General features: G+C 33.9%; 11 protein-coding genes, 3 long non-coding RNA genes and 2 pseudogenes across 16 annotated transcripts; 9 read left to right on the plus strand and 7 right to left on the minus strand.

Moving 5' to 3' along the window:
- Nucleotides 1–14755: 14755 nt before the first annotated feature.
- Nucleotides 14756–17059, plus strand: LOC112792778 (cold-regulated 413 inner membrane protein 1, chloroplastic-like). Its single transcript, XM_025836149.3, has 6 exons — nucleotides 14756–15190; nucleotides 15273–15407; nucleotides 15506–15601; nucleotides 15824–15888; nucleotides 16586–16655; nucleotides 16743–17059. Exons 1-6 carry the CDS (start codon nucleotides 15015–15017, stop codon nucleotides 16903–16905), a joined length of 705 nt encoding a protein of 234 aa, XP_025691934.1. The 5' UTR covers nucleotides 14756–15014; the 3' UTR covers nucleotides 16906–17059.
- Nucleotides 17060–17687: 628 nt separating this feature from the next.
- On the minus strand, nucleotides 17688–19861 carry LOC112792777 (uncharacterized). The gene is made up of 4 exons (XM_025836147.3): nucleotides 19723–19861; nucleotides 18994–19452; nucleotides 18351–18390; nucleotides 17688–18250 (listed from the first exon to the last, which is right to left on the minus strand). Exons 1-4 carry the CDS (start codon nucleotides 19778–19780, stop codon nucleotides 18010–18012), a joined length of 798 nt encoding a protein of 265 aa, XP_025691932.1. The 5' UTR covers nucleotides 19781–19861; the 3' UTR covers nucleotides 17688–18009.
- LOC140178047 (uncharacterized) lies at nucleotides 18192–20615 on the plus strand. The gene is made up of 4 exons (XR_011870129.1): nucleotides 18192–18327; nucleotides 18527–18701; nucleotides 18913–20189; nucleotides 20283–20615. It is a non-coding gene; the product is annotated as an uncharacterized lncRNA (long non-coding RNA).
- A 1050-nt stretch (nucleotides 20616–21665) lies between these two features.
- On the minus strand, nucleotides 21666–26547 carry LOC112792779 (carboxyl-terminal-processing peptidase 1, chloroplastic-like). 2 transcript variants are annotated; one of them, XR_011870128.1, is made up of 12 exons: nucleotides 25956–26530; nucleotides 25421–25540; nucleotides 24856–24993; nucleotides 24465–24569; nucleotides 24199–24367; nucleotides 23863–23939; nucleotides 23426–23470; nucleotides 23111–23194; nucleotides 22781–22819; nucleotides 22572–22665; nucleotides 22343–22472; nucleotides 21666–22248 (listed from the first exon to the last, which is right to left on the minus strand). XR_011870128.1 is itself a non-coding variant. In XM_025836150.3 (12 exons), exons 1-12 carry the CDS (start codon nucleotides 26403–26405, stop codon nucleotides 22193–22195), a joined length of 1476 nt encoding a protein of 491 aa, XP_025691935.1. In that variant the 5' UTR covers nucleotides 26406–26547; the 3' UTR covers nucleotides 21666–22192. The 2 variants fall into 2 exon arrangements, 1 of the variants encoding a protein (XP_025691935.1); XM_025836150.3 differs by having other exon boundaries at nucleotides 22603–22665; nucleotides 25956–26547.
- Nucleotides 26548–28997: 2450 nt separating this feature from the next.
- Nucleotides 28998–32691, plus strand: LOC112792780 (uncharacterized). Its single transcript, XM_025836153.3, has 12 exons — nucleotides 28998–29341; nucleotides 29444–29543; nucleotides 29640–29748; nucleotides 30268–30356; nucleotides 30579–30635; nucleotides 30722–30830; nucleotides 30923–31024; nucleotides 31164–31228; nucleotides 31811–31914; nucleotides 31993–32057; nucleotides 32204–32258; nucleotides 32360–32691. The coding sequence occupies exons 1-12, from the start codon at nucleotides 29284–29286 to the stop codon at nucleotides 32518–32520; spliced, it is 1074 nt and encodes a 357-aa protein (XP_025691938.1). The 5' UTR covers nucleotides 28998–29283; the 3' UTR covers nucleotides 32521–32691.
- A 9446-nt stretch (nucleotides 32692–42137) lies between these two features.
- LOC112792781 (uncharacterized) lies at nucleotides 42138–47741 on the plus strand (annotated as a pseudogene).
- Nucleotides 47742–51944: 4203 nt separating this feature from the next.
- Nucleotides 51945–56659, plus strand: LOC112792782 (potassium transporter 5-like). Its single transcript, XM_025836154.3, has 8 exons — nucleotides 51945–52158; nucleotides 52557–52779; nucleotides 53839–54087; nucleotides 54185–54235; nucleotides 54324–54637; nucleotides 54738–54852; nucleotides 54934–55188; nucleotides 55273–56659. The coding sequence occupies exons 1-8, from the start codon at nucleotides 51991–51993 to the stop codon at nucleotides 56406–56408; spliced, it is 2511 nt and encodes an 836-aa protein (XP_025691939.1). The 5' UTR covers nucleotides 51945–51990; the 3' UTR covers nucleotides 56409–56659.
- Nucleotides 56660–57019: 360 nt separating this feature from the next.
- LOC112792783 (actin-depolymerizing factor 3-like) lies at nucleotides 57020–58599 on the minus strand. Its single transcript, XM_025836155.2, has 3 exons — nucleotides 58335–58599; nucleotides 57514–57779; nucleotides 57020–57392 (listed from the first exon to the last, which is right to left on the minus strand). The coding sequence occupies exons 1-3, from the start codon at nucleotides 58335–58337 to the stop codon at nucleotides 57242–57244; spliced, it is 420 nt and encodes a 139-aa protein (XP_025691940.1). The 5' UTR covers nucleotides 58338–58599; the 3' UTR covers nucleotides 57020–57241.
- A 19537-nt stretch (nucleotides 58600–78136) lies between these two features.
- LOC112792784 (actin-depolymerizing factor 3-like) lies at nucleotides 78137–80004 on the minus strand. Its single transcript, XM_025836156.3, has 3 exons — nucleotides 79399–80004; nucleotides 78650–78915; nucleotides 78137–78540 (listed from the first exon to the last, which is right to left on the minus strand). The coding sequence occupies exons 1-3, from the start codon at nucleotides 79399–79401 to the stop codon at nucleotides 78390–78392; spliced, it is 420 nt and encodes a 139-aa protein (XP_025691941.1). The 5' UTR covers nucleotides 79402–80004; the 3' UTR covers nucleotides 78137–78389.
- Nucleotides 80005–81758: 1754 nt separating this feature from the next.
- On the plus strand, nucleotides 81759–82635 carry LOC112792786 (uncharacterized). The gene is made up of 2 exons (XM_025836162.3): nucleotides 81759–82240; nucleotides 82339–82635. Exons 1-2 carry the CDS (start codon nucleotides 81759–81761, stop codon nucleotides 82511–82513), a joined length of 657 nt encoding a protein of 218 aa, XP_025691947.1. The 3' UTR covers nucleotides 82514–82635.
- Nucleotides 82636–82890: 255 nt separating this feature from the next.
- LOC112792785 (probable inactive poly [ADP-ribose] polymerase SRO2) lies at nucleotides 82891–84358 on the minus strand. Of its 2 annotated transcripts, XM_025836159.3 has the most exons (4): nucleotides 83966–84358; nucleotides 83553–83791; nucleotides 83342–83472; nucleotides 82891–83232 (listed from the first exon to the last, which is right to left on the minus strand). In XM_025836159.3, the coding sequence occupies exons 1-4, from the start codon at nucleotides 84340–84342 to the stop codon at nucleotides 83122–83124; spliced, it is 858 nt and encodes a 285-aa protein (XP_025691944.1). In that variant the 5' UTR covers nucleotides 84343–84358; the 3' UTR covers nucleotides 82891–83121. The 2 variants fall into 2 exon arrangements, with proteins under 2 accessions (XP_025691944.1, XP_025691942.1); XM_025836157.3 differs by having other exon boundaries at nucleotides 82891–83472.
- A 7490-nt stretch (nucleotides 84359–91848) lies between these two features.
- Nucleotides 91849–92675, plus strand: LOC112792787 (uncharacterized). The gene is made up of 2 exons (XR_003197541.3): nucleotides 91849–92175; nucleotides 92313–92675. It is a non-coding gene; the product is annotated as an uncharacterized lncRNA (long non-coding RNA).
- Nucleotides 92676–94901: 2226 nt separating this feature from the next.
- On the minus strand, nucleotides 94902–100227 carry LOC112792788 (T-complex protein 1 subunit alpha). Its single transcript, XM_025836163.2, has 16 exons — nucleotides 99789–100227; nucleotides 99623–99712; nucleotides 99453–99539; nucleotides 99294–99353; nucleotides 99128–99178; nucleotides 98889–98984; nucleotides 98698–98763; nucleotides 98276–98493; nucleotides 97713–97809; nucleotides 97175–97261; nucleotides 96801–96935; nucleotides 96451–96555; nucleotides 95975–96103; nucleotides 95746–95849; nucleotides 95503–95593; nucleotides 94902–95398 (listed from the first exon to the last, which is right to left on the minus strand). Exons 1-16 carry the CDS (start codon nucleotides 99924–99926, stop codon nucleotides 95312–95314), a joined length of 1641 nt encoding a protein of 546 aa, XP_025691948.1. The 5' UTR covers nucleotides 99927–100227; the 3' UTR covers nucleotides 94902–95311.
- A 29168-nt stretch (nucleotides 100228–129395) lies between these two features.
- Nucleotides 129396–132191, plus strand: LOC112792790 (pterin-4-alpha-carbinolamine dehydratase 2, mitochondrial-like; annotated as a pseudogene).
- Nucleotides 132192–132225: 34 nt separating this feature from the next.
- LOC140178089 (uncharacterized) lies at nucleotides 132226–133304 on the plus strand. Its single transcript, XR_011870328.1, has 3 exons — nucleotides 132226–132403; nucleotides 132798–133118; nucleotides 133215–133304. It is a non-coding gene; the product is annotated as an uncharacterized lncRNA (long non-coding RNA).
- Nucleotides 132662–136948, minus strand: LOC112792789 (uncharacterized). Its single transcript, XM_025836164.3, has 10 exons — nucleotides 136708–136948; nucleotides 135890–136042; nucleotides 135614–135781; nucleotides 135322–135513; nucleotides 134976–135229; nucleotides 134274–134480; nucleotides 134091–134183; nucleotides 133889–133993; nucleotides 133388–133792; nucleotides 132662–133101 (listed from the first exon to the last, which is right to left on the minus strand). The coding sequence occupies exons 2-10, from the start codon at nucleotides 136029–136031 to the stop codon at nucleotides 132976–132978; spliced, it is 1692 nt and encodes a 563-aa protein (XP_025691949.1). The 5' UTR covers nucleotides 136032–136042; nucleotides 136708–136948; the 3' UTR covers nucleotides 132662–132975.
- Nucleotides 136949–144179: the final 7231 nt, after the last annotated feature.

The raw sequence follows: 144179 nt of genomic DNA on the forward strand, positions 1-144179 counted from the left end.
AAACTTACAAAATAAAAACATTCAGAATATTAAAAAAAACATGCAAAACAATAGAAAAAAACACATCCGAAACCTCAAAAAATGAAACATCCACAACTTAAGAAAGTTGGATTACAAACATAATCAATACATTATAGAATGAATTTTAAGCTAGAAACATTCCTGTTTAAGCAACAGCACTCACAAGCTTTCCTTAAACAAAATTCAATAGCACTCACAAGCTTTCCTTAAATAAATTTTGTTTCTCATCACACTGAGTAGGTGGTAGAAATTAAAATCAAATACTAACTAGTCAAGATTTTAATTTATCCAAAAAACAAGTCATGACTTTCAACGAGTCAGAATGGCTCTACTTTCTATAATTCCATGAACACACACAACAAACCAAAATTCCTAAATTGAAAAACCAGAATCCTACTTATGAGATAGAAAATTATTGAAAATTTGAAATTGCCCTTACATTGGAGTGGAACACCCTCTTATCTCTTTTTTCCAAACATTTAATATCAAATAAAATAACAAAAAAAGCAATTCTTCAATGTCATTGTGTTGGAATTTACTTGAAAGAACACAACTTCTCCATGGTTGCATTGACTATAGCGAGTCGCCTTGGTACGTGGAAGAGTTGGGTCTGTAGCTAGTAAAAATAATTCCAAACTTCAAACATCATACACATATGGGTTCACATATAACACCAACAAAAATTTCAAAAACAATGAATAACATACATGATCATCCAAAATTCAAACACCATACACACGCACTTGAACAAATCAGAAATTTGGAGAGGGAGATTGAACCATTAAGTGACTATACCTGATTCAGAGTCGAAAATAATGCACTGGCATTACTCTCTCGGGAGCCTACAGCAGTGACCAAATAGAACGGGCTGGTGGTAAGAGGAGATGGACGTGGAAGAGCCGGCATTGCTGGCTCAGAAGACCTATAGCAGCAACCACTCAGATGGGTTTGGCGCGAGGCATTTTGCAACGGTGACGAGGGCTCGCGAACTCTGGCCAGTGCAACGGCAAGGCGGGTTGTGTCACAGCTGCAATAGAGGATGTGCAGAGAGGAGAGGGGGCGAGTGTGAGATTGGTTGCATACGAGAAAGGATGGTCGAAGGGACGCGATGACAGTGAAGCTACTACAAGAAAAACGCAGAGTAACGTTAAATTTATCGTCGGATTTAGCATCGGACATTAGCAGCAAGATTTTTGTTGGATTTATCGGAGGTAATGTCATCGAATTCGTGAGGTTTAGTAATTACCGGCAGATTTTGGGATCCGACGATAAATCCCCCGGTAATATTTGGAGGGAAACAAAAATAAAATGGCGCGTTCTTTACCATTGGATTTATTCGGCAGGTTATTTCAACAGTAAAGCAAATTAGTGACACGATGCATTTTAGTGACCCGCAAAGTTTTACCGCCGGATTTTTCCGATGGTAAATTCGACGTAAATTCAAAACACGAACCCTCTTCCCCTTTATTCAGATTCACCCCCTCGCTCACTAAACCACCCAAACCACTTTCTCCTTCCCTCTCCCCAAAACCACCATTTGCCGCCGCCGACACCGCCATCACCACAGCCCGCTCTCCGTCGCCGTCAGCCCACCCATCCACCCCTGAGACCCCTTCATTCTTCTTCTTCTCCCTCTTCTCTCATTGCCACTTCACCGTTAACCTTCTCCCATTCCCCGAACAGCTGCGCCGCTCCCTAGCTTCGACTCTCTGGTGTCTGCTCGTCGCTTCCACCACCACCGCCACTGTCCAGCTTCTCCTCTTCGAATCAATTCTACCTCTGCAACAATAGGTAACAGATTCAAATGCGAATATTAAAAATAGAAGCTTCTATGCTTAATACTGATGCATGTTAAAATTCGATTAGATTATACTTTGTTTTATTAATTGAAATCTTTATATTAGGCTAAAATATTTTGTTGTAAATTGAAAAAATTGTCAAGCTATCCATTTTAAGAGTTCTAAAAATGATTGAGAAATTAAGTTATATTGAAGCATATGTTGCTTAATAAGGATGAATATTTGAAAAAGAAAACTAGTTTAACCTATTCTTCTGTTTGATGAAACTGTAGTTGGGTATTTATGTCTGGTTGTTTATATCGAACTGTTTTTCTTTTAATAGATTATATCCACATGTATGTAAACTATATATTGAATGAAATATTATCCTTTGTTAATAGAGTGAAAAAAATCTTTTTTTTAATTAATTATTTTTTCCTTTTTCCTAGGAGAACCTGGTTAGATTATGTATATGATAAGTATGGAAACTGCATTTTTATACGTGTTTGAAGATGGCTGAATTTGAGTTTATGAATATATTGAGGTTTTGTTGATTGTTGAATTGGTTTTTCCTATTTTGATTTTCAATTTGAACTTTGAAATTCAACTTTGAAAAGTGTTTCGATTATTGAAATAAATTGTTGAATATTGTTGCTGGAGTTGTTTGACATTGTTTGAAAAATGTGCATTAACTGTGTTACGGCTGATATTGATACATGCAGACATGACGACAGGAAGCGGTGCTACAGATCAGGCTACCAGTCTTGGTTGCAGCTGTGGTCAGGGTAGAGGGAGGGTTTCCTCCAGTACCCCCGGGACTTCTGGATCTTCTTCCTCTACTCCGACCACCCCGGTCACGCCATAGGTTGCGGGTTTAGTGGACTAGCCGTTCATCATAGTCCCCAACTCCAACTACGTGCCGTCGTCCACAGCGATGATGCCTCCTCCTACCACTCAGCAACCCGCATCCATGGTGATGCCGAGTCCAGCAACGATTGCCACGACCTCAGAATCTAGCCACGACAGTGAGGTAGCAGCTGATGGAGCTCTACCACCTACCATCGTACAGTTGCGCATTTGGCCTGATGGCGGCACGGGATAAGTATCACATTCAATGCTCATGTATTTTCTATTTGTTGTTTTATAGTTTTATTGATTATGATTCCCGTTATTATTGAGATTTTCTGAAAATTGATTCCTGCTTAGTGAATTTAGGTTGATTTGGAATGCTGCTGGTTATTATTTTCTAATTTTATTGATTATGATTCCCACTGTTGTTGAAATTTCTTGAAAATTGATTCTTGTTTAGTGGATTTAAGTTGATTTGGAATGCTGCTGGTTATTATCCTCTAGTTTTATTGATTATGATTCCTATTGTTACTAAGATTTCTGAAAATTGATTCCTGTTTAGTGGATTTAGGTTGATTCTTGTTTGTGGGTTATTGTTAGGTTTTTGCCGAATCCAAACGTGTGTACTCAGTAGATGAGGAATGTCATATAGGTATTTGTGAGACCATATATCATAAAAATTAATTTGATACTCAATATAAGATTTCTCACTCTAATACTTGATTTCATTTTAATCTATTAACAACATATAATATTCATTTAATGAGTTTAATTGATATACAAGTGGCTGCATTGTATTGGTTTTTCTTTAAAATGATATAGCATCTTTTTAATGATACTGGTATTATTTCAAAGATTATATCCAATACAAATTTTAATTTCAAATCAGTTCAATTATGATAAAAATAAAAAAATACCTAAACAATATCCTACTAGAGTTGCTCTAACCATATTAAAGTTATGTATGTATATGGATCAAGGTCTTCTAAAATAATAACCATATTAGTAAAGTGAGAAGAAAGTCTAATTAGTTTTATATATGTGTGGAAATTCTACCGATTTTTTTTAAAATAACATGTAATTTATTTTTTATGGCGTATCAACTTTGAATTGAATGATATTTTAATCTTATTATTAACTATACTAATAAATTAAGTTACTTCAATTTAATTAAAATTAATATCTTAACTATAATAAAATTATTTTGTATTAATTTATTATTCAAAATGGATAATTATATAATTTTTAAAAATATTGATAATCAAACTCTTTTTTTTCTCAAATCATTATTCTCCAAAGAAAAACTTCTCAATTCTTTCTATAACTTCCTGCATCATACAATGTTATTATTTAAAATGTGGGATAAATAAATAAATAAATAATTCGCATCTTATTTATCAATGACTCTATTTATACTGAGTTGGGCTTCTAAAATCTTTTGTTGTTATTTAAGTTATTATTTAAAATGGATGATTATTTGACAATATTCTTATAATAGAGTGAAAATCATTAAAGAGAGAATTAACTGTATTTTAACTATTAGATTAAAAGAAAAAATACAAAAGTTTTTCTTTTCTTTGTGTTACAAAAAAAGATTTAGAAAAATAGTTTTATTTAAATTATATAATGACCCATTTTAAATAATAATTTATTACAAATAATTTTACTATGGTTAGGTAACTTAAGTATCATTAGTAATTAGATTAAGATATCATCTAATCAAAAGTTAACACGTCATAAAAAAATAAGTTACGTATTATTTTCAAGAAGGTTTGATAGAATTATATATATATATATATATATATATATATATATATATATATATATATATATATATATATAAAGAGAAATTAGAGAGAGACTCTCTCAGATCATTTGTAAGCTTTTCTTTCTTTAATAAAATTTCTTTCAATTTCAAACATTTATCTCCTCTCTCTTTGACTAGTTCTATGCAGGTTCTACTACCACTCCAGTCTTCTTCTTTTCTCCCCTCAAGTTAGTTGTGAACAGATTACCGCCAAATTTAATTTTCTTTATGTTTTAATTTTTATATATTACTCTTCTGCATTATTATTTGCATATTTTCATATCTTAACATAACTTACTTCTAACTCTCATTTTCCTTTTAGATCTACTTCGGGACTTCTGATTTCAGAGCCTCTCTTTAATTTCTCTTTCTAGAATTGGTATTATCTCAAAATTCTGCTACAAAATATTGCTGAAGTGTATTTTTATAGACCTAAGGATTACTGTTTCTACAGTACATGTAATATTGACCTAAATTATAGATACAGTACCGGTTGATAGGTTATAAATTACTGTATAAATAGTACAATTTTCATTTCGTAAACTATTTCTATAGTATCTATAACACCAAATCTTCTTCTAGGTTAATTCCAAAACAGTTGTCTTCATTTTGATTGTAATTGCTTGAAGATGATGTTGAAGAATTAGGATTTTATTTTCCTTCTTGGTCTTCTTGTGCTTAGAGCAGCTGTAGGATTTGTTGTAGATTTTTGTAAATAATTTTTTGGATTGAGAATCTATTAAACCTGCTGTAATCTGAGCTTTCTGGTTGAGAAAAACAGATATTTTCTGGTTAATTACCTTGACAAATTTAGAATGTTCTTTGAACCATTTGTTAACTTCATCAGGATGAGCTATGGTTGAATCGAATTGGGACCACCATTTGATGTATGCATTTTTTTGGAGTATTGGTGGTGACTTTGGATGATCTTGTTTTCCACGAGAATACCCACATCAATGCAAATATAGAAAAGAATTTTAGGTTAACAGCGACATAGCCTTCATGTTTATCAAATTGTTTTTGAAAACTTTGAAACCTTCATCAGTAGTTGAGGGTAAAATTTCTGGTAGTGGGATGAAATAGTCCCACCATTGAAAAAATCAATTTGAAAAATAATAATTGATATATCTTTTGAAGTAAATAAGCCAAGAGTGTCTGTTTTGTTTATTTTAAAAGCAAAAAATCTTTGTTCACGTATCCATGTAATCCCAATAAAGGTATTTTGTAACACCCTACCACACAGAGCTTTACATCTAGGATGTAAAACAGAGATAGCGAGACACTACGACCTCTAAAAGTAAAATTATATATAACATAGATGAAAATTTGTTTTATCTCGGAGCCTTTGAAGATAGGTATTAAACAAACACATTAAACAGAAGAGTGCATCACTCTCGAAAAAAATGATAAACGTAAAACCGGATAGGGTAAGAGTAAAGCGGCATATATGCATAGATACATAGGAAAAGAATTCCAAAGATACAAATAACAAAACTTCTGACTCGGCTCTCGAAGTTTAAACCGGCCATGAGCATATAATCATACATACATATATACATATGAAACACAAAAGACCCAAAAGACAGTTTACAAAACCTGTTTCTCCAAATCAACCTCTAGGAGGGATAAAGCAATATATATATATATATATATATATAGTAGAGGTATACAAGTATCTATATATACATCAAATTCAAAATAAAATCCCAAAACATCAAAGATCTTTGCCTTCAGAAGCTCTCAGTATGCTTCAACGAGGTGTCTCACGACCTGCATCTGAAAACCATAAAATATGTATGGAATGAGAATCGGAGATTCTCAGCATGGTAATGGTGCCGCATACATAAGATATAAGGTCTCGAAAAAGCCAGAGGCAATCCTAGGATTCTGACACTTAGATTATAAAACTTAAAGAACTAAAACAGAAACCATAAACTAGGTGGTCCTCTAAGGTTCTAAACTTAACCAAAATCATACTAAAACCCTCAAATCCTTTGCCTTTCCTCCAATCCTCCAACATTGATGAAAACACACAAACAAGCAAGCAGACAATGGCAAACACAATTAGAATATAAGTAATGCAAATAGCACGTATAACAGTTAAGCATATTAAATTCACATAGGCATTCCCAATTAAAGCATAAGCAAGCAATTCAAACATATACATATGGTGTATGTCTATCCTACTGACCGTGAGCTCATGTGTCAGTTAACTGCCAGAACCCGACACACCAGGTAGCTAACCCGGATACCGTCTCTCGACTGCGTATCTCCAGGAGGCATAAAATGGGGGAATTAGTGCCCTACCACCTTCTCTTGAAGGCATACACCAGGGAGAAATAAATCGAGGGATTAGTGCCCTACTACCTTTTCCTAGTGAGGCTGTGCCATACTGATCGAGGGATTAGTGCCCTACCAGCTTGCAGACAGAGAGAGAAAGAATGTGAAGGAATACGTCGGGGATTAGTACCCTACCACCTTCCTCACATCCCACAAAACATAATCACAAGGAATGTAGGGGTAAAGAATCAAGGGACTAGCGCCCTACCGCCTTCCCCACATCCAACACATCTATACCACCATCATGTTCATTCATTCTCAAATTCGTCATTATTACCTTTTTACATTTGTTCATAATCATTGCATAATCATTCAGTATAGCCATAGCATCACACATATACTTCATACCTTTTCATTTTCATACATAATTCATCATTTCAAATCTTACTTCACCCCCAAGTTATCACATTTTCCTAGCTTCATCTTATTACTAGACATACCACTAAGATCTAAGGGCTAAAAGAGTAAAAATAGAGGTTTAGAGATTTAAAATTAGGTTTTAAAACACAAAAATTCACTTTGCTAGAAACAGGGGTGTCGTGCCTTGCTCGCGTATGCAAGATACCAAACTCGAAAGGGTTGGTCGTGTCGCGTGCAGGTGGTCGCGTACACAACCCCTTAAAATCCTTTGCTCGCATACGCATGCACCAGCCCGCGTACGCGAGACACCCAACCCGAATGGAATGGTCGCATCATGTGCGGTGGCCGCCTACGCAAGTTCTGCAGATCTAGCAAAAATCTTTATATTGCAGAATTTTAATTTTTCACTCCGAACTTGCGACGCACATAACTTTTTCGTTTTAAAACATTTTTCATCTATTCTTCAAATGACATAAATTTTACGGACCCAAATTTTCATATGAAACAAGTTTGAAACAATTTGGGGGTTCGAAAGCTGAGTTATGGCTTGCCGAAATTTGGCCAAAATTCAGATTTTCATAAAAGATCATAAACCTCTATTTTCACAAAAATCAAATTCAATACCAACATTCCACTCATACAATTAGCACCACAACATACCATTTACAGCACCACAATCTCCACATCCTACCACAATCAACCATACCTCAATATTACATAATTTCATACATAAATTCCTCAATTAACCAATAAGATCATCAATAATTCATCACATATACATATTCATTCTTAACACCTTGTCAATCATCACTAAATCATCATATTGCATTCTATTTTCATCATCAACATCAATCACTAAACCAATGGTCAACTTATTTCAACAATCATCATCAAGGCACTAAGCAATTAACATATTCATGTATTCCCACTTATCCTATGATCATCTAGCCTAAGTTTTCACAAGACATTATATATTAAATATGAGAAACCAAAATCATACCTTGACCAATTTCTCTCCTAAGTCAAAGGCACCCCAGTTGGCACAAAACCCAGCTCCAAGATTCTCAATCTCCAAAATAATGGCACCCAAAACTCCACCAAGCCTCCAATGTTCATAATTAAGCTCCAATTCACATATATACACCTCACCTATATCATATCATGAATATCCATACATGCACACTTAATACCCAACACACATAACCAAGAAATCCAATAGGATTTGAGGGTTCTCACCTCACCAACGGAGAATTGGGTCAAAATCCGGCAAATTCGCTAAGCTAGTTTGATCCTAAACATTAAAATCGACAAAGTTTCAACATCCAATTCATCTAGTTTAAAAAATTAGGGAAGGAAAAATTGAGATTGAGACTTCCTTATCAAATTGACCACTGGACTTTGTAGAGCTCAATGCTACGGTCGCGTGGACGCAAATGGTGCGGCGATCGGAGTTTCGAATTAAAAGTTATGTGAATTTGATTATCAAGTGAGGGTTTGTGTCTTTGAAGGGTGTTCTTCCCCCATGCTAAACTTATTCAGCATGTTTGGCTTGCATGGGGAATAAATGAGCTGAAACTCATGGACTTTTATGTGTTGGGTTGGGCCTTGGGCCCAATACAGGCCCGATTCGTTCGATTCGGTTTGTTTAGTCTAATTTTAGGCTAAATTTTTTAAAATTAGTGTCAACATTCTTATTTTAATAAGCTCTATTTCATTAAATTATAAAATTTATATTTCTACTTTTTTAATTAATTATTAATTTATTGACTAATTACTTATTAATTTTACAGGTTTTACATATTCTATTAGGTCAAATGGTTGAGAAAATTTTGTTATATTGTTTGGATTTTTTTTTTAAATTAAGTTGGGGTAAGGATTTTTAATATTTAGATTGTGGAGTGGATTGTGTTTATGGAGTCTTTAGAATCTTTATAGTGTTTGACACTAAAATTGAATCAAAATCTACGAGTATAAATTTGTAGAATTATCTGATTTTATTAGTGGTTGTTGGTTTAAAATGAAATGCTAGTGAGAAGACTTTAGCTGTGATTTTTTCTAAAATTCTGGTTAAATTAAGAGGACGAAAGAGAATTTATATTTTGAAAGGTATGTGGTTTAAGGTTTTGGAGGTGGCTATGAGTATTTGGGAGTTGTGTTTGGGTAAGAAATTGGGATAATTTTGTTTTTTGGGTCTTGACAAATTGTTTGTTGGCTTGCTATTAGGATTAGTAGGTTTGTGATAGATGTCAATCTCTTCATCTAAGTTGTCACATAAGTCAGTCTAAAATTTGTGATGGAGTTTTGTCAATCCAGCATCTTGTAAAGCTAATATGATTTGGATTAAAAAAACATAATCTGTTTTTATTTGTTTGGCTATTTGAGTGGTTTGTTATTGAGTTGGTGACTCAACTATATCTTTAAATTAGATAAATGACCAGGTCCAAAAAAAAAATTTAGATAAATGACCCAGTTAATAACTATTGGTGTGAGTTAGTGGATAAATAATCTGATTAAGATAATTGACTCCGATCGTTTAATTGACCCTTATATATATCACTTACAGTTGAAATTCTGAATTTTACTCTCATGCAAATACAATGAACTTGGGTTTAATTAGATTAAGCCTTTATTAACTTTTGGTGTTGACATAAACTAACCATGCCTCATTAGTGGGCCGTATGAGAAAGGTAAAATTGATATGAATATGATTGTGCCTGCAGTCTGAGGCAAAAAGAATCACGTCGGAATAGACCCGGCCCGGTCCCCTTGGAACTTTGACAGCGACCTCCACTACTATCGCTAATTAACAATAATAATTAATATAATACAATACAATGAACAAGTGGACTGCAAAGTACTAATAAACAAGATCTGAGAAACCGTGTATCTTGAAGTGAAAGCAATACAAAAGCATGTGACGTTGAATTCTCCAATCTCCATGTTAATCTGTATTTTATTGTTCCATGATTTTGGATCTTTCCACGTTCATAATCCTACCACGTGAGATTTGATTGAAGAGTAACTGCTTGTGCAGGGAAAGTTCTTGCGGTGTAGTCACTTGTTTAAAGCTTTTTCAAATTAAGTTTTTTTCCCAAAAAAAAAATGTTTTGGCCTTCATTACAATAGATAACAAACATAACATTTTGCCTAATAAGTTAACAATTAGCTGTTAATTGATTGTCAGATATAAGGAGCTTATTTATTTGTTTTTTTTTAATGTACATAATAAAAAAACTAAAAGAAAGAAAAAAAATTAATATTTAAAAGACCATAAGATAAGATAAATTCTTAAATTATATCCTCTTGAAGAAGAGATTGTAATCTTGTCGGAGGTTAAATTCAATCTACTGTATTTAACAGTTTCATAGGCTCCGTCTTTTGCCATTTAATCTACCACACATATATCGATTCTCTTTTAATAAGAATAAATTTGACATCCAAACTCATGTTGTGCTTGAGCTGAAAAATTATATGTAGTAATTTCTTCTTTTTATATTTATCTGAAATCCTCTAATTGTTCACCAGTGAAAATGCTTCAATGAAATCTGTTTTCACAAATCAATAGCCCCACTCTTAACTCTCTCACCATGAGTGAACCACGCCAAATCATTCAAATCTCAACTCTTAGCTAGTATTTGGTGGAGAAAAAAAGACAAAAAGATTGAGACAGAGAGACAGACACTAAGAGACAAAAATTGAAATAAATTTTAGTATTTTGTATGATGAAAAGTGGGAAACAGAAATTGAAATAAGAATGAAATTCTAATTTAATTTATATAAATGGTAAAATTAAAATTAATTAATTAAAATGAAGGTATTTTAGGTATAAAATGCTATTAAAATTTTAGTTTTCATCTCTAAAAATTTTAGTCTCATGTATTTCTATCGGAAATATTAAAATTTTAAAAATAAAAATAAAAATTTTAATATTAATCTCTGAACCAACAAATATAATACTGAATTTCAATTTCTCAGAACTTCAAAACAAATGCTATCTTAATACACTCACTCCAGGGAGCTTACCCGAACACCCATGAATCTAATTACCTGGGGCATTTCAAAGCACAAACCCAAAACCAAAAAGTCCCTCTTCATGGTATACGCCACCGTCAAAATACTTGAGTTTTGAGAAATTCGGTTAAGGCCGAGACCATGAGCTTAGTGGTAATTGGAACCATCCATGAGAAGCTGTAAGCTCGGAATTATTAAGAGTAAACTACTATTTGTACCCACAAAAGTTGAAAATGCTGACATATCTATCCATAGAAAAAGAAAATTACTATTTATATCCATGAAAAATTATTTTTACAAGCAAAATTATCCAAACCCTAAAAAATTATCTAAAAACCCCAAAATACCCTTATCTTCACCACCACACCACCTCCTTCAACCAATCCCCTTTCTAACCCTAACCCTCTTCACCCAGCCACCACCCCCCTTTCCCTTTCTAACACACTCTCACCATTACTTTCCACTCAATCTCCACCGCTGCTCCAATGGCTCCTTGCCACACCCTCCTCTCTTTCATCCTCACAGTCATAGCAACACTTGTTGCCGTTTTTTCGGAGAAAAAGAGCACCTTCATGGTGCAAGTACACCATGAAGCCAAGCCCTCCATCTTCCCAACCCACAAGCACTGGTACGCTTCCCACTAAACACTCCATCATCCTCATCTACTCATTACCTTACCACCACTACCACCACCACTAACCCCAAATTGCCTCTGTTTCTGTTCTTGCAGCCTCTAGTGTCAGTGTCAGTGACCACCCCTCCTTCTCTCCTTTCCTGTCTCGCTCTTGCCGACCAGAGGACCTTCGCACCCACCCCGCCCCTGCTTCGCCGCCGTTAGCAACCCTAGAGCCACAGTGTCCCCCTTCTCCTCTTTTCACCGTCGACCACCCTCACCTACTGGGGCTACCTTCTCCTCATCACCGAACCAGTGCCCCTGACGGGCCACCGCACCAGTCGCCACCACCGCGGTCTCTTTGTGAACCAAATTCGCGGTGAGCTCTCTCTCTCTCTTTCTATCTCTTTCACCATTTTTCTTTTCTCCCAGAAAAAGTGAATCCAAATACAAGAGGCTTCTGTGTTTGATTGTTCAGATTTGATCCTCTCTCCTCACTCTCTTCTCACCTTGGATCTGTGTTCTTTTTCGCCCTATTTCTATTAGCTTTCTCCATGACACCCTTTTCAATGTTTTGTTCCCTCAAACAGCTTTAGATTTCGCGGAAATCAAGATCCAATTTTGACTCTCACCCATCGTCATCCATTTCAAATTCTTCTCTGGATTGATTTTGATTCCTCCAAAGGTGAAGGTTATGGTGATGAAGGAATGGCAATGAGGTGGTTTGTGGCAGAGGTGGTTTGTGGCAGAGAAATGGAGGTTAGATCGGAGAGTGTTCATGTGATGCGAAGAGAGAGATGGGGGATGATGGTAGCAGTGGTAATGATAAGGGTATTTTGGGGTTTTTAGATAATTTTTTAGGGTTTGGATAATTTTGCTTGTAAAAATCATTTTTCATGGGTACAAATGGTAATTTTTTTTTCTATGAGTAGATATGTCAGCGTTTTCAACTTTCGTGGGTACAAATGGTAGTTTACTCGAATTATTAATTCCTCCTTGGATCAAGTTTTGAAAGCAATTGATATTGTCGAATTGTTTGAGTTGTCATTTCTATCAACTCCCACAATCCATGGCCAGCTGCAAATGTCATGGCCTTCTCACTTCCAAAACCCTTCTTGATCCAATTAAAAAAATATTGCTCAGTGAAAAAGGTTGCGTCAATAAAACCTAATATCCTCCATACTTTCTCCACTTTGAGGCAATCCCTAAGACAGTGAAAAACATTTTCTTGATGGCACCAACAATGTTTGCAACTATCAGAGCTTGTCATATGACGACGGTGCCATATAGTTGCAGTTGGAAGGACTTCGTGTAAGCTCAACCAAATTAGGATAGTTTCCAAGGCCATTTCCAATTCGAACCAGTACCCAAGTCACTGTGCACTCTAGTAGCCAGTAATAACCTAATTTAGTTGAATATTCATTGTCATTCCGCAACCAACCTGCCTCGGCGTTCGTAGCTTGGTCTCTTCCATAACACACAATCTCCATTGCAATGCGTTTTGGAATATGTGAATAAATACGACTAAGTTCCCAATTGTTATATTATCTGTAACACTAAATCACACATAACTTTACGCTATAGTCGTAAATCAAAATTGGTGAGGCATCACGACACAAAAACAAAAGATACATATATATTACTTGAAAAATAATATAGTTAGGAGCATGTGAAGAAAAGACAAACAAAATAGTCAATCGTCATCACACACGTAAAACACTAACATAAGTAAATGTCGTGTTCAAAAGTTATATATATAAGGTCTAGAATAGGATACATAATAGTTACTAGTCTCGACCCTAAAAAAAATGCTGGTTAGAATATTATAAAATAAAAAAAATATACAAAATAAAAATCATGTTTTCTCCAAATAAAAATCTCTAAGAAGAAATATACAATAAAGTTTTTAAAATGGAAAAAGTTTTAAATAAGTTTAAATAAACTTCAAAAAGTTTTCTTCGTTTCGCTAAACCGGATCCTACACACTCAGCGAGGTGCGTCATGTCTTGCATCTGAGAAATAGAAAATTCACAACAGGTGAAAATCCAAAGGTTCTCAGTAGGGTAATAGTTCCAAATAAAGACTACATAAAAAAATATGGACTAGGCAATTTTAATCTCCAACTTTACAGAAGTTCAAACCTAAGTTTTTAACTAATCTCAGCAGGATTAAATCTTTTAAAGTCTCAGCTGTATATACACGTCTAGTCTCATTTGTTTCCGGTACATCATCATTATCTTTCGTCAATCTTAAGATCTCTTAGTCATATATTCAATTCAGTAGGATCAATCACAATCACAAAGTAAATACAAAGCAATCACATTTAAGCATAATTAGAATAAGTAGTCCAGCTAACAGTTAAGCAGCATAATCAACTAGGCAAACTAAAGATAATTATGCACACCAAAATTATAGCAAACAAATGTACATGATGCATGCCTATCTTATTAGCCGTGAGTTCACGTGTTGGTTATAATGTCAGGCCCGACACATCTGATAACTAATCCGAACATCGTCTCTCTATTGCGCATCCTTAATAAGTAATAGTTTCATGTCTTATATAATACAATCTCGCAGAAAAAATGCCTTATTTACATCTTGTAAGAAGAATGTTCTGTATACCTCGCATAAATTATTAAAAAGAAAAAAAAAATTGGAAAAAGCTAAAAAATGTTAGGGCTAAATAGAAAAAAAAAAGACTAAATTGGATTTAAATTATAATTTTGCCATTTAAACTAATTAATAATTATTATATACTTCTTATGATAATTATATTAGTATTAAATAGTTGAGTCATCACCAAAAAATTATTCAAAAATTATTATAATGTCTGAAATTCAATCTAAAAATTATTATAATAAAATTAAAATTTTAAAAAATAAATTAAATAATCTCGTAAATCTCAAGAATTATTCGAAAATTTACTCATTTAATCATCAAATTAGTCTATAATCAATTAATAGTTGAGGTGATCCCAAGTATCTCTCTCATCATTGCATCTTTATCTTATGCACACGTTAACGGCTGAAATCGACCAACAACTATTACTAATTATTAATCAGTAATCACCGATTACTACAGTAAGAAGCAGAATTAGAAAGTGTCCTTAATTAACTCGGCAGTTAGCTCAACTGCTCCTTCGCTTCACACACTGCAGTTTCCTCGCCTGAGAATCCCGGAATTAGAACAGAACAAACAAATCTAGTTAATCAACCATTACCAAAAAGGAAAAGAGATGTTGTCTTCTTCAGCAGTTTCTCTCTCTTCATCTGCAACAACTTTCTCTCTCTACAATACCAAAAGGATCGTGAGCACTGCTGGCAGCAGGGCTTCATGCCTCCCTATATCTTCTTCTCCTCCACTCTCTCTCTCATCGTCGCTCTCCCTCTCCCATGCCTTCAATCCCCTCAGGTAGGTCACTAACTAACTCCATTACTTCTCCCTTCCAAAACGACCTCGTTTCGCATCTGATTTTATTTATTTAACTATGCAGCTTAAGGTCTTTGATCGCTCAACGTGATGAAAGGATCGCCAAGTCGAGGAGCAGAGTCCGAGGTGTTAATGTTGTTTGCTCTGCCGTTCCTCTCACCTTTCGCGATTTGCGGTGGATCTCCACCGTTTCTTCTGTGTACGTACTTCCATTTTCATCTGCATATATTTAATTCAATTTCATGTTAAATGATGGAAATTTCAGGTGTGGATGATGGATTTTTAGAATTTTCACAGGGTTTTGATACTGGCAAGGGGCACCCCTGTGCATAAATCATTCCTTGTTCCATTGTTTGCTTTGCAAGCACCTGCTGCTGTCATTGCCTGGATCAAGTATGTCTAATTATTTTTTATTTTGTGGCCTCAACATATGTTTAGAATTGGTTTTCCTCTGTTTGTTCAACAAAATTTGTGGAATCTTATTAATTATTCATTTATCCTATTTGTATTATTTGTATACCAAGAGTTTTAGATTATTACTCTCTGTATCAACTGTGTTATTGTCTACATTTTTTATTTCATCAAGATGTTTTACACAATTTGGATATACGACAGAGGTACATATGGTGTGTGGTTGGCATTTGTAGCACTTCTGGTTCGACTCTTCTTCTATATTCCTGGTATGTGCTTCCTATCCACCCACACTTGGACACGTAAATGAAATATAGGAAATCTAGAAAGAGTAAGAGTAAACTTTTTTTTAATCGATAATTATTGCAATGTTTTAAACCAGAAGCACTTACATAAGTAAATAGACACCATCACACCATCCACCGGTAGATCTGCAGATATATCTGGCTCATATTGGATTGACCTCAATAAAAGCTCAAAGGAGTAAATCCAGTGGGGGTAAAACCCCTAATTAGTGAATTGTATTACTGACTTCAAGAACACCATTTTTGGAAATAGATATAGCCAGTGGCGGAAATTGAAGAATTTTTTTTTTTTTGTGTGGGGGGAGGGAAAATTTTTATGTTGACATTATATAAGCTATATTTCTCCTTCTTGAAGGTTATTATTCTTCTTAATGAAGAAAATGAGTGTTGAACCTCTTGACAATCAATTGAAAGTTCAACTGTGCTAATTGTTTTCTTTGCTAAATACTACTACTCATTTAATAAAATGTTTTTTTTTGGGGGTTGGGAATTGCCCAAGCTAAGCTCCGCCACTGGGTATAGCCATTATTTTTGGAACCTTTTGATGGGCTTAATATCTTATTTTTGCTGTAAATAATGCAAATAATTCCTATTTATTTTGTTCTTCACACTTTCAAAAACTAATTGAATAAAGATTTTTCTGCTGGATCTTTATTTCAAGGTGAACTTGAGTTGCCATTTCTAGCACTTCTCTTGGTCATCCTTTCCCCTTATGAGGTCATGAGATTTAGGTAAGCAAATCCATCCTTTTGGGTTTTGAGTTCATCAAGCCATTGCCTCTTCTTCATAAAACGATTCAATGTTGTTGTCTTTGTCAGGGACACAAAAGAAGGTGCTATCATTTCATTATTGATTGCAGTGTATTTGGCTTACCAGCATTTCTCAAGAACAAGTTTACAGAAATCACTTGATCAAGGTTCAATTGTTGCCACCATAGCTGTTGTTTGTATCACTATTGCATCTTTGTTGCTTCTGATCTGAGTTGCTTTAGAATGATGTAAACTCATAATATGTTGTACATAATAATGCCTGTCAGTGGTGATCATTGTGTAATATATCATATCTGGATTCTGTACTTTTTCCACTAATTATTGCTGATTCAAATAAAGAGGTTAGGTTTGTTTTGTGATAGAAATTGGCATTCAGAGAATGATTTTATTTACATATCATTGTAGAAGCTAGTTTTATTCTTAGATTGCTATGAACCTATCATAACGCAGTTCTCTATTTTACCCAAGTTGTCTCTACTGCATTTTTATAGATTGCTAGAACATATATGAAAATGCTGCTCCTGATATTTTGTTTTATTCTAATATGGTTCACCAAATATCAAAGCATTGTGTTAGAAAGTGATGGTACTATTCTTCGTTTTTTTACGGGTGTGTTTGTTTGCACTTCTGGCTACCATGACTGAGATTACTGTATCACGATTCCACCTCAAAAGAATGGTTCCTTGAAAATTGAAAAGTGTAGGAAGTTTTCAATTTACGCATTTTAATAGAATTCCTTACTAGTGTTACCTAGCCAAATTAAGTTGCTTGCTATCCCATTGCACCAAACGTCAGAAGTTATTTCGAATGGTTAGGCAGCTTTTTGTATAATCTACCACTATTTTGGTTAGCCAAAATGAAGCCTGCATGCTGACATAGTTAAATATATGTGTGTCCGTGACTGCATGTGGTGGATAAGGTATATTTTTGTTAATTACATGTGGAGCTTCGCTCGCATAATTAAGACTAACCTGTTTTAGCCTAACCAATATATTTTCAGAAGTGAAGTAATGTATTTATTTCACTAAATTAAATGGCATGCTAGCTGATATTAGTTACAGGGATTCTCTATGGAAGAGAAAACTAATACTGCAGAAAAACTTCCTACGAAGACCTATAAATCTTTTTGGCTCTACTGTATTTCTGGGGATTTATGATCAACTAACAGCCATACATAGATGAAAGGTAATAATGGTACTAATTACTTTAAGGGAAATACTTGTTGACTTGGAGTCCTTGAAATTTCGCAAAAACTGCTGGAAGACAGTGAAATTCCAGCTTATCACTTAAAGAATGGCTGGATCTTGTTTGCTTTCTAAATAAAATTTGCTAATTGAAGTGGTACAAGGAGACTGCATGCGACCAACAGCAGCAAGGAAGAAAAGGCAGTTGTGGCTGCATTGGGGCTTTCTGTTGGTTCTGAACCATAGACTGATGATCCACCTGGCATTGTCATATCTGGTGGAGTTGGGGTCATAGTAGTTGCTGGACTTGGTGGACTTTCATATGTTGCTGGTGGCGGGATGACATCCGTTGGTGGTGGTGGCGTGCTTGTGCTACATTGATAATATTAACATATTAATACTCACAGGATTGCATACTGATATTATTCATCATAGGGTGTGAATAAGAGGTATAGGTGCTGTAAATCCATACCTTGTTGAAGTGGGTGATGCCCAGTGGCAGTTCCCAGTACCTGCAATGATATTAGATATTATTTTCTGTTTTTAATTTAGAGAAGCACATATAATAGGCATGATAAATCAGGAGTTATTGGCCTTCTAGTCCAAACAAAAAACAGTGACTAATTGAACTCTACAATCCTTGGACAGGAACTCAGAAAGCTAACTAGATTGCTGAAACTTTTAGGACATTAATCCATCACCAAAAAGGACTGAATAGACAGCAGGTGGGGGATTGAGCAGCTACTGAAAGAAGGGAACTTATTGTCCATAATTCTAGGAATGACTTAACTTGATTCCTTCAAGCTATGCACCACATAGCAAGGTAAAGGCATATTTGAGATAGAAACAAGATTACGGGGTAATCAAACTAGAATAATTCGTTTATTTTTTCTGTTTTGGTCCCTAAACTACATCTTGATCGTCCTAGAAAATTTTTGAAAAATATTCATTTTTCACAAAGACCCAGTAGATATGATACATTGGCAATACCACATAACCTTTAAGATTTTGGAATTTGTGTTATTTTATTTTAGGTTTTTGTTGTGATCCCAAGAAGAAAAGGAGAACGAAGTAACTAAGATTTGAGTTTGCTTGGAACTTGATGAAGTTCTTACTTGGATCATTGTTTGATAATGTTGCTGTTCCTCCAAAGTCACAGCTGGTAGATACAGGATTCTTCTGGAAATATTGATTGAAAGCATAAGAAGCATGGTCACGGACAGTGTTTGGTTCATAACAGGAAGCTCCTGGTTGAATTGCTGAGCAGTCTGCACCTCCATAACCACAAGCGTAGTCAAGGGCAACCTGTAGAGTAGTGTCTGAGGCCCCTTGTTTAGCAACACACCATTGCCCACCTGATGATGACGTAGGAGTGGTAGTTGGGGTTGTAGGATTTGTGTTTGTGGTTGGGGTTGTAGGATTTGTGTTTGGGGTTGGGGGGTTTTGCCCTGTGGTGTCTGGTGCTTGATATGTTGGGTTTGTCGAAGGATTTGGATTTTCTGTCCCTGGAGTTGTAGGATTGACTATAGGAACATCATCCAGTTGTGTACCTAAACCATAGGATATTCTTAAACCTGAAAAGAGAAATCAACAAAAGATCATGTTAGACTCTTCAATAAGTCAAATGAAAAGAAGTTGATGAAACTTAACCAGTCAACCCATATCATGGATCAATATATGTGAATCATGAACTCAAATTTCTTCTTGTTGAATGCATAGGGTGCATGACTATGATCTCAGAATTGAAAACTGCCATTATTAACACTTGACGATGAACTAAATCATATTTCCAATTGATGATGGCTTCCATTTTTTATGTGCACAAGAGAGATTAGTAATGTTACCTGAGCTGAATATAAGGCAGATGGAGAATAATGCCAGGTGCAAACTTCTAGTTCCCATTCCTGAAGGTTGGCGCTCTCTGATTGGATTGCAGATATTTTCTTCTTAATTTTGGAGGAATGTTTACGAGCAAAGATTTATTATACAAGGTAATCACCTTAGATGTTCCTGTGCAGAAGAATTTTTTTTCTTTTAATCTACATCTATATATTATAATATAAGAAAAACCTGAAGAATCATAGCTTTCTTGGATCAAAGAGAGAAGAAAGAATATAGGCAAACTTGAGAAAGGAGGCATTGGATAGTTGAAATAAACAAGCAAGAGAAGGTGCAAAAAAGAGATTAACAAAAAAAAGGGTGCAAGGCAAAGTTGGAAAAGGCAAAAGGGTGATCTGTTTGAGATTAAACTTGATGCTTGAGGAGCTGCAATCTATTAATATAATTAATATGACGGTGATATATGGGCAAGGTTCTTTCTCTTTTTGTGAAACTCTTTTCCTACTGTTTTATGGGACTGGAACAAAAGCTAAAGCCTATACCCTCTGATTTTGTTGCCTTTCAGGGTTTGTGATGAAGAATGTTGTCTCCTTTCAATTCTTGTTATCCTACACCTCTAAGACACAAGCCTTTTTTTCCTCTCCGATTTGAATAAGTAGCTCCTCTGAAATGTTTTCTACGATTCCTTTCCTCAGTAACTCGAGTTATCTGATTGCAGCCTTGTCCAACAAGAATCTGGGTTGTTCATGTCATTCTTAAGCTACCTTGTCCCAATGTTCTAAGCAGTCTACAGCAAAACTCAATTGCCTTATTCTTCTATTAATAATATTGGCAAAAAAAAATACAATACATAAATTAATAAAAAAGGAAAACACTTGTGGAAAAGTGTAATGGATTATCTGGAGTTTAGTTGCAGAGAGATACTTCTTTCTTTTATTAATTTATTTATTTTTATTTAATGCAAGGATTATGCTGCAAGTAGAGACATAAAAAAAAAGGTTAGGCCTCCTATATAGTAGTTATGTAATGGAAATCTTTAACAATAATAATATAAGATGTACCTACCTTAAGTTTTGAATTTGTAAATATTATTCGACAATTAGTTGCATCAAAAGAAAGATTATTCAGCAGATCATTTGTGAACTAGGAGAAAAAATGTTTAGGTGATTAGCTATGAGTAAGAGTTCATATTATATGACATCTTAGTTTTACGGGTCATGAATAAATAGTAAGTAAAATACAGTAAAGCTATACAACAAACAGATGACAAGAGATTTGCCTTGTAAACATGTAAAGTTCTACATTATGATATATGAACAAGCGATGACAGGAAAATTGGCATCATGCTTTTCGCAACATAAAATCAATAATATGTCAGTCATGGGCCTCATTCAGCACACAACATCTTGGAAGAACATAATAATAAGTTCAAGAAAAATATTACCTGTACTTACGGTGGAGGAATGATTCGAAATTGGTTTTTAGATTCAGCTCTCTTATATATTTTGTTCCTGTTAGTTTTTGGCTATTTGTAGTCATCCCCACTACTGAATCTTAATAGTAATTCTGATCACAACTGAATCACAAATTATGTCATTTAAATGAAAAAGGTCAATTAATATCAAATCATGCGAAGGTTTAAATTTTTATTTAGTGTTGATTCAAATGGAAACGTTAAATGGATACTCTATTCAAATTTATTTTTTTATAAATGATATATATTTTGTTATAATGCTATTATTTTCAGTTCATAGTTAGATATTATATTATAATAATCATTCATTTACTTTTATCCATCAATTCAATTCTTTTAGTCTAATAATCCAATAACATACTTTAAATTCATACTTTTAAACACTGATGACCAATTGATGGTCAAAAACAATAAATTCTAACAACCTCTTAGTATTCCTCTTTAGAAAAAAAAAAACATTAATGCATCGAAAAATGCAAAACCGTAATAACTTATTATAACCAATATGAATAATACAACCAGTTTATGGATATGATAATACAACATAACCAATTTGAAGAAAGGGGAGAAAATATACACCAAGGGAAAGATGAATGGTTAATTTGATATAGTTTGGGTTTCCTATGTTAGTAAGTATAAGTTAGTTCGGTTCTGCACTGATACAATTTTGCTTGCTTCCTGAGTTCACTTCTCACCCCCATATCCATTATTCAACAAGGTTCAAGAAATATAATTGAGGTTCATCTTGATTGACACACTTACAAATGTTCAATAATCAAAGACCAATCCCTCACCAATGAATCCTGGTTGTTGGAACAGCTTTATGTCGATTGCCATTGTGATCAAGAAGATTATGCAGACCGTTTGGACATTCCATCTATTATTAATGTTGAGAGCAAGTAATGTTCATGGTATCTTCCAGCAAGTAGATTCTTCAAAAATAGCAATCGAAGCAATAAAACCTGATTGAGTGTTTGCAACAGAATACAAAGAAACCTGTATTATCCTTGGTGATGAATACTACATTGCGAAAGATGTCGGTTGACGTCATCCCAAGCTGCAATTATGGGTTTAAGATCATGAAAGCCATATTATTATATCACCATTTGGTTATGAAGGGGAGAAAAATTGTAAAAGAGAAAATGTTCTACCTGGAAGTTTCTGGAAGTCAGGCTCTATGCCATTGCCATTTATGTCCATGTGATTCGGTGTTACATATTTACCAACAGTGATAACCACACCAGATCCATCTTGAAGCTCAAATACAGACTGGATTAAGCCCTATTGAAAGCAATGTGATTTTTTGTTTAGAATAGACGCATTCAAATGGACATTGAGACTCTCAAAACCAAAAGGCAGAACGAAAATGTAGACTTCTACATTTTCAGGGGTTGTGAGCAAATTCATAAACCTTGCCAAACGTGCGTTTTCCAACAAGAACAGCTTTACAATTATCATGAAGTGCAGAAGCAACCTGAAATAAGCATCACCATGTACAGTATCATAAGTAAGAGTTAAAAAACAGTTAAAAATGGCAGTTTGTGAGTGTGTCTGCGAAAAAATAAATTGTAAGATATTGAGGTCCTCACTATTTCACTCGCACTAGCAGTTCTGTCATTTACTAAAACCTGCAAGGATTAGAACCAAGAGCCTTGTCATGTGGTCCACAGTAAGAGAATTTTAATAATTAATTACACGTAATTACCATTCAAAAAGGAACTATTTTTTAATGATTGTTTTTACAAAAGAAAGCCATCTCGTGTTAGATTTTTTAATGCTGTATTCTAATTAATATCATATTACTACCAAAGTTCATGAGACAGGCAGCTAGAAACCAATGAAAAGCAGCAATTGAAGAGTGCATATATTTGGTAGTAGTTAGTTTAATGATAAAAATGAACAGATGGAGAAACATTTACAATAACAGGAGCTTGAACCAAAGGAGAAGTATCTGTAACAATAACTTCTTGGAACTGTGGATCTCTCCCGACGGTGTAGATGACCTGCCATGAAATCATTATAAAAGGACAAGTAGGTGTTAAGCAATGAACGGCAAAAGTATCACCAAGCATCCTACATTACGTACGGTCTGAGGAAGGGCCCAAAGGGTCTAATGTAGACAGCCTAACCTGATGCAAGCATCACATGGAAACAACTAAAGTACTACATAATCAGAGCAGATTTACCCTTAAATCAGAGCCATGTACTGAGTAGCAAGCAGAAAACAAACTTACCGTGTCTCCTTCGCTGAGGAAAAGCTTTGCAATTTCAATTCCAGCCTAAATAAGTTAAAAAGAAGCAACAAAATTAGATCATTTCAAAACCAAAGTAAATTGCACTCAATATGGAAATAATTTATGAAAATAAGTTTTATTTTGTCACAGCATTTCCTGCAATTCACAAATGCCAACAGGCAAATATGTACTGATCATTGATCAAGTAAATGAAAATAAATTCTACAAGTCCTCAAAGAAACAAAAAACTGAAAGCTAGCTGTTATGCTCCAAGTCAGTTTTCAAGTTCTTCATATAATTTACCTTAAACACGTCAAATTCAAAAAGAAAAGAGGAGAAGAGAAAAAGATAGAATTTCATTTCTCATATAACATACGATTAGGATGAAATATTTATCCCAACGAATCACCAAAAGGGGTATAGCATGGAAAAGCAACCTGTACTAGCCCACCAAGATTGTCTCTAAGGTCCAATATGAAATATGATGCACCCATGCCTTGAAGTCGCTTCATTGCTGCAAAATTCATAATTTAAGTCATAAAAGGACAGTAAATAACTATTTGGATATCCATACAAGTGAATATAAGGATCCAAAGCAGTTGCCATTAACACAAGTTAAATACATAAAATAAAAGAAACAAGGTACCAATATTTGGTTGGTTCAAGTGGTTTCACACTTCCTTTATTTTATTTTCTTTTTGAGCAAGACTTAAGTTCAAATTTTGTTAGTCTGAACCAGAAAAAAAAAAGTTGCATAAAAAAGTAACCCTGACCAATAACTAAATCTTTTCTGGCCAATGCATTGAACTCTTTGAGGCGTATGTACCCAACAGGAGTAGCACCACCATCCATTTGTTCCAGCCGATAAAAGACTGGTGTTCGAGCAACAAGTTGCCGCTGGACTTCTACTAATTCAACAGGACCACAGTTGCCATGCCTTACCTGAGAATAGTAGTACCAGAATCAAACCTGGACAACATCAAACCTACAGAAAAGACTAGAGTAGGTTCCAAACTAACTTGGAATCAGAATCCAAAACCTGAATAGTGACAGAAGTGCCATTAGGACCTTGCAATATGGACGATGCTTCAAATGCTGATTTTCCCTTTAACTCCATGTTGTTGACAGCCAATACTTCATCCCCCTAGCCAAGCAACCGAAAGAATAGAAAACATGTTTTATGAACAGTAGTTCTTAGTACATATGCCACTCAACAATTCCAAGAGAGACAATAAATCAGGAAAGAGTTTATGCCAATAAATGTCAAAGATGGAACAATAGGTTGTTCTAATGCCCAAAAGAACAAATCAAATTGTTGATCAAGACAGCAATTCTGTCCAGTGCTATACCATGTTGCAATTGTAACACATAGCAAGCATGTTTTAAAAATCGATATTAAGAGAGTTACTTTCTAGAGTTGTCTTTGTTACCTGTCTTACACCAGCAGAATAAGCAGGGCCATCCAATATGATTCCAAGCACTTTCAGTCTGGGTTCTCCATTTTCATCAGGAATTTCCCTAAGGTTTATTCCAATACCAGTCATGTCATACCTCGCCATCTTGGAGAACTTTTAACAGTGAAAAGAAATCCAAATGCCATTAAGTAAGAAATGTGAGAAGCACAACGTTATAAGCTAGTAGTCTGTATATTATATCATTATACAGAAGCAAAGCAAAGAAAAACTATGAAATCATCAGATTGATGATGCAAGAATCCAACTACTCGAGAGATAATAATTTGGATTCTGTAGAAATTATGAAATATATACATATTGCACAGGTGTGTGTAAGTCTGCATTTGTATGTATTTATATATGCTGATATGCATGTATGTATGTTTCTTATGTACATCCCTTTTTTGAATTAGATCATGTAGGGATAGTAAAGCAAGCATCAGCGAGCAATTCAAGCCATGTGGCTTGTACCTCAAGACATCTCATGACACAAAGAAAAACCTCCAATGAACAAGACCATGAAGTTCCTAGAATCAATTACCTCCTCAGGGGAAAGAAACCGCGTATAAGGATCACCCAAGCTGGCAAGCATTCGCTTGATTATCTGGTGTGCCTTTGATCTTGTCTGAATGGAATTACTCAACAGATCCTCCCTTTTCAGCTGGAAACAAGAAATGCTATTAATGTAAACACAAAACCATCAATATAACACACTGGCATCATAATAACAGTGAATTAACATTGAAAATACCCACTTTTGGAGTCTATACGAATTGTGGAGCACATAATCTTCAAAATTTTCTTTTTTATCTCTCACCTTGATTTTCTTTTTTCTTTGACTTTTTTCCTTATGTACGTTGTCCAAATGACAAGATTCACATTAACAAGATTGTTTAACATTAACACATAATAAAGAAGCAAACTTGGGTTAGAAAACGTAAAGGGTGTAAACAAAAAAATACCAGCCATCAAGGTTCATCACTGTGGTCTAATGTCTATGGAAAAAACGGAAAAAAGCCAAAAAGCTGCAAACTTTTGAAGTGGGGTGGGTGTGATTCTGTGATGCAAGTTAATACCTGCCAAGCATCCTGCGACCAACGGTGGCGACCAGCATCAAGAAAGCTGTCATTGACAATCTGCCAAGCTTCTTGAACAAGCCCTTCATTGGTGACAACCTCAGGAAGCAGCTCCTCTTGTCGTGTCTCAACAACATCATCACGGCATGTTTGAAGGGAACGTGGTGGAGGTTCAAGAAGTGCAGAAGTGGCGGCAGAAGAAGAAGGAAGAGGAAAAGGCAAGGAGAAGAACAAGCCAAAGGATAGGGCACCAGAGATAGCTCCAATGAGTGTGCTCTGGACCCAGTTACTGCTGCAGCAAAGGATTCTTGGATTTGCGGTTGGGATCGGAAGTTGAGGCCTTGATAGAGAAGAAGAAGAAGAAGAAGAAGAAGAAGAAGAAGAAGAAGAAGAAGAAGAAGGTCTTGAAGAGGGAGTTGGGAGTTTCAGGAAAACACAACAGGAACTCATCTTTTTGGAACTGTGTTACACACTTGAGAGTAAGGTGTTGTTTATCACTCACTCTGCTCCATCACACATCATCAATTTTTGATAATGTTAACAAAACCCATTTATCTGATATGTCTTTAATTGTCCAGTGAACTACCAACTTGGTCCTGGTCCTGTCCATTCTTTAGAATGATAATCTGTTCATGATACAAAGTGGTTTGTGTGGATATTTTTCTATTAACTCTGAAGCAAAAATAGACAACAACAACAACAACAAAGCCTTGTCCCACTAAGTGGGGTCGGCTACATGAATCAAACGACGTCGTTGTGCTCTGTCATGTATCATGTCTACAGAGAGACCGTTTACATGTAGATCTCGTTTGACCACCTCATGGATGGTCTTCTTAGGTCTTCCTCTGCCTTTCGCCCTTTGTCCATCTTCCATCTCATCCACCCTCCTGACTGGATGTTCTATCGGTCTTCTTCTCACATGTCCAAACCACCTGAGACGCGATTCAACCATCTTTTCCACAATAGGTGCTACTCCAACTCTCTCCCTTATATCTTCATTCCTTATTTTATCCAATCGCGTATGACCACTCATCCATCTCAACATCTTCATCTCTGCCACACTCAGCTTATGTTCGTGCTCCTCTTTAGCCGCCCAACACTCCGTACCATACAGCATAGCCGGTCTTATAGCGGTGCGATAGAATTTACCTTTAAGTTTTAAAGGCACTTTTTTGTCGCGTATAAAACCAGATGCACTCCGCCATTTTGACCAACCTGCTTGGATCCTATGATTTACATCATGTTCAATCTCTCCATTATCCTGTATGATGCACCCAAGATACTTAAAACTTTTAACTTTTCGTAGGGTGTTCTCTCCAATTTTCACCTCTATATTGGAGTTTTCCCTTCTCAGACTGAACTTACATTCCATATATTCCGTCTTGCTACGGCTTATGCGCAAACCATACACTTCTAGAGCTTCTCTCCATAACTCCAACTTCTTATTTAGGTCTTCCCTTGACTCTCCCATAAGGACGATATCATCGGCAAAAAGCATGCACCATGGCACAGGCTCTTGGATGTGCTCTGTGAGTACTTCTAAGACTAATGTGAAAATGTATGGACTTAAGGATGATCCCTGGTGTAATCCTATACCAATAGGGAATTCCTCTGTCACACCACCTTGAGTCTTCACACTAGTTGTGGCCCCATCATACATGTCTTTAATTGCCCGAATATATGCGATCCTTACTCTCTCTTTTCTAAAACCTTCCATAAGACCTCCCTTGGTACTCTATCATACGCTTTTTCCAAATCAATAAACACCATGTGTAGATCCCTTTTATTACTACGATACCTCTCCATCATCCTTCTTAATAGGTATATCGCTTCAGTGGTAGATCTGCCTGGCATAAATCCAAATTGGTTCTCTGTTACTTGTGTCTCTTTTCTCAACCTCCGTTCTATCACCCTTTCCCATAACTTCATAGTATGACTCATAAGCTTAATCCCTCTATAATTTCCGCAACTTTGTATATCCCCCTTATTCTTGTAGATAGGTACCAAGGTGCTCTTTCTCCACTCATCAGGCATCTTCTTTGACCTTAAAATCTCATTAAAAAGCTTGGTTAACCAGTTGATGCCTTTTCCTCCAAGACCCTTCCAAACCTCAATCGGGATATTATCAGGTCCTACTGCCCTGCCATTTTTCATCTGCTTTAGAGCCTCTTTTACCTCGAAGTCTCGAATCCTTCGATAGTAGTCAAAGTTTTGATCTTCTTCCCTTGTGCATAATCGACCAAGGCTCGGAAGAGTCTTCTGTCCCTGATACGTGAGCATTTTTCGTCAAGAATTGACAGAAATTATATTATGTCATAAAATAAAAAATAGATCATTTTTATTCTGAAAAATCATATTATCATTCTAAGAAATAGGCAAAAATCAATTGGTAATTTGCTCTTAATAATTTATTTATAAATTTCCAAATCAGATATAAAATATAGTATAAAATTTTTTTAAATATACTTAGAACACCAATATTTAATAATTTTAACCGTTAATTTTAATTAATATATATTATATATTTTTTATAATAAAAATTAATAGTTAAAATTATTGAAATACCGTGTAGTTAATACACTTAAAATTTTTCATATAATATATAGTATATACATCCTACCTCCATAGCCTAATGCCACTAATGGCTTTTTCCCCCTTCTAATCAAATAGTATTATTAGAATGCCATTAATTATCCCTTTCCCCTCACCGTAACTAAAAAAAATTTAAAATTTGTTAGAAGTAACTAAAATGATTTGATTAAAAAAAATTATTTTTAATTATCTTTAAAATAATATTGATTATGTTAAAGTGAGTATTGAGATAATTCACACATGTATAGAATTGAGCTACACAGTATAGTGTAGTTGTGATCAGGTAGTGATAGAGAGATTAAAAGTTGTGTGATTTATATTAGTAGCTCTTTATGTTTTTATATTTCTTTATATGCTCCCCTGTAATGTGTTGAGCTTCCTTCGTTTCAAAAAAAAATATTGGTTATGTTTGTTTTTCTATATATCAAAAGAGCATAAAATTAAGTGATTGGATTATTGAAATATTTTTTGAAAAATATAACCTTTCTTTATCCAGCTGTATTCTGTATATATTAGTGTATTCCATGAACTTCTCCGTTCAAATAGCTTATCGCACTCACCCAAACTCGGTCCCTCGTCATTTCTCATAAGAAACTTATAAGAGGGACAGTAAACCTGAGTTTCTTGATTTTGGGTTTATTTAAAAATCAATTTTTTTCATTCTTTCGTTGAATTTCGGTGGGTCAGTATTTATCTAAAGTTTTCAACTTCGATTTTGTTGACGTTGCTAAAGCTGATGTCAGTTCCTCTCTTCAACGTTGCTCCCAATCTTGCTGTTTCAAGACTATGCTTAGGTGCGTGCAAACTTATCCACCATTTCAGCAAGTTAGAGATTCTTTGAATTCAGTTCAATTCAGCTGAAAGAAAAATCCCATTTTGTTTTTTAATTCTCCCAGGAACGATGACTTTTGGGGAGCAGAACACACTGTCCCAGTCATTTCGCCTTCTTGACGAAGCCTTTGATGGCGGCATCAACTTCTTTGACTCTGCAGAAATGTACCACCTTTCCTTTCTCAACTACTCATGTTATCTTGTGATTTAATTAAATATCTAATTCAAGATTTTATTTTTATTTTTTGGTTGCCATTGTAGGTATCCGGTGCCTCAGCGGGCTGAGACTCAGGGTAGGAGTGAGGAATATCTTGGCCGGTGGATTAGAGAAAGAAAAATCCCCAGGGATCGTGTTGTAATTGCAACAAAGGTTGTGTATTTGTGATTATGTTAAGCTTAAGTCTCATGTTTTTTGTATGTTTGTGATTATGTTATGCAACAAAGGTTGATTCCATACTTTTGGGGGCCTGCTCATTAATCTTGTTAAACATGGAATTTCATTATTAGCATGTGAACTTTCTTCATACTGAGTGAAGATATGTGACTTTTCCTTTGAAGGTAAATTGTTAAGGTGGCTACTTTGTGAGGATGATAACTAAGATTTGAATACATGCTGTATTAAGCAATTTAATCAAACCATCTGATAGCTCTCAGTTATCATCTTCACATGAATCCTCATGGGAAGATGTGAGTAGGCACCAATTGTTAAAGGCCTCGACACATGGATCTCAATATAAACAAGCATATTGCTGCTGCTTTTCTTCTTTTCTGAGTAAAAACTTTGTTACTTTCAGTTACATATACATTGTGTGATCTGATGAATTCTTTTTGTTCAACTTAAATTATCTTATCATTGTTGTTTATAATGTCTACCTTTAATTTTGTACAGGTTGCTGGACCATCTGGGCAGATGACATGGATTAGAGGCGGTCCAAAATGTTTGGATGCCAGCAATATTATTGAAGCCATTGATAATAGGTTGATTGCTCTCTTTCTGAATTCAAGGTTTTGTTTGGTCTAGACACTGGAATTTGTAGGTACTTAGGAATAGTTGTTTATCTTCCAATGGAATTCTTTAACTGAATGAATAGTGATCATTGTAAAGTTGATGCTATATTACATTCTGTTTGAAAGGGATTGCATCTCATGATCCTGTGTCTAGAACTATATTCTAACAAAATTTTGATTTGATTTATGCAGTTTGTTACGCATGCAAATGGATTATATTGATCTTTATCAAATTCATTGGCCTGATCGGTTTGTATGCTTATGTTAGCTCATACGTATTTTGGCCTGATCGATATATGTATATATATTCTTTAATTGATACATTGACATTGTAGGTATGTTCCAATGTTTGGAGAAACTGAGTATGACCCAGTTCGTCAATACCCTTCAATTGGTATAGATGAACAACTTGAAGCTCTCGGAAGAGCTGTCAAAGCTGGGAAGGTAATTGGTATTATCAATCTAGTACAAATTTCAATCTTTCAATAAATAATTACAGAATCATGACTAATAAAATGTGTTGAACTTCTTTGCAGATCAGATATGTTGGTCTTAGTAATGAAACTCCATATGGCATGATGAAATTTATTCAGGTTGCTGAAAAAGATACTTGCTACCCAAAGATAGTAACTCTGCAGGTTTTTTTTTTCCTCCCTACCATTCAATTCATCCTCGTAGTTTTTGCTTTATTTCCATCATGGATCCCTTGCCCTCAGCTCTGCAAATCCCTCCATGGAAATTTACTTCTTGTTCTGATATTCTTCTGTTTAGTGACAGAATTCATATAACCTGCTATGTAGAACTTTTGATTCTGCATTGGCTGAGTGCTGCCATCAGGAGAGGTATCCTACTGTAATTAATCTATAATTTTGATATTACTTTATTTACTTTAGGTTAATTGTTATGCACTAATAATGTCATCCAATTAGATACTTGTGTTTGTAAAACTTTCAAGTTAAAAGGAGTCAAATATTTTTTGCCAATGTGACGATATATTATAGGAAGAATTTCAAGTGTACCAGGTACACCGGTGTTTCAGTAATTTTAACCGTTAATCTCAATTATAAAAAATATATATAATATATATTAATTAAAATCCACGGTTAAGATTACTGGAACACCGGTATTCCATGTACATTTGAAAACTTTCCTATTTTATATCCTAAGAAGCTGTTACTTTGGATTGTTATGAAACGGTGAGCATTCTTCTCGGCAGCATAATTGAAAAGGCATAACAGATTAAACATTTTTGTTTAGATTGGCTGTAATTGAAGCACTGGAAAGCTCCATTTTCTGAGCAGTAAAAGCTTAGTGCATAAAAATTTCTAACTCTTAACATCTGTACTATGATAAACTAATCCAAAATTAATCTCGTTAGATTTTAGCAAATGCCTCATTGTTGGAGATTTCATCTATTTTTTCAGAATAAGCTTGTTGGCCTACAGTCCCCTGGCAATGGGTATCCTTACAGGGAAATATTTTTCCCCCGGTGGTGGTTCGACAGATGCTCGGTTGAATCTTTTTAAAGGTTAATCGACATTCGAACATTTTTGCAGACGTTGATGATGACTTGAAGGGAATCTTACATTGTTGTTGTCATTGACAGGGAAATATTCAGAAGGAGAATCCAGATACAACTTGTCCAATAAAATTATAAAGGCTGCAGCTGCGGTAACTAGATTGTGTTTGAACTTGATTTTCCATAATATATATATATATATATATATATATGTTGAAGTGTGAACTAATCAATAATTTTAGAATCTCTTGTTTCTGACTTAGTTCTATATAATCTCTATATCTTTCCCACTTTGCAGGAGCACCTTACCATTGCAAAAACTTATGGTCTTCATCCTGTTTCTCTAGCAATAGGTTTGATAAGATTATAACTCCTTATGTGCAAATCCTAAACCCTTAACCCTCTTGCTCTTTGATTTTTCATTATATCTGCTACTCTTTATGTTCCGTGGCAGCCTTTGTTTTGCGGCATCCACTCGTCGCCAGTGCTGTTTTCGGGGCAACTAAATCCTGGCAACTCCAGGAGGTGCTTAATGCATGCAAGGTTGAGCTCACATCTGACGTAATTGAAGAAATTAACAACATTCATTCAAGGCTTCCCAATCCATGTCCCTGATTAAAAAAAAAAATGCATACAATAGGATATAAGCTGGTTGTTAGTTGTTACTATTACATCATTATAAAATTGGAAGAATATCAAGTGTACCAAGAACACCAGTGTTCGAGTAGTATAAATCGTTGATCTTAATTATAAAAAATATATATAATATATATTAATTGAAATCAATGATTAAAATCATTGGAACATTGGTATTTCAGGTACATGTTAAAATTTTCCTATAAAAATTGATCAAGCATGCGAAGTTAATGAAAATTGAAATTTAATAAACTTTTAATAAACGAGCAGAGTAGCAGATCTTACAGAATATTTGTTGGTTGAACGTTATCTAGCAATATAGTTGGGGCTGTATTAATGACATTTTAAATAAAAGAAAATAGAATTTGTCTCATAATTTTTAAGAAAGTTATATTCTGTCTTTCATTGTAAACCTTTTGGATGTGAATGGATTTGATTTTAAAATCAAATTTTTTGTTTTAAAATTGATAAAAAAAATAGAAATTAAATTGATTTGCAATTCTATGAGATTTACATTATAATTAAATTTAAATTTGTTGATGGAAGAATTTTGACCGATTGAATTTACAAGGACGTTGACTCGAGGGATAGGAGCCAACACAAATTAAGTATTAAGTTCGATTTGTCATGGCTTGTTGAAAAATAAGGTCAACAAATTAAGTATTAAGATCGATGGTGAATTGTGCAAGGGAAGTTATTTGATTATATATTTGGCCGGAACAAATATTTTTAAACTTCTCAAGGGATGACATCTGGTAATATAAGATTGGTCGACTTGTTCTATAAATTAAGAAGGTTTGGAAGTGGCAAAGAATTTGAATTCTTCATCAGAAAATACTTTCGCACACTTACGTCCCAACGACTTTCTGAGACTGCTAAGAGTTTATTCTCTGTAGGATTCCTTTCATATCTTTACCTTTTTTTTAAATTTTTTTGTAATTTTCTTTCTTACAATTTACTTTTCCTTTGCAAAGTCTTTTTTTTATTCTTTTAAATTCTACGTTGTCTTTTTAAATTCAAAGTCCTTCAACTATGTTGGAGGCATTTGTTGCTTTTTTTTTTAATTTGAAGTCATTTATGTTGTTTTCTATAATTTAGAATTCAAGTAATTCAATTCTAGTTTACATTCCGAGTTTTTCTCTCTTTTACTTGTTCAAAATGGCGTCTTTGGTGCAATTTCTGAAATTGGTATCCGTAAAAAAGGAGTAGATTTTGCTTCTAGATCATAGATATCGAACCAAATCAAATTTACTTAAAATCTGCATAATAAATTAGCATGCCCAATGGAACAATTTTTATAAAATTATGTCAAAGATTTTTTATTATAGGCTTATTTTAGTACATGCAACTTCGAAGTAGAAGAATTATTAATATGGTTGAAGAAACTTTAAATAATAATGTTCCTGTTGTTGTGGCACAAACTTTTGCAAGTTTGACATCACATGCAAATGGAGTCATTCAAAATCCTGTTTCTGGAAAAAATATTGCAGTTAATAATGCAACTGTTGGAGATAATGTGCAAGGTTCTGAAAATCGGACCGGATTGATCGGTTCAATCGGGTTAACTGGGAATCGATCATCTGGTTGATCCGGTTGATTTTCAAAACCGTTCTGCAAAAAACCAATAAAAAATTGGTTGAATTGATAGTTAACCAGCAGAATTGACCAGATTTTTAAAGGTACCGATTTTTTATTGTTAGTTCGAAACGGCGTCGTTTTGACCTTAAAAAAAAAAGAAAAGAAAATCCATTACTGAACCCACATAGCTGACCCAAGTCACCCAATCCCTTTTGCGAAGAGCCCCCCTCACCACACCTCAACCCTAATTTCTTCTTCCAATCTTCCTCCAACTCCATGAAGGCCATCGTCCCTACCACAATCAACGCGAGATCGGAGCTGTTGTCACCGGGTAGAAGGAACTCACCATCGCGGATTGAAGCTGTTGTCAGCGACGTCGTCGTCTAGTCATCTGAACTCCAAAGTTTCTGTGGTCAACTATTCGTAGATGTCTGGTGGTTTGGTCGTCGGAAACTTCTCTGTCAAGGTTAAGGTTAGGAAATGCATTAATGATTTGGTTCCAACCAACATTGTTGTTACTGATTACAGTGGGGTATTCACACGGCAAAAGGGTTAGTTATCCTTAAAGTTCAAGTTAGTTCTTCAATACAAACAACTGTCTTCGTGGTAGTAACTTCAAAGGCAAGTTATAATAATTTGTTGGGTCAAGATTGTATTCATGGTGTCAGAACGATACCTTTGACAATGCACCAGAAACTCCTCCTTTGGACTAGTGAGGAGAAGACTGAAGTGGTAGAGGCTAATGATAGTCTTTATATTTTGCAAATGCCTGTTGACTTCTAAGGTTATAATAACAAGCTGAAACCTTTAGATGTTGACAGAAATTTGACTTCTGCTAATTGTGAAGGCTGTTTTTTGACTAAGGAAGGTCTCAACATAAAGTTCAAGCTTCTGATACCAGAGTATACCCCCTCGTCTAGGAGTAAGTTTATATTTAAAAAAATAATAATAATTCGACAACTTATATACTCGAGATGACTAATGAAGAAGATGGTGTCGAATTATTTATTATCTTTAAAAATTATGTGGATAGTTTTTTCTTTTACAGTATGTTTTTTCTTTTTTAGTAATGATTCTTCTGATTAAGTCGAACCAAGTAGGAATTTCAATTAAAAAAAGTGTACTTCAATTCCTAATAGTAATTTATCTTCTGTAGCATGTACTTTTCCTTTTAAGAGTAGTGTTGGAAAAATTGTCAGTCATTCAAATGTTGATGTATCTCAGAATTTTTGTATTGTAAACGACCCAACAGTTGTTTTGGCTAATAATTTTAATAAAGTTGATGTTTCCTCAAGTGATTCAGTGAATTTATCATTTGATTGTATTATGACCTCGAACCTTTAGATTTCTGAAAAACTTCAATTGATGATGATCATATCGATAAAAGATTTGAATCACAAGATCCACTTGATGAAATCGACTTAGGAACCGATGGTGCTATAAGGCCTACTTATATTGGCAAAAACATTAATGAGGAATCCAGAACTGCATTGATTAAATTATTGACTGAATACAAAGATTATTTTGTTTGGGACTATGAGATGAGATGCTTGGTTTTGATCGATTAGCATCGATTGCTACTAAAGCCATTCTCTCGACTAGTGAAACAAGCTCCTTGGCGTTTTGCTTCTAAAATAAATTTAAAAATAAAGGAGGAGATTGAGCGATTAATTAAGGCTAAGTTCATTCGAACGGCTCGATATGCTCATTGGGTCTCAAATATTGTTCATGTAATAAAAAAAGAATGGAAAATTGGGTGTTTGTATTGGGAAATGGATCCTCTCCATTTTTTTGAACACTTGAGAGAATAAAGTGTGATCTCTTACCGTTAATTCTATAAGTGAGACCAAAATTAAATAGGAGAGAGAGCAATGAATGATGAGAGTAAACACTGGACTATCCAGTTTTTTTTCCCACTGGAGAGGATCCACTCCCGTTTGTATTGATTTTCGAGATTAATATAATACAACTCTTAAAGATGAGTATTTCGTGTCCGTAGCGAATATGTTAATCGATTATGTGGCTGATGATGAAATTTTAAGTTTTATGGATGAATATTCTACTTATAATCAAATATTTATTGTTGAAGATGACCCTACAAGAAATTCGGTCGAATACCATCGGATTTACCAAAAAAATTTGCCGGTAAATAATTAATTCGACGGTATAAACCTCGTTGTTAATTATTTATCGACGAATTTTTTCGTCCGCCGCTAATTATTGTTGGAAAATTTTCGCTAGTAGTTTTTATTGTCAGATTTTTTCTCCGTAAATCTAATGGTAATATATTATTAATTGATTCTTAAATTAATAACTATCGGCTGATTTTACCGACAGTAAACTTAAATTTTAAATTTTTTAAAAATTTGTTTAAAAATTAATATATAATTTTAAATATTTAAATTCAATAATTTATAAACTAATAAATCAGAAAATACAATACTAATGAACTCATAAAATATTAACTCAAATAATAATAAACTTAAAAAATTAACAACAATAGATAATAAATAAATAATTAACTTAGAAGATAAACAAATTAAGATTAACTCAGACAATTAACAACAATCAACTAATTAACTCAAAAAATAATTAACTTAGATAATAATAAACTTAAAAAATTAACAACAATAAACAATAAATCATTAATGAACTTAGAAAATAAACAAGTTAAGATTAGCTCAAGCAATTAACAACAATCAACTAATTAACTCAAATAATAATAAACTTAAAAAATTAACAACAATAAATAATAAGCCAATAATTACCTCAAAAAATAAACAAATTATTATTAACTCGGATATTTAACAATATTGGAACAAAAATCAGAACAATAAATGAACAAAATCTAAAAAACAGTTAAATCTCTAATTAAGGCTGCACACGGATCGAATTAGATATGGCCAAAATCTCAATCCGATCTGCACTAATCACATTGGATCAAATATCCGCACTTTTTGTTCTCCGATCTGATCCGCATATTTGTGGATAGGATCGGATTAAAATTCGGATATATTCGTAAAAATAAAAATATTTTTAATTTTAAAAGAATCAACAAAATAAAAAATAGAAACTGGAACCTTAAATCTCTAATTTGACATTAATGGTTACACTAAAATATATCAATTACAGCATACACAACAATAACAAAGGTATACATTTCAAAAATTAAAATCACATTTGTTTTAACAATAGAAACAAAAACAGAATCAGATCAAGAAACAAGCATAAACATATCTGTATTTCAAAAATCAAAGATCAACAAAAAAAAAACATATTTGGAACCCTAATTGCGTAGAAGCAGATCTGCATTGGAGAAGCACAAGCAGAAGGAAGAAACTGCAAAAGGAGGATGCAACACCAAACAACGAAGAGCAGCGACAAGCGGGTGAGGCGTAGAGGCGAGTGCGCGAGTGAGGAGCAATGGTGAGCAGAGATGACGACCGCGCCGATGAAGGAGACGACAATCACGCCGATTGAGAGGATGACCACCATGCCGAAGGAGGAGACAACGACGCGACGATGGAGACAAAGAAGTAGACATGGTCTCAGTGGTCTGAGATGACGACGGAGGAGATGCGGTAATGGAGGTGAATGACGGTGATGGATGAAGTGAACGGCAGTGATGGATAACAGGGAATGGGATTGGGTCTGGGTGAGAGAGGAGAGGGGGAGCAGCGCCGTTTATTTGAGTGTATGGGTTAAGGAATTAAGGTTTCCATTTCTTAACTATAGTATTTATATTATGGGTGCGGATCCGCGGATATGCAGATCGGATCCGCGAATATCATGGCAATATCCGCTATCTGATCCTATCAGAGTGCGGATCGGATGCGGATAAATACCACGGATATGCGAATATTATCCGATCCATGTGCAGCCATATCTCTAATACAAACCTCCTAATTGCAAATTTACTAATACATAACAAATTAAAATCAAATAAATTAGGATTTAGGGTTTAATTACCCAAAACTAATTATTGAGTTACCTGTAGACAATGGCAATGCAGAAGATTTTACTGGCGTGGTGGTAGCACAGATGACAAAATGGTGGCGGCAGTGACCAACCGGCAGGGGATGCATTAGTTTTTTTTTTAATAAATTGAAAAAAAATAATAGGAAAAAGGAGGAGGACAATACACTTGGAGGCAGCTGTGGCAGCAGCAATAGTGGCGGGAGCGACAAAAACGGTGGCAATTGAGCGACCAACGCGACGCAAGGAGTCCACACAGTTTTTGAACGTTGTTGGTGGTGGCAGATGCTGGTGGAAGGGCTGCCGGAGATGGTTTGTGGGAGGGAGAGAAAAGGGTTCAAAAATGAGGGAGAGAGGGTTCGCGATTCGAATTTAAGGCAAGATTACTGTCGGATTTATCGGCGGGTAAATTCCACAGTAATGATCTCGCCAATTTTTCGTTTTTTCCTCCAATTATTATCGGTGAATTTACCGTCGGAAAACCAAATCTAACAATAATTTTTTTATCGGACGAATTTATTGCCAAATCTGATGGTAAATCCACCTCTAATGTTCAACACTAATTCTGACAATAAATCCGGCGATATTTAACATTTTTCTTGTAGTGTGATGTGTCGAAAAAAGTCTTTCGATGTCCTGGTGCCTTAGGTACTAATGAATGGGTTATGATATCCCGGTGCCTTAGGTACTTATGAATGTTGTCTAGGTTGAACCTTGGAAATTGATTTTGAATGGATTAAAGCATAAAAATGGTCCTGGTGTTGACATTTTGATTATATCTTCGAAAGGGATTCCATCAAAATTTTGTTTGAATTAAAATATCCATATTCAAATAACGTGGTTGAGTATGAGGCCTTGATATTAGAATTAAAAATATTAATTGACAAGGAGCCATTAGATATTCAAATTTTAAGAGATTCTCAATTAATTTTAAAACAGTTATCAAAAGAATTTAAGTGTACAAGTGAGATACTACAAAAATATTTATAAACAACATGAGAATTATTGGTGTCGTTCCGCAAAGTATCATTAATACATATTTCAAGAGTTCAAAGTATCATTAGTATATATATATATATTTTAATATTTTATATATACATATAAAATAGTAATATATAATTATATATATATATATTAATGATCTTAATTATTTAAAATTTTATATTTATTTTTATATATAATTTTGATGTAGGATATAAATAAAAAATTTATAATTTATTGATAGATAAATAATATATAAAATTAATCTTTTTAAATATTTTTTAAAATATATAAGTTATAATTTATTGATATAGAATTATAGATTATATTCCTATTATTTGATTTAACTCGTGAATCGAGTTTGAGTTCAAGAAATAGACTTAATTGTTAAGGCAAATTCAATTTTTGTGAACCGAACTTAAAATCGACTCCCTTCTAGTTCTAATCTCATCAGAAAGAGCAAATTAAACAAAAGAATTATAAGGTACAAAAGAATGATAATGTACTAAAAAAAGTACTAAAAATATTTAAAAAAATTATATAAAAATATACTAAAAAATAAAAAAAGAACACTATAATTTAATATTATATTTTTTAGTAATTATCTATTTAAAAATAATTTTAATTGATATTATGTAAATAATATTATTTTATCAAAATTAATTTTAATATAAAATTATCATACATAAATTATATTGATACAAACTTATTTTTACCTAAAATTAATTATATAAATTATATTTATTTAAATTTTAATTTGATAAACGATAATTTAAATAGACAGTTAGTAATTTCATTAATTAGCATCCAATAATTTTTTGGAAAAAGGGTAAAAATTTAGTATTTTAGTTTAATTCATTGTAAATTATTTTATTATAAAAAAGAAAGAAAGAAAGATAAATATTACTCCTTATAGCTAAGGATAAATACTCCATCATCAGATTTGTCCTTGTGAGTTGAGACATGATAAAGAGACAAGCAAGTGATTAGTTAATACTTTGGAGATATTGTTGGACAAAGGATAGATAATGGATAAATACAACATCTTCAAGGACATTTTCGAATTTGTACAATGTTCTGTTTTCACAAAAGCACTGGAAAACTAGAATCAGTAACACCAATAAGATTTAACCATATCACCTTTGAACATATTCTTCTCAATCACAATAACAATGACTACTATAAAAAGTTAAATCCTAAAAGGATCTAATCTTAATCCCCAATAAAAGTTCTCCTCCCATTATCATAAAGTAGTGAATTATAGTGGAAGAAATTCTTTTTTAAACATTACATATTATTCCTATTTTAATATTAGAATTTTATTTTTCTATTGTTAGGTTATATTTTCTCAAGAATTTTTTTTATTGCAAAAATATCACAAAAGAAGTCATAATATAAAAAAATATTTAGTTAACATATATGTTAAAATTATCATTTATAAAATTATATATAAATATAAAAAAATTAAATTTTAATGCATTATTTATATATTAAAGTAAAAAGGTTTAAAAAATTATTATTAATAATAATTTTAATATATGTCTTAGAATATATGCTAACTAAACCTATAACTAAAAATGGACAAAGAAAGCAAAATAATAAAAGAAGAGAGAATTTGTAGTCAAGGATAAGTGGTTAACAATTAGTGTCGATCATTATTGTTATTCTTCGTAGTTTAATACTTTAATGCATTTTGTCGGTTCCACTTTAAATAATGGACATTCGTATAATCGTATGGCTTGTATTATGATTTCTAAGACTACTATTTAAGACCCACCTTCTATTATTCAATGACCAAAGTACCAAACCCTATACACGCTATACACGGTCTTATCCATTTCTCTAGTATTTCCCTTCTTATCATACACACACATTTATATATGAAAGTGAAATGTGAATAACTCTTAATTTGGTTAAGTGGAGATTTTTCATTCACTCTTTCTTTTCATCTTTTATTGTCTAATAATAATTCTTAAATTATTTAAAATAAGTATTTCTAAGAAGTATTCAATTATAATTATTTCTTTTGCTAATAATTAAGTGGGACAAACTACACCTTTAAATAAGGTAGATGTTACAATTATTTAAATATAATATTTTTAAAATAGTTACATTCCTATCTCATAATTAATTTATACAAATTACTATAGCTTTTATTAAAGTTTATAGATAAATTATTGTAGAAAACATAAATTTATATAAAAAGTACTAAGTTATAAACATCTAGAGACAATAATATTTTACATAAATTAATTATAGGATGAAAATATAACCTTTTCGAAGATATTATATTTAGATAATTTTAATTTTTCTAATAAAGTTGAGTAGTGAGATAAACTAAATTTAAATTTTGGAATAAATAATAAGTCTAATTTTTAAAAATTTACGTTAAGTATATAATAATAATAATAATTTGAAACTCCTTGGTACTCCAATAAATGAAAGCCTCCAGCATCATCTACAGGCACGGAACAAACAAAATAAAGTTAGTAATAAAAATGGATGTGTTCAAAATATTTTGAACATACAGGTATGGTGCATATATTTAAATTTATTATTCTACATTTGATAAATAAAAAATAAATTAATAGATATTTAATAGTTGATGTATATATGTGTGAAAAAAAGACGTATATATGTGTGAAAAAAAGACGTTCTTATTTATTCATAAAATAATAAATTTTGAATATAGTATTAAGGGATGTATTAAGTATTACTGTTTTTATTTTTAAAAAACATTCATAAAAATACATGTTTAATTTAACTTGTGTTAAAAATCTTATATAACTTTATATATTAAAAATAAATAAAACTTAACATTAGTTTTTATTATAAATAAAAAATCAATTTTTTTGGGTGACTATATAAAATCAACTTTGAAAAACCATAACAAATTCAATTAATCAATGTAAAAAGAATTACAAAAATAAAATTTTTAAAATATTTGAAGAGTAAATATAATTTTTTATTTAGTTTTATTTATATTATGAGGGATTAATAATATTGAAAAAATAAAAAAAGTTAACTTTAAACAATAAAAATATCCATGTTAAAAAAAATACATCTGAAAAATCTTTAATTGGTGATCGGAAAACCTAACAAATTCACCCAAAGAAAACATTTATATTTAAAAATTGAGAAGAGCGAGAGCTAAGACAGGAAAAAGGAGAAGAGGGCAAAGTGTACGAGAGAGAGAGAAAGGGTTTTTGTTCTCATTTTAGTTTCCGTTTCGGTGCAAATCCAAAGAGAAACAGAGCATATATATATCTCTTTGCTTCCGTATTTCAGGCTTTCTTTTCTTGTTTGTTTCGTTGGTGGTGTTGTTGCGGCGGAACCCTAGGAGAGCCCGGCGGGGGGCGCGGTGGCAGATCTGACGCGATACACAGTTTAGGAGAGGATGAGCGGGAAGAACAATGGCGGTGGTAAGGGCTTGCCGTCGGGGATTCCTTCTGGATGCCGGAAAATGGTTCAGAGTTTGAAGGAGATAGTCACTAACATACCCGACCATGAGATCTACGCCGCTCTCAAGGACTGCAACATGGACCCTAACGAAGCCGTTAGTCGCCTCCTCTCCCAAGGTTCTCTCTCTCTCTCTCTCTCTCTCTCTCTCTCTCAGCTTTCTTGAGTTGCAGTTGCAGTGAGTAGTTTTAGTTGGATATGTATATGTTCGCTAATCTTTTGCGTTTAAAATTTGTTTAGATCCTTTTCACGAGGTCAAGAGCAAACGAGATAAGAAAAAAGAGGTTCGTTGTTCTTGTGTTAAACCTATGCATTTTAGGATTTTTTTCTTTACGTTTCTTGCTTATTAGTTTATGTATTTGCTTTGCTCATTGCACTTGCACACTTATATTATATATTTCATTCATGTATTTTCTTTAAAAAATTATTTGTTGATTATTCTTTTATTTTTGAACAGAGTAAGGATACAACTGATTCCAGGCCTCGTGGAACAAGTAATACATCTAGTCGAGGCAGCGGGGCAAGGGCCGGGACGGACCGGTATGTTGGTCGTGGTGCCGCAAATCAATACAGTAGCAGTGGTATGCGCGCAGTAGTGTTGTTTTTGTTGCTAGTTTTTAAATTTTGATTTGGTATGCATTGTTAAGACGATGTTGCTTTGAACTTGAATTAATATTCTTTTTATTTTTGGTTGTCAGATTCCGGTCTATTGCAGGGGAAACCTGTAACCAAGAAAGAAAATGGAACCCCTGCTTATGGCAGCTCAACATCATATGCATCTAGTGTGTTGGAGAATAACGTGAGCAGACAATTGCCATCCCACAGGTCTCTTTTCCTTCATTTGTAGTTATATGTGCATGGAGATTTGGAAAAACTTATTCTCAGATTTGAGTTTACTAAAATTAATGAAAATCTTATGGTTATGGCTGCTTTTGAATTGTTCCTAGTAAACAGTTGAAATGGTTTTATTAGCACTTGCATTTATGTAGCATGAAATTCAGTTGCCAGGTGATGGATATGTAAAATGGTTTTCCTCCATTTTTTATCTAAAGAAGAAAGCCGCCTCTAAAAGCCACATTACGCAAGCAATTTTCAATGTTGTTTTAGTTTCGTGTTGTTTGCCTCTTAAACAGTTGATGCATTCTGTACTATTGATTCTCTTGACTTTATGGTTCTAATTATGAGGAACTGATGTTCCTTGTGTGCATTTAATGGCCAGTTCAAGCATTAATAGACAAAAACTCCTGCACATGAAGTTTGATATAAAAAAATAGTAATGTTTTTACGTATCTGGCTATTAATTTTTCATCTATCTTTATTCTTTTTGTGGCTTGACGTGGTTTCCTAATCTATATATGAAACATCAAAGTATTCCCTCAGCATCCAATATTTGCTATCCAATATAGTCCTTATAATTTAGTTAAACTGGTATTTGGATGACAAAACTCATGACATAGTTATGTTATAAAAACCAATTTTGTTGTTGCTAGCAAAAAGGATGACCAATGTGATTTACTCATAAACCTCTAGAAGGCTATACAATGTGATTTTGTTCATGTTTATAAATATCTTCAAAATTGTTGCAGTGATTCAGTCGGTGTGAGTGATGCATTGTCTTCATCTTCACAACTTGGTGGATTTCAATCTGCCTGGAGGGGGAACCCTGGTCAAATATCAATGGCTGACATTGTCAAGATGGGTAGGCCACAGTCCAAGACAATGCCCAACACTTCTATCCACGGTGGTAATCATCAGAATGCTTTTGCTCCTCCAGCAGCTTCGCACAACAATTTGCATTCATTGCAAGGTCATCCTTCCAAGCCGTCGGAGACAAATAATGATCAGGGTTTTGTGGTTAACCACAATGTTCAACAGAATGATGAATGGCCATCTATTGAGCATCAACCTGCTATTTGTGTATCATCTGCCGCTGATCTCCATGCAAATGCTGACTACAATACAAACTCTTCTAACTTTGTGGAAGCTAATCGGCAATTGAAGCCACATGCAAATGAATGTGTAACTGAAGATGGTCCAATGAGGAACCCAGACAATGCCGGATCTGTTTCCTTATCTGCTAAAAGTTTATCTGAGGATAATCCAGAAAGCGCATCTGCTTTTGAGAGTAGTCTGTACAAGGACATAAATTCCTACCAACCTCATCAGCATCCTTTCGAAAACAACGAAGGTGATGAGCATGCTAATGATTTGCAGTTTTGTGTCTTCCCCGCAAAAATTTCACTAATGATCATATTCCTTTGTTTTCATGATATATTTTCTGCATCTGTTGTAGAAATGATAGAGAGATTGTGTTTTCCCTCTGGCAAGTCAATCTGATGTCATCCTCATGTTGTGTGTATTTCACTACTTGTGATACACTAATGGTGGAATACACATGAGGATAGTTTAGTTCATGTGTATTCCTTCCGTGATGCAATTGGTTAGTTCTTTGGAAATCTTTAGTTATTTACCATATTAAATATATGCTGCATCTTCCTTTCAGCTGAAGATGGTGTTTCATCAGCAGTGACAAACTTAGAGCAGCTTAATCTGAACAAGGATGATGAAGGCAAAGAACAAGAGGAGGACAATCCTCCACTTCTTATTCCAAATCACCTCCAAATACATACCCCAGAGTGCTTTAGTCTGAGCTTTGGAAGTTTTGGATCTGGAAAGAACGCTGGCATCACAGGATCTGGGCCATATTCATCCCAGCCATTGGAAAGTAACTTGGAGGATACATCTGGAACCATAGATGTTTCAACAATCGGGTCCTCAGATGTTAGGTATGTGCATATGGCTTATGTGTGCGCACACACACAGTTGCATTTATAGTCATTTGTAGTTTACTTACTTTAATATCTTCTTGCAGAAACCCTGACTATTATGGGGATGAACATCTTGATACTACCTCGGATGGAATTTAGCTCACAGGGCTGGTGTGGATGCTGGGTCCTATGAACATTCTTCTGGTTCACAACCAGAGGCTTTGAAATCTGAACCTCCTGAGACATCTCACGAAAATCAATATTCATTTCATTCGTCTTCACACGAGTTTAATTATGAAAATGCTCAACCCCAAGATGTTGCATTTTCCCATTCACAAACCAGCTCTCAAATGCAGAATCTGTCTCCTTTCTCTAGTGTAATGGTAAGTATACAGTTAGAATTTTTAATATTTAATGTAAAACATATCAAAAGGCCAGCCATTTTATCCTTTTGTGTGTTTTAAGTGAATTTTGGTTGATTATGGAATATTTGTAATATTAATATGGTCCAACAATTTTGCTATCTACACCTAACTCTTGGTGCTGTTTTTCAGCAGGGATATACGAATTCTTTGCCCAGTTCTCTGTTGGCATCAACGGTTCAAACAGCAAGGGAGGATATCCCATATTCACCCTTCCCTGCAACACAATCATTGCCTGCAAAGTATAGCAACATTGCTTCGTCAATTGGTGGTCCCACTATTACCATGTCTGAGGTGCACTTCCAGTTCAAACTTTATATTTTTAGCCGATTGAGTGAGATTTTGTCATATCAATAAAATCGAGTGTTGTGGTTTACAGAATATGTGGTTATTCTTAGCCCGGAAAAAAGGATACCGGAACTTATAATCCATACTTTTACTGTATTTGATGTTGACTTCAGTCAATCAGTTGTATAGCAAAATTCGTTAAACAATACCTTTAGTTGAACCTTGGTGAAAATTATCTCCAAAGTTATGCTATAAGTTCAACCTTGTCCTTTTAATGTTACTAAAGGTTATTGGTGCATGTTGTTGAAAAAAAAAAGACTTTGTGCAATGATCCCATAAATGTTCACCTTGTACAGATGTTTGTATAGGTCACTGGTGCATTCTTTAAATAAAGATTGTTCACTAGAAGAGAAGATTATATTTCACAATTAAATTTTGTTTTTGTATCTTGAAATTGTTGATATTGGAAGAGGGTGATGTAAATGCAGTCTTATAATAACTTCTCTTTTCCATTATACAGGCTCTAAGAGCAAACAGTATATCTGCAGCTCAACCAAATCCGCAGGCACTGCCTGCCAGTGTTGCCACTGCACCTGCACTTCCTCAACACCTTGCTGTGCATCCTTACTCCCAACCTACTCTTCCTCTGGGACATTTTGCCAATATGATTGGCTATCCATTCATGCCTCAGAGCTATACCTACATGCCATCAGCATTTCAACAGGCCTTTGCTGGAAATAACACATATCACCAATCTTTGGCAGCTGTGCTTCCACAGTATAAAAATAGTATTTCTGTTAGCAGCTTGCCTCAATCTGCTGCTGTTCCATCTGGATATGGTTTCGGAAGTTCAACAAGCATTCCTGGAGGAAACTTCCCTTTGAATCCACCTGCAGCCCCTACCAGTACAACCATTGGATATGATGATGTATTAAACTCCCAATACAAAGACAACAATCATATGATTTCACTACAGCAGGTATAGAGATTGCTCATAGCATTGCTTTGCAACACTCTCGTTGTCGATGGTGAAGTTTCTTATGGTTCAAGGCAATCTGATGTGGTTCATTTTGTTGTATTAAAAAAACAAAAAAACACTATTTAGTCTATCATTTTATCTTTGGGCATGTTGGCTAATGTTTGTATTTACTTGTGTGACAGAATGAGAATTCTCCCATGTGGGTTCAAGGGCCTGGATCAAGAACGATGTCTGCCGTTCCACCCAGCACATACTACAACTTCCAGGGACAGAATCACCAACAAGGTGGATTCCGGCAAAGCCAGCAACCATCGCAGCATTTTGGACCCCCCGGATACCCTAACTTCTACCAACAAGGCATGTCCCTGGAACATCAGCAGCAGAACCCTAGGGAAGCATCCCTTGGTGGTTCTCAGAGCCAGCCATCAAAGCAGTCCCAACAATTATGGCAGAACAGCTACTAATCTTAGTCACTTCCCGGTTTTGAAGGGTCTTTGATGTGAGTTTGATGAAAAGTGATGACCAATCAGAGGCATTTCCGCGGTCTAATAATAATATTATATGTACCATTATTTTGGTCTTCTGAAAGGGACCGTGATGTGGCTGCCGCCCTGTGCGACGAGATTGTATTCTACATAATTATGTTCCCTCATGTTTAACGTAGGTACTCTGTGCTAATTCCGTACGATACTCTTTCTTTTACATTGTTCTCATCCGGTTATAGTGGAAAAGTTTCGTTCGTGGATGTTACCTCCTCCGAGTTCTTGGTTCCCTTTCTTATTATTATTCCTTTTATTATTCCTCTTATTAATTATATTTTTACACTATTTTTAATTTTACAATTAAATAGTTAAGTCTTTTAAAGGTCAAAACATTAAAATTAATAGAATATTTTTTTAAAAAAATATGGTCAGATTTAATTAAATTATTAATTATGTGTATTTTTAATTTGTAAAAAAATATTTTGTTAATTTTAATATTTTTTATATTGACAAAAGATGAATATAAAAATTTAATTAAAAAATATAAAAATTTAATAAAATTATAAAGACTAATAGAATAATTAAATTTAAAAATAATTATGTCCAACCAATATGAATGAAGTTTGACCAAAACCAAAAGCCTATAGCTAGATCGGCAGTGGTTATTCTGCTAGTGTTTAACACCATCCCTAAAGAGGAGAAATCTAGTATATAGTTCATTGAACTTGTTCAAAATGAGATATTATTACTTATCAGCATTATCAGCAGATTATTTTATACTTATAAGTCATACCATGATATTTCAGAAACCAATTAGTATCCGTCTTTGCTATTGAATAATGTAGGTAAGGAAGTGAAACCTTTAGTTGTCTTAGGTTAATAGAAACTAAGAAAATGAGAGAGGTGACGTGAAAAGTCAGAAAGAATAAAATAACTGAAAATAAAAAAAGTCATAGAAGACGAATAGGACAAATTATGCAAGATTAAAAGGAGTTTCTATTAGTCATCATCGTGTTGTAATATACACAATAATGCAGAGTATATATAATCCCCGAATTCATGTCATACTTAATTAGAAAATCCACAATACAGCAAAGGTTTAATTATTTGTTCATCTTGATAGTTTTATTAAATTTTTAATAAATTTTTATATTTTTTAATTAAATCTTTACACTATTTTTAATTTTGTAATTAGATTTTTTTATATAAAAAATATTAAAATTAATAGAATATTTATTCTAAAATATATATGATTAAAGATTTAATTAAATTTTTAATTATAAATATCTTCAATTTGTAAAAAAATATTCAGTTAATTTTAATATTTTTTAGATTAGAAAAGATCTAATTATAAAATAAAGTTTAATTATTCTGTTGGTCCTTATAATTTTACCAAATTTTTAATTAGGTCCCTATATTTTTTTCCTTTCAATTAAATTCCTACATTGCTTTAATTTTGTACTTAAGTTCTTCCTAGTGTAAAGTATATTAGAGTTAACTGAATATTTTTCGCAAATTGAAGGTATTTATAATGAAAAACTTAATTAAATCTTTGATCGTATGTATTTTGGTAAAAATATTATGTTTATTTTAACATTTTTAACATGAAAATGACGTAATTATAAAATTAAAAGTAGTATAAGAATCTAATTAAAAGAAAAAAAAGTATAGAAACTTAATTAAAAATTTGATAAAACTATAGAGACCAACAGAATAATTACACCTAAAATTAAAAATAATATAAAATTTTAATTAAAAAATATATAAAAATCTAATTATAATTTAATAAAATTATAAAAACTAATAAAATAATTAAACCTACAACAAAACTAAGTTGATTATTAAATGGTTCGAATCACAATTAGTGCAAAGGTTTTCCGTACACTAAACTAATTTCTTGACAGGGATACCATGGTTGACATGAATTGTTTGGAAGGGAAAGAATTTTTTTATTGGTAATAATTACAAATTTATAAAAGTTAAGTAACTGGTCTGTGTTATTAAAAAATGGATTCTCTCTAATTTTTTTAATATTTAAAAAAATAAAATATAATTTCTAATCTTTAATTTTATAAACAAATCAAAATTAAATATAAAAAAATAATAAAAGATTAAATTTAACACTGGACACCGTCCAATTTTTTTTTGTGGAGAGGATCACTCCCGTGTTATTGACATAAGGATGATGAGCATAGAATGTTGAATGCATATAGTATAATATCCAGACGAATAATTAAATATATAATATGCAACAACTACCAAACTTTGTACGATACCTCGGAAAATATTGAAATCCAGATCTATTATTTGTTTGATAAATATAATACTTCAGCATTTAAAAGTAGAATGTTTAAGGATGTCCTATCTAATTCAATAATAAAAGAATCGGAAATTTGAATTTTTGAGGCTAATGTATTGATAATGTAAAAAATTTTATACAATTATATAATTATATAAAATAGTTAGTTTTGTTGATGTATTATTATATAATTCGATACACGTATAAAATTATTTTAGAATAATAATGTATTAAAATTAATTTTTTTTAAAGAAATTAATAAAAGTCTTTGCTGCTGTTGTTGTTGTATGGCTTTTAGGTTTTTTCCAACATTTTATTTTTTATTTTTTAGATATTAGTAAAACTTAAAATATACAATACATAAAGGTATATTATTAATATTATTGAGCTGTCCAAAACTTTAAAAAACATCATTAAATTCAATAATTAAGTATTACACTAAAATTTTTTTCATATCCAAAAAAATTAGTCTTTTTTTTCTTTGATTTAGATCATCTAAACTGAGAAATTGTAGTTTGAATATTAAAAATAGCAAAAATATTAAATTCATAGGTTGAATACAATAAGTGACGGAAAAAAGGATGGTTGACATGAATCGCTTACAAGGGTTGGGAATTTTTTTATCGGCAATAATTACGATAATTGTAAGTAAACTAATAGTTTTCAACTTTTCATGTAACAAATTTTCGAATAATATAACATGCAGGTGTAAGCTGCTGTACCTCGGAGTTGACATAAACTATTAGATAGCGTTTGCATACCCAACTCTATTATTGATGGAAAAATGATAAAAGTTTTCTAATGAGTGTGTTAAAAGTTACCTTTATTTGTTAATTAAAATTTCATTTAATATACGTTAATATATCTTAGAACGTTGTTTAAATTACAATGAGATGATTGTTCAGCATGCTATATATTAGGCGGCCTCCACTCTTGGTATTTGAGATGCAATACAAGACTATTAGTAGGTGTGTATGGATATTCAGTCCAATTTAATAATAATATCTATATTCTATATCTATTATAAAAAAATTTCAGCGAGTTATAAAATTATTTGGTCTGCTAATTTATATGCATGGTCTCTCTTAACAACTCATTTGTTGTCCCTCAAACCAATTCATCATATTAATCCCACTAAACATACATGAAATAATAAAAAATAAATATTATATTAATATTCTAAATAAAAAAAAACAACTAATAGGATCATCTTTAAACGGCTTTTAATAAGTAGGAGTGTATTATTACTTGTTGAGTAATATTATATGACAAATAAAATTTATTATTTTTAATCAATAATTTAATATTTAGCCGAGTCCAAATAATAAAGACTAAATTTTAAATTTTAAATTTTAATTTTTAAATCTAAATTTAAATACTATAAAAATAATTATTAGTCTAAAATATTAATTAATATTAATAAAAGATATTGACTCTTTAATAATTTTTATTTATTAATTAAATAAATTTTAACTCTTTTTTTAAATATTAACATTTTCTTAATATTAATAAAAGAGTCCTTAATATTTTTTTAATATAACTAGGTATCTTTTAAATATTATTCTTTATTCAGTTTTTAGAAGAAAAAAAAAACAAGTATTTTTTTTATTTTTTGAACAATTAATACGTAAAAATAGGTATTTAAATTAATTAAATAATAATAAATTTTTAAAAAAATTGACCAAAAACTAAAATTTAAAAGACAAGTAATATTTTTGATTTTTTTATTTATTAATTAAACAAATTTTAACTCTCTTTGTTTGTTAATTTTATATTGTTTAAATCTAAAAGGATAATTTGTTAATTAAGTTAACGAATTTTTTGTTAAATTTATAAAAAAAATCTAAAACATATTAATTTGTTTGTTACATATAATAAAAAGTAAATTTTAAAAAAAATTGCATTCCTTTTTTTTCGTAGCGCATTATATTTACTTTAAATGGCTGAGGTATGTTAAAATGATAATACTCAATATAAAAGAAAAATACTAAATGATCAAATGAGTATCGAGCTGGGTAGTCGTTAGAAAAGCTTAGGTGTTGTTAAATCATTGTCTAACGATTTTTTTTAAGGAAGTCATTTTCCAAAAAATTAATAATGAAGGAAGCAAATACCGCTGACTTTTTTGTAACTGCCTATAAAATCCTAAGAGAAGTTATAGTAGGTATAGGAGAGATACAAAATAGGTATCTCCGAGAACATAGTGGTGAGTATAATAATGGAAGGCATGAAGAGTGAGAAGGAAACACTAGCATCAAGTAATAGCGAGCCTAAGAAGAAGAAGATAATTAGTGATAGAAAGGCTTCTTGGGGTAAGCTTGTTGGCCGTGTTGATTCCCTCAATTTGGAGGCTGCAAGAATTCCTTCCACCTATCACCGCCATTTGGTTTGTCATCCTCCTCTCAATCTTATCAACTTTCGAAACTTATGATACATAATAACATTGTAACACCTTTTAACATGAGCAATGCTACATTACCAGTAAATATTATTATTTTAGATTGATATTTAGTTAATAATAATTTATACTTACATTAATAAAGATTTACACATATAAATTAATACAATTTATATTTATATTTTTTAAAATTTACACACATAAATTAATAGAATTTATTTATTAAAAATAACTTAAAATTTTTGCTAACTAAATATTAGTCAAAATTACTAAAAATTAATGGTCATAATAACAGTTTTAGGCCATAATAACAATGTTTATATTTATTAAATAAATAAAAAAACCTAAAACATGATACGATGACCCTAAAATTTGATGTATAACAGATAAGTTGGAGAACAACATTGAGCTTAGCATTTCAAAGCATAGGGGTGATATATGGGGACATTGGAACATCTCCACTTTATGTGTATTCAAGTACCTTCACCGATGGTATAAAAAACACTGATGATCTTCTTGGATGCCTCTCTCTCATCATCTATACCATTGCACTCGTTCCCTTCCTTAAGTATATTTGCATCGTTCTGTGGGCTAATGACAACGGTGATGGTATGTTAGTGTCTTATTTCTTAAGTATAGTGTGTATTTAATTTTATGTCCTTTCTTTTGGCGTCTTAACTAATGTTATTCATTAATAAAGTGTATATACCTTGAAAAATTAATTTTCTATGGAAAAATGTAACTATGAAATATAGTTGATAATAATTATGGAAAACTTGAAAAGAATGACATCAATTATATGTAATTAATAAGCTTTTTAGCTTAGTTCTAAAAATCTTACCGAATGGACCGGTTTAACTGAATTAATTGGCAATTAATTTTTGTCGGTATGCTTCAGACAAAAAATCGATTGCAAAATCAATTAAACTAGTTTAAAACCAGTAAATCTGTCTTTTGTTATTGAAAAACGTATAATTTTTTTTTTGAAAAATATACATTTTATAAAAATAATTCTTTTATTATATTCTTAAAATTTTAAAATTTCAACTGAGTTGTAACTTAGTTGAAATTTTAAAATTTTGAATCTCTAGATTTGTAAGTTTAATTACTATTCGAATTTTAAAAATATTTTTTAGAGAGATAATTTATGTCATATCAAAGTTTTACCTTAAAAAGTCTAAAATTTTCTATTGTGTTTAGTTTAAAAATAAAATAAGACAACTAAAATATGACATAAAAGACAACAATATAAAATTTAATGTTTTGTATTTTGTTTGATAATAGATTAAATATAAAGATAAATAAATTATGAAAAGCCTAATTTATCTTCATTTTCTACCTCATAAGATTTAGAAAAAAAAATATAATAAAAAAACATAATTATAAAAATATAAAAATAATAAAAAAATACAAAAATAAACGGTATCTTTTATTAATGTCTTTATATCTTTATAAAAAATATATAAAATACACTAATTCAATATATTAGAATATAAATATCTGTATTTATGTTTCATTTATCAAACATTATTTTGTATGGTTGTATTTTTATTACAGCGTTTTGGTACATATAAACAAATACGGCCTAAATAAATATATTCCAAGAAACATTATTTTGTCCTTTTTAGTATTTTTTATTATTTCTAAATTATTATGATGTGTATTTAGGTGGGACATTTGCATTGTACTCTTTGATTTGCCGGTACGCTAAGGTGAGCTTAATTCCAAATCATCAACCAGAGGATATGCAACTTTCAAATTACAAACTGGAAACACCATCAAACCAATTAAAGAGGGCACAAAAGATTAAGGACAAGCTAGAGAATAGTAAGTTCGCTCAGCTTCTGCTTTTTGTTGTGACTATCATGTCAACCTCTATGGTCATCGGAGATGGAATTCTCACACCATCCATTTCAGGTGAAATTTTGTCACTAAAGAAATTCAACTCAATTAATTAATGAATTAATATCAATATAATTGTTAACATTCATTTTCGAAATTGTTTGCAAAGCAGTACTTTCTGCAGTTGGCGGGATCAAATCAAAGAGTGAATCACTTGGCCAAGGTACATACATGCTTCCCTCTTCTACTTAAGTGTTTATATTTGTACATAAGTTGCTGAGGAAAAGTATATAATGGTACTGTTGTTTCAGGTGCTGTTGTGGGGATCTCAATAGCAATCTTGATAATTTTGTTCTGTGTTCAAAGATACGGCACTGATAAAGTGGGCACAACGTTTGCCCCAATAATCATTGTGTGGTTTTCATTCATTGGAGGCATAGGCCTCTTCAACTTGTTCAAATATGAAGTTGGTGTGCTTCGAGCTTTGAATCCAAAGTACATTGTAGATTACTTCAGAAGGAATGGTAAAGACGGATGGATTTCTCTGGGTGGAATTTTTCTATGCATTACAGGGACTGAGGCCATGTTTGCAGACTTGGGTCACTTCAGTGTACGAGCAGTTCAAGTAAGTGAATAAGCAGAGTGTGGTGCTTCAAGCCATATTCTCATTAATTTGCTTTTCCTCAACAAAATATACACTTACTTCCATCCTATGCTTATTGCAGCTTAGTTTCTCCTTTATTACATTTCCTGCACTAGTGTGTGCATACAGTGGACAAGCTGCATATCTTAGGAAGTTCCCGGACCATGTGGCGAATACATTTTATGACTCGATACCTAGTAAGTTTCTTCTATCTTGGTAGTAAATTCAGTACACGCAGATTCATCAAATGGCTGAAATGCCGAATTTTCAATATGCAGGTGCAATATATTGGCCAACATTTGTTGTGGCAGTTGCTGCTGCCATCATTGCAAGCCAGGCTATGATTTCAGGGGCATATTCTATAATCCAGCAGTCTCTAAGTTTGGGATGCTTCCCTAGTGTTAGTGTCATACATACCTCTGCCAAGTATGAAGGTCAGGTTTACATACCCGAGATCAACTACATTCTTATGATCTCGTGTGTCATAGTCACCGCCGCCTTCCAAACCACAAATAATATTGGCCATGCTTATGGTATGCTATTATTAAGAACTCCAATTTCATAGTCTATCAAGTCAAACATAGACCTTGTGTGCTAAGTCTGAATTTCCATGACAGGGATTGCTGTGTGCATGGTGATGCTTGTCACAACGGCCATGGTTGCTCTTATAATGCTTGTTATATGGAAGACAAATATATGGTGGATTGTTCTTTTTGTTTTGGTATTTGGTTCGATCGAGATTGTGTATTTATCATCCATGTTAACTAAGTTCATTCAAGGAGGCTTTCTTCCACTAGTACTTGCTTTGTTCTTGATGGCTATCATGGCCATTTGGCATTACACACACAAAAAGAGGTATATGTTTGAGGCCAACAACAAGGTTTCTAGTGAACATCTAAGAGAAATAGTAAGCAAACAGGTTGTATCCAGAATACCTGGAGTAGCACTTCTATTCTCAGAGCTAGTTGAAGGAGTTCCACCCATTTTTGCTAAAGTTGTTGCCAACATACCTCATATCCACTCTGTTGTTGTGTTTGTTTCCATGAAGTCCATCCCTATTAGCAAAGTCGCATTAGAAGAGAGATTCCTTTTCAGACAAGTTCAGCCAAAGGAATATAGAATCTTCCGCTGTGTGGTGAGGTATGGCTACAATGATGTGATTGGGGAACCAAAAGAGTTTGAGGAACAATTAGTTCAACAGCTAAAAGAGTTTTTAAGACTTCAAAATTTTACTCATGTATACGAGGGGGTGGGAGTTGGTGATGCTGAGCATCCAGATTACCATTTGCAAGTGAGTATCCAACAACAGCAATCCAGCAGTGAATGGTTTGCTAAGGATGGAAAAGGTTCTTCTAATCGAATAATGCCTGCATCATTTTGTTCGCACCAAGTGGAAGACCAAGTGGTGCAGTCCCAATCTGGTCAACAACATTCAAGGTCTAACCCTGCCATAAATGTGTCCCATGCTTCATCAGGCTCCATTCAGTCATTTGGAGCAGTTAGTAGAATCTCAAACCCAACTCTGCAGGTAATAGAAGAGGAGATAGCATTTGTGCAGAAAGCAATGGAGAGAAGTGTGGTCTACATGTTGGGAGAAGCCGAGGTGGTGGCAGATCCCAATGCATCCGTTTTAAAGAAAATAGTGGTCAATCATATCTACAGTTTCTTGAGGAGAAACTTCAGGCAGGGAGAACATCTAATTGCAATCCCACGTTCAAAGCTACTCAGGATTGGAATGACATATGAGATATGAGATATGATGACACACTGAAAGATCAAGAATGCTCTAAAGATAATTAGTAAGTAAATAAGAAATATGAATATTGTACTTCAAATGGTTTGGCTTTTGCCTTTCGTAATTGGCTTGATGCCAACTAGGTTGTTGGTTGTTACCATGAAATATAATGTAATCATATAGTACTAAATGTAATGGATTTTGTTGTTGTGCATGTTGGATAATGTTAGAAATTAACAATGAGGAAAATTCTATATTCTAGGAATAAATCCTCTCTACTGCATGTTTAATTGTCGAGTGTCGACATGACAAAAGAGAAATTTACTTCAGCACCATAAATGAGTCCCACCAGGTTAGATCACATCCTAAAAGTTACAAACAGATCTAAAGACAGAAAAATAACTGAAAGCAACCTTCAAACAATAATACTCAACCAATAACTAGGATCTCAAAACAACAAAGATAAACTCAGTTATTCAAAAAATTTAGGGATGGAGAAAAAAAAGGTCTATCCTATCCATACAAAAGAAAGCATGTATCAACCAAATGAAGCAATAAGGTAAACCCTATTTTTTTTTGTCTGATCACACATACATTTACAAATTCAGCAAGTAAGCATAGGACTAAAATGCAACTCCAACACAAATATTGTATAAAATCACAAATCATGAGATCAAAACATGCGGAGATTGTTGAAAATGTAATAGACATTATACCACAACATGGGAAAATTGAGGCCATAACTAGCCAACATAACCATCCCTGAAACTAAAAATTTTCAATAAAAGTAAAGCCTTAAGGGGGCACACCGCACTGCAGTCCCCAGCACAAAGCCTGCTATTTGTAGTTGTTTAGTTGGCGCGGCTCTTGAACACATCGAGATCCATCTCAGTAGGATCAGTTGCTTGCAACTCCACTTGAATCCCATCGAGCTCTCTCTTGAACCTGTCTTTGGAGCTTGCATAAATCATCTTATTTCTAACCCTTGATGTGTCAGGAGACCTTCAAATAAAAAAAGCAACAAAGTCCAACAAAAGTTAAATTAATATCAATCGCAGCAACAATAAACAATAAAAGCAAATAGCTGGAGTATAAACAAACAAACAAACAAACATCTAATTACCAAGCAATGAAGAAAATCCTGCTTTTAGGAACATTGCCTTCAGTCAAGTACTCGAAATCATATACAGCATAGCGGCACTCATTAGGAGGGAGGCAAGCAGTGAAATCTTCATAGCCTTGAGCTGGCTCACCAAGCTTCTCTACAATGACTTGCTTCTGATTCTCCTCAATCTTGAAAACTATGAACCTGTGAGTCCTTTTTGCCTTGAGCTCCAAAAACCGCAACTTGCAGTCATCATGGACTGCCATTCCTGAAGCAGCATTTGCCTGAGAAATTGAAAGACACACAAAATCAAAGCAATTATGATCAAGCATCTCCACAGACAAGCCCAAATGATTGATTACATGCACATACTTGGTTTAATCTCTTCGCCACCAAAGAAGCTAGTCAATAAGAAAAAGAAAATCAAATTATTTGATCTTCACCTCTAATTGGTGAAGATTCAGTGGATGCGAGAATTTTTAGACAAATCTTATCCGAAACCCAAAGCATTTGACTTAAAATTAAAATGTTAATGTGTATGAATTTGGGGTTAATTGGAGTGTATAAACAACTTTGAAAATTAGGAAGGGAAACGAGTAATCAGATCTGAGGGGAATGATGTATAATGATCAGATCGAGAACATGGAAGGTGTGTAATCCGAAACGAACAAGATCAGCAAACAAATACAGTGTCCAAAGTGATGATCAAAATAGCTGTTGATTTTAAAGTTAAATAGCAGCAGCAGCAGCAGCAACAACAACAACAACAACAATAATAATAGTAATAAGGTAGCAGGAATTGAAGCAGAAGTAGTAGCAAAGAAGAGAAGAGAGCAGACCATGGTTGCGTTGAGTAATTGGTGTTGATAAGTAAGAAAGAGAGAGAGGGAAGAACGGAAGGAGAAAAATCGGAATGAATTTGAGTTCTGTTTTTCTCTGTCTCTCAAACAGCAAAAGGTTGCGTTGATAATAAGAAGACAAGAATAAGAGAATAGTAGGCACAAATTTAATTAATTAATACACGAGTGATAATGGGTATTGTGGTCCATATCATGTCATGTGTACTGTATTCACCTGATGTGCCTCGACTAGCATAGGTGTATAAATAACATTAAATATATATGGATTTATATATATGTTGCGCCTTAAGAGCATATGTAGTTGTCAAGTATCAAGGGTGGTTAATTATTATTAGTATATATGGTACTGATTATTTATTTGGTATATTTCAAAGTCAAAAGTTTAATGGTAATTGAGAATTAATGTATGAACTGATATTGATTAATTAATTATAACTTAAAAGGTTGGAAAAAGAACAACATTATTATCATTGTTCGTTGTAGTCGTGGATACATGACCCAATGATATAAAAATAGGATGATTATTATTTTTAAAGAAAGTAACTCAGATATTTTTCTCACAATAACATATAATTTATCATGGACTGAAATAATTTTAAAACTCAGCCCAATTCAAATTCTACAAAATTGTCCAAATTTAACAATTAAAATTTTTTGAGCTAAATTTAAACAACTGAAAAAGAATGTAATTTTTAAGGATGTCTTGAAAAAATTAAAGAATTATTTTTATGTCACTAAATTTCAAAAATGAGGATTGCTACATGTACATATGTTACTAATTTTATAAAACAATGACAAGTTAATTGACTAAAAACATTATGATAGTTTGGTACATGCAAAAATACTTTCTAAAGAAGTAGAACTACACTTATATGATACAATGCTAAAACATATGTTCCATAGTCCTTATGGAACACTTGATCAATCTTCACCCTGCATAAAAAATTATCAATGTAAATGCAACTACCCAAAAGACTTTGCAGCAGAGACACAAAGAGGACTCATAACCGCAATATAAGCGACAATTTGCCACTCTAATTCCAATTAACCAAAATGTCATAGTTAACAATACATAGCTACTACTAAAGTATGATTATCATATTAATATTGAGATGTGTAATAGCATTAAGAATATAAAATATCTCTACAAGTATTGCTACACGGGTCTAGGCAGGGTTGCAATGGAGATTCACAAAATTTCTCACGTTAACGAGGTCCAACAGTTTATTAATACAAGATGGATTACCGCTTTAGAGATATGGTGGAGAATATTTAAATTTAACATTTACCTAATGAATGAATCTATGGAAAGGTTACAAATTCATTTGCCAAATTAACATTAAGTGAACTGCTATGATCATCAAACCATTCTTAAAATACTTAATGACAATTATTTCTCTAGAACAATGCTTATTGAATTCTTTGCCCTAAATCGGGAAGAGGACTAACAAAATAGGCGTCTTCTGTGGAGGAAAATTCTAGAATATTATACTTGGCATAACAAGAAAAAAGAATAGCATCGGCGCAAGACACAAAGGAGAGCCGTCGGTTTGAATTTATACTGTTTTACCTTCAGAAGGAGAAAAATTTTATTTGCGTATTCTGTTATCTAATGTTAGAGGACCAAGCGGTTGTGATAACTTTCTAACAATGAATGATGTTCAATATTCACCCTTCAAGCAATCTGCTCAATATCGAAGATTATTAAAGAGTGACAGTAGTAGCGCGGGCCAAACGTCGGTTCGAAATTTTTCAAAAAGAATTTCGTCACAAGTATAGTTCTAAACTAACAAATGACCCGTATAAGAGTTTAGAAGATTTTCACAATTCAAATCAATAAAAATTGGGAGTTTTAAATCCCGGGTCATCTCTCAAAAGAATGACAGTGAGGTGTGCGTATCATTGGCTATGAGAAAAATGGGGTTTGAAATGCAAAAGACAATAAATTAAATGACAAGAAAGTAAAGAGCAAACAAAGAAATTCAAGTGCTGAAAAGGCATCTTGGCAAGAATTGAAAGTCAAGGATTCATATCCAAGTCATTGACCACAAATATGACAATGAAGAGTTAATCCTACTTCATCATCCCCAAACATCGGAAAAAAGTCAAATAGGCATAGTTGATCTTAATCTATAAGTCTTAGCCTTAGTGAAAGACTAGCGTCAGTGGAAACAAAACTAACTATCAATCCTAAATTACCAATCAATATTGGAATCAATGACTCAAGGCCACCTAAGTCTTCAATTCCAAGCTAAGAATGCAAAATTCTACTCTAAAACTAAGAAAGACACTTTAACAAACACTTTGAATGCATAAAAGAAAAACATGATAAATTGCAAAAATTATAAAATCTATATCAACTAAATGTAAGCAAGCAATAAGAATAACTAAAAGGAACAACAATAAACATAAGAATATCAAATTGCATTAAATGAAAATTAGAATTCAAACAAGTGTTCATAAACTAAAATTGACAAAATAAAAAAACTAACAAGTAAAAGTAAACAAATTAAGATACTAGAACAAGGAATTGTAAAGAAAACTACAGTAAAACAATAATTAAAACTTAAATCTAAAAAGAAATTAAACTAAAAATCCTAAAACATGGTTCTACACTACTACTATACTACTTCTTACACTACTTGCTTGATTCTCCTTGAGTCTTGCCTTCAAATGCTTCAGAAATGAGTTAGATTGGGCCCAAAATGGGCTTGAAATTATGATTCACGTGTTTATTTAAGTAAATTATGTGTTGTCACCCGAACTCGACCCGGTGGCCCAATCATCATACACAATTAATATTTTGTATTATTAGTGATGGATGATGGCTATTCTTATGTGGATTTTGTGTTATTAGTCATTATAAGACTATAAGTTAATGTTTTATGTTTAAAATGCACAAGACTTTATATTAATGCATAATATTATGTTATTTGTATTGATTAAATATTTGGTGTTATTAGACAATATTAGTATTGATTGTGGTTATACTTTAATTTTAGAAAAGAGTTGGTTCTTGTTATATTTTTCTAAGTAAATTTTACCATGTCAAATAATGGTTGGAGTCTTAGAAATTTGGATATTTTCACATGCTAGCTTACAAGAAGGTATCAAGGTAATGTAATGTTAATGACCTGATTTTTACCCGGTTTTTACCCAGTATAATCGTGACCCAAAAGTGTGTTAGTTTCGTCGGGTCTAGGGCCAGGTTTGGGTCTAACAAATATACCTGGTATATTTTCGGGTCGGGTCTGGGTCACATCAAATCCAGTTTCACCCGACACATGAACACTCCTAGCAGTAGTGGCTAACCAATGGAGGGGGTGCTGACAGTAGGAAGCTCACCAGAAATGATAGAGAACAGGGGGCTTCCTATTTCTGGATTCAACCACGAAAGTTGGCAGTGAGAGAGAGAGCAATAGGAACCTGAAATGGGTGTGAAAAGGTGATGAGAGCTAGAAGGAGGAGTGGTGGCTGTCGGCAGTGAGAATGGTGGTTGCCGATGGCAGGTTGTGGAAGATGGTGGAAATGGATGGTTGGGGTTGGTGGTTATGGGCGAAGAAGAAGAAAGGAAGGAGTGTAATGGTTGTGTGTGAATTAGGGTATTCACATAAAAGGGTTAGGTTTTTGAATTTGTGCATGCATCTACCATGCGTACGTACAACTTGAGCGAAATTTGGAGGTGGTGCGTACACACATAGTGTGGGTACGCATGATTTCAATTCTGTAAATGGTGTGATGTGTACGCATACTCCATGGGTACGCACGATTTTGGTTCTGGAGGGGAATCATGCGTACGCATGATAATATATTTTTTTTAAACCTACGCCTAAAAAATCTTTAACCTATTTTCTAACATCCTAGAGACCATATTTAACTAAAAAATTATTCGTAAACTTAATAATTGCAACAAGGATAGAAAATCAAATTAAGAAAGCTATTAACTATTTCAAAAGTGACATCAAACATGATGTTTAAACATGTAATTAACAATAAGAATCTATCAAATCAAGCTAATAACTAAGAAAAACATGTACAATAATAGTAAAAACAAGTGAAGGTTGGAAGATTTTACTTTGGTGGGGTGTCTCCCACCTAGTACTTTTATTTAAAGTCCTTAAGTTGGACATTTGGTGAGCTCTTGTCATGGAAGCTTGTGCTTGAATTCATCCTTGTACTTCCACGAATGCTTGGACTTTTAATGCTCTCTATGATTCCAATTGATGTACGCCAAGCTTTGATGAAGTTTGAAATAAGCTAAGAGCTCCCAAAGTTGATGATCCTTACTATGTGTTCCGGGATCCCAAACCTTGTTTTTGCACCTGTCTTCTAGTTGAGTCACATGATTCCATCTGGGTATCAACACTTCTGAATTCTCCCTTAAATATCCAAGCTTCCTCCTAGATCCATTCAATTGAGCATTGCACCAACCTCGGAACCCAACCAAACCTTGAGGTTTCAATCATAGTGAGCCTTGATTTATGTTGCCAACCACTAACCACCTCTCTCTTGCTTTTTAATCCACACAAAGATCTAAGTGGACCATCCGTTTCTAGAAAGCTGTATGCAAGTGGGCCAATAAAGTTAAAGGACAAGATTTTTACCCACGCAATGATGTGATCGATGGTGGTGACTTAGAAAGAGAGGCTTCCAATAGCTTTAGCACCAACAACTTTAGCAAAGTGATCTCCACTCCCTTTTACTTTTCTTGGATAACTTCCACCTCTTGACAAGCTTCCTCAAATTCTATTCCTTGCTCACCAACTTCTTCTAACTCTTCCTCATTACTCAAGTCATGTTTCAGAGGTTGTGCACAGTCTTCCTCAACATCAATACTACACTTCATAGAGAAAGGTTCAATAATCTCAACAAGATCATTATTTGGAGTGAAAGTGTCTTCAATCTTGGAATCTATCTATTACTCAACTCCTTCTAACTCTTCAACCACTTTTCCAAATTCACCGAGTTCAACTCCCTCCACTTGTTGCAAGTCATGCTTCAATTTCTCTTCTTTCTCTTGAGGTTCCAAGCTCTCTTCCACCCTACATTCTTTAATTGAAGTTGATTCTTCACATTCATTTGAGGAAGTGCTTGGATTGTTGTAAGAGCGTATTGAGGCCAATCGGGTTAAAGCTTTGGCTAAGATAGCCATGATAGTGTTTTGACGCTCAATTCATTATTGCTTTTCCTTCTCGCCTCACTTTGTTCTTGAAGAAAGGAGTGGAGAGTATCATCTATGGAGTGACTCCCAAAAACTTGAAATGGTTCATTTATCAACTCCTCTTCCTCTATTTGGGGCTCCAAGGTCTCTTCCACACTACACTCTTTGGTTAAAACCAATTCTTCACATCCATTAACAAGAGTGCTTTGATTGTTGTGTGAGTGAAGTAAGGTTAAACAAGCTATGGTTTCTGTTAAGGAAGCCATGATAGTGTCGTGCCTCTTTTGAGATTCTTCTTGCTCTTGGAGAAAATTTGATGAAGGTTGAAAAGCTTCTTCCACGGAGGGTTGTGGTGGAAAATAGAATTTATCATCTGGGTGAAAGTTTTCATATATGGGAGGTGGTTCATAAGGGTGAGAGTGTTGAGGTTGTGTATATGAAGGTTGTTAGTTAAGGGAGGTTTGAGAGTATTGATATTAGAATGGTGGTGGTTCTAAATGTGATTCATATAGCTCATATGGTTTTTTTTAGGCACATAAGGTTGGTGGTATGGTGGATATGGATTAGGATCATATGGAGGTGTTTGGTGGTAAGATGGGACTTGTGAGTATGGTGGTTGAGGACAATGTTGAGGAGGTGGATGATAGGCATATGGTAGTTTTGATAAACATAGGGAGGCCCACCATATCCATTGGATTGGTATGCATTATGAGGTGGATTGTGATCATAGTAGATCGAAGGAGGTTGTTGTCATGAAGGTTGTCCATAAGAACGTGGCTCCCCCTGCAATTGCTTTTTTGATCCATAATGCGAACCATCATTGAAGTTTTCATTTCCTATAATATAGTTATAACCAAACTCAAAACTAAAAGGGTGAGAATTCATAGAGAGAAGAGAAAATAAAAGCTATTAAGAAACAAAGAAAAACATACTCCTAACTACTAGCAAAAACAAGCAAATAAACAAAAAGCAAACTATTCACAATATTAACAATAACCAATAACAAGCACACTTTGCAATTCTCCGGCAATGGCGCCAAAAACTTAGTGTGGGCCAAATGTCAGTTCAGAATTCCTCAAAAAGAACCTCGTTGCAAGTATAGTTCCAAACAAACAAATAACCCGTATCAGAGTTTAGAAGATTGTCACAATTCAAATCAATAAAAATTGGGATTTTTAAATCCTGGATCGTCTCTCAAAATAATTGCAGTGTGGTGTGCATATCATTGGCTATGAGGAAAAAGGGGTTTGAAATGCAAGAGACAAGAAATTAAATGACAAGAAAGTAAAGAGCAAACAAGGAAATTCAAGTGCTAAAAATGCATCTTGGAAAGGATTGAGAGTCAAGGGTTTCAATCTAAGTTATTGATGACAAACATGACAATTAAGAAGAGTTAATCCTACTTCGTCATCCCAAATATCGGAGAAAAGTCAAATAGGCATAATTGATCTTAATCCACAAGTCCTAGCTAATTCACTAATTAGACTTAGTAAAAGACTAGCATCAGTAGAAACAAAACTAACTAACAACCCTAAATTACCAATCAATATTGGACATCAATGACTCAAGGTCACCTAAGTTCTCAATTCCAAGCCAAGAATGCAAAATTCTACTCTAAAACTAAGAAAAGACATTTTAACAAACACTTGGAATGCATAAAAAGAAAACATGGTAAATTACAAGAATTATAAAATCTATATCTACCAAATGCAAGCAAGCAATAAGAACAACTAAAGGAACATCAATAAACATAAGAATATCAAATTGCATTAAAGGAAAACTAGAATTCAAAAAGTGTTCATAAACTAAATTTGATAAAAATAAAAAAAATAACAAGTAAAACTAAACAAATTAAGATACTAGAATAAGAAATTGTAAAGAAAACTACACTAAAACAAGAATTAAAACTTAAATCTAAGAAGAAACTAAACTAGAACCTAAAATCCTAGAAAGAAGTTGGAGCTTCTCTCTCTAGGAATTAATCTAAAATATGGTTCTACACTATTAATACTATACTACTTCCTACACTGCTTGCTTGATCCCCTTTGAGTCTTGCCTTCAAATGCTTTAGAAATGAGTTGGATTGGGCCCAAAATAGGCTTGAAATTGCGACCCACGTCTTTACTTAAGTAAATCATGTGCTGCTACTCGTGCATACGCACAACTGGGTAGATTTATAAAACTTCATTTCTTCGTGATTCTTCCACTTTTGCATGCTTTTTCTCCATTTATTCAAGCTATTATTGCCTTCTAAACTTTAAATCACTTAAACAAACATATCAAGGCATCGAATAGAATAAAATTAAATTAAATTTAGCAATTTTAAAGCATAAAAAGCATATTTTTCACAATTAAGTACAAAAAGAAAAAATTCACAAAAACATGCAATTTCAATGAAGAAATACAAGATAAATTGATAAATTCCACTCTTTTCAACCCAAAATTCATCATAAAATAGGGGTTGATGCATTTTTTGGCGGTAAAAAATTTGACACGAGCTAGATATCGGTTCAGAATTTCACAAGTTTCAAAAACTCAATTATGTCGCAAGTATAGTCTAAACTGGCAACCAACTCACAATTAAAGTTTAGAAGGTTGTTACAAAAATCAAATCAATAACTGGGAGTTGAGTCCCGGGTCGTTCTTCCTCGGACTTGCAATTGAATGCACATCATTGGTTATAGAATTTGAGGGTTTTGAATATGAATGCAAAAAGATAAGGTAACTAGAATTTAAAGAGCAATCAACAATAAAATTACAATAAATAAAAGCAATAAGCAAGTAAATAACTATCTAGTAATCATGCAATTGAGATGGCAATAATTAAGAGGTAATTATACTAGAAAGCAATGGAATTAAACTAAAAGGTCAAGAGAATTGAATCAATAAAAAGATGGTAATCAAATACTTGAAAAGGTTCATGAACTAAGGGAAATAGCAAAGGAACTCAAGTAACTCTAAGGAATTCATTTGAGAGTGATAGTAGCATTTGTGCATGTTTGATTGAGGCATCTAGTTTATGATTGGCATGTGCTTTACGAAAATTATTTGTAACCATCTTAATATTTTGTGAGCCTACAAATGTCAGAAGTCTATGAGATAAACTTTTTTCATATATGGTGAATGATTATCTATCAACTAGTACTATAATACCCTTAGGGTTAACAAATCACTATTCAAGGATTTAAATGATATCCTCCTTCAACATGAAAACAGATTACACAATACAATTTGCCAACTCTAACTTCTAAAAATGACAATAACAACTTGATACCCAGAGTTATCCAAAAAGAGCTGTGCATTGAAGCTTTTGTAAATTTTATTTTTTTCGATGACTTTGGCTTACTGCATACTGTTCACTGTCAGTTTGGTTTTAAGGTGAGTACAGAAAAGGAGATTGGTTAGGCTTAGGTTTCTCTTACTATTGGAAGTCCTTAATTATTTTGTAGTTTCATTTTGCTGATTTTGTTTCCTTAGAGAAATTTTGGAGATTGGTTAGAGTTTGAAGATTTGAGGATGTGATTAATTTTTGAAACTTTGGGGCTGCATGTTCAAGTTGTGGAAATGATAGTTTTAACTGTTTTGAGTATTATAGTTGATTGTAGGGTGTTCTCATTTTGCCTTTCTTCAACAGAGAATGCCTTCGCCTGCTGCTTGCTGCCGTTGGGCGCCGCACCGCTACTGGGTTTTACCTTCTAGAGTTCAGCTGTTCAGATTCAGTCTTGGATTATTCTTGGTACATTCATTAATCATGATTCACCGAAATTGATTATTCTTGGTACATTCATTGTTGTTTGATAATTGATACACTTTTGTTAATTGTGATTGAATTTATTCTGATGATGTAATTGCAAATTTAGTTTCATTAATTTGTTTGTTAATTGTTTTTGTGTATTGACTTATTAGGAATTAAGAATTTGGATATTATTAGTTGTTGTTTATCAATTTTGTATTTATATTTTTATACTGTAATCTTCAATTTGTGTAGAATTGTGAATATTTTTATTAATTAATTAACTTAGATTTATAATTTTATTCTATTTGTAATGGAGAAATATTTCAAAAGAATTTCATCATTGGAGATTGGATCCTAAAATAATTTATCGACTTCGTAACCATATGGGAGATAAATTTTTAAATGACTGTTTAGTGACATACATTGAAAGAGAGACATTTAATTTTATTGAAATGAAAAAATTATTCAATTTTTTCAAAATATGAAACCTAAAAGAATGAAATTCTAAATTATTTTTTATTATTTTGAATTATTATTTTATTATTTTAATTTATTGGTTAAATAATTTAAAAATAATAATATTTTATAACGTCATAGTATAATTATAAAAATTATTATTATATTATATATATTTTTTTCTACTGATAGAATTTTTTAGATCCGTCACTCTTGATAACAATATATATTTGTTAAAACTTAAAAGTAAGACCGTGAGAAATTTAACTTTAACACAAATACAATAATAATAAAAGAGAGTAATAATATTTATATTTTATCTCTTGTATTTGAAAATGTATTGTGCAAATTATATTAACCCTTTTTTTTATTATAGAGTCTTTATCCAATTAAAAAATTAATAAATGATAAAATTTGATGACGGTAAAATGTATCTTATTTTCTTAAAAAGTCTCAATGCTAGATTAAATGTTATAAGTCAATAGATAAATAAATTTTAAATTTTCGAATAAAAATATAGATAACGTGTTATACATTTTTATGAGTTACTGAACTAATTTTTATTGAATAACTAATTTAAATACAAACTAAAAAAAGCTACTATAAATGTTAACCAATGACAATAATCATGAGACACATATATAAATTATTTAAGGATAAAAAACACATCTCAATTTAGTAATAATAACTAGGTAACAAATTTTTTTATCATAAAAAAGATCTTATCAAATTAAAATTTAATAATACGAAAAAAATTAACGTAAACACACATAAAAAATCACTCTTTATTCCGCTATTTGAAATATATGAAATAATTAATGAATTCTTTTCAATAATCTATAATCACGGGCATATGTTGAAAAAAAAAAACTCTAAAACAATGTTTTATTTACCTATGCATGTGCATAAATTAGACATAGTATTCGAATATCCCAGAATTATGTTCGAAATTTTTAAGAGAATGTTTTATTTACCTATAACAATGTTTAAAAAAAAAACTCTCAAACAAAGTTTTATTTACCTATACTACCTATTCTAAGGATATGTACTCACTGTTATGCACGTTTATTTCAGCATAAAACATTTGACATATGTTGCAATGGAGGAAAAGTCACTTTGCCACAAGTAAATGCTTCTCAGAAATTACTTGAAATCTTCTTAAACCTTTTTGCAGAAAGGAACCATTTCAAAAAACACATTCGTAGTTACAACTATATTTTTTCTTTCATTTTGTGTGGTGTGCACATAGACAAACAATTAACTACAACAACCATGGTATATATACATTCCGTGCTTAAGGATCAATATAACGTAGTATAGGAGAATTTTATTCGGATCAAGGAAGGCAACCATGCTTCTTGCAACTTTATATAATATATATATATAATACTAAACACGAGTTACAAAATTGGATGCTGGAGAATGCACAACTGTATGAAAGTTTGGTTTTCAAGCTACAACAGTTATTGCACTATAATCCTCCATAATAGTTGGTGATGACATTGAAACAATGGTGAGTGGACGAGATATCAAGGTTCAAACTCATGCTGGTAATCTTAGAAGGATTCAAAAATTTGTAGGCTATTATGATCCGCTACAATATCCTTTTTTTTTCCATTTAGAACCGATGGTGAGATATCAATACTTGAATTCAAAGTGGGAACAAAGTATCATGTCAGACATATTATAACTATATGCTCTAGGTACAAACTCATATTTTCTATATAATTTATAGACTTCCTTTGATAATAGTTTGTGCCAATACATTATTTCATAATTTCAATCCGTTTCCTATTAATCTCAAAATTCATAGATCTACCCTGATAATTGGTGCACGAATCCCCACACCTTCGTACAGCTGTACCAGCAAGTGTACTGGGTCGTCCAAGTAATACATGAGCGAGTCAGGATCGATCCCACGAGGATTGCGGTTTGAAGCAAGTTATGGTTATCCTGCAATTCTTAGTCAGGCGAATAAAAGAGTAGGAGATGTTGGTATGTTATTTTTAAATGCATAAAAAGGAATAAAGAAAAAGGATAATTAGAACTCAGAAGTCGTGTAAACTATGAAAAGAGAATGGTTAAGGCTTGGAGTTGCTTTGTCTTTCTGAATTAACTCTGGTAATACTGTTCCCTTTACTTGTGAGTGATTTCTTCAATGGCAGGCTGTATGTGATTGATGTTGATTTGAGCAGCCGCCAATACTTCTCCAGATCTGAACCCCAGGGTTAGTGCGGATCCATTCTGATTGAGGGTGAAGCTCCTACAGTTCATTCTCCTTGATGATCCTACTCAAAACACCACAGACAAAGTCGAATCTTCCAGATCGGAGGATGCTGTGCCTTTGGTTCTAGCCTCTACCACAGAGACCCTAATCTCCCCGTAAATTGACTGAACTGATAACTCAAGAAGTCCCCAACAAAGTCGTGGATTAGCCGTTTGAGAGATGTATAGTCAAGCTAGTGCTTCATCATTGTCTGATGAAAGACGCACTCTGAACCCATGTAGAATGTGATAACCTTATGCTAGTTCAACGCATTCATATTGATGAAGAACGAATATACATCTTAGAATTAATCAAACACGGATTGAAGAGAAATAGTAATATTTTTATTAATTCATAGGACTCAGCAGGGCTCCTCTCCTCAATCTAGGAGGTTTAGAAGCTCATACTGAAAGGAAAATACAATGGTGAATTCGAATATAGGCTGATCTCTCTCTCGAGAATCCTTGATAAAATGTATAAAAGTTTTTAAATACTAACTTATTACATAAAAAAAGGTAAAACAGTCTTTTAATGCTAAAATCCACTTCTGGGGCCCACTTGGTGAGTGTTTGGACTGAGCTTTGATGAGATCCACGTGCCAAAGGCCTCTAGGGTGTTAAACGCTGGCTAGGGGGTCCTCTTTGGGCGTTTGGTCGCCTGGTTTTCTCCCTGAGCAATGGACGCCTAGAATAGGGCAGGAGGCTGGCATTGGACACCAGTTTTGGGCCTTTTAATTTGAAGCAAAGTATAGACTATTATATATTGCTGGAAATTTCTGGAAGTCAGCTTTTCATAATCGTTAAGAACGCTCCATTTGGATTTTTGTAGCTCCAGAAAAGCTCTTTCGAGTGCAAGGAGGTCAGATTTGGACAACATCTGTGTGCTTTCTCTGTCTCTGAATCAGACTTTTGCTCCAACTCCTCAATTTCAGCCAGAAAATACCTGAAATTGTACGAAAATACACAAACTCATAGTAGAATCCAAAAATGTGAATTTAACACTAAAACCTATGAAAAATCAATAAAAACTAAACAAAATATACTAAAAACTATATGAAAAAGATGATAAAAAGCGTATAAAATATCCGCTCATCAATAATCATTCAATAATTTTGCAAGCGAGGTGACTTCTTCAACAATATGTTGTTGATAACTATGTGAAAATTGATACAGGCAAGTTAAGATGGGTTCGACAAAGACAACACAACCTTCGAGCGAAACTATATCAAGGCTTACAAGATGCTTTGCATATAGGAGAGACAAATGTTGGTAAATATTTTTTGTTTTAATGGCTACATTATAGATCATTATGTGTTTTCAAAATAAAATTTCAAACTAGTAATACTTTCCTCTATAATTAGTTTTAAAAAATGTTGCTAGAAGAATGATATTACCATCGTCGTTCGTAGGTAGTCGTTGAGACATGACAAAATAATACGAGAATGGAATAGTTATTGTTCTTAAAGAAGGAAAACCAGATATTTTTCTTATTTCAATCCTTCATGGTAAAAAATAACTTTGAAAGTCAGTCCTATTCAAACTTCGCATGATCGTCTGGATCTAACTACTTAGATTTTCAGAGCCAAATTCGAACAATTAAAAGAGGATGTTATTATCAATGGTGTATTGAGAAAGGTGAAAGTTATATTTATGTCATTGAATTTCAAAAACGAGGATTACCACACGTACATATGTTGCTAATCTTAGAAAATAATGACAAGTTGAGTGATCTAACCAGTATATAGTTTGGTACGAGCTTAAATACCATCTTAAAAAGCAGAACCACACTTACATGAGGCAGTGCTAAGGCATATGATCCATGGTCCTTGCAAAACACTTAATCAATTTTTACCATGCATGAAAAATAGTTAATATAAACGCAACTACGTAAAAAAGTTTGTAGCAGAGACACAATAAGATGATGACTCATATCCTCAATATAGGAGGCAATTTGATACTTCAATCCGTTAAACTAAAATGTCATAATTGACAACATATGGATAGTTCCGTACAATCCTTGGCTACTACTAAAGTATGACTGCCATATCAATGTTTACATATTTAGTAGTATCAATAGTATAAAATATGTATACAAGTATTACTATAAGGGACTAGATCGTGTTGCAATAGAGGTTCACAGAAGTTCTCATTATGATGAGCTACAACAGTTTGTTGATGCAAGATGGATTACCATTACAGAGGCATACTAGAAAATATTTAAATTCAACCTTTACCAAATGTACTCATCAGTGAAAATGTTGCAGGTTCATTTGCCAAATCAATATCAAGTGAGCTTTTATGAGCACCAAACTATTTATGAAATAATTAATGATGACTATTTTTCAAGGACAATGCTCACTGGATTCTTTTCACTTAATCAGGTAGAGAACCAACAATCTAGGCATCTTTTGTATAGAAAAATTCCAGAATATTATTGTTGGCACAACAAGAAAAAGGAATGGCGTCACGTCACAAACGAGAGCTATCAGTCGGATCTATACTGTTTCACCAACAGAAGGAGAAAAATTCTATTTACGTATTTTGTTGTCTAATGTAAGAGGACCAACCAATTGGGATGACTTAAATGATGTCCAATATTCATTGTTTAAGCAATTTGTTCAGTATCGAAGATTGTTAAAGAGTGATAGCAGCATAAGATCGTGTTTGGTTGAGGCATCTATTTTAAGAATGCCATGTGCTTTAAGAAGGTTGTTTGTGACCATCTTAATATTTTGTGAGCCAACAAATGTAAGAAGGTTGTGGGACGAGTTTTTTTCCATGTATGGTGGATGGTTATCCATCAACAAGCACTACAACATGTCATGGGTTGACAAATCGCTTACTCAGGGATTTAAATGACATCCTCCTTCAACATGAAAAACATATTGCACAATATGATTTATCAGCTCTAACTTCGAAGAACAAAAATTACAACTTGATACCTAGAAGTATCAAAGAAGAGTTATCCATCGAAGTACCTCAAGAAGTCCTATGCTCTATAGAAAGATTGAATCATGACCAATACGTAGCTTTCAAGTGCATTATGAATACAATTGATCGAAGAGAAAGTGGAGTGTTCTTCATTGATGGGCCAAGGGGAGTAGGCAAGACATTTCTTTATAGAGCTATGATTGCAGACTTAAGAAGTAAAAGACATATTGTCTTGGTAACTGCATCATCAGGAATAGCTACAAGTTTTTTGTTTGGGGTCGAATAGCTCATTCTACATTTAAGATCCCAATTAATGCTGAGCCATCCTCCATATGCGACATAACTAAATAATCTGATTTCGTAAAATTGATTAGGCAAACAACGACGATAATTTGGGATGAAGCACTAGTAACTAATAAAGAGATAATGGAATCATTAGACCAGGCATTGTGAGACATATTAGAAAATAATGATTCATTTGGAGGAAAAGTGATAGCGATGAGAGGAGATTTCCGCCAAGTACTACCTGTTGTGCCGAAAAGAAGTAAGTCGCAAATGATTTTAGCTTCTATTGTTAAATCACATTTAGGGGCAATCACTAAAATTCTCCACTTGCAACAAAATATGTAATCTCTTAATGATCATGATTTTGCAGAGTATCTTATGCGCATAAGGGATGAGATTGAGCCTGCTATACGTGAGGACTTGGTACAAATAGAAGCACACATGGCAATACCATAGAAAGGTGAGGCATCATTACACAAATTAATAGAAGAAACCTTTTCAAATTTACAAGCTCATGAGTGGGATGCATCTTATATAGTGGAAAGAGCGATATCGACACTTAAAAATTATGATGTACAGCAGTTCAATGATATAACCATCAACTAATTTCTGGGAAATGAACGAATTTTAGCATCCTTTGATAAAATGGATGGAGATACAAATAATATGTATCAATAAGAATATCTTAACTTGATCTCCACAGGTGATTGCTACCTCATACATTGAAGGTAAAAAAAAGTGCTCCTTTGATGTTACTGAAAAAAAATAGACCCTAAGGCAGACTTATGCAATGATATAAGGTTATTATGTCCAAAAACTTTTTAAAACATGTTAAATGTGAAAATCTTAACAGATCAACACTCTGGATAAAGAGCTTTTCTATCTCGGATAAAATACAAAATAACTGAACTGCCCTTTGTATGTACTTATTAGGAAGTAATTTTCTGTAAGTCTGAGTTTTGTCTTAACAATAATAAATCACAAAGAAAAACTATTCCTAAGGTAGGGATCTATCTCCCTAAACATGTGTTTAGTCATGACAAATTATACATTACTCTATCTTGAAGTGTTTCTTAGTCAATCACAAAAATCTTAGTTAAAGAAGAAAAAATAAATGGAAAAAGTGGACAACTCACAAAGAATGTAATGTTCAAAGAAAATTTATTAGTTACACCTCAGGTAATTTATGTGCTTAGTAAATATGTGAATATGTTCCTGATATAAATCGTGTATTATATAATTTCTACATTGAAATAGATAATTTTGTTCACTAATTTTAACAACTAATGACTAAAATTTTTTAACACATAATTAATATCAAAATAGCTCATCAAGATATATCAAGAAATGAAAAAAAGGAACCTGAACATCTGCTTTACCCAACAGGTACCCACCAACTAAGATTCACATAAATTATAGAAAGTATATAATACATCATTGAAATATATCAATATTGGTTTTTTTAAGAAATTAACTTATGCAATGTTTATATTTATTTTAAAAAATTTTCAAATTTTTATTTCTTTAATTGGTAATATCGATTTTATAATTTAAGAAATAAAATTATAAAAATTAAATTCTTAAAACTAATAAAAAGCATGTGTGAATCTTAGTTGAGATATATCATTATTTAATTTAAAATAGTAATATGAAACATTATTTAAATATATTGTGACAGATATATACATTAAATTACAAGAAGAAAGATTTTAACAATTATGATATATATAGAAGAATGAGCAATTAATTGCATCAACAAGAGTATTCGATAATAAAGTAAGTATTTGTATAGTAATTACTGTGATAGTTGCATTGATGATACATATTTCTATTTCTATTTTATTAATTAAAAGTGATATTTACATCGGTTCATGCACTCAAAATTTATTCTATTGATTGAGTAGGTATAATTAAAGTTGACAAATTTCAGTTATAAAAGATGATAAAAAGAAAAATATTAAATTAAAAGAATAAAAGGTAATAGAATAAACTTCTACTATATAAATATATCTATTTAGATGTATATGCTAATTATACTAAAAATTTAACATTTTCTTTTTAGTCATGAACTTAGAAGAACACAACTAAGTGAATTAACTCATGTTAGTAAAAAAATATCATTATAGATAATTGTTATTAAATAAAAATACCTAACATATCAGATATAATGTCATTTAATTTATATTTTGGAAATGATAAACAAAGATTAATGTCATTTTTTGTTTTTTCATAAAATTCAGTATAAAACAAGATGTCTCAATTCTACATGCTTTAATATTCTTCTATAATAAAGAATTATTTTAATTAAATCATCTTGAAATGTTAATGTAATTATTTTTGTAGTTAGTAAATCTAATAGTTTTTCAAAACTCAAGAAATTATTGATAAGAATGAATTATGAAAAATTTTTCTTGGTATACAATTTTTACATTCTCGTATTTTGTTTATTCTTATAGTTTGATATTTAAAAACAAAAAAAAATAAGCTTTTTTTCTATTTTTTCACTATTTGTAGAAAAATGAAGGCCTCTTTAAATTTAGATCTATATTTTGGCCTACCACTTAAAAGAGATAAAGACAAATATGAATATCCATGATATTTAAGCACAATTTATTTTTTGTGAATAACTAACATGTATTTTAGTTTATATATATTATTTTTTAAATTAAGATAATATTATTACCATTAATTTTTTAACTATGTTTTTTTCAAAAAGAAAGATATATCTTTATTGAGTGTTTTTATAATTTAGCATTTTAAAGGTTTTATAGTAATTTTAATTATAAAAAAATATAATATAAATAAGGTCACGTCAATATTGAAATGATGAAAAAAAATTTAACTAATAATTTTAAAAGGTGAATAATATATTAACAAAAGAACCAAAATTAGTTTCATAAAAATAATAAAAAAGCGACGGAGTGCCTATTAAGCCGTTAGTATATATAATTTTGGTATGCATAAATTTTAGGTTCATTTATGATGTTGTTTTTTTATAATTTTATTAAATGAGTTTTTATAATTTAAAAGCTTATGACTAAGTCTCTATACTAGATAGACCTTTGCTAATGTTTTTTTTTTTGGAATGAAAATTACAAAATATTTTTAAAAAATAATGTTAAGTAACTTTTTTTTTTCAGCTACCATTAGTCATTTTTTTTAATTAATTTGTTTATCTTAAATCTAGACCTTAAATCCCTCATTCGTAAAACCTTTAATCTTAAATTATAAACCTAAATACTAAAGTTGTCTAGTGTTGACTAAAGGTTTTTTTTTCTATACTTTTTCATTCTGAAAATATTTACTTTTGGGTTTAATGTAGAATAAATGATAAAATATTTCAAAAGTAAATATTCTAACATTATTATATTTTTTTATAAAGAATAAATAAAGACCTAATTTATTTTATTCGATTTACATCTAGAATCAAACGAGACATGCATGTAATAAAATTCAGTTTATGACACCTATGTAATTTTTTTTTCTTATTCAATTTATCTATGTAAATTAGCCTCTTTTATACTCAATTAAAAAAATTAATTACAAGCTTTTAAACTATAAAAAATACATAAAAATTTGCTAAAACTATTCAGAATATATATATATATATGAAACAAATTATTATGCTGAATTTAGAGCTTATTAAGTGACGGTCATGGGTTGGTCAATGTTTACTAGGTGAATGAAATCATGTCCAAACCACTTAAAAGGCAGTAGCCAACAAAATGATCCAAGAATGAACGCTTTGCTAAGGAAGGAAAAGGTTCTTCCAATCGAATTAATCCTGCACCATTTTGTTAACGTCTAGGAGTGGAAGACCAAGAGGCAAGAGGTGCAGTGTGTCTGGTCAACAACATCCAAAGTCTAACCCTACCATGAATGCTACATCAAATTCCATTAGGTAATTTGGGAGCGACTGGGAGAATCTCAAATTCAACTCAACTCATCATATGGAATATAGGAGACGGCATTTATGCAGAAAGCAATGGATAAAAGTGTGGCTACATGTTAGGATTTAGGATAGCCGCCGAGGTAGTGGCAGAGCAGGAACCTAACTCATCCGTACAAAAGAAAATATTGGTCAATCATATCTGCACTTTGGTGAGGAAAAAATTCAGGCAAGGAGAACATGTAATGGCTATCCCACGTTCCATTATCAGGATTGGAGCGACACGAGATATGATCACACATTGTGAATGATAGCATGTGGGTATGGCCTTATGGCTCACCTTTTGGCCCGAAAGTGCAATCCTACTTTTAACATGGAAAGCATCTCACAACTAGCTATTTGCTCAAAAATTTGGTTCCTTAACTAAGATGTTTAAAGTTCAAATCCTATCCTAGCATGTAAAGCATCTCATAGACGGTAATTTGCTCTAAAGTTGATTACCTGCAACTAACCCGCAACTAAGAAATCCGTTGTTACTTTCGGTGGTAGATACCCTTGGAGCAAAAATTAGATGCTTGCAAGATAATATAAATTAGTAAATAAGAAATAAGAATATTGCATTCCAAATGGCTTGGCTAGTTTGTTACCATGAACTAATGTTATGTCCCCTTGCTGAATGGATTTTGCTGTTTTGTGTATATTGTTTAACATTTAACAATGACAGCTTTGGTAATAAATCCTCTCTCATTAATGTTTTAAGGTCCACATGAGGAGAAATAAACTGGAGCATACCATAAACGAGTCGCACAATAGAACACATACTAAAAGTGACATCATGACAGCAGATCAAAAGACAAAAATAACCGAAAACAATCTTCCACAAGCTCTTTAGCTAAATCTAGTATTTTAAAGCATGGCCATAAACCTTCCAAGAATAATACTCAACCAGAAACATTCCAAGAATCTGTCTACCGGCCCTATCCATACAAGGGAAAGCATATTTCAACCATATGAAGTCATAATGTGAACCCTATTTTCGGTCTCATCACACAAAGCAGTTACAAATTCAGCTAGTAACCATAAGATTAAAATGCCACTCCAAAGCAAACGTTGTATAAAACCACAAATCATGAGACAATAGAACATGCGAATATTGTTAAAAGTGCAATAGACATTATACCACAACTCGGGAAACCGAGACCATAACTGGTCAGCAACCCAGAAACTAAGAATTTCCATAAAAGTAAGTAAGGCCTTAAAGGGGAACACCGGAGCATAGTTCCCATAACAAAGCCTGCTATTTGTAATAGTTTAGTTGGCGCGGCTCTTGATCACCTCAAGATCCATCTCAGAAGGATCAGTTGCTTGCAACTCTACTTGAATCCCATCGAGTTCCCTCTTGAACCTGTCTTTGGAGCTTGCATAAATCATCTTGCTTCTAACCCTTGATGTGTCAGGAGACCTTCAAATAATAAAGGCAGCAAAGGCACACGAAAATCAAATTAATATCAATCAACAACAAAAGCAACCAGCAGGCATATGAACAAACAAACAAGCAAACATCTAATTACCAAGCAATGAAGAAAATCCTGCTCTTGGGGACATTGCCTTCGGTTAAGAACTCGAAATCATATATAGCATAGCGGCACTCATTAGGAGGGAGGCAAGCAGCGAAATCTTCGTAGCCTTGAGCTGGCTCACCAAGCTTCTCCACAATGACTTGCTTCTGATTCTCCTCAATCTTGAAAACTATGAACCTGTGAGTCCTTTTTGTCTTGAGCTCCAAAAACCGCAACTTGCAGTCATCATGGACCGCAATTCCGGAAGCTGCATTTGCCTGAGAGATTGAAAGGCACACCAAAGCAAAGCAATTATGATCAAGCAGATACCCACACGAATCATTACTCACGCATACTTTAATCTTTTTGCCACTTGAGTAGCTAATAGTTCCTCAATGAAAAATAAAATCAAGTGATTTCGATCTTCACCCCTAATTTGATATCCATTCAACAAATTAGAGGGGAAGATTCCGTGGATGAGATCCCAAAGCATGTTATGAATTTTAGGGTTAGCAAGACTAAAATTAGGAACGGAAATCAGTAATCAGATCTGGAAGGGAATGATACAATGATCAGATCGAGGATGTGGAAGAAGCCGATAAGATCAGCAACACAAACGCAAAGTGCCCAAACCGATGATCAAAATATTTACGAATTTCGAAACTAAAAAATAAATAATAAGGAGCTAGCTAGAAAATTGAAGCACTGTGAAAAGAGACAATAAGTGGAAATAGAGGAGAAACGAAGAGGCCAGACCATACCATGGTTGCGTTCGCGTTGCCTTTGAAACTTGACTTGTGTGGCTGAAACTTGAAGAGAGGGAAGTAAAGGAAGGAGAAGATATAGGAATGGATTTGAGATCTCTCTCTCTCTCTCTCAAGCTGCAAAAGGTTGCGTTGATAGTAAGAAGACCAAGAATAAGAGTACCCCAACACTAATTAATTAATTATCCATATTAATGCTGTCCCAAAATTTAATAAATATCTCCAATCTATTTTGTTTAGCTAGCATATTCTCAAAATGTAAAATTTTAATTTTAATATATTTATTGGGTTTTTATTAAAATAAAAATTTAAAATTTTCTGTGAATAATAATTTTAACATATATTTTAAGAATCATGCTAAAATTTATAATTATGCTAAATATATAGTAAAATTAACCACTAAAATAAATTATTAATATAAAATATATTAAAACATAAAATATAAATAAAAAATAAGTTAAATTTATACAAATAAATTGTACTATCTTTTTAATAAATGCAATTCACTGTCTTTAAAAAAATATATAATAATTAATTTAATATCTAACTTTTAATATACATATAATATTTTTATTTGAGAATATATGTTAGCTACCTTTCTTTTATGTGTATATAAACAAAAATGAAGGACACATCCCATTTTTTCACTGCATAATTTAATTTTAATGTAATAACAACAAAAATGTTTTATATACATACATATTTATGTATTATCACTTTAATAAAAATAGTTTTTATTATCATTATATAAATAATTATAAAAAATAATAAAATTAAATAATCGAATAAAATAACTAATATTGTAAGAAAAGTAAGTTTTTTAATAAAATGATAAGTTTTAACTTAACATATATTCTGCTCTTGACTTAATTTCTTTTTTTCGATTGCGAGTATATTAGGCTTGAAGTTGTAAGAATAATAAGTATGGCGGTGGGGATCATTTGATGTGTACTCGATTCACCTGATCCTAATGTGCCTCTGCTGATAGCTTAGTAGCCTCATACAGTCATATGCCTCTCTACTCCACATGAAAATAAATAAATAAATAAATGTTTTCGCTTGATGTTCACTTTGTTTTTTTTTTAATTAAAAATAAAAAGATTTAAATCCACAATCTCTTAAAAGAATATGAAGAGACTATACCATTTGAGTTATAATTTATTGACACTTGATATTCACTTTGTTGTTTTTAAATTTTAATCTAATTTGATTCTATCATATATATATATATATAACTCTTCAGTTTTATTCTTAAATTGAAATAAACTAATGTATATCAACATATTGCAATGCTGAGACAAATTTATACGTAGCAAGATCACGGAAGTATATATTTGGATCAAACTATCAAAGTTGATATAATAAGAAACATGTATATTTTAATAAAAAACAGGCAGGTAGGCGAATTTTTCTTCCATTTGGTTATAATTAAGACTCATCATTTCCTCGTTCTTTAAAACTCTAATACGTACCCTAAAACGTAGGTTATCACTAATTCACTACCTGATGGTTGACAATACTTGACATACCTATTGTTAAAGGGACTCATTTGAATAAGTTAAAAGAGATAGAATGAAGTAACAAATTTTGACTAATGGTTGTGGCGATATTTTAGTTTGTTGAAGAGCATGATAAAAATTTGGGGAAAGAATAAAGTACATGCATGTGAGGTTATGAAAATATATATAAATTATAAATAAAAAAAAACATTGCTCTTTTTGTTTGTGGGATTTCATCATTGAATGAAACCGAAAGAAATAATGGATCGTAGGCTAATATCTTTTTTGCAATCATCAACTCAACTAGTTTCATGTTAGATAGGCCCTGGAGGTCCTTACTTTGACACTTTCCAGCAGAAGTGGAGTGAAAGACAGGGAATGTATGTGTGTATATAACTGTATATATATATATGGAAAAGTAAAGAAGCTTTATTTTCACAGATCTAAATAATTAATTTTAAAAATAAAACTCTTCTCTCTATATATATATTATTGCGTGATGAGGATGTTAAATAATAAAGCATTTGACCGGGTCTGAAGGAAAATTGGTTTTATTATGGAATTTGATAGAAAAGACACGATGGGGCATCCCAAATATAGCATAAGTAAAAACAAAGGCGCACTTATTTGAGAAATTACTAACAATCATATTAGCTGCTACTCATGCATGAGGGGTCAACACACAATAATTAGCGTCTGTTCATTAATTGAATTAAGATTAAATTAATTATTATTATTGTCCTCTTCTCTGTCTCTCAAATTAAAGGGCGGTGGTGCGTGGTAGCATGACGTGGCGGTGGCCGCCGCGGTAAAAGAAATAAAGATAAAGGAAGAAAGGCGCGTGGAGGCGAAATTAAAATGCATGCGAGTATGCAAGATGTAGCAGGGGGAGGAGGAAGTAGTAGTAGGAATGGGAATCAAACACGGAAGGTGATGGTTGTGGCTGATCCAACGAGGGAATCGGCGGCTGCGCTCCAATACGCGCTGTCTCACGCGGTGGTGGATCACGACGAGTTGATCCTCTTGCATGTTGAGAACCCTAATTCGTGGCGCAATACACTCTCAACCATCCTCAAGATGCCTTCATTAGGGAGTACCACCACTGCCTCTTTGGACGTCGGAGGTGGCGGTGCAGCGGCGGAGGGCGAAGGTGGTGCTGTGGATTTTCTCGAGGAGATGAAGCACGCTTGTAAGGCAGCTCAGCCTAAGGTTAATGTGCGCGTGATGAAGGTGGAGATGGATAAAGATAGAGGTACCACAATCCTCTCCCAAAGCAAAACGCAAAAGGTTGATGTCATAGTTATAGGCCAAAAGCGCAATATTACTTCAGCACTGTTAGGGTAATTATCTACCAACTCTTTAATTTAACTTTAATGAGAATTATTTATTATTGGCTTTTGAATGTGTGGAAATTAATTAAGATGATGGATGCATACAGATATAGGAGATCAGGGGGAGGGTCGTCAATGATGAAGGGAGGAAGAATATTAGACACAGCAGAGTATTTGATCCAAAACAGCACTTGCACTTGTGTCGCTGTGCAAAGAAAAGGACAGCAAGGAGGCTATGTTCTCAACACTAAAACCCAGAGAAATTTCTGGCTCTTAGCCTAACAAAACCCTGCTTTTTTTTTTCTTTTTAATTTCGCATCACATTGTTATTATTATGACTTTGTTACGTTGTTCATCATCGCAGGACATATCAATTTCATAACTGATGATAGATTATTTTACTATTTTTTTCTGTAGTTTGCACCAAGTTCATATGCTTATATATAAAATGTAGCATTTTTTTTTTTCTAGAAACCCCGCAAAACACAACGAGTCAATCAATATGAGAGAGACGGAGGTAATAAACTATCCCATTACCTTTAGAAGGCTTACCATGTAATAATAATCTATCCCCATCAATAATTAATAGCTTCCCCCGCAGTCTTATCTCCACTCTCAAAAGGAATATAATCAAGCTTTCTACATAATTGTTGAAGGCATTATATGAAAAACCTCTTTTTCTTTTTCTCTGTGCTTATAAGAAAAGAGAAAATACAATGAATCTTTTTTTCCCTTGTTTTCTATTGCTTAATACAATGAACCCTTCATGTGTATATAAGATCAATGTTTACAAGTATGTAAAATTTTGTTTTTCTCTTGTATTCTTGTTCTTCAACCAATTAAAGAGAATATGTTTGCATAAAACATAACATTTCTGCCGACAAAATAGACTAAAGAAGTTGCAAATTGCCACTGCTTTCTGAAATCACTTCACGCAGCAGTGGGTCTCCAATTATGGATCTCACATCCTTGACCCATAGTTCTCTTGAAATCTTACGTTCCTAAAGGAAGCCACCAGTTAAAAGTGTCAATCACAACAACCAATCCAGGTGATGAATATCCATGAACATGGAAAGCTTGGTAATAATAATGGGAGAATGTTGTTGTTACTTGGTAAAGACGATAACTTCCGAGTAAATAAGACATCTGCAAAGGCTTCAAACGGTTTGAGACTCTTGCCATCAAATTAGGAAACAACACATATTTTGATTGAGGATTTTGTCCCCTGTATACCTGTGGATCTTTATCATAACCAAAAACTAGTTGGCCATAATGTATTAATCAACAAGGAATAATAGGCTTATATAAATTAGCTTCTTACCTTTCATATAAGTATACTTGAAACTAACAATATAATCAGGATGAATGTGTGAATTAATGAAAGCAGGCCATATGATATGTCTTGTAGGTGCTGAAATATCATCAACACCAGTGTCATAATGGATTGAACTAGGGTGGCTCTGATTTGAACCATCAGGAACAGCTTCCACCTTCCCTACTATCACTCTACACAGCATCACGTGTCTCAAACCATTTTCATCTTCCATTGTGCACATTGCACTATTAATCAATAAATCAATCAAATAAGCAAATTTTTCTTTTATTTCTTATTCACAAGTCACACTCCTGTAACAAATTTAAAAAGAAGAAATGAAAATAAAAACACAATCATTCTGCTTTGTCTATATCATATTTGGGAGACATTTACCAAATACAATCTTATCAATAACTTACCTGTCAATGGAATATTTGGCAGAAAATAGGGAAATCCCAACACCATGAGAGTGATTATGATAATGATCATCATGGAATCCAAGAGATACAATCTGTTTGAGGTCATCCAGAGAGCTACCATACCAAGCATACCTCACATTAGGATCCCCACCACACTTGGTTGCTACCGCCTTCGAGAAAATCATAAAGGAGTGCAAACGTGCTTGCCTTGTCAAGCTAGATGCAACATTGTTCTTATGTATAGCCATCACATTAGTAACATTCCCCATGAATCCCATACCCTTTAAGAAACCATTCTTAACTAATTGGTATTCTTCATTCTCAACTTCTAATATGTTCATTAGGCCCTTGCTGACCAAAATATTAATTTGCTCCATGGTTGTATTGTTGATTAAGCTGTGCATTAGACATTTATATGGGCTGGGCTGCCTGGGCATGGGTTTGAGACTTGGGGAACAAGGAACAAGACTCGATAGTATTAAAGGATAATTAGAACACGTCTCTTATTGGCATGCCCCTGGCCCAAGGCAAAGTATTAAAATAACCATTCGATTTACTTTCCCACAAAATTTAAAACTAAAATGAACTAAGTTAATCAAAATGGTAAAAACTGTACAAATTTTCTGTGATTGTTCGTTTCTTTACTTAAAAAATTCCCTCCCAGCTATGAAATACCGAATCAGAATTATATCCATTGCATGTCAGTATGGTGCACTATGCGAAAATCTATCAGTCTATCACCTTCTATTGTGAGCACTCCACGGCCGCATGTAATTCGGTAGGTCGGTGACTAGAATCAAATCAACTGGCTGCCCTCAGAAAATAACAAATACGGCATCCATCCGTTATATATACTTCATCTATTAATGTATTTGAATTTCGAACCATATTAATTTTTTTTAAATTAATGAATCTAAATATAAAATATAAACAAAACAAAAACACTTATTTTAAAAAGGAGTATCGCAATTAGGCGGCTTAAACGTGATATTTTCAAAGAAAAAACACACTAAACCTAAAATTCATAATTTGTTTTAAAGAAATAATATAAATAATAAGATTGTCCTAGTAAAAAAAAAGAACAAAAAAATTAGACAAAATAACCCTAAAAAATACTTTTAAAAGGTCAAAATCTTTTTTTATTTTAAAAAACACTGTCAAAAATAATTTATTAAAAACTAAAATACTAATAAGTTCTACTACACATTCAAATTTTTTTGGCAACAAAGTCCAACCAAATTAGTCTAAAACTAACAAAAATTACTTTTATTATACACAGCGTGTACACACGCGCGTTTCTTGTAAATCCCGAGTAATTAGTGAATAATTAGTTAATAAATTAATTATTAATCAAATAAATTAAAAAATAGAATTTTATGATTTAGTGAGGTAGAACTAATTAAATATAAATTTTGATACTAATTTAAAAAAATTTAGCCCAAAATTAGATCAAATGAACCGAACCGGTTGCACAGGACCCAAAATGGGCCCAAGGCCCAACCCATCAGCCCAACCACATATAAGAAGAGCCAATTCCCTTCTTCCCTTCAGCATAAACACGCTGAAGCAATGCATGGTGAGGAAGGAGAAAGACAAACCCTAACACCATAAATCAAACCTCCATAACTTCTCGCTTCAAGCTTCGATCGCTGATAAACCCCGTTTTGACGGTTTAACTTTTATTGATTTTAAGAGTTTTTATCACCTTTTACCCACATTTATTCAATGAAATAGCATGGTTTTGTGATTGTCTCCTTATTTGTGCTTAGATGTGAAAACATGCTTTTCAACCCTTAATTTGATGGTTTTAATCTCCCTTTGATTCCACTAGATGCCTTGATATGTTTGTTAGTGATTTCAGATTGAAAAGGCTAGGAATGGATCAAAAGAGTGAAGAGGAAAAGCATGCAAAGTGGAGAAATCATGAAAAGTCAAAGAAGTTGAACTCGCCCATGGACGCGCGCGCGCACCTGGCACTTGCGCGCACCTGCGAATCACCCCATGGACGCGTACGCGTGCTGTGCGCGTACGCGTCGGTGCTGGTTTATGATTTTTTAATGAAAACGTGACCAAAGAATTCTCAAGGGTTATGGGGCCCAATTCCAACCAACTTTGGCGCCAAAGATGCTATTTAAAGCCAAGGATTGAAGAGCAAAAGGAGTTAGTTCAATACACACTCATTAGGATTAGTTTAGAGGTAGTTTTAGAGAGAGAAGCTCTCACTTCTCTCTAGGATTAGGATTAGGATTAGTTCTTAGATCTAGGTTTTAATCTTTGCTTTCTTCTACTTCTATCTCTCAATTCCTTGTTGTTACATTCATCTTCTTCTATTCTTTTGTTGTAATTTCCTTTATGTTGTTCTTATATTTTGTTGTAGATCTAGTATTGTTTCTTCTACTTTCTTCCAATTCAATAAAAGGTAATTCATAATAAATGTGTTCATTTGATTAGTTGTTGTTTAATTCATTGCAATTGAGTAGTGTAGATTTACTTTTCTTGCAATTTTACTATGCTTTTCTTTTATGTCTTCCAAGTGTTTGATGAAATGCTTGGTTGGATTTTAGAGTAGAGTTTTATGTTCTTGGCTTGGAAAGGTAACTTAGGAACTCTTGAGTTACTAATGTCCAAGTGATTGATGATCGGGATCCATTGACTCTAGTTCTCACTAATTGAATTAGTGGAGAGTTAGGACTTATGGACTAGGATTGATATAGCTCATTTGACTTTCCTTTACTACGAGTTAGAGGATGATTTAATGAGATTAATCCTTGCCAATTCTCATATTGTGGTTAGTGATTATGATAGAGATCCTTGACTACCAACCCTTGCCAAGACCTTTTTAGCCATTAGTTTACTTTCTTGCCATTTATCTTTCATGCCTCTTATCAAAACCCCAAAAATAACTCACAACCAATAACAAGACACTTCATTACAATTCTTAGGGAGAACGACCCGAGGTTCAATACTTCGGTTTATAAATTTAGGGGTTTGTTTTAGTGACAAACAACTTTTTGTATGAAAGGATTATTGCTTGGTTTAGAAACTATACTTTACAACGAGATTTCATTAGTGAAATTCTAAACCGTCAAAAATCCAATCATCAAAATGGCGCCGTTGCCGGGGAATTGCAATGGTGTTATGTTATTGGTTATTGTATATATGTGAATATTGTGAATAGCTTGATTTTTTTTTGGATTGCTTGCTAGTTAGGACTTTGTTTCATTATTTCTTAGTAGTTTTTGTTTTTATTTTCTCCTTTCACCATGAATTCTCATTTTGGCTATGAGTGTAGTTACAACTATGTTGTAGGTGATGAGAACTATAATGAGAATGTGTATCAAGGATGGGATAACCAAAGGTGGGAGGAGCCATATGCTTATGATCAATCCTCTTGGCAACAACCTCCACCAATGCACTATGAATAAGAGCCATTCTATGATGCATATCAATCAAATGGCTATGGTGAATCTCCTTGTGATTTTCAAGAACCACCACCATATGCCTATGAGTCATATCCGCAACATGAACCTTAACCACACTCACAAGCCTATTTTCAACAAACACCTCCATATGACCATGATCCTTACCCACCATACCAACCTCCTTTTGAACCATATGAGCCATACATGGAACCACAATTCCAAGATTACTACTCCCAAGAACCACCTCAATACACACCACCACCTTACCAAGAAGAACCACCTTCCTATAATGAACCCTTTCTCCAATATGATGAACCCTCCCATCCACCCCAACCTCTAATGGATGAAACCCTCGGTGTTCTTCTTCAAGGACAAGAGAAGATGACAAGGGATGTGCAACAATTCATGACCACCTTAGATGAGGTGGTAAACCGGCTAGCATCCCAACTTTTGGACACTCAAGGAACTCCCATGGCTACATGTGGAGAATCTAAAGAGGAACATAGCATGAAGGAGAGATTGGAAACTCCGGTGGAAAAGGAGGAATCCTACTTTGTGTTAGAACAATTGGAGAAGCCTAGGAGAGATTGAGACATAGAGAGAAGAGAAGAAAGAACCCAAACACTATTCACAACTCAACTTCAAATCCACTTTTCTCACAAACCAGTCAGGCGTTCATCTTGTCTTTTTCTTCATTTCTATATAGCTTTTGTGGTAACTAATTGTGAGAACACAACTTCATTTTTTAATTTATTACTGTTTTCCTGTTTGACGTATAGGGAAAACTTAATCTCAAATTCTAGCGGGATTTTGATCCAAGGTTATGTCGTATAAGGTAAGAGAACTCATTTTCTTTGATTTTTTTCAATTATATGCGAAAACCTAGCTTGAAAATGTGTAATTTTGGTGTAATTAGATTGAGTAGTGTTGCTTGATTGATTTTGTGCTGAATTGGGTGCGTCATTTGATTGGAGGAGGCTCAGCTGAGACTTGGTTGCATTAATTGAAGTTTGGATTTGACCAGAGAGAAAATTCAAGGAATTTGAAAACTGCCGTCAACAAATGTATGAATTTTGGTTTCGGATAAACATTATATAATGCTATGTGAAAATATAGGTTAGATGATCCTATAATATTGTTGAATAATTGATATTGTTTGATTATGGTGTAGTTGAATAATTGAGGTGGAGTGATTGTTGAAATGTTGATATGTTGTAGTATGAATGTGTGGTTTGATTGATTATTGATGTTTGGATGAAAATTGAGTCAGAGGTCGTGATTGAGTGAGTTGCACCCTTGATAAGTATGACGGAATTGATTTAAGTCATATGGATTGTAGAAATGTGTGAATTTGATTGATTAATTATTATTGAATGATAATTGGGTAGGAGGCTGTAATTGGATTAATGTTGGTAAGTTTGACGAGGATTGACGGAGTGAAATATTATATTGATATGTATTGATTGTGTTGTGGTATAATGGGTGAGCTATATGCATCAATTTTAATGTGGTATGATGTTCAACTTGGAACTGATGTAAATTGAAAGTGGTTAATTGAAAAGAATTGGTTGGTTTTGGTTTTGAATAGAATTGCTGTAAATTGAAAATGGTTAATTAATAGAAATTGATTGTTTTGGGTCTTGAATGGCTAAGTTGTAAATTGAAAATTGGGATCGATGATTGAGTGTAGAGGATGCCTAAAATTAAGGGCTATGGATGTTAAAAGAGGTGAATTTGAAAAATGACAAAAATGAATTATGTAGAAAATTTTGGGTAAGTTAATGATTTTAGCCAATTTTAACATGTCATAACTTAGCGTTCGGAGCTTAGAATTGAGTGAAATTAATCTTGAATTAAAATTGGGGATGTGTATTTTAAAACCGTTGAAGAACGGAGAGAAAACAATTTTTGTACCAAAGTTATGGATTTTTGAAGTTCGGACATCGCTGTTGAAAATTCTACAGAATTGCAGAATTTGTACTGTATGTGTGCGCACAAAGATGTGCGTGTGCACACATCTTTTTTCTATAAAATGCTATTTTTTTTACTGTTTTGTCTTCCCGGTAAGCTCGTAATCCCCTGTAACCTCCATATGACATCCGATAACTAATTTTTAAGTTTTGAAAAGAGTATGGATAAATCTAATGAATTGAATTGATTAATTCTCAGATAAACACTTGGTTAACCAGATAAAAATATTATAGGGATGGTGGTTCGTCCTGCTCACAGTGAGGACGGTAGCTTAATCCCACTCACGAAATGATGAGATTAATTATTTAATAAAGGAATGGGATTAGGATTGGTTAAGATTATAATTTTGATAAATTTGATGATGACAGTGAGTTTGATTGATAATGATTATTGATTGGCAAGGTTGTGTATTTTGTCCTGCTTGCATGGCAGGGTCATGGGTTTTGTCCCGCTTACGTTATTGATATTGTGGGGATGGTGGTTCGTCCCTCCCACGATGAAGACGGTGGCTTTGTCCCGCTCACGAATAGTCAAGTTGAAGATGAATAATTTTCTCTCTTATTGCAATAGACAAGTTGAGGATGAAAGATTCTATCTCTCGTTGCAGTGTGAATGTAGAGAAGGTGGAAAGACACTCTCCTTCGTATGTAGAAAGGCAATCTTCTTCGTATTGTTCTCCCATATTTCTCTCTGGTTGCAAGATGGAAAGGCACACTCATTCGAATGTGAAAAGTCACACTCCTTCGTAATTCCTTTGGGAGAAGGTAAAAATGCATTCTCTTTCGTTTATATTCCTCTTGGGGATGCGTAGTAGAAAGACAATGTCCGAGTTAGCTATCAGATGTCTCGGGTTCTGGCACTTTAATCGATAAGTGAGCTCACGACCAGTAGGACAGACATGCATCATGTGCATTTGTTTGCTATTGTTTAAATGTGCATATTTATTTTGGTTTGCCTAACTGTATATTTTTGTCTAATTGCTAATTATAATAATTGTCTTACATGCTCTCTAATTGTATTTGTTTTGTATTAATTGTTATTTGTGATTGATATTACTGAATTGAATACTGAACTGAGTAATTGAATATTGGGAGTAAAGATGATGATGCATTGAGAATAATTGAGGCTAGAGGTAATTAATAGAGTTGAGACTTTAGCAAATTGACCCTTTTTGGGATTAGTTAAGACCCTAGACTTGAACGTCGGTGAAGTTGGAGATTAGGATTGTCTAGTGGATTCATATTTTTTTATATATAGTTTTTATTTGAAACTATTACCCTATTGGAAACCTTCGAGTTCTCACCCGTCGTGGATTTTTTGTTTTTCTGATGCAGGGCGTGATGTACCTCTCTGAGTGTGCAGGATTCTGTTTAGAGATACAAAGAAGACTCTTTTGAAGTTTATTTCGGTTTATTTAGTACTTTCTCCACTTTTAAAAACTTTATTGTATATTTTCTTAGAGGTTTTTATTTGGAGAAATAGGATTTTTATTTTGTATACTTTTTTTGGTTTTGTAATATTTCTAGCTGACCTTTTTTTTCGCGAGTCGAGACTAGTAACTACTATGTATCCTATTTCTGAACTTATATATATATATATATATATTGCTTCTGTATACGGCGTTCACTTGCGTTAACGTGATTTGAGTGTGGCTAACGGCTATTGATTTTGTTAGTCTTTCTTTCATAGGTTCCTAATTATATTATTATTCTTCAAGTATTATGTATGTATCTTTTTTTTATGTGTCGTAATAACTCACCACCTTTTATTTATGACTATAGCATAAAGATTTTGTGGTTGGGTGTTACAATTCTCCTCCCCTTTTTATCCTAAATGACTCCTCCAAAATCCAATTTACAAAATTCAACTATAGGCATGGATCAAGCATAACTGCAATTAATAACATATTAATAGCATTTGGAGTTTTTCAATATTTATCATATTTTCTTTGTATCTTGGACACCATTAATTTTATGCTTAAATCATTATTTTCACAATGCAACTTGATTTTTCTTCCGATGTTAAAGACTTCTTTCATGTATTTATTACTAGTAACATGCAAACTCTAATAAATGTGCAATGTAGCATCTTAAAATATAACCAACTTGGGTAGTTGGGTTGGTCGAGTAGTCAGCTCACTCTCCCACTTAAGCAAGTGTCGGGGATTTAAATCCCACCTTGTGTATGCAGCAACTCATTGACTAGCGGCAGACTCTTAACTAGAGCTCAAATCAACGATGAATTAGTCTTTAGCCTGTTGGATTGGAGGATACCATTAGGCATGGCAATTTTTTCGGCAGGACGGATATCTGCGACGATTTACCCGCCGGAGAACAGGTTTGGAGACCATTTTCACCCCGCAAAGACGGAGACGGGGACCGTATAATAAATAGGACAGGGACAGAGATGGGAGTCCTCGTTCCGTGGGGACCCGTATAATTTCCGTTGTAAGAAATTACTTAAATGCCCTTCCTATATATTAGTTTGTTTCTCTTTGGCCTTTGTAACCCTAAGCCGGCTCACTCCCTCTCAGTGTCACTCACCGATTCACTTCCTCTCTTCTTCGATGAACCCCAATCTCTCCAGTCCACATCTCCTCCATCGTCTGCTGCCCTCTAAACCCCTTTACCGTCGCGATCCTCCTTCTCATTGCTTCCTCATCTCACCCTCAAGGTCATCGCAGGAATCGTCAGTTCGTCACGCACCGCCTAAGACGCCCCTGCCAACGAGAACATCGTCACCATCTTCACGAGAGTGTCGCCATCTTCATGGGAGGGTTGCCGTCTTCACGAGAGCGTTCCTTTCTCTGTCGCAGCAGTGAGCATCAAAGTTCATCTTCTTCCGATTTTATTCTTCTATTCTATTTCTCCGTGTTCAATGAACTTCTTCCTTAAAAAAAAATTCATTAGTTTCTAGGTCATTATAAAATTCATAGACTCTGTTTTGGTTAATAGGTTCAATTTTATACCCTCTTTTGGAGAAAATGGCAGTGAGATGAAAAAGATAATCAATTCCTAAAGAAATGCATTCTTGCTGTTGATGATGATCGAACATGTCTTATGGTATTAAAGATTTTGCTCCAAACATGGCATTATTAGGGTTCAGCTTCTTCCGATCTAATTCTTCTATATTACCAAATTTTATTGTGCTGAATTCTTTTTTATGTTATTGTTTTTTATATATATATAAACATAATATATACTGGTACTAGTTACATTATTGTTCGATGTAAGTTAATTTAATTTGAATCTATATGTTATTTTGTTGTTTGGTTTTTCATGTAACAAATTTTATCATAAGTTTTTGTTTGATGTGCATAATCTTTCAATTTTAAGTTTGTGCTCATTTGAAGTTTTTATCGATGAAGCAAAGCAAATTCTCATATAAGAACTAAATTGGTTTTGGTAGTGAATTTTTTTTTAATTTTTGATTTTTGTAAAAATCCGCGGAGACCCGGAACTCCGGCGGTCGGCGGATACGGGGCGTTACGGTGATGGGGCGGGGACGGGGACAGGTTATGGAGGCGAGGGGCGGGGGCATGTTCCCACCTCCATGGGAACCCGTTGCCATCCCTAGATACTATGGGCAACAACAAAAAAGCATCATAAAATATCTTCAAAAATGGTAAATTGATTCGCATAAGTCCAATCATCATCCGTAGGCACACCATGAGGTTTGTTAAGCTCATTTTTATATTTATTATCTTGTAACTCTAGCAAATCAAATGTTCAATGCTGCCTCCAACATTAAATACATCGAATTTCACCGAGTTTTGACATTCAAACAAACAAGGCTTTTATAGTTGATGCTCTTCCTCTTAATGCATGCTTTGAAGTTTTCACTTCTCATAGAAGATGACTTGACATATTTTACTGCATTGTGAATTTTTGTAATCAAGTCATCAATCTCTTTTAAGCTATTTTTCATTATCAAATTCAAGATATGGGCACAACAACGCAATGAAGGTAACCCCCTTCAAAACTATACTATTCCATACATTTAATTTCTTTTTCAAGTATAGAATTGCACCATCATTGGAAGTTGCGCTGTAAACTATTATAGTAAAAACTTGATGCAATTTTCAAGTATCCAAACTTGATTCATTCTGGAGAGTCTCTTGAGTCTTGATGAGGAGCTTTAGTCATTGAAGTCTAATCAAGAAATTGTTGATTGTGATGCAAATATTGACTATTCAGATTGCTCATATGAATCACGAGGATTATCATACATCAATAAATTGTTAACAGATGAAAACAGAACCATCTTGGTTGGAAAAACTGAATTGATTAATTCAATTTGCATTTCTTAATTATTCTCATCTTAGACTTGTTGTTCAACAATGCTTAAACACCAGAAGTTCAAAGGATAAAAAGAAAAAGAAAAATTCTAGGGAAAATCAATTCATTATTTACAAGAAAGCCAACTAACTAAACTAAATGTAAGCTCGTTGCCAATCAAGAAAGAAACTAGTTCCTTAAAGCCAAGCTAAGGGGTCATGTTCCTTTTCTAATGTCTCAGCCAACTCACAAAAGATGGTAGCAGCAAGCACGATCTCAGCACCTATGCCAAAGTCTCCAAGAACAATTAACACGCCTATGCACATTATTCCACCATAAACTGCAGCAATAACTGATCCTAAGGTTTGTTTGAAATGGAAAAGTTCAGATTGGGATATTTGATAAAGATAGGAAATAACGTTTTTTTCATAAGCAAAAAAACCATTCAAATATAAAGATTCAATAAAGGGTGAACAAAGCTAGAGCCACACAAGAATCACGAGCAAAGATGAGGCGACGACAACAGTGAGTGACGCCGCAACTGCGAAACTGGCCAACGAAGAGTAGTTTGATCACGACGATGATGATGGCAGTGATGGGTTGGTAGTGGCGGGAACAAAGGACAGAGGAATGGCATTGCTGTGTTAGAAGGCAACGACGACAGCAAGCAATGCTGAAACTGGCCGACGGAGAGTAGTTCGACGACAGCAACGTTGATGATGGCAGTGGTGGGTTGGTAGCAGCGACAGCAGGAGAAAGATGAATGGCATTGCTATGAGGAATGGCATTGCTATGTTAAAAATCGATGGTGGGTTGGTAGCAGCGACAGCAGGAGAAAGATGAATGGCATTGCTATGAGGAATGGCATTGCTATGTTAAAAATCGACGACAGTGCGCAACGCAGGAACTACTACGAAACTGGCCGATGGCAACAATAATGATAGCAGTAATGGGTTAGTAGTAGCGACAACAAAGAGAGGAATGGCGGCATTGAATAAAACCAATTTTATTTGATTTAAAACCAAACTAAACCCCAAAAACTTTTTAATAAACTGATTTTGTTAAAATCTATAATTTCATTTCAGTTTTTTATTTAAAACAATTTCAGTTCGACTACAATTCAATTTAGTTAAATTGGTTTTTTTAAACACCCCAAAAAATATATTTTCCCCTAAAAAAGTCACTTTTTCATACTCTATAAAAAAATAGGTTATAAAATTACTTCAATCTGAAGTAACATGGCCTATGTGGACTATAGCACCATACTTTGTAACACCAATTCCATATCAAGTGGCGGATATGTTGCTTCTATCAACAAATTAAATTAGCATCACGTTCCCACTTTCCCATGTTTTTAGTTCTTACATTAAAAACGTTGGATGAGCAGCCTACCAACAAAAGTTCCCAATCCACCAACACTGCAACTTCTGTTACACATAATGCCATTTTCTAACTGGTCAAAAACCATCGCAATGTTTCATTGTGGTCCCGTGCCCAGAAAATCTCAAAAATGTAAAATTAAAATTAATAAAGGAAAAAAGACCTTAAATTTAAAGAAAATAAAAGCTACTTTGAGAAAGAAATTAAAAGCCTCCCGCCAAAACCACACAACACAGGGCATTTAAAATGATGAGGCCCTCTTCAAATGCACAACCTATTCAAACTTGGATTACGGACTATTCCTCTCCATCTTGATTTTCATCCTTGATAAGCTTGATCATGTCATCAATTCGAAGGATTGTGATGGCAGCTTCAGTGGCAAACTGAGAAAAAAAAATAAAAAATAGAATCGTAATAATTTTTTGCTGAGAAAGCTATTAGGAACCCATGCCTTCAAGTTCACAAACTAATGTAACTAACTAGTTACCTGAATAATTTTGACTTTGCTCATTGCAGGCTCAATGACACCAGCCTCCAAGTTGTTTCTGATCTTTCCTTCTGCGAGATCCAAACCCATGCTGAAGATATTTTGAAACAAGAAAGAAGAGGTTATAATAAAATACAAAATAGAATACTTCAAGTGCTGGGAATATAATAAACACGAAAGCAAATAGGAATTTAATAATAACGAAGATAAGGAAAATATAGTTATCAATAACAGGTAACTTACCTTGATAAATGTTTTTTATCAGCTTTGGTTTGGGCTGTATGGTGGTAGGCACGTAATTTTGCAACCAGCTCAGTAGCATCCTTCGCAGCGTTGACAGAAAGCACCTGCACCACATTCATGTCATCAATATGTTTTTTAAGCGATTATATGATAGGACACTAGGATATATATCTATTTGAAGAGCCACATGACCTAAAACCTTAAGCTGTTAATTAAGCTTATCACTTACCTTTGGAATGATTAACAAAGATTCAGCAAACTCTGCTATGGCCAACTGCTCCCTGGATCCTAAAGTTGTGGCAAGGTATTCCAAATAAACTGATAATGCTGATTCAACAGCACCTCCACCAGCTACCACCTAAATTTTATTGATTGAAAAATTAAAATATAAAAAAAAGGGAAATAGTAACACAAAAGTATCTATCAGTGTCCACAGGGAAACAGAGAAAATTCTTTATAGTTAATTAACATGACAAAGAATAGCAATGTAAACATCAAATCCAAATCCTAAATCGTCACCATTGCAATGACTGACTATAGTTTTCAACGTATTACCTAACTGCTGGTAATAATTTTAACACAGCTGAACAAGAGTTGCAAAACTCGTAATATTTTCCCAGATGAAATACAAATCAAATCATTTCAAAACCTTCAGATTATTTGAAGATAGAAAAATAAGGTCGAAAGCAAAACACAGCAAAATACCGTATTTGATTCAAGAGTTCTCTTGACAATTGATAATGCATCATGAAGAGCTCTATCCATCTCATCAAGCATGTAGTCATTTGCACCTCGAAGAACCAAAGAAACCTATAGAATCAAATAATACAGAATGATCAATCTATGAAATTTTCAGGATTTTTCTTAACATATGGAAGGAGATCAGGCAATTTCCAGCAATGATTTCTATTTTTATCAGAAATTCTATTTTTCCTCTTTCTGCTATGTAGCAGGGTCCAACCGTCCAAGATCCTCCAAAGTCCATGTTTTAAAGTATTTCCTACTTTATATAATAAACAAAAAATTTAACTAACAATTTAAATCCATTAACTTACTGCACTTGTAGTTTTAGTTCCTTTGATCATAACAACAGCATCATCGGATATGCGCTCTTCGACAACCTCATCTGCATATCCAAGAAACGATGGTTCAAATGTTTCCTCCCCTTCCATATCAGCAAATGTCGAGACCTGTGCCAACAAATCATGGTCAAGTCAAAAGGTGGTGACAAATAAAGAGAAATACAGCTAAAAGCTAAAAACAATTATTTTTTTAACCAGGTCAAATGTAACTAAATCTTGAATAATCACACCTGGTTTAAATATACATAAAGCTAACGTCACATAATCATTTTCAGTTTTACTATCAAGTTTAGTACCTTAAGCTGCAGTTAAAATTTAAAAATAAAATTTGAATAAAACAGCCATACCAATGTAGCACCAGTTGCCTTGGCAACGTGACGCATATCCTCTTTCCGCACACGTCTTACAGCAATTGCACCAGCCTCAACAAAGTACTGAAACAATAGATTAAATAATTAGAATATTACTTAAGACAGAAAAAATTTATGATTCTTATGTCAAGAAACCAGACATAATTTAAACAGTAAACCACACAACGCATCAATTTGACTCGAGCCTTTTATTGGTGCAGGAAGCAGCAAATTAGTAGTAGATAATGAATATAGTAGATGACAAGAAAACTTTCATCAAAAATCTAGCTGCAGGCATAACATAAGTTCTTTGGTGTGATGCCTAAAAAGGAAGAACCCTAGATGTGGTGTTTTGGTAACTAAGCTATATTAATCCTACAATTGAAAGGCATTCTTTTTCCTTATCAACATGTAAAGCATAATAAAAAAAATTAATTATTTTCTGCGCATGCCTAAATGAAATAATTACAACTAATGTCTCTTGCAGAAAGTAAAAACTATTAAGAATTTCAAAGAAAAAAAGAAACCAATATACCTTGAGTGCCATGTCATCAATTCCTTTAGTAGTCAGAACAACATTGGCTCCAGCTTTCAATAGTTTTTCAATGCGTTCCTTAGTCATATCAGCCTCTCTGCAATACGAAATAAAATGACCAATTGCCAAGCCATGGAGTGAAACTTGGATATTATTTTATTTCCGAGGTGGTAACAATATTGTTTTAGACAAAGCACAAACAAATTTCCACAATAAAGGACATTGGCATTACACAATTATTTACTATTTTAAGTAATTGCAAAATTATAGAATTATTAACCATAACAATAATCAAAGGGAAAAATCTATAAAGGGAAAATTTCAGTGTACACAAAGGGAAACCCCTGGCCAATTCTTAAGACCATTTTAAAATTTAACACTTAGCAATATATGGTGAACAGCAACTGTGTTGGTATATAACACTATTTAATTTTTAACAACAAAATAAATATTCCCGCTGAAATATGAAAGGGAGTCTGGCAGGATTGTTTTTTAGAATAATATGGAAGGCATGATCATATGTCACTGACAGAAGATTTAAGCATAGATTGTACTAATATTACCTTTGACGAATTTTCTCAAGCTCTCTGGGATCAGTAACTAATACTTGAACACCCAATTGCATTTTAGTCTTCTGAAGATTAAAATCAAGACAGGCAATTTTTGCAGGGGCAACCCTAAGAGGCATTCCTTGAGCTGCACGGCCAGTATTTAGAGCATAACCATTCATCAGAAAGCTGTCTCTAGCACTTTTTCCATGAGCCTTCAATATATTGATTCCCTATAATAATGGTGAACCAAAAAAAAAAGGACACAGAATAAAATCCAGAGAAAGACCGTGATAATTAAAGCACGTAAAGGCAAGATTTAACTAATTGAAGTACACATCACAGATTCTCAACACATGCTGAAAATAGAATGTTTTAGTTTCACCTAGGAGCAAGCCATATAAACAATAAGATGAAAAGGAATTCAAAAAACCAACCTTGATTGGGTATTTAACTTCCCCCCTAGCATTGGTCATCTTTACAGCTTGCACTGCCTCTACGACCTGTGTAAATAACCAAAACCACCAGAACCATAAGCCCACATGATGAGAACTGAAACTGCTTTTTGCAATTGCGCAGTCCATATCCCCAAAATTTAACCTTTTCAAGCACTAAACTTCAAACATACCAAGTTAGCAAAGAAGTCGCTGTCACCAGCTATCAACTTTGACGACATGCTGGTCTTGGCACAGTTAATAAGGGATTCCTTTCCAAGCTTGTCAACCTAAAGTCAATAGACAAATCCGATTTAGTAACAAATAAGATATACAAGAGCTAGTAACTGCATCGCACTTATGGCAAGAGAAGCAAGCTCTGATCAATACAAAAATGCAGAATGGGAAAGCTGTATTAGTAGGCAATCGATACCTTGACGGAGAGCTTTTCTTCAACATATTTACAAGCTTCCCGCATCGCAAGCTATCCAGAGTAATCCACAAGTCGACAAGTTATTCGAATCATACTCCAGAACAACATAATTTCTAAAAGTGGCTGCAAAAACAGAAGAAAAACCTATAAAATTGAAACGACTTACTCTGTATCCGCTGATAATTGAGGTTGGGTGAATCTTATTCCTAACAAGGTCATTTGCTCTCTGCACGAGAAATCATAACTTAGATACATGATATTTATTAATAACAATGAAAAAGATAAATAAAGCATAAGAAAAAGAAAGAGTTGAAGTGCCAATTACTTTGAGGAGCTCAGCAGCGACAATGACAACGGAGGTGGTGCCGTCACCAACTTCTCTGTCTTGAAGCTCCGCGAGTTCAACCAATACCTGAAAAGCCAATCCCTCAGCATCACAATTTGACAGCAACAACAACAACTGAAAGTGGAGAGAGTGAAGAAATGGAGTGACACCTTGGCAGCAGGGTGCTCGACTTCCAACATCTTGAGAATAGTGGCGCCGTCGTTGGTGATGGTGACGTCACCAATGTCATCCACGAGCATCTGAGGGAACAAAACGAATGAATCAACCAAATCAAAGAGATCTGAAGGAGAAGAAAAGAAAGTGGAGGTGGTGGACCTTGTCGAGGCCGACGGGACCCAAGGAGGTCTTGACGATGTTGGCGACAGCCTGGCAGGCGACGACATTCTGAGTGCGGACGTCCTGGCCGGACTGCCTCTCGCCGGAGATGTCTGGTGTTTGAGCGACCAGTGCCATTTTTGTGAGAGAAAGATTCAGAGATTTAGGGTTTCAGGGACTGCAGAGTGTATAAATCAATGGATGATGGAGTCGGGAAGTGGAAAGAAGAGGAGGTCTTGGCGGGACTGTTAGGGCTTTCTGGATGCTTCACTCGCTCTTCAGGAAAGTCAGTCAGTCACACTAAAAGGGTTTTAGGGTTCACTCTCAGTTTCAAAATTTCACAAACCCCCCCCCCCCCCCCCAAAACTTTTCCTTTTTTCAATCCTCCTCCACTCCTCCGTGCTTCCTAGGTTAAATATGTAATTTTCACTTTATCTCCATTCTTTTTATGATAATTCGTTTTACAATAAACTAAAGGATTTTTTTATTTAAATTAAATATTTATACAACTTACTGAAATACATAAACTGCAAAATAATTACTTTAAATAAATAACATACCATATCTTAAATATTGTGAGACAAATATGAATATGGGCATATCCCAAGTACTAAAACTCCGGAATATGATGCGTAAAAAATCTGACGTATCTAGAATGCACCTGGGATACGTTGCAGGCAAACAACAGGTATTAAACATTCAAAATGCGTTCAAAACCTTATACGTGTCACAGCACTCGAGATAAGGTCAAAATAGGAATTAGGGCCACAGCACCCGAAATACGTATATTATAGTGTAAGTGTTTATGCACCCTAGATGGTAGATATTTTGGAGAAAAACTCTATATATAGTCTCTTATATAGACTCCCACCCTAGCCATTAGTCACAATTCATTCGTTTCTCTATTCTCTCTTCATCCTTCTACTTTGCTCGCATGGATAATAATCTCTTCTTTTTTATTGCAATTTATCCTAATTATATAGTAAAAAACGGTGATAAAGGAGTGATTTTTTAGGCTAATTCAACTGTGATGTTGCGCAATTGTCGTGTTGATACTCTACATATGCTAAAGACTGTCATACTGAGTAACATAGAGGGAATAGGTTCCAAAGAGGTTGGACGGGTTACATATAGATTTTTATCAACACTTTCGAGTAGTGGATTTACAAACAAGTTATTCTGGCTTGAAGCTGATCAGCATGTGAGGGTAATGTTCAACGTACATGTAAGGCTAATGCTACAACATGTGATGGAGTGGTATGCTACGGTTCGTGACGTAGATGGTGATGGTGGATCGTCCTCTTCGAGTCCTCAAGTAATCCCATTAGATGCAAGACTGGTCCACTTCGCCTAGCCTCGTGATAGTGTTGAAGAAGACGACAGCGAGGGCGATTCGGATTATGTTGCCAAAATCGGGTTGTCGACTGAGACAGCATCCTCTGATGAGTAAGAGCCAGAGAATCTCACCGACGGGGTGCTCGATTTCTCCTGCCTCCCCCATTGGCCATTCCACAATTGTCAGAAGTTTCAAGTCATGATCACACTTTGAATTTGGACACAATACAACTAGATGATCCTTTCAATACTGGCGAAAGGGAGGATTATAACACGGATGGTGGGTTGAAATTTCGGGTTGGCCATAGGTTCAAGAATCTTAATGTTGTTCTAATGGCGTGAAGAACTATAGTATTCGAAGGAATGTGGAGTACAAAGTTTTGGAGTCGGATAGGCTTAAATACCATTGTCTTTGAAAGCAATTCACCAATGGGTGTTCGTGGAGTCTTCGCGTGGTACTTCGTTAGCATTGTGATGAAGGTCGTCGGTATATAGTCACATGACGACGGATTTTTCAAAGTATATAAATGCAATGGTAAAGGGAATGAAGAATCTTCATGTGTTCTCAGACTAGTCATAACAGCAGAGGATGTGACAAGAAGGAAGAAGCTATGGCTAGCAGAGGAGCTGCAGCAGGTAGTGGTAGTCAGCATTAGGGTGCAGCAGCAACAACTGAAGGTATAGATGTTGATGATCTTGATGAGGATGTTACCAGGGAGCAAGAGATGTATTAGAAAGAGACTTTGGAGGCTGCAGATGCTGAAGCATCAGCTTCAGATTCACCTAATGTAAGTTTTTTGTATTCACTCTCTTCTTCCATTTATTAGCATGAAAATAAATTTATCTTGCACTAAACATTTGACTTAATGCAATTATCCTACAGAGGTGAATGTTGATGTGGTGAATTCTGTAAACCTTTCTGAAGAACCTATGGCAGTAAGACCTCCACCACTCAGGTCCTCTACTGCACATGGGCCACCTAAACCTATCATGAAGCCAACCATGGCCAAGTGACCAATTAGAAGGAGAAACGTTAAGAGGCCACCACTATCACAACCTTCTCCCCTCAAACCTGCCCCACCACAACCTACTCCCATAATGCCTACCACAACATAACCTTCTCATGTTAAGCCTACACCACCAACTAACCAACCTCCTCTAAGAATTACTAAACAAACAATGCATGCTGCAAGTCGAGGAACCACTAAAAGATTTATGTAATTCATGCCAACTCCATCATCCACAATTCAAACAGCAGGTAGATGGCTGATGAGCGAATATTTTATACGCTTTTTGGGGGTAATTTCATGTAGTTTTTAGTATGTTTTAGTTAGTTTTTAGTATATTTTTTTTAGGTTTTAGGCAAAATTCATATTTCTGGACTTTACTATGAGTTTGTGTGTTTTTCTGTGCTTTCATGTATTTTCTGGCTGAAATTGAGGGAGTTGAGCAAAAATCTGATTCAGGTTGAAAAAGGACTGCTGATGCTGTTGGATTCTGACCTCTCTACACTCGGAATGGATTTTTGGAGATACAGAAGTCCAATTGGCGCGCTCTCAATTGGGTTGGAAAGTTGACATCCAGGGCTTTCCAGCAATATATAATAGTTCATACTTTGCTCGAAGACAAATGACGTAAACTGGCGTTTAACGCCAGTTTCATGTTACATTCTGGCGTTGAACGCCAGAAACAGGTTGCAAGTTGGAGTTAAACGCCAGAAACAGGTTGCAACCTGACGTTTAACTCCAGAAACAGCTCAGGCACGTGAGAAGCTTAATTCTCAGCCCCAGCACACACCAAGTGGGCCCCAGAAGTGGATTTCTGCACTATCTATCTTAGTTTACTCATTTTCTGTAAACCTAGGTTACTAGTTTAGTATTTAAACAACTTGTAGAGACTTATTTTGTACCTCATGACATTTTTTCTAAACTTTGTATTCTCTGACGGCATGAGTCTCTAAACTCCATTGTTGGGGTGAGGAGCTCTGCAGCATCTCGATGAATTAATGCAATTATTTCTGTTTTCTATTCAGCACGCTTGTTTCTATATAAGATATTCATTCGCACTTCAATATGAAGAAGGTGATGATCTGTGACACTCATCACCATCATCAACCTATAAACGTGTGCCTAACAACCACCTCCGTTCTACCTTCGATTGAATGAGTATCTCTTGGATTCCTTAATCAGAGTCTTCGTGGTATAAGCTAGAATCCATTGGCAGCATCCTTGAGAATCCGGAAAGTCTAAACCTTATCTGTGATATTCCGAGTAGGATTCAGGGATTGGATGACTGTGACGAGCTTCAAACTCGCGAGTGTTGGGCGTAGTGACAGACGCAAAAGGATCAATGGATCCTATTCCGACATGATCGAGAACTGATAGATGATTAGCCGTGCGGTGACATTGCATTTGGACCATTTTTACTGGGAGGACAGATGGTAGCCATTGACAACAATGATCCACCAAAACACAGCTTGCCATAGAAGGAACCTTGCGTGCGTGAAGAAGATGACAGTAGGAAAGTAGAGATTCAGAAGACAAAGCATCTCCAAAACTTCAACACACTCTCCATTACTGCGTAATAATTACTCATTTCATGCTCTTTCACTTTTTACAATTGAAGCTAAAGAACCCTATTGGTATCCTAACTAAGAATAATAAGATAACCATAGCTTGCTTCAAACCAACAATCTCCGTGGGATCGACCCTTACTCAAGTAGGGTATTACTTGGACGACCCAGTGCACTTGCTGGTTAGTTGTGCGGAATTACATAGTGTGAGTGTAATTTTCGCGCACCAATGACCAGTACCTGAGTTCTGCCCACTAACAGAAGCATCTTCAAGTGGCAACAATAATGGGAGTTCTAGTGGCAGCAGCAACTCCACACCCAACAAATAGGACTAGTGTGACTTTATCTTTTGATCAAGAACTTACTGTAATGAGAGCTTTAAAACTCTAATACTATGATTTTTTGGTAACTTATGCCTATTGCTTATATTGCACTACCTGATGCTTTCATGTTTATGGTTTGTATTAGTACTTTTAGGTAATTTGGATTTGCTACTTTCACATCAAACTCATAGACTTGTTTTGAGACCTTTGTTGATAAATGCTTATGTTGAAATTATTTCAAGGTTTATTATAGCATATGGAATGAACGCCTTTTATTTAGTTCTATTTCCATGTTATATTTTCGTTATTTAGTATACAATACCGAATTTCTGCTAGATTTGTCAATTCACGACATTTCTATGAGTTGTTTTGTCAAATTTGTGTTACATTCAATATCACATATATTAAATACATTAACAATCATGGGTATTAATGTCATAACATAACTAGACTTTTTCAAAACAAGTAAAGATATTAACTGAGTTTTGAAGTTCATCATTATTGAAACTAAATAGCAACAAAAAGACCCTAGGATGACATACACCATACGCAAAATTACATATTGATTAATTGGAGCAGATTCAAGCCGACACAAATAAAAAAACTAAAAAAATTGTTATAATTCATGACCTAGTAGTTCTAATTTCACCCTGGAGCTTTCCTATCTTTAACAAGATCTTAACATTGTTTTCTTGTTCTTTGCCTAGTGACATTGACCTCATGGGTAGCACAGCAGCTATATTGATTTTTTCTAACAAGGGCTCTTGCCAATCCCTCCCAGCATTCGTCAATATAATCTCATCCACCCATACAAAATACTTGCAATCCATCGTCTATAGCATGAAATGGAGGAATAAGGAATCGTTCACAATAAGTTAACCTAAACAGAAGCACAAAAACGAAAAGACTTACCTTCCATAGAGGACACCTAACGAACCATCTCCCAAGATTTGTTAAGGTTCCAGATTGTAGCAACACTACATTCTGTCAGCAAAAGCATCTCCCAGACAAAGTCTTCTCTTCACCCCCTATTGGAAGCCGAAGCCCCTTCTCTGCTGATGCTTCCATTCGAAGAACAATGGTTACCTCTGCTTCTCCTAAACATTCTAGGGTTTCCAATTTCAAATTTGGGAAACAATTGAGGATAAATTAGGGAAACGAGTGATGTTATAACGGTAACAACATGCTTGGACACATCATGTTGCTGTCTCATAGCCAGGTAAGCACTTAACGTGCCATGTTGGCCTTTAAGTTAACAGAGCAAATGAGTTAATGATGTTTGGGTACTATCGACAGACGGATCCAGCCTTTCATGGATACAAAGTCATTTTTCGTCTTCTATAGGTACTTTTATCAGCGTTCATAAAGTTCATATATACCAATGGTAGTTTTTTCTATTATTAAATCCCCATATGGGTTATATTTATAAATTATTTATTGTGCTCATCACAAAAGCTCAAAACACTTGAACTTACTAAAGACAAACCCTTCTACATGATATCAACGATATATTTTAGCAAAAAAATATGATTTAACAACTATTTTATTTGAATAATATATTTATTTAGATAAGTATATTTATTTAGTAAATCCAATACATATATTTAATTTAACTAATATATTATTCTACGTTTAACTATTAAAATGATGTAAGGTAAATTAAAATTATTTCTAAAAATATTGACACCTACCCTACCTATCTAAATTAATAAAACTTCTAACTAACCGACTCAAAATACCTAACACATTAACTAAATTAATAAAGCCTAAATACATAAACTAATATTTACTTAAAATAAAAGAGGCAAAAGAAAAGAAAAAAAAAACTAACTTCAAAATCTAAAACTTCAGTTACGTGCCAAACCACATTCAATCGGTTGATGTCTTCACTGCAAGAATATTATCGAGAGTATCTGTACTTCAGGAACTACTAACAGTGTTACAAAATTACTAAACTTTCCAAAACTTTTCAAATGAATGGAAATCTCGGTTGTAACCAATATATATAGACCTCTGACTATATCTCGGATGTTGTGATTCGCATAAGCTTTTGAATGTATTTCGGGTGCTTAGTACCCATTTCTTTGCAGATACGTCAGATTTTTCATGCATCATATCCCAGAATCTCAGTACCTAGGATACGCCCATGATTACATTTGCCTCATAGTACCCGAAATGTGGTATGATGTTTATTTAAGTAATTATTCTACAGTTTATGTATTTCAATAAATTATATAATTATTTAATTTAAATAAAAAAATCCTAAACTAAATCAAATATGCAAAAAATTTCTTTAATTATTTGTAGAAATAGTCTTAAAGTGCTCAATTTTAGATTAGAACATAAATAGTCATACTGTAAAAGTAAAACAATTTATTTTTATGTATTTGATTTTCTTTTTAAGAGAATATTGTTTCTTTTTAATTTTTATATATAAAAAATTCTAAAACTACATTCAAAAATAAAATCATAATTCTTTAATGAAACTAAACATGCCTTATTTTTTGGAGTTTCTTAAGGGGAGTGTCTCTGAGGCTCATTTTTTTTTATATGAAATCAGATAATGTGTTATGTCTGAATACGAAAAAAGGGTGTATTTATAAAGTATATGGAGATGTTTTTTTTTTTAATTCCGTAAAACAAATTGAATACACTAATTTGGGGGAGGGGGGATTTGAGACTCAAATTTTAGGTTAACTGAGTTAAATTTGGTAGTTCATAAATTGGAATTTTTAAATTGTGTGTCACTTTTTTTTACTTTTAACAAATTGGTGGTTAGTTTTCAATAATAAAAAATATAAAAACTAAAAATTCAAATCGGTAGATCAGTATTGCAAATTAAAAAAAAATTGATTTTAAAAAAATTTAAATCTAAGAGACTCAAATTTGTTAATATATATATCCACGGGCCACTAGCAAAAACTTCATCTTCTTTAACTCATCTTTTTCTTTGTTTTTTACCGTTTTGAATTTGTTCTTTTTTAACTTTTGCCCATATAAACTACCAGTGAAGCATTGTTTTTAAATAAAATGGAGGATAGGATTATGTTGAAATAATATTACCATAGTCAAATCTTGTTACAAACACTTGAGGATGTTAAATTTGTATGTGAGAATCTATGTGAGCTTATTGTTCTTTTTACATTACCATTTGAAGAACTAAAATGTGTTATTTGTGAAAGAGTATATCCGCATATATCAAAGACAGTATCAAACATTTTGTATTGGCATCTTATATCAGTGTTTGGTGGGTTCGTTTATTTCTAAACAAAGTATGTTATTGATGAAGTGAGTATGCAAGAGATGTTTTCAATCTATTATTAAACTCGAGCACAAGTATCGTGTATCGAGCTATACATTGAGTTCCAACAATCTGAAACTGATCGAAATATCGAATAGAGAGATTACAACAGTGACAGTGAGGATGAATTTAAAGGCAACTATGAGATTGTTGGTCCAAATGAAGACGACGATAAAGCTGATGACACTATGGAAACAGATATGATAGAAATGACAAATGCACCGACTAACTAGCATCCATTTAAAGAGCCATTTTTTATGTGCGTATTAGATTTGGAGGTTATGCATGCATCAAAATTTCCAGCATATTTCAATGCAGGTATGCAGTTTAGATAATTATATAGTAGCTTTATAATATAAACAATTAATTTTTGCGTAAAATAGTATGATTATTATTAGATTTTTTATACAACTAGTAATGTTTAACTACATTTATAGAATAATAATAAGATTGGCATTATCTAGTTATATATCGAGTATAGACAGTATTAATGTGTAGATTTTATGGTTTTGTTTATTTTATTATTTTGTACGTGTACTTTTATAAATTTATAAAACATATTGAAATATATAAAATGTATATATATGTATTTATATATATATATATGTAATTAAAAATTAAAAATTTTAATTATATATTTAGATAATATATTTTTATATGTTTAATATACTGTATATATTTATATTATATATGATACTTATTTAAAATGTACTTCTAACTATGTAAGAATTAATGTAAGCATATATATATATATATATATATATATATATATATATATATATATATATATATATATATATATATATATAGGTGAATTCTACCTAACTCTTTCTAAAATAATATGTAAGTTATCTTTTATCATGTGTCAAATTTTAATTGGTCATTATCTTAACTATAGTTAGATTACTTTGTAATTTATTATTTGAGATGGGTAAATATCAAAACCCCACTTTCGTTAATTGAAACACCTTTCCACTCCTCCATTCTTTCTTCATCAAGTAGCTTCCGTCCTTCCAAGTATCGTTGTCGTGACAAGAAGCGCCAACGTCGTCGTCATCGTTTCTTAACGACGTCGTTAAATTCTCGTCGTAACTTTGCCGTCCTTCCTAATATAGCCAGTGCTCACCTTATCTAGGGGTGTAAGTTACTGAACCGGACCGAAAAGTATCGCAAAACCGAACCAAATTTTACAACAATCGATTGAAAAACCGAAAAAATTGGTTTTTTTATTTTTTCGAACTAAACCGATCGGTTCAGTTCAGTTTTTGATTGCCTTGGCTAAAACCGGACCGAACCAAAGAATGAGGGTTCAGTGGAGTGTGATTTTACTAAGTTGCCATTTAACCTAGGTATAAAAGGGCAAGTCAACCACATAACCTAGCTTTCTTCTTCCCCTTTTACGCTGCGAACCCTATAGTCCTATACCCAGTTTGCCAGTCACCCACACTTCTCTCCCCCATTCTTCGAAGGTTCCACCTCCGACCTCCATGCTTGAGAGAAGGAGAGGCTGAGGGAGACAGAGAACTCGCCAATCATCGTTCGAAACCTCGAAGTCGTTCATTTATTGTCGTCGAAGGGTCACCGTCGCAGGGTTGCCGTCGCAACAAAGCCAAAGTCGAGCAGCACTCTAACGTCCAACCAATCCGTCACCGAGCAGCAAACGATTCGCCGAGCAGTAGTTCGTCGCTGAGCAGCAATCCAGTCGCCGAGCAAGACTCTAGTGGCCGAGCCGCTGAACAACCAGTCCCTCTCCTGCAAAAACCCAAAACACAACAGAACGATGTCTTTGTTGGAGGTCAGATTTTGTGCTTGGTTATAATTTTTTTTACAGTAAAATTATGTAATTAATGTATATATTGTCAACAAAATTCTAGTCTGCAATATTTTTAGTGATATTGGTACTTGATTTTAGTGGGATTTTTAGTGATATTTGTACTGTTATGTGAGTTTTTGATTGTATGTTAAGTGAATTGGAAGACTTATTTAAAAATATACAGAGTTAATGAACAGAAAAAATGAAGTTCTTGAGTTGTTAGATATGAGAAAAACTTTGCAACTTTTGTTTTTTAGTTAATGTTGTTGTGTTGTTTTTTAGTTAACTACTAATGAGTCTCTTTGATTGCTCTTTCTTGTTCTTGTGATACTGATCATTGTTGAAGCCTTAGAAAAATTTATGTAACAGAGATTCCTCAATTTTTTTTAATAAAAAATACTTCCAATCCCCTGGTTAGGGAATTTTTTACTACTTTGAACTTCCTAGGGATCCCATAAAGAGGTTTTTTTTGTGGGGGGGGGGGGGGAGGGGGGTTATAAAACCCCATAGAAAGAATTTCAACTTTACAAGTCAACAGCAGACAATCACAGAGAAAGGATATGGACAATTAAGCATGAAACACCATGAAATTTAATATGCACATGTACTAAGCCAATTAAATCTAATTCTGTACAGACATCAACAGCCATTAATCAAATTGGTTTTGTCTTACTTTACAAGCTTTGCACCAAATGCATATGATAATTCAAACTGATGGCCATTCAATATTCAATATATCAGTGCTTACTGTATGCTTGGACAGGAATTAGGATAGAAAATTCTTGTTCTGGTGGAAGGTATTGGTTTATTTTATATAGAGGTTGTCTGCACCTTTTTCATACAAGTCTAGTTTCATTTTTGTTTATTAATGAACATGCTTACTTTGAAAAAAAACATTATGCATATACTCTTATAACAAATATCCTTTTGACTTCAGTATTGTTATCAACCAAATTGATTTTCTTTGTTAATATATAATTAATTGTTGATTGGCTACTTATGAGCTGTTGTGGTTTTGTTGCTGGAAACAAAACTGTTGGTGCTGTTCATGAGTTAAAAAAGCTACTTTTTCATTGTTCTGTTTATATGTATGCAGCCAACAAGTAATGAGGTGCCCAATGAATGGATGCCTAAAGTTGGGGGTAAAAATATCGAGTTTGTGGTACGTTCTTCAATGGACAGCGACGTGTTTACCAAACCCCCGCCCCATCCTAGATCAAAGAAGAGGAAGGTTGATTCAACTAATGTGGGTGCAACTTCGGGAGCAACACCTACAAATCCAGCTCCAAGCAATGTGGACACTGATGAAGAGGATGGCAAGGATGAAGCCAATGAAGGTAATAGAAAACCTTCTAGACTTAGATCTTGGTTCTTGATCCTAGATACAAGTTGAAGTTTGTGAACTTTAGCTTTGAAAAGCTATATGATAAGGATGATGCTGATTTTTTGGGTGCAAAAGTGAAAGAGACCTTCTCCAACATGTCTGAATGCTATGTGAGTACAAATAATGGGGATAGATCTTTTACTTCAGCAACTATGGATGGTGCATCAGATGTGGGAGTACTTGATGGCGACATGGCTGGTGATTTTTTCAAGGAGGTGCATTTTCATGAGATCATCAACAGGAATGAGGTGGATTTGTATTTGATGGATGGTTTAGAGAAGCCTCATGATCAAAATACTTTTGACATATTGAATTGGTGGAAGGTAAATTCTAGCAAGTATCCTATCTTATCCCAAATAGCTAGAGATGTCTTAGCAATACCGGTCTCGACTGTTGCTTCAGAATCAGCTTTTAGCACTGGTGGAAGAGTTCTTAACAACTATAGGAATTCTTTAACTCCAAAGACAGTTGAGGCATTGATATGCACACAAAATTGGCTTCGTGCTTCTCCAATGACAACTGATTTTGAGGAGCTTATTGAAGAGTTTGAGAAACTTGAATTAGGTATGCAAAAAAGAAATTTGTAGTTCCTTTCATGGTTTATGTCTATAATTTATAATCTATATTATGTTTAAAATCTATATTGATTTTCTTATTTTATTTTTGTAGAAATTGCACCAAATGGAGAATATGAGGATGAGTCTGGTGTGGATTCAGATTAAACATGGTGGCTGTTTGGTTTTTATTTGTTTTAAAGTGAATGTTTCGGTTTAAACTGTTTATTTTTGTTGTTTTGCTAGACATTTTTAATTGTCTTTGTTTTATGTTTAATTAAGTTGAATTTGTATTGGATTTAGATGTGATATACTCTTGTTATTCTAGTTTATTGAAGGTTTTAAATTTCATTTTATGGCATTTTAAATTCTGATAATTAGGTGTAAAAAAATAAAAAAACAGACTGAACCAAACCACTGTTGGTTCGGTTCGGTTCAGTTCGGTTGCTCAAACAGCAGCCAACCGAATGGTTGGCCTCTTTGTAGAATCGATCAAGTCGGTTCGGTTGGTTTTTGGTCCAAAACCGAACTGAACCGAGCCGATTACACCCCTAACCTTATCTCTATCTCCTATCCTCTCATTTGATCTCTCTTTCTGCAGTAGATCACTCCTTATCAACATAATTAATAGTTAATTTGGTTATTAAATTTTTTATTAAAAAAATATATCTTTATTTAATTACATGATAGAACATATATTCGTATGTAAAATATAATATAATAAAATAAATCTATTCATAATACTTAAAAGTATAATTAAAATCAGGAACATACAAATATAATAATAAAATTTATATTTTAAACAAATAAATATATCTTTTATCATACATAAATTATTTAAAAAAATTAATAAATGGTTAAAATGATAAAATCCAACTTTTTTTACAAGTATTTTTTATAGTATTTTTATTATTTTAAATTTTAATTTATGAGTACTTTATTATTTCCTTAATAATTAAACAAATTATTTTTATGAAAAATTATTTTTTATATTATTTTAAAGAAGAGACCAATATAACAGTTTAAAAAATAATATAAAATAATATTTTAAATAAAAATAGTTAATATTAAAATTTTTAAATTCAAAAATAAATTGTATAGATATTTAAGAGATAAATATAAAATACATGCCTAAAATAAATAAACAGGCAAAAATATTTATACAATTTATTTTTGTATTTAAAAATTTTAATATTAAATATTTTTATTTAAAATATTATTTTTATGTTATTTTTTAAACTATTATATTGGTCTCTTTTTTAAGATAATACAAAAAATAATTTTTTATAAAAATAATTTGTTTAATCATTAATTAAATAATAAAGTACTAATAAATTAAAAATCAAAGAAAGCAACCTTTGGAGCTATCAAGGATAAAGTTCAGAAGAGGATTATGGGTTGGAAAAGAAGTTTATTGTCCTGAGGTGGCAGGCACACGCTATTGAGAGCGGTGGGAGAAGCGATTCCTATTTACACACTCTCTTGTTTCAAGCTCCCGGACATGCTGTTAACTGAGATTCATAGCATGCTCTCACAATTTTGGTGGGGTCAAAAAGGCGCAGAACGAAGAATAGTTTGGATTAAATGGGACACAATGATGAGATCGAAGAAAGATGGAAGGTTGGGATCAAAGACCAAAGGGCACAAAATTTGGCGTCTAATGAAATACCCTAATTCTACACTGTCAAGAATGTTCAAAGCTAAATATTTCAGATATACATATTTCTTACATGCAGAGATAGAAAGCATACCGTCGTGGGGCTGGAGAAGTGTTCTTGAAGGCCGCAAGGTGATTGAGAAAAGGCTTGTTATGGAAAATAGGCTCTGGTGCTAATGTCCGCATCTTCCATGATCCCTGGCTCCCACCGCCATTGCCCTTTAATGTCCCTCAAGCTGCAGTCACAATCCCACCAAATCTACAAGTGTATTATGTTAGTGCGCTACAAAATCCTAATAGAAGTTGGAACAGAAGCCTGATTAAGTCAATTTTTCCGGTTGATATATACAATAAAACTTTTTCAATCAAACCAACAAAGAAGGAGGATGAAGTTAATTGGTGCTGGACAAAATCTGGTATATACGAAGTTGGGTCAGGATACAAAGTTGCTTATGGGTTCTTTCATTCTCCTACTTCATTGATGCCTCAGAACATACAGAACAACAGAGTATGGAATAGCATTTAGGAATTAAAATTACCTCATAAAATTAAGGTTTTTTTATGGAAGAGTCTTCATGAAAAGCTTCCAGTTTTACAATAAATCCATAGCCGGTTTGCATCCACCCCCGCCACTTGCCCAAGATACATGCTGAAAGATGAATCAATTTCTCATGCCTTATTCCAATGCCCTCTGTCTTCAATAATCTAGTGTCTAAACTTAATAACCCCTGACTTATGGCAGAGAGAAGAGGAGACCTTCATCAATTGGTGGCAACGAGCCTTATCTTGGGCAGCGGCTCAAATCGAAGGTAGACAAAAGATCCTCTTCATCGCGGCGCTATGTTGGAGCACTTGGAAAGCGAGGAATATGTGTGTCTTTGGGAAGTTAATTAGCCTAGCGCCAGAGATAGTGCAAGAAGCCAGCAGTCTAGTGCGAAACATTACTCTTACTTTATTCTTACTTTACTCTTTCTTAAGCTATTTGTCTTTCAATCACATTTGGTGATAATTGGGAATACCCAACTTCTTTTGTACTTTCTTATGGAAACATTATTATTTTATAATAATAAAATAATATCTATCTTTGAGAAAAAATTAAAAATTAAAAGAATAAAATATTATAAAAAATATGGTAAGAAAGTTGAATTTTATCATTTTAATTTTTTGTTATTAATTTTAACAATTTATTCAATTTTTTTTAAATAATTTATGTATGATAAAGCATACGTTTATTTGTTTAGAGTACAAATTTTACTATTATATTTATATGTTCATGATTTCAATTATATTTGCAGTACCCTAAATAGATTACTTTATTATATTATATTTTACATATGAATATATGCTCTATTATGTAATTAAATAAAGATACATTTTTTTAATAAAAAAAATTAATAACCAAATTAACTATTAATTATGTTAGTAAGGAGTGATCCACGGCAGAAGGAGGAATCGAGTGAAAAGACAGGAGATAGTAATGACATCGGCGCTGGCTATATTAGAAAGGACGGGAATTTAACAACGTAGTTAAGGAATGATGCACTGAAGAAAGATAGATTGCGTGAAAGTGCATTAGACGACGACGATGTCGGCGCTTCTTGTTACGACGGCGACGGCGATGCTTGGAAGAACCGAAGCTACGCGATGAACAAAGAATTGAAGAGTGAAAATGTGCTTCAATTAACGGGAATGAGATTTTGATATTTTAAGAAATTATACCATTACCCATCTCAAATAATAAATTACAAAATAATCCAACTATGGTTAAGATAATGACTAATTAAAATTTAACACATCATAAAGAGTAACTTACATGTTATTTTAGAGAGGGTTGGGTAGTATTCACCATATATATATATATATTAGATTTCATTATTTATTTATGGATAATCATATTTATTTAGGAATGTTATATATTATATATTTTATACTAATTATATAAAATTTAAATCTATGTATATATTTACACATTTATTTATATAAATTTAAAATATATATTTATTTATGTTATATATTTTATATCTGATACTAATTATTTAAAATTTAAAATGTATCTATATTTATATAAATTTTAAATGTATAATTTTTGTGCTATATATTGTATATTTTATACTAATTATTGTATAATTATTTATGTTATATATTATATATTTCATGGTGTTGTTGTCGCAGAGCCCCCTATTGTGACAGATGGTGAATTCGTCGTGAAAATGGTATTTAGTTCTTGGGAAGCTGTCATTACGGCAGTCAAAGATTATACTATTCGTAGAGGCGTAAACTATCGGGTGTATGAATCAGAATTTCAAACATTCTATGCCAAATGTACACAGTATGGCATAATTTGTGATTGGCTCATTAGGGTTAGTATGATCCAGAGAAAGTATTATTAGGAAATAAGGAGATATAATGGTAGTCATACTTGCACTAGGTCTAGTATTTCTCAAGACCATTCTAAGTTGGATTCCATCACAATTGAAGAAGCAATTCAGCCATTTGTGGAGGCTGGTCCATCCATAAAGGTGAAATCTGTCATTGCTGAAGTATAGTTAAAGTTTAATTACACCATAAGTTATCGCAAAACATAGTTAGTAAAGTAGAAGTCAATTGAAAAAAATATTCGGAAGCTGGGAAGCTTCTTATGAAGCTTTGGCCAGATGGTTTGAAGCCATGTGTCACAAGGAACTTTCAGCAATTGTCCACTTTTTCCTGATGTCTGGGTGTTACATCGGGTCTTTTGGAGTTATTATCCTTGTATTAGAGCATTCAAGCACTGCAAACCAATTGTGTAAGTAGATGAGACTCATTTATATGGAAAATATAAGGGTTGTTTGTTGGTCGCAATTTTTCAAGATGGAAACAACAATATCGTGTCACTTGCATTTGCCATTGTTGAGGGTGAAACTTCTGATGTGTGGCATTTTTTCCTCAGTAACCTGTGACAACATGCGGTGACACGAGATGGTGTGGCCTTATCTCTACTCGACACGATTCTATTACCTCATCCGTGGCTCGCAATAATGGAGCTTGATCGCCTCCAAGAGCTTTTCACATGTTCTGCATCAAGTATATAGAGTCTAACTTTATGAGGAAATTCAAGGTATCATATATCCGGAAGCTTATCGTCAACATGGGTAACTAAAAACATTCAAGAATTTAATTGTGATAGTAACCACCCTCGTAATTGTTGTATTCTATTTTTTTTCGTCTCGCAGGGTATTCTAGGATAGTGCGTGAAACACTAGTTGCGTCACCAACGTTTACACGAGTGGGGTGAGGCGTACACTATGTGGCTAGATAAAATTTTGCGTGAATAGTATGCTTTGGTATTTGATGGTGGATACCGATGGGTTCACATGACCACAAATTTAGTTGAGTGCATCAACTCGATTTTGAAGGGGTGCGTAATCTCTCAGTCACTGCATTTGTAAAGATAACATTTTACAGGTTTAATAAGTTGTTCACAAGGGAAAGGGGCTGAAGTTGAGGCTCAAATTAGTGCTGGTCACATGTTCTCTGAGGTTGTGACATCTAAATTGCATGTAAATAAATGCGCAACCATAAACATCTAGGTTAATTATTTCAACAGCCAGAATGAAGTCTTTGAGGTGCGTGTGATGCCTAGTGGGATGCAGTTTGCAGTTGATCTATGTCAGCATCGTTGTGATTGTGGTAAATTTCAAGTTGATTGAATGCCATGTCGCCATGTCTTTGCCTGCTGTGTAAATCAGCGATTGGATTGACATGTTTATGTGCATGATATTTACAGGATGGACTAGGTCTGAAGGGTTTACAGAGCTAGGTTTAGGCCACTTGACAATCCAATTACATGGCCTGTGCATCACGAACCTCGATTTGTACCCAATTTATTTCTTAAGCGAGTGACAAAGGGTTGGCCAAGGATAACCTGGTTCTTGAATGAGATGGACACGCAAAAGGCACGTGCCCCAAGACGCTATAAGCAGTGTGGAGCCGAGGGCCACAGTCATAGTAGATGCCGACAAGGTGGTCGTTCCGGTGCAGGTGGTGCTGCTCAGAATACATGATGATTATGATGTGTGCCATTCTTATTTATAAAATTTATAGCATTTATGCCGTTCAAGAACATTATCTCCTTTATTTGTGTCATATAAAACAGTATGTTCTTTATATTATATTACTTTACATTATGTCCTCTAAGACATTCCTTGTGTTGCCACCTATAAAAATTCAAATATATCTTACATTAAGTCTAAATATATGTTGCCACTTATAAAAGTCCAAATATATATTACACAAAAGTCCAAATATTTGTTTCTATTTAGAGAAGTCTAAATATATATTACACAAAGTCCAAATATATGTCACACGAAATACAAAATATAGTTAACATTTTACTTTCTCATTGTTCATTTTACATCCTTGCAAAACTTTTTGCGCTTCCTCGCGACATTCATAATTGTAGACGGAGTGAATCTGTTTGCACTACACCATAGAGGATCAGTTATAAGATTATATCCTTTGCCTCCAGAAGATGAAGATAGTGTCTCACCTATGGTTGTACCTGTCATACCTAAAGAAAAATTAAATATGAAATTCATATCATCCTACAAGCAATATTTGACACAACACGATCATCGTCATCACCATCACATTCGACATCGTCATCAATATTTTCATCCTCATCATCACCCTCATCCTCGTCATTGTCCTCTGGGGACTCTACCAAATAGTCAACATCATTACCTTCATTACCCCTCATGCTCTCCTCAATAAGACCCATTGGATGCGATGGGGATTTTCGTTGTTAACAACACCTCGACTCCCTTCACTCCTGCTTGAATCAACAGATAGTCTACTGCCAAAATTTCTTGAAGGTGCACAAAATTGAATTTTCACATCCAATGACCTCCGTCCTTGGGTCAGCACTTCATGGTCAACTGGGTTAGGTGGGGGCATATGGCTCAGGTTACACGATTGTGATTGGCCCGCTTCTGTCGCCATCAATCCAAGCAGCTGGCTAAACGATGCTTGGTCTCCAGTTTCAAAGTGCGATAAACCCCAGTCTTAGTGATGCGGTTGGAACGACGGTGTAAAAGGCGATGAGAAATAAGTCTGAGGAACATATGGAATTGAAGACTGCTGAGGTTCCTCCTGTAGTGGTGTTGACTGTGGGGTTTGAAGTGGTTGTAATGATGACTGCGGCTCTAGCTGGTGTGGCTGAGTCGGCATAGCATCACCCTCTTGATTTTCTTGTAAGACCAGATCAAACAAGTGCAAATGAGTCCTATTTTTTCCTCTATACCAATTCATGTAAAGATCTAATGGATGATGCAAAGGCACATGCTCCTGAATTAGAATGTGACTGTATCAGTTAGTCCACTGCATTATCGAAAACCTGTGTGTGACGAATCGATCTAAGTTTTTAAGCCCGGTCAAAATCTCACCATGTTGGTCATCCAGAGACTTCTCTTGATGTGGGACACTCTGTACAAACACAAATAAGCTCAATTAATTTATTTATTAACATTGTTTAATTAATTCATTATGACACTAACATTAAATAAATACTAACAACAATCCCAAAATCAGGTGTTATAAAAAATTTTACCCCACAAATTAAATTCTAATTACACATTCTACTAACAAATTCAATTAATAAATCTATAAAATAATTATAATTATGGCATAACAAATATAACTAATTAAATTTTAAAGACTGAGAGAGAGGGGGGAACACGGGGTGGGTAAACACTGGGAGGGGTAGCAATAGGCAAGAAAACCATCATGGTAAGGATCCTAAGATTTGGAATAAAGAAGAGTAGCATCGGCTGGAGGTAGATTCTTTCTCCGTCTTTGCTGATAATCTTCCGATTGATATATCAAAGAACAAACTATTCAGTCTGTTCAACTGGACGGACAGGATTATAGACATTTATCTTGCACAGAAGAACAAGAATGGACAGATCTATTTATTCGCGTTTATCTGATACACCACAAAGGGGGCACTTTGAAAGCTATTGCAAAAATGAATCACATGGTGTTGAGAGGTAAAAGAATGTTTGTTGCAGAAGCAAAATACAGAAGGAAATATAAACGGACAGACATTAAAGAAAAAGGAGTGGAGGAACCGGCAAGAAAAGAACAGGAAGGTGGATCTCAACAGAACAAGATTGCAAGACAGGTGGAAGAGCAAGTTGGTAAGTCTAAAAGAGATGCGCAGGGCAAGGACCCAAATAAGAATGGATGGTCCAAGAAAATAGAAATACCAGTGTCAAAAGATAATGTTTCTTGGTTACAGAGGAGTATTGTGGGAGGCACAAAGAAGATGATCAATTTTCAGGCACTACATCAAAAGGTTAATAATGAATGGTCGTGCGTAACGCATGTAAGGGAATTGAGTGTATACAAAGCAATGCTAACGTTTGACACCTTAGTTAATGTAGAGGAAGCATACACATTCAGAATGAACGATCTATTAAAATTGTTCTATATGGTATGAAAATGGGATGAGACTGAAAGGAGCGAGACTAGAAGAGTATGGTTAGAATGCTACGGAGTACCTTTGCATGCCTAGTCAAAGGAGACCTTTACAAGACTAGGAGATCAATGGGGTGAAGTGGTAAAGTGTGATACTTAACGGAGACGTATAATTCGTTTAATATTGGTCGCGTACTGATAGACACATGTATGTTCGATATGATCAACGAGTGGGTTCATGTCACCATTGGTACAAGCGGATTTGATGTTCTTGTGAAAGAGGTTAGTAGTGAAGTATATCGGGAAGAATGTTTTCCAGAGGACAAGTTGAACTAAGGACGTGGGCTTATAGTGGCCATGGAAGATATGCAGCAGGATGAGATAAGAGAGGAAGCAAGTGGTGGTGCTGAGCTGGGGGGCAAGACGGGATCTAGTGGCTGAGCTCATGGAGAAGAAACAATCGACTGAGGAACAAGACAAGGACAAAATAGTAATTTTACCCTATGATTTAAATGAGTGGAATATTCAATTTTCAAATTATCATTATGAGAGCCATGATTATACGCGAACAAAGAGGAAAGAAATCTTGATGGTAACAGATGCAAATAATCAGGAGATTGATTCAGATTGCACGCTATCATGTAATTATGAAGGAATTCAATTTCAAAATGAGGAATCAGCCGTTGGTGTAAATGAGGGAATTGGGATTAATGCAAGTAGGCCCAATGTTCTAAAAACTAAGGATGGAATGGACAAAATGAAGGGGGCCCAAATGAATAAGGAAGGGTACGGCTTGTCCAACGTGGTAGGGCTGGAGTTGCTGACGACCCGACCTAGCTGTATGAAGGACTGCGGGTTATGCAGCCCCTGACCTGATTGGTGGAAGAACCAGCGAATGCAGCATGCTCATCTGTTGGGTCGTGGTGGCTGCGGAGGAGAGAAGACGAGGTGACTTTGCTAGGGACTCGGGCCATGAACGATCGCCGCTGTGCAATGCAAGGAGACGGGGAGGCAAAAGCTAACGGAAGAAAGGAAAGCGGCGATGACAGACAGGATATATACTTTGCAGATGGGCGTGCTAGGCGCGACAAAGACGAGGATGAACAGGTCCTTATGGCTGCACAAGGTTGCTGCTGTGAAAAGCGAGAAGCCAAGGGAGGCGCGGCGATTGGCAGTCACGAAGTCGACGATGAGGCTAGAGACCTGAGCGCTGGACGATATTATGGTGAGGATGAACATGATCTTGGGAAGAATGCAACACAACAGCAAATCCATGACATCAAACGTTCGGGACAGAACATGGTGAGGGAGGAGAGGAAAGGAAGAGAACGGACTGCAGAGAACCTAGGGAGTCCGAAACCCAGGGATGTGATGGGTAGGGTAATGGCGGTAGGGTTGGAAGAAGCATATGAAGCTGGGAGGGGATCTGGAAAGGAGATTCAAGCAATAGATGAGACTGTTGCAGGGCTGGGTAGGTACGAAGATTCGGCGACACACTTTGGCAACCAAATTTAGAGTCTGGAAGAAGATATGGCAGAGAATAGAGAGGTTTAGAAATTAGCGGTTGAATTAGGTGCAATTTCGTGCAGTGATGAAGAAGACATTATGGCGATTCTCCAAGAAAAAAATGAAGCATTAGCTAGAAAACGGAGACAGTCGAAGCAAAAGGAGAAAATCAGAAGGAGTCGGCCAAAGATTCGTAAGCAGGTGTGTAATAAATTATATAAATGATTTTAAGCTCTTGGAACATTAGGGGTTTGGGAGGAGTTGCGAAATTGAATATGATAAAAAGCTTCAAAAACAAGTTTAGAGTTGACATGTTGGGGTTTATAGAAACAAAAAAAGAGATGGTGAATAAATTTGATGCAGCAAGTATTTGGGGTAATGATAGAGCTAGCTGGGAGTGTGTTAATTCAATTGGGGCATCGGGAGGTTTACTGTTAATATGGGATGAATCTATTTTTAAATTAACAAATTGCTATAAAGGAGATAGGTGGTTAGGTGTGGAGGGAGTAACGACCAATGATAATTTTCACTGTGTTGTGTGTCTGGTATATGGACTGCATGTGAGGGATGAAAAACTATTACTATGGGAGGAATTAAGTTATGTTTCAGGATTGTGCCAAACTCCATTTTGTTACATGGGAGACTTCAATGAATTTATGCATATAGATGAGAGGAAAGGGGCGACGAGTTTATCTGCAACTGCTAAAGACTTCGGAGTATTGATAAATGACATGGAGCTAGTGGACTTGGCGTTTAATGATCGCACGTATACATAGTTTAGAGGTCAGTCTTGTAGTCGTATTGATAGAAGCCTGGTGAGTTTGGAATGGCTGGACGCGTATCCGGACACTCTTTTAGAGGAGGACCGAGAGGATTATCAGATAATTATCCCTTGATAGTGGAAGGCAGAAGATTGGTTCAAGGTAGAAGACCGTTTCACAGCCTGGATTCATGGTTCACGCATGAAGGCTTCTTAAAGATGGTGAAGAAAGAGGGATGGGTTGAGAGATGCACAGTTTCTGGATAAGCTGAAGGCGTTAACAAAATTGCTGGGTAAATGGCATAAGCAGCACTTTGAAAACATACTTGAAAAAATTGAAAAGGTTTGAGGAGGAGATCAAGAAAGTGGATAATATGGTCAGCAACGGAATTTATGATGGTACATTAGAAGCAAGAAGAAAGGCGCTCGTGAGGTGTTGTGAGCTATGGTATACAAGACAAGATATGCACTGGAAACAAATGTCCAGGTCTTGACATGCCAAGGAGATAGACAAGAACACTAGATATTTCCACAACATTGCATCAGCAAGAAGAAGAAATAACAGGATTGAGGCCTTAGTGATTAACGGGAGGTTGGTCAGGAACCATGCAAAAATCAAGGTAGCCATTAGAGATTTCTATAGGAATCTGTTCCAATAGGAAGCTTCACCAAATATTAGCTTTCGAGATGGTCTAGTCAATCGGTTGGAGAGGGAGGAAGCTCAAGTGTTAGAGATGTTACCGTCAGAGGAGGAAGTTAAGGATGCAGTATGGGACTGCGAATCATCTAAGGCACCGGGCAGTGATGGGTATAACATGAACTTTATAAAAAAGTGTTAGGAGGACATTGGAGTGGAATTTACTAAACCTATGATGACTTTCTTTGAGACGGTAAGACTACCAGCAGACTCCAATGTTACCTAGGTAGCGCTGGCACAGAAATTTGTGGGTGCAAAGGATATAAAGGACCTTAGACCTATAAGTATGGTTGGATGCATTTATAAGGTAATATCAAAAGTGATGACAAGGGGAATGAGGAGAGTTATGCTAGGCTTAGTAGGGGAATCGCAGAGTGCTTTTGTTAAAGGCAGGAGAATACATGATAGAGCGTTAATAGCATGTGAAACTGTACAATGGCTAAAAATAAAAAGAAAGGCGTCAGCAATCATCAAATTGGACTTCCAAAAATCCTATGACAGAGTCAAGTGGAACTTTATTGATGACATCCTAGAAAATATGGGGTTCGGAAGAAGATAGAGGGCATGGGTTGCAGAGTGTATCAGGTCAGCATCTATCTCCATATTGATTAACGGGTCAACTTCGAAACCGTTCAAGATGGAAAGGGGGCTGCGGCAAGGCGATCCTTTATCGCCGTTTCTGTTCGTCCTTGTTGTAGATGTGTTGAATAGGATGATTGGGGAGGCAGTTAGAATTGGGAGGATATCTCCTCTTCTAGTCGGTAGGGATAATATAGAGTTATCACACCTGTAATTTGCTGATGACACTATATTGTTCTGTCCACCAGAGGAGGAGACAGTGCGAAATTACAAGAGACTATTACAGTGCTTTGAAGTGATGTCCGGGTTGAGCATTAACTTTGAAAAGTCCATCTTGATACCAGTAAATTGTAATCAAGAATGGGTGAATCAGATGTGCGGTCTTCTAGGGTGCTGAGCGACAACTTTACTAGTGAGGTACTTGGGTATTAATCTTGGAGAAAACCCAAGACTGGTAAAAACATGGAAGCCGGTAATAGATAAGGTGGAAGAGAAACTTAGTCCGTAGAAAGCAAAGGTCCTCAGTAAAGCAGGGAAGTTGGTCCTCATCAAGTCAGTCATCAATAGTCTACCAATTTATTATCTCAGCGTGTATAAAATGCCAGCTGCGGTGGCGAAAAAATCAATCTCACTACAGCGGAGGTTCTTTTGGGGGAAAGAGGATGGAAAACCTGGATTGGCTCTTGTAAAATGGGAGATGATACAGGCACCGAAGAAACTAGGAGGCCTAGGTGTGGGAGATGCTTTGATTAGGAACACTGCCTTATTGTTCAAGTGGTGGTGAGATTTTCTAAGGAAGACTGTCCACTGTAAAAGAAGATAGTGTGCTTGTGGAATAATCTGAATCCTACCCAGTTATTATCTACTCAAGCATTACCAGCAAAAGGGGGCCCGTGGAAAGAAATATGTAACTTGCAAATAAAAGAGCAACTGTCAGACAGAGGATGATTGATGGACTTGCTATGGAAGTTAGTGATGGTAAATCAACCAGATTCTCGGAGGATACATGGTTATAGTCGGGGAAGTTGAAAGACTCATTTTCGAGGCTTTTCTTGGTTTCAAATAACAAAGGATCCGTAATTGGGGACTGTGGATTCTGGGATGGGATAGAGTGGATGTGGAGTTTCCAATGGAGGAGGGAACTCTGCCAATGGGAGATAGACAATCTGAATCAAATGCTCGATATCTTGTACGTTGTGAGATTGATAGCACATGTACAAGATAGAGTGGTGTAGAAGTTTGACAAGGAAGATGTTTATACTACTAACTCATTTGTGCAGGTTTTGCAGGAACAGACGATGACAGATGATATCCTTAGCTACAAGTTCACAAATGGAATTTGGAAAGGACTGGTGCCCCCTAGAGTTAAGTTGTTTATTTGGTTTGTGCTAGTATGTCGAGTTAATACAAAGGAGTGGTTGAGTAGGTTCGGCATCATTGCCCAGAATGATAATGCTTGTGTGATGTGTAACAAGGAAGTTGAATATGTACAACACTTGTTTGTTACGTGTGAGTTTGCGTGGCAGGTCTGGTGTGCGTGGTTCGCTCACGTGGGTCGGGCATGCTGCATCCCGGGGTCCATAAGAGAACTCTTTGAGAGATGGAAGACGATTCCTATGAGGAAAGATGAGCGTAAAACATGGTTAGTGGGTTTCTTCTCAGTTTTATGGAACATCTGTCTGTATCGAAATGAACTCATTTTTCAGAATAAGACAACGGTCGTGGTGGATTGCATTGCTAGATCACTTTGTAGTTCGAGAAAATGGTGTAAAACTAACTCATGTTGTTGATAGCTATGCCAAAGATGACATAGAAATTGTTTTGTTTCTTTATTTCCTTTATTGTTATATGCTCCACCGAGTATGTTGAGCTTGTTTGTCATTCAAAAAAAATATAATACTAATTATTGTTCACAATCATATTATTATTATTATTATTATTAACAACGTAAACTAGCTACCGTTATAAACATATATATGCATGTAAAAGTAAAACTAACAATCATCTAAATAATATTAATATTATCATTTAATTACTATAAATAACGTTAACTCATAAATATTATTATTTCTATATTTATATTTAAAAAATTTTAAAAAATAATTACATAATTAGCTTGACTAAAATAATTAACAATGTGAAGTTGAGGACGATCAACTTTTTTGTTTTTTAAGGCATTGTGATTAATTTTTTGGGTGGGTAAGATATGAGTTATGAAAATAAATGGGAGTGTTGCAAGAAAGGAAGAAAGTAATATTCAGAGAAGAGGAAGAAAGCTTGAGAGAAAGAAGATAGGAGCAGTATGGCTTTAGTCTTCAATGTTAGAATGCATGGGCGACACGTGGGGAGTGACCACAAATCTGAAGGTCAGATTTACGAACCACTTTCTCATCGTTAGATCTGTTTTGCTTCACTCCCATTTTTTTGGATTGGAAGGGTTTTAAATTTGAGACTCTAGATTTTGCTCACCCATAATTAACGTCCGATCTTCTTCAATTCAAGTTTGATGCTTCTCCCTAGCCTCAAATTTGAGGCTCCGAATTCACTGAAAACGGACCCTCCGATTTTATTCCCCTAAAAATCAGAGGCTCAAATTTATCTTTTACACTGTTAACAATCATCTACACCCATGGATCACACACACGTCGACAATAACAGTAAAAATTACCATCTGTCAGTAAGGGTGTTCGCGGTGCGGTTGGATCGGTTTTGAGTAAAAAACTCATTCGATCCGAACACTAATTTACTTGCGGTGAGGTTTGGATTGGATGGTGTTTTAAAAAAAAATCCAATCCGATCCGATCCAATTTCAAGCGGTTTGGATTGGATTGGATTTGCGGTTTTGTAAATTAAAAAAAATTACATATAACAAGTCTCAACATCAAATTTTAAATAATTAACAATAACGTAACAAGTCTCAACAATATCTTAAAAATCCAACGATAACAGAACAATAGAAATAAAATTATAGGTTAGTTAAAATAAACAAATAAATAATATTTTGAACATAAAATATTTATTAAATAATAATAATACATGAATAATATAAAAATATATAACAAATTGAACATGTTATAAACATAATTGTAAATATAATAATAAAATAATAATATTATAGCACATTGTGCGGTTTGGATTGGATTGGATCGGTTGTAAAAAGTAAATCCGAAATCCGATCCGATACAGCAGTTTGCAAAAGATAAAATCCAATCAAATCCGAATTATTACGGTTTTAATCAGTTTCGATTTGAATTAGATTGAATGAGCGGTTTAATTTGAATCGGTTTAAATTTTAACGCCCTATCTGTCAGTGCCTCCCAATATTAAAATTAAAAACCGTGTCTCTGATGCGCCTCCACTTGTTGTCGAGAATAATTTTTTTCAATTTTGTAAATTACGATTTTAACTCCGCCTATGTTACACTAGTGGTACATAGCCGGTCCCAAGCCCGGATAAAGGAGGAGGGTTGTGTTAGGTCTTCGGCAACCAACATAAAATTATAGCCGAACCCCCATGACATGAATCAAAGACATTATTGCGCTAAAGCTAGGTCGTTGCCCGGAAGCAACGCGCCGTATGGCTCGAGTACGGTGTCAAAGCAAGAGCCGCTGCATCAGTGCCCGGATGTACTGTTAAATGAGCAAGGGTTCTCGCGTTTTCGTGAACGGACGAGGGTAAATAAGCTAGTTCACAAAGTAAAAGGTAAAGGTCGAAACGACAGAAGGTTGAGATTTGGGACATGGAACATAGGCACTATAACAGGAAAGTCCATGGAGGTGGTAGACACCATGACAAGGAGGAAGCTTAACATTATGTGCCTACAAGAAACGAAATGGGTTGGTGCAAAGGCTAGGGAGTTGGATACTTCTGGTTTCAAACTTTGGTATACAGGAAAAGTGAAGAATAGGAATAGGGTTGGAATAATTGTGGATAAGCAGTGGAAGAAGGACGTAGTGGATGTTAAGAGGGTGGGAGATTGGATCATCTCTACCAAACTTGTGGTGGAGGGAGGTGCTTTCCATGTGATTAGCGCCTATGCACCGCAAGTGGGTTCAGACGAACAATACAAGATTAGGTTTTGGGAGGATCTAGAGAGTTTGGTTCAAGGCATACCTTTGGGAGACAAGATTTTCTTAGGAGGAGATTTAAATGGCCATGTTGGGAGAGAAGTGACTGAATATGGGAGTATTCACGGAGGCCATGGTTTCGGGGTGATCAATGCCGAGGGTAAAACTATTTTGGACTTTTTCTCAACCTTTGATCTTCTCATCGCAAATACATGTTTTAAAAAGAGAGACGAACATCTTATAACCTATAAGAGTGGCATGACAAGCTCTCAAATCGACTTCTTCTTGTTGAGGAGAGTCGACCGAAAATTTTGCATTAATTGTAAAATTATTCCGGGAGAGAGTTTGACAACACAACATAGGGTGCTCGTCATGGATTTTCGCGTTGAGCAAAAGTTGAGGAAAAGACATCATACGAAGAACCCAAGGACGAGGTGGTGGCGAATGAAAGGTGAGGAACAAAAAAGCTTCCTAAGATGGGTAGGAGAAGAGACAAAGTGGGATGGGAATGGAAGCGCGGAAGAGATGTGGAGGGAGATGGCAGAAGTTATTAGAAGAACAGCGAAAGAAAGTTTTGGTGAATCTAAAGGAATAGGACCAAGAGACAAGGAGTCCTGGTGGTGGAATGCGAGTATACAAGAAAAGATAAAGATAAAAAGGGAATGCTTTAAAGAGTGGTCTTTATGCCGCAATGCAGATAACTGGAAAAAATATAAGACGGCTAAGAAAGAGACAAAAGTGGCTGTAAGTGAAGCAAGAACAAGAGCATATGAGGGTCTCTACCAGTCTTTGGGCACGAAAGAAGGAGAAAAAGGTATATATAGAATCGTAAAAAGCCGGGAAAGAAGAACGAGAGATTTGGATCAGGTTAAGTGCATAAAGGATAAGGATGGAGAGGTGTTGGCTCAAGAGGAGAAGATTAATGAAAGGTGGAAGAGCTACTTCTACGAGTTATTTAATGAGGGACAGAAGACTCTTCCGAGCCTTGGTCGATTATGTACAAGGGAAGAAGATCAAAACTTTGACTACTATCGAAGGATTCGAGACTTCGAGGTAAAAGAAGCTCTAAAGCAGATGAAAAATGGCAGGGCAGTAGGACCTGATAATATCCCGATTGAGGTTTGGAAGGGTCTTGGAGAAAAAGGCATCAACTGGTTAACCAAGCTTTTTAATGAGATTTTAGGGTCAAAGAAGATGCCTGATGAGTGGAGAAAGAGCACCTTGGTACCTATCTACAAGAATAAGGGGGATATACAAAGTTGCGGAAACTATAGAGGGATTAAGCTTATGAGTCATACTATGAAGTTATGGGAAAGGGTGATAGAACGGAGGTTGAGAAAAGAGACACAAGTAACAGAGAACCAATTTGGATTTATGCCAGGCAGATCTACCACTGAAGCGATATACCTATTAAGAAGGATGATGGAGAGGTATCGTAGTAATAAAAGGGATCTACATATGGTGTGTATTGATTTGGAAAAAGCGTATGATAGGGTACCAAGGGAGGTCTTATGGAAGGTTTTAGAAAAGAGGAGAGTAAGGATCGCATATATTCGGGCAATTAAAGACATGTATGACGGGGCCACAACTAGTGTGAAGACTCAAGGTGGTGCGACAGATGAATTTCCTATTGGTATAGGATTACACCAGGGATCATTCTTAAGTCCATACGTTTTCACATTAGTCTTGGAAGTACTCACAGAGCACATCCAAGAGCCTGTGCCATGGTGCATGCTTTTTGCCGATGATATCGTCCTTATGGGAGAGTCAAGAGAAGACCTAAATAAGAAGTTGGAGTTATGGAGAGAAGCTTTAGAAGTGTATGGTCTGCGCATAAGCCGTAGCAAGAAGGAATATATGGAATGTAAGTTCAGTTTGAGAAGGGAAAACCCCAATATAGAGGTGAAGATTGGAGAAAACATCCTACGAAAAGTTAAAAGTTTTAAGTATCTTGGGTACATCATACAGGATAATGGAGAAATTGAACAGGATGTAAATCATAGGATCCAAGCAGGTTGGTCAAAATGGCGGAGTGCATCTGGTTTTATATGCGACAAAAAAGTGCCTTTAAAACTTAAAGGTAAATTCTATCGCACCGCTATAAGACCGGCTATGCTGTATGGTACGGAGTGTTGGGCGGCTAAAGGGGAGCACGAACATAAACTGAGTGTGGCAGAGATGAAGATGTTGAGATGGATGAGTGGTCATACGCGATTGGATAAAATAAGGAATGAAGATATAAGGGAGAGAGTTGGAGTAGCACCCATTGTGAAAAAGATGGTTGAATCGCGTCTCAGGTAGTTTGGACATGTGAGAAGAAGACCGATAGAACATCCAGTCAGGAGGGTGGATGAGATGGAAGATGGACAAAGGGCGAAAGGCAGAGGAAGACCTAAGAAGACCATCCATGAGGTAGTCAAACGAGATCTACATGTAAACGGTCTCTCTGTAGACATGATACATGATAGAGCACAATGGCGTCGTTTGATTCATGTAGTCGACCCCACTTAGTGGGACAAGACTTTGTTGTTGTTGTTGTTATTGTAAATTACGATTTTATATTATTTAAAATTTAATTGAAATAAAAAAACTGAAAATTTTTTTTCTAATTTTTCTTGCTGGTAGATCAGGTCGTATATGCTATTGATATCCTTGTTGGGCTTAGGTTCTTTCTTTCAATAAAAATAAAGTACAGTACAAACATAATTTCCGTAAAAAAAAAAAAAAAAAGAGAGGATGATTATGGAGATATTGCGTGGGTTTTAGCTTTCACCTCAATGCAGCTCCTCAGAATCTCGGAGTCCGCAACTTACTAACCGTAGCTTTGGAGTTGGAAGGATATGGCCATGACGTATGCTCCGTCGCATCTGCAATTTCTCCGTCGTCTGTACCGTTTCGGATTTCTCCACCCACTAAGCGGCCGCAATTTCTGGTATCCACCGCCACATCACCCTATCACTGTGCCAAACTACCGCACCTTCCAGTGCGCCGTTCCTAAGGGTATTGTAAACACCGTTCATAATTATCAAAATATGTTTTTATTTTTTTATATTATATATAGTTTCATTTCTTTTATTTATATATAAAAATTCCAAAGGTGAACCAGGATAATTTCTGGTTAGTTTTCTTTGTTTTTTGGGCGTTAGGCCCGTTGTTAATAAAAAAAATGTAGTCTAATAATGAACAGGAATAAAAGACGGGTAAATAACTGTCGCATCTAATCAGATATGCTTTTTTTTTTGTGACTATCTAATCAGATATGCTGAGTGTGAGAGAACTATTTTTCTTCTTTAGGTGGAGCAAAATTATTTTGCATTGCGAATTCAAAGTAATTAAACAATTTTGTTTTGTGAAAAAGGATACTGATTTGTTTGTTAGTTGAGCAACAAAATTACAAAAAACAACTCACCTCACCTCCTTCTTCTCCCTTTCTTCCACCGTTTATCCAATCACATCCTTCTCTCTCTCTCTCTCTCTCTCTCTCTGTCTCTCTCTCTCTGTCTCTCTCTCTCTCTCTCCTAAATATGGATGGTAACTTTCATGTTTCCTATTTTTATTTAATTCAATTCATCACTAATATGATATCCTTGATTCAGTTATATCTCCTTCAATCAACAATTTGTTATAGTGCTAGTAGCTATGCTTCCTTAGATCTTTCTGTCTCTAAATTATTCTCTAACAATCTTGCTTTATCTGATTACTAGTATCTGACCCGCGCAGATATGCAAGGTATTGAAATAAAAAGTTATAGCATTTTGGATTATAAAGATATGAGAAACAGAGCGCTTTTTATGTTCTCTGATTATGCTTTGTAGATTTCTTTATACTTTTTCTTTTCTTTTTTCCCCCTTTTTCCCTATGTTTATCTGTGAGCTTCTTGTGTCATGAAAATTGATTTGAGATATTTTGTTTTATGTGATATCTGATTTGTTCATATCTCATGAAAGAGTCAAGTTTTATCAAACACTATATTCTGTAATCTCATTGTTCATGCTGTCATATATAACCTTTTTTTCCTTTGTTAGGTCTCAGAGATAAGAAGTGTGTGCCATGCAATCTGAAGGAACTGCGACCGATGACTGAGGATGCAGCACACACTTTGATGCCACAGGTTTATTTGTAATCATCATAATTGTCATCATCATAATAAAGCTTTTTCAACTTAAGTGTTTTGGAAATTGACATTTTCTGGTTAGGTTTCTGAGTGGAATTTGGTAAAAGAAGATGGCATATTTAAACTGAAGAGGACATGGAAAGTAAAGACTTTCCACCAAAGGCTTGGAATTCTTCAAGATAGTAGCTGACCTTGCTGAAAGTGAAGGTATCATTCTCTGTTCTCTCTCTTTTTTTTTCACTTTTATCATTTCAAAGGTGTATAGAGATTATGGTGTGTAAACAAGGTTTGTTTATAATGCAGGTCATCATCCTGATCTTCACCTTGTTGGCTGGAATAATGTTACTATTGAGATTTGGACTCATGCTGTCGGTATGAATTGTTCGTTACTCAAATTATTATTTTAATCAAACATTGGTAGATGAGAAATACAGTACCAAAAGACTATGGATTAGGCACAATTGTCCTGCAATGAAATTAAAAGAGATTGTTAATTTAAAATATTGAGAGCCTAGCCTGTAGATAAGATCACAGGTAAATGGGTGCCATACTGCTTTTCTAATTTACATATATTGCTTCCCTGAAAAGCAGATGAATTATGAATTGCAGAACCAATAGAACTTATGAAAGTTAACTAGAGGAAAGAAATTATATATTTTTCCTTTTTTGTTCCTGTCCTGTGAACAGACATTTAGGCCACAAATAAATAATAACCAAGTTAAAATTTATATGTTTCATATACCATTTATAGAAAATGGTAATTTGTGCAGCTTAACTGGCAGTAAAATGAAATGATAACCCTGTCACGACCATTCTGGAATTGCTCAAATGCAAGCCTTTAGCTATGTAATGTAAAAAATAGAGAGAAAAATATTTCATAGGTTAACCGAACGTGTCATGCTTAAAAAAATGGTTTGCTGGCTCAATAAGCTTGAATCAACTTTTCACGATTTTGTTTAATAATTATTCTGTTGAATTGACTTTATATATTACATGTGGTCATTCTTTCAAGTGATTCTTGTTCTTACAGGTGGGCTTACAGAAAATGACTTTATACTTGCTGCTAAGATCGATAAGCTTAATGTGAATGACCTACTGAGACGAAAGCCTTCAGACTGAGTTTTTGTAAACAGTGATAGGGAATTACTTACATGTGTACTTCCAATAATGTCTTATCAATGAGCTTCTTTGTCACATGCTTGTTACTCTTATCTTTACATTGCTATATTTTGCTTGTAACTTCTTAGTTATTATAAATTTTTTACTTGATCTGTTTCTCCTAAAAGCTTCTAGACGCAATTGCAACAAGAAAAGTATTCAGTGCACAAAATGAAGATTTAAAAAATTAACAAGCAACTAATTATGATTGTCACACTTGTGCAGGAAACATCGTTTATGATTTGGTTGTGCCATGCCAAAGTGTGTTCTTGGTATCGAGAATTCATGCGAACGTGAATTAATCTAAAGTTCTAAACCTATAATATACGCCATACATATGTAAGTGGAATAATAATAATAATAATACAATGGTTATGTAAAATTGACAAATACTTAAAAAAATTCTAAAATTAAATTGTATTTTTTACTATTTTACAATATTTTTAACTTTTATTTTTTTAAATCATATTTCCAAATAATAAAAAAAATTATCTTAATTCTAACACTTTCACACACACACACACACAACTTTCTAAGTATTACCAAAGTCACTATTATAATGACATTTTATAAGTGTTACCAAAACTGCATAATTACCATAATAATAGTCATCATACATGCATCATACATACATACATACATATATGTTTTAATAATGTTTATTAGTACTTGTATAAAAAGAAATATTAATACTTTAGAAATAGCTAAAAATCTTGATGAATTTAACATGCAGGTAAATAACCTTACTGACCTCTACCATATAATCATTACGGATTCTAAAACATTGTTGCATCAGCACATGTTTTTCTTACGCGGATGATAAATAACTCAAAAAGGATTGCCATGAGACGACAAAATGCAAAGACTAATGACACCCACAAAGATTAATAACTCAATCCAGTTTTGCTTGACTAGCGCCTGCTGCGCCTATCTAATTCTGATCTAAGATCTGAGATCACATCCTCTGCCTCAACGAGTTGTGCTTCAAGCTCTGCAATCAAGCTGTTCTGCTTTGCTGAGGTCTCTTCTTCATTTGTCTATTCATAAGACACAGGTAAATGTAACTTGTAGACATTGGAGAAAATCTTAAGATATGATATACAAAGACAGAAATGCAAATCAAATCAATGCACGATTTTCTGTTATGTAGTACTGTACTAATGTCATGGTCCTTGGAAGCCAGGGAGTAAGATGAAATGAAATGCAATGCAACAACAGGAGTTGATTATATGTTACAAAATCATCAACTCAGTAAAGAGAAAAACAATAAGTCACACAAAAACGATACTATTTCCAACAAATAGATTTATAAACTGTACTTACTGGTGGATGATACCGCATGAATGCAGACTGGATAGCAGTCTGAACCTGACTATTGATTTCCTGCATTTCCTTTTGACGATTCAGTAGACGAGCCTCAATCTCCTCCCTCTTCCTCCGCTCTTCATCTAGCTGGGACTCGACCTCAACAAGCTTAGCTCTCGTTTCATTGCATTCTTTCCTAGCATTCTCTGTCTCCCTCTTCTGGGCCTCTAATTCAGCCAGCAGCTGCTGAACTGTATTAGACTTTGAAGACTGCGGTCCTCCTCCAGAACCTAGCACACATGTTTTATTCCTGACCACTGACTCGAAGGCATTATTAATAATTTCAGGTTCAACTGTTTCAATCCCTTCTTGAGAATCCTCTAGCTCACGTAAATTCTTATCAATTTGTTCGGCAATCTTGTCCTATGATGAATTGACAAAACAATCAACCGCTTAAAGAGGGCAAGAACAATTTCAAGCAATATATACTGTTGTAGTACTAGTTTAAAATGCAATTACGTTTACTTCCTTAGATGCCTCATCAACCCATTCACCATTTGTCTTTTTGTGTGTCAGCTGCCACAATTTCTGCAAATGAGGCTCCTTTCCAGTCACCGGGTCCCGCTGTTAAATTTGTTTACTTTAATAAATAATATGCAAAAAATTGCCATATATTCTGATGTAACACATTGTAAACCACTGAATTAAATTGAAATCTTACAGCTTCATAGCTGACCGCATGAAAAGATTTCTGGCCACTGGTATGATTTGTCTGCATTTTTGTCCTATTTGTCTTGTTTACTGTGCTTATCAACTGAAGATTGATAAAAAAAAAGGAATGTTATTGAATTCATTAATATTCCACAGGGTGGTAAGGTGGATAGAAGAGAATAAACTAATGCACCTTGAAAGAAGGACTGCTAAAATAATCAACCATGAATTGCCAATCAGAAGGATTGACATCGTTAGGAACATGCTTCAAGGCCTCCTCTTTTGTTTCAAACACCAAATAATAATCATGAAGCCTATTGCGCCAATTTCGATATAATCGTCCTGCTTCATCCAAAATGGCTTTTCGCACCATATCCGTATCTTGAAGTCTCCAGTTGTTCTTGAAAAAGAATGAAAGAAACATAAAGAACTAATTCCATGCATAAATACATGTTCTACTAGAAAATATAAAGGATAAAGATACGGAAAAAAAATCACACGATAAACAAACCAAGTGGAGATGCCTGCGAGACTGTTAATGCTAGAACAGAAGAGAAGGTAGTATGTTGACATTTGAACATGCAAATTCCAGTTTTTCATTAAAAGAGCACAATGGAGTATTGAAAGATATTTATTACACCAAATGGATTTTCATATACTTGCATAGCAACCTTGTTTGGGAAAGAGGTAAAGAAAGAATAGTTGACAGCCATGTAACCAATCTCAGAACCAGGTGATATCAATGATGGATACAACAAGAATTTATTAACATAAGCCCCCCCCCCCCCCCCTACCGGGAAAAAACAATCACCCCCTCCCCTCTCCGGGAAAAAAAAAATCATTCCATAAAAGATGGCCAAAGGCAACAATAATCCATGCAAATGCCTGAACATACCAGAATACTTTGCACTATTGTATCTCTAGTACTTTTTGGAACCTTCCTCCACATGTGCACGTTCAAACGGGCATGCTTTCGAACAATAAGAGAGAGGTCCGTAATAAAATCTTTACGGCCAGGACCTACTGCCACTAGCTTTGTTGGATGAATAAGAACATCCAACTTCCCGTCTGCACTCTGTTGACGCTTCATTTCAAGTATCAATCCTTTTGTCGGTCCTCTTCCCTTTCTTTTAGGATTGATGCTTACACCTGGAAGAAAACAAATTACAAAACAAGTGTGTCAAGTAGAAACTTGCAAACTGAAACAAAAGCCAACTAGTAAATACATACATTCAACTTACCATCTGCATTCTGTTTATGGTTCTTACGAGTTGTTGGATCTTCTGGTCCAGCCTCTTCTAACTCTTCACCCCGAGAACTAACCCCCACCATATTCAATGGAACGTGGTCAAAGTTTGAGTTGCGTTGAACAACTTGACATTTCTGAACCTTTGACCCTTTAGGCCGTCCTCGTCCCCTTTTTTCTGGCATTCCTGTATTTGAAACACAATGTAACGCATAAATTTTCAAACAGCAATGGTAATTGAAAAGTGAAGAGGTAAAAAAGAAAAAAAAAATTGTAGCAAGCCACACCTGACTGTCCTGACTCTTCACACCTACGGCCAACGTCCCCCAAAGCTGATGAAATATTCTGACTGTTCAAGTTGCTATGGATACTTTCTTCATGGTTCTGAACCCCAGAACCTTTGGGCCGTCCTCGTCCCCTCTTCTTTGGCATACTCGTATCTGAAACATAGAATTCTAAAAATACCAAAACATGTAGCATATGTTTATCATGACAATTATCAAACAATACAAAGCAAGTAGACAAATAATCATGTGCATAAAATAAAGTAAATACATATGCACCTGCATCCTGCACATCTCCAGAGATGGATTCCACTTTCAAAACATTTGGCAAATTATCAAGAATCTCCAGTCCACTATCCGCACTCTCTTTAATCTTCTTCTGAGCACTTGACCCTTTAGGGCATCCTCTTCTCTTTAGCATGGTATCTCTACCTGAATTCGGGTGGAAAGAATATCAAAATAAGAGCAGTATACATATTTTCCAATAGTGAAACACCCAAGTTAGCATGTTAGCCCAAATAGCCGTTTGAATTCCCAGCAAAAGCAGTTAGATTATTCAAAATGCATGCAGCAATTTAGACCCAAATAAAATAAAATAAAATGCATGCAGCAATACATGATGCTGATACAATTAACAAAAAGCACTATTTTGCAAATAACACAATCCATCCAATCACCAAAATAGAAAAACCAGACTCAGTTATTGCAAACATTTATCCTCAACTAGTAGCATATAAATTGAAACGGAAGGTTCATAACCATTGAACAGAAAAGGAGAAAAGCGAAAACAAAAACCTACCAGTATCAACCGAAAATATATTATGCATTACGACAAATAATAAGAGTATCAGCGTATCAAATCAAATAATAGTAGTAGCTGTAGTAAATTAATCGTTAAAAATGAGATAAGTGGGTTAAAAAAACAGAATTAAAAGCTGCTAGCCTGCTACTACGAAACTGTGGAAACACAATGAGGAGATTAAGATGAAGAGAATGACCTCTAAAACTCTCAAAAACAAAAGAGAAGCATGCAAGCGAAGAATGATTATGGGAGAGGATAGCGGAATAGAGAGTAAGAGCGTGTGAAGAAGACAAACCAGGCAAAGAATAAGATGAGCCGAGAAAGGGTGATCGCCGTCGCAGAGAGAAAGAAGAAAAGGAAGTTGAAACGAATGGGCGCGTCGTTCTTCCTATACAGTCGTAGTATTTACGTCGGAAGTGAATGAAAACGAAACCCTCCTATGCTCCTCGCCGTAACTCTATTTTCTATTTTTCTTTTTTTTTTCTTGCTTAAAAAAAACCCTTCGAGGTCAAGGTTGCTTTTTTCATTTTGTCTTTAAGGCTAAAGCCCTTGACCCATTTTTTATTGAAAAAGAAAATTGGGAAAAATAATGCGTTTTGTTCCGATAAATCAGGTAAGCCCATGATTGGATATTTTAATCTTTTTCATATCTATATATCTAGATACACACACTAATATATATCCGTGGTGTACGAAAAATATTTAATTTTTTATTTATTTTTAAATTACTTTTAATAAAAAATATTTTTAAATATATTTAACTTTAAATTAAATTAAATTGATTATTTTATGTATGTAAATACTAAGTAAAACTACATAATACAAAAAATTAACAAAATAATTAGATTAATTAAAAAAAGTGTAATATATAATAAATTAATGTCTTAATTTTTATTAAAAAATATGTATATATATATATATATATTTTTTGTAAACAACCAAAACTTTAGTCTATATCTTTAATTTTAATTATTGTATATTTACAGACTATATTTTTATTCATGTATCGAAATATCTTAATAATAAGTTCAAATTTTATGTCTAATGTTATCTTAAAATTCTTAATAAGATCATATCTGCAAAATAATTAAGATAAAAAAAAGATAAAAGAATATAAAAAATTTAAAAAAATTACATTTAGCAATATATTAAACTCAAAATTAAAATATAATTTAATAACCATAATAATTGTTAAGAAAAATATAAACTTCGAATATTAAAATTTACATTTTACACTAAAGGAACATATATATAGTGTAAGATTGATCTCCTTTTAAATTAAGAATAAAAATATTCAATTAATTTTATTATTTATTTTTAGAACAAATCATTCTAATTATATTTGATTGGTTTGTAAAATTAAAAATTTATGATAATTTTCTAATTAATAATTTCTTTATTTATGTATCTGTATCTATTAATTATTTAATTAATAGTTTTATATTTTTAAAATATATTTATTTTATTTAAATAATTTTAAATATTTTTTATTTATGTGTATATATATTAATTGTATGTAAATACATTTAAATTACATATATTAATTATTTTTTCATTATGATTATTTTATTTTATATATATATATATTTATTTATTGAGCTTATAATCATTCAATAACCTTTTATTTTTTATTATTAATATCATTGCATATGTAATTTTCATAAATCACTGTAATCTTTGTTAATTATAATCTTCATAAATAACTATTAAAGACAAGAACTTATTTACTAATTAATTATGTCTAGTAAAAAAAGAGGGTAAAGCATCTAAACAAATAGAATGCATTTAATATTACATGAATGTTTTAAAATCAAACACGCATGTTACATGCATGTTCAAATTGAATAATCATTTTATATAAATCGAAACTACTAAACTCGATTTATTATACTCCATATAAATCGAATGGAGTAGATTTGATTTAGCTGTAATTATAGTAAATCGAATGACATAGATTTAATTTAGAGAAGACCATAGTAAATCGAATGAAGTAATTTTGATTTAGTCATTTTCAGATCCACGGTAAATCGAATCCATCAAATTCGATTTACACAATATGCAGCCCTAGGTAAATCGAAGCTAGTTGTTTTGAATTACTAGTGGCAAACTCCATAAAATTAAAGAGTTCGAATTGAATAGATACGAATTACTACAATTACATTATTTGTCCTAAACATTAATTAACCACACGTACCAAGAGAGAATTCTCTAAGAAAATCTGGAAAACTCCATATTGAGGATGATCCGGATCGTATCTATCACTTGAATAGAGTTGCACAATGAAAATGTAAGCAAATAATTTTTTTTAGTTAAATAAAATATGTTAGCAATATTTATTGAGTAGTATTTGACTATAAATATTAAATCTGATCTCTTAATGAGAATAAATTTTATTAGAAATATTGAATTAGAATAATGTTGGTGATATTAGTGACCTAACCTAAGATTTATTTTATGAATTAGAAACATTAGTGTTAATTGAACACAGATTTAGTGAGGATTTAGTTTCTATTAATAAGATTAAATTAGAGTAAGATGTATGATTTTAAATCAGACCTTAATATTTTGGGATAATGTTGTCATCAATTTTATTAAGAAGTTCTTACACTACAGCAGGGGCGGAGCCTAGCGGCGGCTAAATAGCGGCAGTAGTAAAAAATGCCACTAGTTGAAGAGATCCCGACTGAGGTTAGCGGCGGTCTGGCAGGTACCGCTAAACGTCCTTGGATAGCAGCCGTGCAGTCAGAATTGCTGCCAATTTGGTGTATATATTTTCAACCCTCCTGACTTTACCTAAAATTTTGGCGCGAACGAAAGCACCAACAGAGGCGCAAAGAGCACCCAACCTCCCTCTGGCGCAACCTACCCGCGAGTACACCCAGAAACGCCGCTAGGTGAGTTTCAATTCCTTAATTCAATTCCCCCTTTACCTTACTGCCATTAATTGAAACCCCCTCCCCCCAATTTTGCAGAAACCCGTCACTTGATTTTGGTAGCGCGCTAAACACGAGCGGGAGCAGAGCTGCGTACCATCTGCTCCGCCCGGCGCTTCCGTGTTGGCTGTCGACTCACGCAGCGGCCAACCGTGGTTCTATCACCGGCGATGAAGTTGAGCATCTTATCGGTAGTGCGTGAAACCGTGACACCGTCCTCCACCGTGCGCGAATCCTAGCCATCACTGTCTCCCCCTTTCACTGGTTCGTTCTTCCACATTGAGCTTTTTTTCTGGTTTTCATTACTGGTTCAGAGTTCTGAACATATATTTGTCTATATCTTCTATAAATTGGGTTTAATTGAAGCTATTTCGAGTTAGGGATTTTATTCAGTACAATTAATTAGCAGATTGTCAGTTTTTCTTCTAAAAGATAACAAAAATTAGAGTATAATACCTCTGTCCATGATCATCAAGGATGAATTGCTCTGTTAATTTTTATATTCAGTGAGGAGACTTGATTGGTTCAGCTTAATATTGTCTATCTCTCACCCTTGAGTCAATCTCTTATTGTGTAGACAAATAGAGTACTTTTCACTTTGTGTGATGGGTGTGGAACTGAGAAACAAGGTTGAGTGGTTTGATTGAACAAAAGAGCATGTTGATACCATTGGATTGATTTAATTTTACGAATTTTGTGATGCTCAATCGATTGTTCAATGAAGGAAGGAAGGATAGTCGGTAGAGGAGAGTTGTGGATCAAGGTTCACAAAAGAAGGGATGGCTCTTATATTAATGATGAGGCAAGAAAAATTGGTGTAAGTACAACTTAATATGATTAGTCATCAAAATTATGATATCTAATGCATCAATACATTATTGCTGCTTCTTAGTTGCCCATTCCTTGTGTGCTGAGCTGAAAATAAGTTGTGGGTTTCTTTTCATTCAATGTTTACAAATACTGTTTTTGGGTCCAACGCTTACACCATGATATAAAGTTGTTACATGTGAAGGATTCAATTAATTTACAAAATATCTGTATGACCAAAAAGGTTATTTATTTGGGCAGAAATTTTGATAATTGCTTTATGAATAATGATGTTTTAACAGCTCTAATTATTTGTTTCGAAATATATATGTAACACATGATTAGGAGCAATTATCAAGATTACTAGAATACTAGTATTGAATTATTTCTTTGCCCATTTTATTTATTTATTTATGTATTTATACATTTACTTAAGTGAGCGATATTCTGAGAGCGTGTAATATGCATAAGTTTACTAATAGAGAGAGAACAGTAGAAGGTTGGAATCCAAGTTTAGTAATAGAGGAAGAATAGTATAAGTCTCAGAATCCAGGGAGTTCTGACTGATGAAAACTGTAGCGTACTTGGGTGTCTTGTGGTTCCTCAAATTGATTTTGTGACAGAACTGGAATGCAATCCATTAAAAAGTATTCTCTGCTCTCACTTCAGATGTATATCCCTATGCATGCTTATGCTTATCGTGTGCCTCAAATATAAACTCAGTTTAAGTTTTAATTAAGTTGAATGTACTTGAATTGGATCCATATTGTTGTCTTATGTCTGTAGGAAAGACTTCTGGAGATTGAGCAACATGATGAGTCTTCTAGAGTCTTGTCCCAAAACGATTCCCTTGCTCAGGTTTTTGGAAGAGAGAAACCGGGTAGAGTGCGTGGAGTGGGTTTCGGACACTCCTAGTCAACTCTTTGGTACAAATTTGCAACCGTCAGTAAACAGAGTCAAAGTAGAGGAGACGCAAAGGAAGCTGAATGAACTACAGACAGAACTGGAAGCCGAGAAGTTGAAAAGAAAGGCGATGAAAGATGAAGCAGCAGCAGACAAGAAAAGGATAAAGGTAATAGAGAGTGCTTTGATTTATCTTTTTCAACGGCAGGGTGAGGAGCTGCCACCAGAGATTGCTGTAGGGATGTGTTCAACGGAATGATACAGTAGAAAATAGTACTTTAGGATTGAAATTATTTTGGATTGATGCATACTTTTTTTAAAGTAGACTATGCAACTCTTAGCAAGAGATATATTTTGTTGATATTTTGATAAATATATTTTGGTTTGCGGATATTTTTCAGGTTTTGTCACAAGTTTAGATTCTATCCGTCAATACAATCACTCCTAAAATAATTAGAAATCTAAGGAACAAAAGTTATTATAATATTTAAGATAATTTTATGTGATTTCATAAATAAAAACCTAAATCCTGCGTTTTTTTAATTTTTTTCTTAATTTGGCGGCGGTTTTTAAACCGCCAGAAAGACTAAAAAAATAGGACACTTGTATGGGGATTGCGGCGGTTCGGAACCGCCTATAAACATGGAGACAAACCAGACCTATACTGCGGCGGTTGTACCATAGTCGCAAAATACATTCAAACTTGTACAAACTGAATTGATTCGCGGCGGTTTTTAAACCGCTGATAAACAAGATGACAATCGTAGAGCGTTAATTTTACAGCGGTTTTTGTAACAAATGCCGCGAAATACGTATTTAGCGGCGGTTATACCAGCGGTTTCTGGAAACCGCCGCTGAACTCACTCCCAGCGTTCATAACCAAGGCGGTCTCCATAGCCGCCGGGAATCTATTTTGCGGCGGTTTAAAACCGCCGCTAAAGGGAGGAAAAAGCGCCACTATGCTCCGCCTCTGCTGTAGTGTTAGATTTCATTAACTTTTGTTTTTATCATAATTGCAGCCGATCCGATGTATTACTAGCACGAGGAGATAGCATGGTATGTCCCTTGATGAGTAGATCATACCATACTTATAGATTGTCGAGTTATATCATCTTGCGAGACTTAACGACTATTGGTTTAGACTGGATGAGCTGTTAGTTAGCACTTTTATGGAAAGATAGCGTCCGAAGATGCATACTTTTCATATGCCATTTGGAAAGTGTACTATTACCTTACAAGATATGGCGCAACAGCTAGGCCTTCCTATTGACGGTGAGTACATCAATGGATGTTTGACAAACTTCAAGACATACATTGAAGGCGGTTGACCTCTATGGATTTGGTTCAATGAGCTATTGGTGTGTTACCTCCACCAGATTGTATTGACAAGTTCACTGTGAAGTGCACATGAATGCATGATACATTCAATGAGTTGCCTAAGGGTGCAGATGAGGAGACTGTGTGGTAATTTGCGAGGGCGTACATCATGATGTTGCTGTCGACTTAGTTGTTTGGAGACAAATTTGGGGCATGTCTTCACATCCAGTGGCTGCCTTACGTAGCTAGACTAGAGGACTTGGGTAGATATAGCTAGGGTCTGCCGCGCTTTTAGGGTTATATTGATGTATGTGCCGTATTGCCAACAGGCACATTGTTAAGTTGGCTAGTCTGTTGTAGCTACTTCAGTCATGGATCTTTTGGTGTTTTTCGAGTTTTAGGCCTGGTGGGTTTGATGCATTTCACTATATAAATATAGTTGGTCTTTTTATATTATATAACTATCTGTTATTTCTGACTATAGAAAGATTCAAGTTTTAATTTCTATGTCACTTTGGAGGACTATACTTTATATTAATTTTTTAACATAAAAAATTTGATAATTATTTTTAAGATGTTATTGAGTCAAATAATTATTTTTAACAAATTTTTGGAAATTGTTTATTATTCTGTTTTGAATTTATAATAAATTTGTAAAAATATAGATTTTCTGAAATTTGACCTAAAATTCATAATTTGAATTTTTATTTTTATTCGTTTTGATTTTTTGATATTTTATTTGAATGCAAATTAATGGAGATATTTTTTATTGATATTTATATTTTAAAGTTAATGAATAATTTAAAAATAAAAAATATCAATACTCTGTATTAGTAGTAAATTAAATTAAATTTATCTAATTTAATATATATGTGTTGTACTGTAATAAATCAAATCAAGTTGATTTGAATCCAATTAATTTGATTTACATTAAAAAATATAAATCAAATTTAATTGATTATATGAAAAATCAAACAAAATATATTATATATAACCAAATTCAATTTAAAATACATACATCATTTTGATTCTCAACTAATTTAGCTATGTGATTTACCCAAATTATTATATACATACGTTCCTCAATTTGGTTGAATAGCAATGTGAAAAGAATTAGTTGTTTGGAGCATTAAAATTAAACTTAAGAAAAATTTTAACAGAACTCCTCATTCTAAAAAAAAAAATAATGGAATTATTACTGGACTACAGTTGAAGTAATTTTATGTATAGTCATTAAGAAAAATCAAGGGAGATAGATGAATATAATATCAAAAATTAAAGAAAAATTGATGACTGCAATTTCAAAAAAAAAATTAAAGGAGATTTATGTAATTTATAACTCTTATTAAAACCTAACTAATTATATTATTGAGTAATATTCTAAATTAGTTTTTAAAAAACTTTTAGTGAAATATTCTAGTATTTAATAAATTTTAATTATTAAATTAATTTTTAAATATTTATTTTGTTAACTAAATCGGTTTTTATATTAAATGATTTGTATATAAAAGAGTTGATCTAATAATTTAAAAAAAATTAAATTATTATAAATTTATTAAATAACAAGAAAAATTAATTTATTATTATAACGTTTACTAAAATTTGATATAATTATTAATTTATCTAATAAAATAAAAAGTTAAGAATTCATTTATAATTAAAAATGGTTAGAAAATATTCTGAATGCTTAATTTGGGGCATTATTCTGAATTATATTAACCGTCTTTTTCGGACTAACAAATTTTTAAAAAGTTGGTTAAAATTTAATTATAAAAAAAATTGAATGGTTCTATACTATTGAATTTAA

This window comes from Arachis hypogaea, chromosome 13 (genome assembly GCF_003086295.3).
Source record: "Arachis hypogaea cultivar Tifrunner chromosome 13, arahy.Tifrunner.gnm2.J5K5, whole genome shotgun sequence".
Taxonomy (NCBI): Eukaryota; Viridiplantae; Streptophyta; class Magnoliopsida; order Fabales; family Fabaceae; genus Arachis; species Arachis hypogaea.

Coding starts and splice junctions, on each gene's coding strand:
- LOC112792778 (XM_025836149.3), top strand. CDS start 15,015: ATGTTGTCTTCTTCAGCAGTTTCTCTCTCTTCATCTGCAACAACTTTC. Junction 15,191..15,272: donor CATGCCTTCAATCCCCTCAG/GTAGGTCACTAA, acceptor TTAACTATGCAG/CTTAAGGTCTTTGATCGCTC. Junction 15,889..16,585: donor ACTCTTCTTCTATATTCCTG/GTATGTGCTTCC, acceptor CTTTATTTCAAG/GTGAACTTGAGTTGCCATTT.
- LOC112792777 (XM_025836147.3), bottom strand. CDS start 19,780: ATGGGAACTAGAAGTTTGCACCTGGCATTATTCTCCATCTGCCTTATA. Junction 19,453..19,722: donor CTGCCTTATATTCAGCTCAG/GTAACATTACTA, acceptor TTCTCTTTTCAG/GTTTAAGAATATCCTATGGT. Junction 18,391..18,993: donor ATTATCAAACAATGATCCAA/GTAAGAACTTCA, acceptor ATATCATTGCAG/GTACTGGGAACTGCCACTGG.
- LOC112792779 (XM_025836150.3), bottom strand. CDS start 26,405: ATGAGTTCCTGTTGTGTTTTCCTGAAACTCCCAACTCCCTCTTCAAGA. Junction 24,570..24,855: donor ATTCTGCTGGTGTAAGACAG/GTAACAAAGACA, acceptor TTGCTTGGCTAG/GGGGATGAAGTATTGGCTGT. Junction 22,666..22,780: donor CTGCTAGTGCGAGTGAAATA/GTGAGGACCTCA, acceptor TGCTTATTTCAG/GTTGCTTCTGCACTTCATGA.
- LOC112792780 (XM_025836153.3), top strand. CDS start 29,284: ATGTCAGTTCCTCTCTTCAACGTTGCTCCCAATCTTGCTGTTTCAAGA. Junction 29,544..29,639: donor TTCTTTGACTCTGCAGAAAT/GTACCACCTTTC, acceptor TTGCCATTGTAG/GTATCCGGTGCCTCAGCGGG. Junction 30,357..30,578: donor ATTGAAGCCATTGATAATAG/GTTGATTGCTCT, acceptor TGATTTATGCAG/TTTGTTACGCATGCAAATGG.
- LOC112792782 (XM_025836154.3), top strand. CDS start 51,991: ATGGAAGGCATGAAGAGTGAGAAGGAAACACTAGCATCAAGTAATAGC. Junction 52,159..52,556: donor CCACCTATCACCGCCATTTG/GTTTGTCATCCT, acceptor GATGTATAACAG/ATAAGTTGGAGAACAACATT. Junction 52,780..53,838: donor GGCTAATGACAACGGTGATG/GTATGTTAGTGT, acceptor ATGTGTATTTAG/GTGGGACATTTGCATTGTAC.
- LOC112792783 (XM_025836155.2), bottom strand. Junction 57,393..57,513: donor AGGATTTTCTTCATTGCTTG/GTAATTAGATGT, acceptor TTTTATTTGAAG/GTCTCCTGACACATCAAGGG.
- LOC112792784 (XM_025836156.3), bottom strand. Junction 78,541..78,649: donor AGGATTTTCTTCATTGCTTG/GTAATTAGATGT, acceptor TATTATTTGAAG/GTCTCCTGACACATCAAGGG.
- LOC112792786 (XM_025836162.3), top strand. CDS start 81,759: ATGCATGCGAGTATGCAAGATGTAGCAGGGGGAGGAGGAAGTAGTAGT. Junction 82,241..82,338: donor ATTACTTCAGCACTGTTAGG/GTAATTATCTAC, acceptor GGATGCATACAG/ATATAGGAGATCAGGGGGAG.
- LOC112792785 (XM_025836157.3), bottom strand. CDS start 84,342: ATGGAGCAAATTAATATTTTGGTCAGCAAGGGCCTAATGAACATATTA. Junction 83,792..83,965: donor GCCAAATATTCCATTGACAG/GTAAGTTATTGA, acceptor ATTGATTAATAG/TGCAATGTGCACAATGGAAG. Junction 83,473..83,552: donor CAAGTATACTTATATGAAAG/GTAAGAAGCTAA, acceptor GTTATGATAAAG/ATCCACAGGTATACAGGGGA.
- LOC112792788 (XM_025836163.2), bottom strand. CDS start 99,926: ATGGCACTGGTCGCTCAAACACCAGACATCTCCGGCGAGAGGCAGTCC. Junction 97,262..97,712: donor TTGATGACATGGCACTCAAG/GTATATTGGTTT, acceptor CTATTGTTTCAG/TACTTTGTTGAGGCTGGTGC. Junction 95,594..95,745: donor GATAAAAAACATTTATCAAG/GTAAGTTACCTG, acceptor AAATATCTTCAG/CATGGGTTTGGATCTCGCAG.
- LOC112792789 (XM_025836164.3), bottom strand. CDS start 136,031: ATGCTAAAGAGAAGAGGATGCCCTAAAGGGTCAAGTGCTCAGAAGAAG. Junction 135,782..135,889: donor TGGAGATGTGCAGGATGCAG/GTGCATATGTAT, acceptor TGGTATTTTTAG/AATTCTATGTTTCAGATACG. Junction 135,514..135,613: donor TGAAGAGTCAGGACAGTCAG/GTGTGGCTTGCT, acceptor TTTCAAATACAG/GAATGCCAGAAAAAAGGGGA.